Source organism: Mirounga angustirostris, unplaced genomic scaffold (assembly GCF_029215605.1).
Source record: "Mirounga angustirostris isolate CCGP_5_RB_7025 unplaced genomic scaffold, mMirAng1.0.hap1 SCAF_4, whole genome shotgun sequence".
Taxonomy (NCBI): domain Eukaryota; kingdom Metazoa; phylum Chordata; class Mammalia; order Carnivora; family Phocidae; genus Mirounga; species Mirounga angustirostris.
The window spans coordinates 85,770,473-85,878,994 of NW_026991712.1; the positions used below are offsets into that span (position 1 = coordinate 85,770,473).

General features: G+C 44.6%; 13 protein-coding genes, 1 long non-coding RNA gene and 1 pseudogene across 52 annotated transcripts; 7 read left to right on the plus strand and 8 right to left on the minus strand.

Moving 5' to 3' along the window:
- Nucleotides 1–7,406: 7,406 nt before the first annotated feature.
- FCGR1A (Fc gamma receptor Ia) lies at nt 7,407–17,038 on the plus strand. 2 transcript variants are annotated; one of them, XM_045896756.3, is made up of 6 exons: nt 7,421–8,370; nt 8,770–8,790; nt 9,573–9,827; nt 14,415–14,666; nt 15,587–15,871; nt 16,610–17,038. In XM_045896756.3, exons 1-6 carry the CDS (start codon nt 8,340–8,342, stop codon nt 16,816–16,818), a joined length of 1,053 nt encoding a protein of 350 aa, XP_045752712.1. In that variant the 5' UTR covers nt 7,421–8,339; the 3' UTR covers nt 16,819–17,038. The 2 variants fall into 2 exon arrangements, with proteins under 2 accessions (XP_064444494.1, XP_045752712.1); XM_064588424.1 differs by lacking the exons at nt 9,573–9,827; nt 16,610–17,038 and having other exon boundaries at nt 7,407–8,370; nt 15,587–15,932.
- LOC123841128 (histone H2B type 2-F-like) lies at nt 13,681–38,839 on the minus strand. 31 transcript variants are annotated; one of them, XR_010410722.1, is made up of 5 exons: nt 37,561–38,839; nt 20,726–20,759; nt 18,895–19,134; nt 16,855–16,956; nt 16,681–16,713 (listed from the first exon to the last, which is right to left on the minus strand). XR_010410722.1 is itself a non-coding variant. In XM_064588428.1 (4 exons), the coding sequence occupies exons 1-4, from the start codon at nt 37,935–37,937 to the stop codon at nt 13,879–13,881; spliced, it is 621 nt and encodes a 206-aa protein (XP_064444498.1). In that variant the 5' UTR covers nt 37,938–38,839; the 3' UTR covers nt 13,681–13,878. The 31 variants fall into 31 exon arrangements, 25 of the variants coding, with proteins under 25 accessions (XP_064444498.1, XP_064444500.1, XP_064444501.1 ...); XM_064588428.1 differs by lacking the exons at nt 16,681–16,713; nt 18,895–19,134 and adding an exon at nt 13,681–13,986; XM_064588430.1 differs by lacking the exon at nt 18,895–19,134 and having other exon boundaries at nt 13,681–16,713.
- Nucleotides 38,840–38,976: 137 nt separating this feature from the next.
- LOC123859167 (uncharacterized) lies at nt 38,977–59,039 on the minus strand. The gene is made up of 2 exons (XM_064587514.1): nt 58,482–59,039; nt 38,977–39,437 (listed from the first exon to the last, which is right to left on the minus strand). Exons 1-2 carry the CDS (start codon nt 59,022–59,024, stop codon nt 39,021–39,023), a joined length of 960 nt encoding a protein of 319 aa, XP_064443584.1. The 5' UTR covers nt 59,025–59,039; the 3' UTR covers nt 38,977–39,020.
- LOC123860260 (histone H4-like) lies at nt 43,963–44,474 on the plus strand. The gene has a single exon (XM_064588451.1). It carries the CDS (start codon nt 43,978–43,980, stop codon nt 44,434–44,436), a length of 459 nt encoding a protein of 152 aa, XP_064444521.1. The 5' UTR covers nt 43,963–43,977; the 3' UTR covers nt 44,437–44,474.
- Nucleotides 59,040–59,864: 825 nt separating the features above from the next.
- Nucleotides 59,865–60,426, minus strand: LOC123842550 (histone H2A type 2-A). Its single transcript, XM_045871837.3, has one exon. The coding sequence runs from the start codon at nt 60,365–60,367 to the stop codon at nt 59,975–59,977; it is 393 nt and encodes a 130-aa protein (XP_045727793.3). The 5' UTR covers nt 60,368–60,426; the 3' UTR covers nt 59,865–59,974.
- An 11-nt stretch (nt 60,427–60,437) lies between these two features.
- Nucleotides 60,438–61,237, plus strand: LOC123842815 (histone H2B type 2-E). Its single transcript, XM_045872015.3, has one exon. It carries the CDS (start codon nt 60,723–60,725, stop codon nt 61,101–61,103), a length of 381 nt encoding a protein of 126 aa, XP_045727971.2. The 5' UTR covers nt 60,438–60,722; the 3' UTR covers nt 61,104–61,237.
- A 3,688-nt stretch (nt 61,238–64,925) lies between these two features.
- LOC123841419 (cell division control protein 42 homolog) lies at nt 64,926–71,972 on the minus strand (annotated as a pseudogene).
- A 133-nt stretch (nt 71,973–72,105) lies between these two features.
- On the minus strand, nt 72,106–72,807 carry LOC135364121 (histone H2B type 2-E). The gene has a single exon (XM_064588455.1). It carries the CDS (start codon nt 72,644–72,646, stop codon nt 72,266–72,268), a length of 381 nt encoding a protein of 126 aa, XP_064444525.1. The 5' UTR covers nt 72,647–72,807; the 3' UTR covers nt 72,106–72,265.
- Nucleotides 72,808–72,940: 133 nt separating this feature from the next.
- Nucleotides 72,941–73,504, plus strand: LOC135364120 (histone H2A type 2-A). Its single transcript, XM_064588453.1, has one exon. The coding sequence runs from the start codon at nt 73,002–73,004 to the stop codon at nt 73,392–73,394; it is 393 nt and encodes a 130-aa protein (XP_064444523.1). The 5' UTR covers nt 72,941–73,001; the 3' UTR covers nt 73,395–73,504.
- Nucleotides 73,505–74,131: 627 nt separating this feature from the next.
- LOC135364122 (uncharacterized) lies at nt 74,132–94,033 on the plus strand. Of its 8 annotated transcripts, XR_010410732.1 has the most exons (6): nt 75,279–75,981; nt 77,155–77,307; nt 86,234–86,346; nt 90,795–91,236; nt 92,543–92,587; nt 93,905–94,033. It is a non-coding gene; the product is annotated as an uncharacterized LOC135364122 (long non-coding RNA). The 8 variants fall into 8 exon arrangements; XR_010410728.1 differs by having other exon boundaries at nt 90,795–92,587; XR_010410733.1 differs by lacking the exon at nt 93,905–94,033 and adding an exon at nt 77,893–78,053 and having other exon boundaries at nt 90,795–93,657.
- LOC123842549 (histone H3) lies at nt 74,344–74,960 on the plus strand. Its single transcript, XM_045871836.3, has one exon. The coding sequence runs from the start codon at nt 74,359–74,361 to the stop codon at nt 74,905–74,907; it is 549 nt and encodes a 182-aa protein (XP_045727792.2). The 5' UTR covers nt 74,344–74,358; the 3' UTR covers nt 74,908–74,960.
- LOC123858250 (large ribosomal subunit protein uL11m-like) lies at nt 88,107–89,118 on the minus strand. Its single transcript, XM_045895351.3, has one exon. The coding sequence runs from the start codon at nt 88,963–88,965 to the stop codon at nt 88,390–88,392; it is 576 nt and encodes a 191-aa protein (XP_045751307.1). The 5' UTR covers nt 88,966–89,118; the 3' UTR covers nt 88,107–88,389.
- A 1,403-nt stretch (nt 94,034–95,436) lies between the features above and the next one.
- On the minus strand, nt 95,437–97,740 carry LOC123842837 (histone H2B type 2-E). Its single transcript, XM_045872029.2, has one exon. It carries the CDS (start codon nt 97,689–97,691, stop codon nt 97,311–97,313), a length of 381 nt encoding a protein of 126 aa, XP_045727985.2. The 5' UTR covers nt 97,692–97,740; the 3' UTR covers nt 95,437–97,310.
- Nucleotides 97,741–98,017: 277 nt separating this feature from the next.
- On the plus strand, nt 98,018–98,407 carry LOC123842876 (histone H2A type 2-C). Its single transcript, XM_045872054.2, has one exon. It carries the CDS (start codon nt 98,018–98,020, stop codon nt 98,405–98,407), a length of 390 nt encoding a protein of 129 aa, XP_045728010.2.
- Nucleotides 98,408–98,564: 157 nt separating this feature from the next.
- LOC123842878 (histone H2A type 2-B) lies at nt 98,565–98,972 on the minus strand. The gene has a single exon (XM_045872055.2). It carries the CDS (start codon nt 98,955–98,957, stop codon nt 98,565–98,567), a length of 393 nt encoding a protein of 130 aa, XP_045728011.2. The 5' UTR covers nt 98,958–98,972.
- Nucleotides 98,973–108,522: the final 9,550 nt, after the last annotated feature.

A 108,522-nucleotide genomic window follows, 5' to 3' on the forward strand; every position in this document is an offset into this window, starting at 1 on the left:
TTCACCAAGTCAGTTTCTTGACAGCTGGGATAAAGGCCACCAAAAGGCCCCTGTAGGAAGTTCCCTGGAGAAAACATTCTGAAATTTGGTCTTATAGGAATTCTTTGTAGTCAAGCTTCAGAGGTGTCCTAGGAGCACAGAGGTCTCCATACAGCTACAATTTTGGATTCTTCAGCTGAGAATTTGTACCCTTTAGAAGGAGCAGGTCCCACCTGAGGTTCTCTTCCATCCCAGATCAGGCTCCAGAGTGGGTTGCTTAGTGTAGCTGGGATCTGTGCGGTCATTGAGTCCATGTATGGACAGGTAGCTCTGTTCCTGTGAAGCCCAGTAGATGAAGTCTTAGGGCCTGCTGTGGGTTGTGAGAGAAGCAACCTCTTGAAGTATTTGGATATGTTACAAGCTGAAGGACACCTTCACCTAAGAATACTGGTGCTTCAATAGCAAGCATCTCACCTCCCTGACTGTCCCAGGTTTGGTTGCAGGCCCATACATGTAACTGTTTTTCTTCTTTTTTCTCCACCACATTTACTACCTCTTCTTGAGTCTTTATTACAAGGGCAAGTCTGGTCTATGCAAAGATCCAGCAGGCAGGGGCAACACTGCAGTCAGTTGAGGAGAGGGAGAGAAAGAATAAAATGGGCAGTATTTGGAAAAGAAAAATGATTAAAGAGTGTGTCTACACCGTGACTTGCAGCCTTGGGACTGGGACAGGGCTGTGATCATGGAAGGATTAGTGCTTGGAATGAGGTGTACAACTGTTCCTCTGGGGTGCAGACTAAATTCTGATATGTTGCTGGGGACATGTAACATTTGGAACTAATATTCTTGCCACACTCGTGTGCATAACTTCTGATATCATGACATCACCTACTGGCAGATAAGTGTCCTAGAATATGAAGAATAACTTCAGTGTGTGTTTCTCTCTTTGGGAATTATTTTTGGAAAAAGAAGATTTCCCTTCCTTGTCATGTCTATATTCTTCTGATTTTCTGTTGTCATGATACATGTAAATATATCCCTAGAAGGAGATTTGAGGAACATAAAGAATGTCTCATCCTCTCCTTTAGGTGGCAATTCCATTAACTTTTCTTGAAGCTCCTATATATTACATTGGACCAGAAAGTTGAGAAATTTGGCCAATAGAGAAATTTCTCTCTATAGGTCACTGTACAGGTCATTATATCACGGATGGTCAAAATAATACACGATGTTAACTTCAGGAACCTAGTATCTGAGAAGTCCGTTGTTCCTTTTGAATGCTAATTATTTACCTTTTCTATCAGAAAAGGCCTATCAGACAGGTACAGGTACTTTACAAATAGAGGAGCATTCAGACTTTCTGACTTAGGTGGGCATAGGAAATGCAGAATAAAAACTGTTCAGAATGAGAGAGAAACTGAAGTGTGGGAGAAGTGCTAGGAAGTTCTAAAGCCAACAAAAGCCGATCAACTTTAACTGCCGACCACTCAATTAACAGCTGAACTCCCTAACTGATTGACTGATCACATGGCCACTCTTCAAAAATGAGACTACATCAAGTGATAATGTGGATAATGTGATAACTGCCAAAGCAGAAGTGTGTCCACCTTATCTCTACTCTGTCCCAAATGCCAACTCCAGAAGACTGAAAATGCAGGAGAGTATATAACCTCTGCTTCTTTGCTACACACTTAGGAAACACAGTAATTTAGGGGATACCCAAATGAGTAGGACAGAGAAATGGCCATCACCAGTTTTGGTGTTCTGAAGAGACAAAATTAAGGGGGTGAGGGTTGGGGGACAATGTTGGAAGTTCAGTGGGGGTGGTGGAAGACTGTTTGGACGAAGCACTTCCCACTGTTGGCCCTGTGATAAGGAAAGCAGTTGGCATGAGAAGAGCCACATTGATGAGCATTTGATACACTGTGGGAGACAGAGACAAAAATGCAGCAGAAAGCTGGGTAAGGCAGGCAAGGGATTTGGCACCACCGCCTATCCATCCCCATGCCAGGGGCAGAGTCATCCTGGGTTCTCTCTTGCAGTCTCCCTTGACACCAGGCAGTTAATAACCTAGGATTCATCTAGGGAAGAAGTTCTGACTTCAATGCAGGCTGTGGCCAGGGAATCATCCTAAATTATAATATGACAGTAATCACACATAAATTGAAAAATAAGGTATTTTAAGGATTTATTAGTTTATTATAGTTGGAGGGTAAAGAAAAAAATATCAAAGCTCTTTGTCTAACAAAATGGCTCTTGGAGATTAATTTATATATCATTACCCATGATAACCAACTAGCATAAAAGACAATTAAAAATGGAAATTTATATTCCAGTAGAGACATATACTGAAGTCATGCTTTTTGCCTTAAAGTCTATTAATGTAGCTATCTTTTGGTTAATGTTTTCAGTAATGCTCCTTTTCTCTTCTTTTGTTTTCAACCTTTTCTATCACTTTATGGTTTGGTATGTCCCTTGAATACAGCATATAGTTAATTTTAAAATCCAGTCTAGCAATATTTATTTTTTACAGAATAATTAGGTCTACTTAACTTTTTTTTTTTAAAGACTTTATTTATTTATTTGAGAGAGAGAGAGAGACAGCGAGAGAGGGAACACAAGCAGGGGGAGTGGGAGAGGGAGAAGCAGGCTTCCCGCCGAGCAGGAGCCCGATGCGGGGCTCGATCCCAGGACTCTGGGGTCATGACTTGAGCCGAAGGCAGATGCTTAACAACTGAGCCACCCAGGCGCCCCAGGTCTACTTAACTTTAATATAATTGTTGATATAATTAATTTTAAATTTACTATCTGTATTTTTTCTATTTGTCCTCCTTGATCTGTGTTTTTACTTCTTTCTCTTTTCGGATTAGTTATCTTTTAAACTATTATAACTTTTTTTTATTGCTTTATGTACTTTACTTCCATTTTTCCTTCTATGTTTTTCATTGTATTTCACTTTGCTTCTATTCTTTCAGTGATTAATTAAAAATTAGTCTTAATCTTTAATTATTTTTCTTTTTCAGTTAATTTTAACCCTTGATTTATCTAGCATAGTAATACTTATTACATTTACCCTCATCCTGGACACTATAGAGACCTTGGAATACTTGTATTCCATTTTGTGTCATCTACATATATGCAGTTATTATTTGTTATAGTTCTGAGTATTAAGCCCCAGAAGATAATTTATACACTTTTATATGATCAATGTTAGATTTATCCATGTATTTATGGCTACCTTTCTCTTTATATCTTTCCGTGACCGTCTTTCCATATGGAATCATTTTTCTTCTGCCTGAGAAACATCATTTAGAAATTTCTTTTGTGTTAGTCTGCTTGGGAAGAACTGTTTCAGCTTTTTTTCCTCTGAAAGTGCCTTTATTTTACTTTAATTATTGAAGACTTTTTATTAAGTATGTAAGTCTAGGAGGCAGTTACTTTCAGAACATTGAAAATATTTGCATTTGATTTTTGTTTTTCAGAAGTTAGTCAATGGTCTGACTGCTGCTGATTGGAATGTAATCTCTCTTTTTTCTCTGGGTATTTTTTTTTTTTTACAGTTTTTGTCTTTGTTTTTTATTTTCTGCAGTTTTACTGTTTTCTCTACCAATGATGTCCCTTTATTTACCTTGTATGGGATTGGTTGGCTTTCTGGAATCTGTTGATTTGTATCTTTCATATTGCCTGGAAAACTCTCAAATATTACTTCTCCAAATATTGCCTTTGCCTTGTTTTCTCTCTCTCTTCTACTTCCAAGACTCTAACCAAAATATAAGATACACCTTCTGATCCCATTTGCTATTTTTCTGTGTGTTTAGTATTACATTTTTTCTCCTTGTCCTACATTTTGAATTTTTTTCTTCTTCCCCATATTCTGCTTTACTGTTTTCTTTTCAGCTGTGACTTCTCTCCTGTTAAACTCTTTCATTGAGTTCTTAATTTTAGCTATTTTTATTTCATTTCAAAATTTATTTTTTCCCCCACCAAGGGAAGAAAATGTTTCCAGGAAGAGGAAAGGATCAACTGTAAAATGTTGCCAGATTAGACTAAACGAGGGTTAAGAACTGACCACTGGGTTTAGCAAAAAGATTTTGGCAGCCTTGACAAGAGCAGTTTCAGGAGGTTGATGAGAATAAAGGTGTGATTGTAGTGGATTCTAGATGAGGGATTGAATATGCAAATGGAACAATGGCCAGACCATATATAAAAATAGAATTCTGAGCCACAATCTGCAGCAACCAATGCTGGAGACCAATCCATTATTTACACTAACCAGCCCAGATTATAGTTGTAAAAAGAAATGTCTCCTTTTGTCCCTTTCGACTACAAGACGCCTATGCTTACCCTTTGAAAAGTTGGAAAGATTTTGAAAAGATTGTGATCAAGGTGTGAAAAGATTATACATTTACTCCCCCTACCGAACGCTAAGCTGCTAGGAAATGTAAATGCCTTATCTTTAGACTCTCAGCACACTTCTACTGCAAAGAATTAATTTTCCCCAGAGGGCATCTGGCTTTGACTTCCTTTCCACATGATAAAGCTGCTAATTGCCTCAGAAAAGATTTCTGAGTTATAGTACAAAGGTAAGCATACTTGGGGTCAATTAATAATTCTGTTTCGGCTAAATCTTATCATTATTATATCACTGCTACACGAGACTTGGAGCTAGTTTGTGTCTCAGTGCACCATTTATTACCTTTCTGACCATGAGCAAGCTGCTTGACCTCTTTTAGCTTTATTTCTCATGCACAAGATTGAGATAGATAATAGTGAGATATTCTCACCCAAGCTAAATGTTGGAGTGTTCCAGCCTTGTTTAGATGGATGTCTACTTTGTTACCCTGCCTTTCCAGTAAGTTTTGTTTTTACTTTTTGCTGAGAATCAGCCTAGAAGTTATTGGAGGAAGAGAAACTAAATTGTGGTGGCAAAAAACAAGTTAGACTGTGATAAGGGTCAACCTCACCTATATAGGATAAAACCCTAAGAAACAAAGTTATTGTATGGAAATTTTCAAGGATTAAGACCACTGTACGTGCTGCTTCTGATTTCTAAAAGTACAAAATTTTCATTCAAATAACTCTCCTATCGTAAACTCTTACAAGAGTCCATCAATTCACACCTACCCACCCCTAGTAGTTCTGTGAGCTGAGAGCTTTTCAGAGTTCAAAAATACTGGTCTGACTCCCACAGACTTTGATCACAAAGTGAAGTTTACTTATTATCTGGACTCTGCTGGAGGAACTATAGGCAGGAGCATTAGCTGAATCATTAGAGTAGAAGCTTCTAGCTGAAGTAGTATTGCATTATAAAATGCTCTTCAAACTGCCAATTTCACCTGTAGTGAAGTTCCTTACCACTACTCTAGTCTGCCTCCCTCATAGGTTACTACAAAGACAATATCACCATTATTTTCATCAGAATATTGAGGGTCAGAATTGTGTCACCAATAGTAAGGTTCTTAGAAATTCTGGATTATGTTGTCATAAAGGGGGGTCATTTCTTTTGCATGGAATGTTGAAAGGATTGATAGTATGCAGATAGCGTCTTAGATTTGCTGTAAGTTGAAATAGCTTTAAGGAAAAAGTGATAAAATAGAGCTTCTATAGAAAACATTCTATATATTAGAATTCCATGACAATGAGCTTTTGGTAAAGCCACTGATTTGGTCACTGAAAATCTTAGGAAAGAATCTCAAGGGCGCCCAGGAAAATTAGACAAAGGGCTTTATGAATATATTCATAATGACAAAAAAAAAGTGGGTTTAGAGAAAGAGGAAATGGACATGGTCATCCCAGACTAAGACAACCTATAAAAGACAAATTATAATACCAACCAGAAATTAACCATAAAGACTAGATGATATAAAAAGTCATAGATGCAAATTAATTTTTTTTTAAAGATTTTATTTATTTGACAGAGACAGTGAGAGCAGGAACACAAGCAGGGGGAGTGGGAGAGGGAGAAGCAGGCCCCCTGCGGAGCAGGGAGCCCCATGCGGGGCTCCATCCCAGCACCCCGGGATCATGACCCAAGCCGAAGGCAGACGCTTAATGACTGAGCCACCCAGGTGCCCCGAAAATTAATTTTTTAAGTTGATGAAATCACTTTGAGGATACATGAAGCAGAGAAAGATTTGATAGATCAAGTAGTAAGAATAACTAAGAATAAAAAACTCATTGAATTTCTAATGGAAACTTGAAATTTAACCAATGAGGAACTTTTTATAATGAATGGCTGTTGAAGAAAAACATCAGGTAAAGTATCAAATCTCTTGAAAAACACTTTCAGCATTAGCAAATATATAAAGGTAGTATATTACAGCAATTCAAGAGATACACAACAGCATATAAAACGTATTAAGCAAAATTGTGCTGTAGACAAGTATATGCAATTACTTAAAACTTTGTTGATAGGTTTCAATAGTTCCTAAAATATATGGTTGTTAAAGAAGGAATTGAGTAGAGAATAAAGTATTACTGACTGCTTTTTACTTGTAAAGAATGTAAAAATAAAATAAATTTTTGTGGGTGCCTGGGTGGCTCAGTTGGTTAAGCATCTGCCTTTGGCTCAGGTCATGATCCTGGAGTCCCAGGATTGAGTCCTGCATTGGGCTCCCTGCTCAGCAGGGAGTCTGCTTCTCCCTCTGACCCTCCCCCCTCTCATGTGCTCTCTCTCAAATAAATAAATAAAATCTTTAGAAAAAAATAAAATAAATTTTTGGTCAATTCTGTATGAGATTTAAATGATCTTACCTTAAAAAATATATCAAATAATTGTTCACAAATTATTTTCTGTAGTAAAGAAGAGAAAAATTTTAGTTAAAATAGGCAAATAAGACTTTGCGTCTCCCTTTGAGAAAAGCGTATTTGTGATTTTTAAAGTATGAAGCCTATGAATATGATGTTCTTATAAAATATCATCAGTATATGGAAATATAAATGTCATATATAGATGTAAATTCTCCTGTGGTTCTTCTGAGCATCATGATTTTCATTGATCATTAAATACTGGAAATTAGTCTATCTGCCTTAGTTACAGTGTTTGCTCCATTATCCTAGTTGTTTTTACATTTGGAAAGTACAGTTGCTTATTAGAAAAAAAGTATTTCATCCTTCCAGATCATGAATCTCTTTCACTCCTCTTCCACAACAATACTCATTTCCTCACGTTTTCCTGAGCATTCTCTCATTTTTCAAAGAAGCAGCTATTTTACTACAAAGGAATTGTGAAGGATGGGGTGGGTACTGTTATACTCTCTTGGTGAGAATGTGAAGGAAATCAAACTGCCTGTTTTAAATCTGGCTTCTACTTCTTATAACGTTGGGCAAGTTACTAAATTCCTCTTTGTCTAGTTTCCTCATTTACAAAACAGAGACAACAAGAGTGTCTAGTCATAGTTTATTATGAGGGTTAAATGAAAAAAGACATATCAAGCATGTTTGCCTGGCATATAGTAAGCACCCTACAAATATATGTGATGATGATGATGATAACAGACAATCTGACAACATTTATCTAAAGAAAAAAAATGTACATTTCCTTGGACTGAGTGATGTTGGTTCTAGGAATGTATCCTAGGGAGATAGTAAGTTGAGTGCTTAAAGATAGGTACAAGACTATTCATTGCAGTGCTGGTTGTAACAATAAAACATTAGAAGTATCCTGCATGTCCATGAAGAGACATCTCTTCTTAGGGATATTTCCACTCATATATATGTCATTTTTCTTCTCTACAACATTTACATTAAACAGTTAATTTCCTTAGATATAGCCAAGATAAACACTCCACAAATTCTTGATGTCTTTCAGGGAGGTGACTTTAAAAACAAACAAACCAAAATGGGACATTGATCCTGTATGCATTCCCAGAGGAATAGAGACCTCATTGTATGTAGTAGGGGAACTCTTATAAATGAGCTATTCCTCACATGTCATGTAGAGGTTGATATAGAATAATCTGGATTCAAATGATAAAATTTTAGAGGCACTGGCCAAGCTTTGAACCAATTTTAGAAATGAGGATTTGCCATATTTTAGCCCCAAGAAACAGAATTAGTAAAGGGAGAATACAGTTAGAATAGAATATCAATAAAAACTTTAGTCTTTCTCTTGAATTCTGAGAGTTTCATAAGCCCCAAACCCAGAGTTTCAAACTAGGGAAGACATGCTAAGTAGTTTGAGAATGGGGAGAATGCTGCAAAAATTAAGGATGTATTTCTCAAAAAAGGAGAATGATGGTAGTGGTTAGAAGAGGCAATTTCCTTCCTCTTATCTAATTTCGGCTCCAGAGCCTCCAGCAGAAACTCTTCAAAATCTTGCATGTTACAGACTTCACTACCCCCATCGGATTGGAGATAACATGTGGCTCGTGACAGCTCTGCTCCTTTGGGGTAAGTTGGGCTTAGTGGGGATAGCTAGAAGGGTACTGCCTCTGGCTATGGGGACTCAAGACTTTTTGTCTTCCTTTGGTATCCTAGGCTAGAACTCATGAATATGGGGACAACTGTATCTGTGCTTCCGTGGTTTATTCATGCTCATTATATCAAAAGCATAGGAAGAGAGACTTAGTGGTTAATATTTAGCCTGGAAGCATCATATCAAAATAAAGCCTTATCAATAACCATCTACAGGCTGTTCGTACCACTAGTGCCTGATTTGGAAAGGGGGTAGAGAGAGACTCAAGAGACTAAGCTGGCCCCTCAGAGTCTATATTAGTTTTGACTCCTTGATTCCCTTCCTTGTCATCTCCCACTGACCAACTTATGCCTCTATTCTTTGGTCTCTTACAGTTCCAGCTGGTGCGCAAACGGGTGAGTAATCTTTAACTCAGTTTCTCTTTCTCTGCCACATTCCTTCTTCTAATGGGTGAGTTTTGTTATCCTGAAGAAGAGAGTATAGGGAGAGGATAGAAACAAGAAAGATTTACAAATTATGTAAAGTCCCCTATATTCAGAGTATGATTTTGATAAAATCCTGGTTTTTAAGGATTCTCTCTAAGGTTTCCTGAGAAAGCCCTGACCTCAGGACTAAATGCCTACGTGTATATAATAGCAGGAAAAGGCCAGAATTGCAAAACCATAGACGTAGCTCTGCTGGGTTTTCTAACATTTCTTGAAACCGTCCCCTTTAGAAGAAAGCCGAGTACTTTTTTTCTCCTCAGGGAGAACCAAGCAAGAGAACCAAGAAGGTTTCAAAGTGAGGAGTTTGAGTCTTGGTTTCCAATGCAGATGCTAATTAAGGCCTGAGTTTAACCCTCAACGACAGTATTGCACAGGGGGTAAGAGAACCAGCTCCAATCAACTTGCCTTGGTTTAAAACCCTGCTTCTTTGTTTACCAACAGTGAAAACTAAATTAGTCATTTGTTTCTTAGGAACCCCAAAGCTCCAAAATCCAGATGTAGATTTAATAACATGAACAGAGCTCTCTGCATGGGATCTGGATACTCTCAGTAGCTAGTTTTTATAGGTTCCCACTTGCTTATTTTTCAATCTCATTTAATATGTATTTTTACCTTGTGCTATCCACAAAACCTTACCAATTGCTCAGACCTTCCTTTTATTCCACTTTTTTTTTTTTTAATCCCTAAAACAGACCCCACAAAGGCAGTGATCACCTTGCAGCCTCCTTGGGTCAGTGTATTCCAAGAGGAAAATGTAACCTTATGGTGTGAGGGACCCCATTTACCTGGGGACACCTCTACACAGTGGTTTCTCAATGGCACAGCCATTCAGACCTTGACCCCCAGACACAGAATTGCTGCTGCCAGTGTCGGTGACAATGGTGAATACAGATGCCAGACAGGTCTCTCAGTGCCAAGTGACCCAGTACAGCTGGAAGTCCACAGAGGTAAGTATGGCATGGAGCAGGAGAGTTGGAAATCACAAGGTCTTCCTTTGTTTTCTCCTTTCTGCATGCCAGATACGTGTGTTTTCGTTTACTGGAGTATGAGTCTCAGCTCTATGTGCCTACTAGGTGAAATTAAGTCAAGATACTCAGAATATCACATTAGGGTCCTTAAACTGTGCCCCAACAGCACCCCAATTGGGACAGCTGTGAGCAGGGTATCTAGTGTAAAACTCAGACCCTAAGATTTTATTACTTAAAATGATCTAATCTGGGGGCACCTGGATGGCTCAGTTGGTTAAGTGCCTGCCTTTGGCTCAGGTCATGATCTCAGGGTCCTGGAATTGAGCCCCGCATCGGGCTCCCTGCTCAATGGGGAGCCTGCTTCTCCCTCTGCCTCTCACTCTGCGTGCTCATGCTCTCTCTCACTCACCCTCTCTCAAATAAATAAATAAAATCTTTTAAAAAAACAAAAACGACCTAATTTTGTTGAAAAAAGTTATGCCTGCACATAGTAAATAAGAATTCAGAGAAATGTACAATGATGAACAATGAAGTCTCTCTTCCACCCCAAACCCCTAGTCCCATGGTCACCTCTGTAGAAATAAAGCTGTTAATATATATATGAACTTTAAAAAAAAAAGGTGGTTGGTAGAATACTCTATATACTGTTCTACACCTTGCTTTTATCACTGAAAATACCTTGGAGGTCTGTTTAAATCAATAGACATCTACCATGAACTTTCAAATGTCTGCCATATGGCTGTGCTGTAACTGATTTAATCATTCTCCCTATTAGTAAACTTGTAGTGTATTTCCAGTTGTTTTTTTTTTAAAGATTTTTTATTTTTTTATTAGAGAGAGAGAGTACAAGCAAGGGGAGCAGCAGGCAGAGGGAGAAGTAGGCTCCCCGCTGAGCAGGGAGCCCAATACGGGACTCGATCCCAGGACCCCGGGAACATGACCTGAGCTGAAGGCAGCCGCTAAACGGTCTGAGCCACCCAGGCACCCCAGTTTTTTTTTGTTTTTACAAGCAATGCTGCAATAGACATCTCTATATGTATAGCCTGGGGCACATTTCATAATATATCTGTAAGATAATATTCTGGACATGAGATTACTGTGAGACTAAGCATTTTAAACTGATGAATAGAAGGGGGAAAAACCCACTATCCACTTAAATCTGTAAAAGGTTTCTATTTGTCAAGAAATGGAAACTGCAATGCTTTTTAGGGTAAAATGTTTCATTATTCAATACAAATCATTCAAATGTGTTATTTAGTTATTCAAAAGCAGTAAGTTAAAACTTCATTGTAATTGATCATGTAAAAGTTAATCCATGCTGGAGGCAGAATTAGATTTGTATGGACTAGGTTGCTTTTGGAGGAAATGTGTTTTAGCCAAGGCAATATTGAGAAATGCTAGGGAGATGCTAGGCGTTCTTTATTAGTCTCTTAGATTTCTGGGAATCAGATCCTAGGCGACAGATGGGAGGGGAGCTGTCAGAATTGGTTTTTTTGTTTGTTTGTTTTTTTGAGAGGGAGAGAGAGTGCGCAGGCACGAGCACAAGAGGGGAAAGGGGCAGAGGGAGAAAGAGAAGGAGCCTCCCCCCTGAGCAGGGAGCCAGACCCCGGAGCAACCCCAGGACCCCAGGATCCTGACTGACTGAGCCAAAGGCAGAGGCTTAACTGACTGCCCCCCAGACAGAACTGTTTTAACGAGAGACTTTGTGTAGTTCAAGCAGAAGCAGAGTGTTTCATGGTTCAAGTGACAAAAAATGAGGCAGGGCTGGGAAGAGGCCATTTTCTTTGCCTTTGCACAGACTCTAGAAGCCTCAGCATTGATGATGTATTGACAATAATATATTTTACATTTTTAAAAAAGATTTATTTGAGAGAGAATGAGAGGGAGAGGTAGAGAGAGAGGGAGAGAAAATCTCAAACACTCCACGCTGAGTGCGGAGCCTGTTGTGGGGCTCCATCCTCAGGACAGTGAGATCACAACCTGAGCCAAAATCGAGTCAGATGCTTAACCAACTGAGCCACCCAGGGACCCCTCTATTTTGAGCCTCTTATAAATAGTACCGCTGTGAACATTTTTTTAAAAAGATTTTATTTTTTTTAAGTAATCTCTACACCCAACATGGGGCTCAAACTCACACCCCAGAATCAAGAGTCGCACACTATACCGGCTGAGCCAGACAGGTGTCCTCACTGTGAACATTTTTATACATGTTTTTTGGTGCCCATATGTACAGATATGTGTTGGAATATGCCTAGGAGTGGAATTGCTGGGTCACAAATATGCATATATTCGTTCAGCTTTAGTTTTTCAAAGTGGTTATACCACATTACACCCACACCAGTGGAGTGTGAGAGTTCTGGTTCCTTTTCATCCTCATCAATACTCGGTGGTTTCTTCTTTTTTTTAACCATTCGGTTTCTATATTTTTCAGTTTAGCCATTCTGATGCATGTGTAATAGTTATCACATAGCTTTAATTTGCATTTTCCTGAAGATGACATTAAGCATTTTTCACATTTATTGCCTATTTGGATATCCTCTTTTGTAAAGTACCTGTCTAGGTTTTTTGCCAGTTTTTCTTTATTGTTGTCTTTCCTTATCGACTTGTAGGAGCTCTATATTTTGGACATGAGTCCTTTTTCAAGTGTTGCAAATATCTTCCACTCTGTGGCTTGTCTTTTCGTTATCTATGCTGTTTTCTTTTTTCAGTGAAAGAAGTGCTTACATTTACTGTAGTATAATACATCAGTCTCTATGCCCTTATTTAAAAATGTTTTGCCAGAGGGGTGCCTGGGTGACTCAGTTAAGTGTCTGCCTTCAACTCAGGTCATGCTCCCCAGGTCCTGGGATTGAGCCCCAAGTCAGGCTTTCTGCTCCCTGGGGATCCTGTTTCTCCCTCTCCCTGCCATTCCCCCTGCTTGTGCTGGCTCACATGCTGTCAAATAAATAAAATCTTAAAAAAAAGTTTTGCCATTGTTAACCAGCAGTGGAGGATTCAACTGCAGTTACACTAGCTCTCAGTCGCTTCAGTTAAATCTGTGTGTGCTGAGACCACAAAAATACAGCTGGTTTGAGGACCTAAGTCCTAATCATATGGCTTAGAATGAGCGTCCCCATCCTGCTCCAAGGTGATGAAGATGGAGAGAATGGCTTTTGAGTGGGAAATTAGTAATGTTTGCTAAAAGCTGCATCCTACAATTTTTGATATGTGATATTCCCACTATCATTTAAGGCTAAATATTTTTAATTTCATTAGTATGTATGTATCTTTTTTTTCCTCATGAATTATTTAGAAGTGTTTTAGGAAGGTGGCTTTTTGTTACTGATTTCTAATTTTACGGCATTTTGGTCAGAATTTATGTTAAATATGGTATCAGTTCTTTAGTATTTGTTGAAAATTGCTGGTGGCCTAGTATGTACTCGGTATTTGCAACTGCTGCATGTATGTTTGGGAAGATGTGAACTTTCTCTAAGCTAATCCTACACCTACAGCGCTACAAAAGCACTACTGTCCCTTCTCTTTTGTCCTTTAAGAACCTCATCCTCATTTAGCCAAACCCACTGCCCGACGGAAAGAAAAAGGAAGCATTTTTTAGTTATGTGTAGAGGTGTACATCTAAAGGGAGGGCCCCTTGGACTTGGAGCTCATTTTTACCAGCTAGATCACTGATCTGCACATGTGTGTATATCCTATCAATTTAGAAGCACATACCATCTGGAGATGTTTGCTATTCTGTGAGTTTGTCTTAGTATGTGGGATCTCATTAACAACTTAGGAGTTGGAGTGTATTTGTTTTTTATTGCTGTGTAACAATCACCACAAACACAGCAGCTTAAAACAACACACATTTATTATCTTTCCATGGGTCTCAGCACAGCTTAGCTGGGTGCTCCACAGGGGCCGAAATCAGGTATGACTGGGCTGTGTTCCTTCCTTCAGTTCTTCCAAGCTCACGTGGTCATTGGCAGAATTCAGAATTCAATTCCTTATGTTGTAGGCCTGAGGTCCCTGCCTTTTTGCTGGCTGTCAGCTAGAAGCCAGTCTCCGCTCCTGGAGGCAGGCCCCTGCCATACGGCCCTCTCCCAACATAGTGGCTCACTTCTTCAAGGCCAGTGGGAGACTCTCTCAGTCCAGTCAGCTAAGACAGAGTCATATAATGTAACATCATCATGACAGAGACATCCCATAACCTTTGTCATATCCTGTTGATATGTTGCAAGTCTCAGGTTCTACCCACACTCAAGGGGATTACACAGGGTGTGACTCATTGGGGTCATCTTAGAATACTGCCTACCACTAATACGGTAAACTGTTTTTATCACAACCAACTTCTGAATTCTGGAAAGGGAAGATAAGAAGGGGCTGTGTGCATGGCTGCTGGTAAAGACTACTTTTCTTCCCAGCAAAGCTAATTGAGCAACAGGCCTCAAATTCAGCAGAGCTCTGAGGTTAGAATGTTGTAAAGAGAAAAAGATAAGAACACCTCCCCCCACCCCCCAGGGCCCAGTTCCAGCCTCCTCGTACCTCTGCTACTACATATATACATTTTGGATCTATATTTTCCAGATTGGTTACTGCTCCAGGTCTCTAGCAGAGTCATCATGGAAGGGGAACCTCTGACCTTGAGGTGTCATGGATGGAAGAATAAGCTGGTGTACAAGATGCTTTTCTACCAAAATGGCAAGGTTTTTAGGTTTTCTCCTCAGAATTCTGAAGTCACCATTCTGAAGACCAACCTGAGTCACAATGGCATCTATCACTGCTCAGGCGAGGGAAAGCAACGCTTTGAATCAGCAGGAGTATCTATCACTATAAAAGGTATGTATCTGAATAGTCATAGAGCTGTAGTTTTAAGGACCATCACAAATCATCACTTAAGTTTGCAAGTGAAGACTTAAGTTCCGGAGAGGTAGCTGTCTCCCTGAAGGCCATGCAGTGACCAGTGGCTGGGCCTCAGTCTGTTGCTTTTTCCAGTAAACCACAATGCCTCATCAGTAACCCCAGGAGCTAACATGAAGGCCAGGGCATAGTGAGGATCTATTTCATCAATTTTATTTTAGTTGCAAGGAATAGAGATTCACTCAAGGGAGGTAGGAGAGTTATTAGAAAATGACTCAATGGAATCTCATAAAAAGCTCTATAGAAACAGAAGCCATGAAGACATTAGGAGTCAGTTATACTTTCTGTCTATCTCTTGAGGCAATGTGACCTCTCTGGTTGTACTTCTCTTTGAACATCTGCTAACTACAGCAGCTTCCTCTGTTCTAGCTTGCATGTGGGCCTGGACTGTGGTTCTTTCATCTTAGGACTCATAACTACTAGCAACTTTTTTCTATCTGAAAAAGAATTCATTCCTATGGGGAAGAGAGGATTGTCCCAGATTATTTTTTGAGACAGTAAAACAAGTAACGAGTCACTGACCCGGCTAGTGTGTGGGTCAGTATCCATTCCTGGTGGACCATTACCTAAAGGCATGGCCACATAATCAATAACATGGCTATTCAGGGAGGCATGGACTGTGTGGAGGTATTCTCCACAGTAGGAAATGAAGAAGATGGCAATTATAAGAGTATCTGTGAGGAAACCCCAAGATTGCCTCTCTGCTGGAAGTGGGAAAAATTGTCTTACGGATGCATTCTCTAGGAGCAGGTTTCTCAAAGAGGAAAGGGGTATACCTTCTGTAAAAAGAATCTTGACACTGAAGCAGGCAACCCTGTCCCCATCAACTTTTTCTTTAGAGCTATTTCCAGCCCCAGTGCTAAAAGCATCTTTGTCATCACCCATCCTGGAGGGGCATCTGGTCAACCTGAGCTGTGAAACAAAGTTGCTCCTACAGAGACCTGGTTTGCAGCTTTACTTCTCCTTCTACATGGGCAGCAAGACCCTGCTGAGCAGGAACACATCCTCTGAATACCAGATACTAACTGCTAAGAGAGAAGATTCAGGGTTATACTGGTGCGAGGCAACCACAGAAGATGGCAATGTCATCAAGCGCAGCCCTGAGTTGGAGCTTCAGGTGCTTGGTGAGAATGAGGGGAATTGACAGGAGAAGGCACAAGGAGAAGATGCTCCCTTTTCTCCTTTGGGGCTGAGGTTTGTTTACGGGGATTTCATGGCCCAGCCAAGGAAAACCCATGAACAGGCTTTTCACTCCTGATTCGTAACTTCACTATTCTCATGAACTTCATTAAATTTCCTTTCCTTTCTCCCTTTATTTCCTTCCTTTCTTCATTTCCTATTTTCTCTCCTCTTTCTTTTCCCCTTGCTCCTCCTCCTTACCCCCCACATCTAATCAACAATATATTGAGTTCCTCCCATCTATTGTCATGGGTGTGGGGATATGAAGACATTGGGGTGCAGTTCTTACTTCAAGGAGCTCATATGGTAGATTGGTGAGGTTGGGATTTTGTGGATTGCACGTAAATACTTACCCAAGTGTTGATCTGGCTGAGGTACTCCAAAACAAAGACTCTTTGGGAAAAAAGTTTATCTTCAACCCAAATTCATTTCAAGCATTAAATGACATAGAAATAGCCTTTATGCCTGAAACTAGGAAGTCCATCCACTGAGAGGGCCCTTGGCAGTTAAACTCTTACGAGGAGCCTGCCCCTGGTCCGTACACCACATGCCCCCTGAAATTACCAGTGTCTCCACTGGGGACAGGCACACCACATGTCAGCCAGCCTTCCCTCCCAAATATAACTCAGCCAGATCCCTCTGCACTCTAACTAGCATTTCTTCTTGTCATTTTTCTTTTTCAGGCCTCCAGACACAAACTCTTGTTTGGTTTCACGTCCTTTTCTATCTGGCAGTGGGAATGCTATTTTTGGTGGACACCATTTTCTGTACGATTATATATAAGGAACTGCGAAGAAAGAAAAAGTGGAATTTAGAAATCTCTTTGGACTCTGGTCATGAGAAAAGAGTAAACTCCTACCTTCAAAAAGAGAGGTATTTAGAAGAGCCATAATGTCATGAACGAGAGCAGCTGCAAGAAAGGACATACCAGAAGCCACGGAGGGAGGGCTGTGGCAGCCCAGCAGGGGCCCACCACGGATCTAGACAGTCCCTTGCCTTCTTCTCTGTGCAAGCGCTGGGGTGCAAACATCTGAAAGTTTAAACACATTAGAACTGTGAGTCTCATGACAGATATCTGATTAACTCTGAAATAAAGCAAACAAATGAGCTGACTTCAGTGGAGATAAACTTGAAAACTGGGTCATCAGGGACGATCTGAAGTGAGACCTACTCTAAAGAAATCTTTGAAAACTTGTAAGTCCAGTCTAACCTGATTATCCTACTATGTAGTTTGAGCAATAGTATTATTTCTAGGGACAGGGTGAAAAGGTAAGTGTGTGCATATGTATAAGAGATTAAGATAGAAAAGAGACAGAATGAGGGTGAGGAGGAGGCAGAAAAAGAGAGAATGAATATCAGGGATACAAGAGAAAAGCGTGTAGACCCCAAAGCAGGAAAGGTAATTTAGAGATAGATGGAGCCTGCTTAAGATTCTCTCTCTCCCTCTCCTTCTGCCCCTCACCCCCCCCCAAAAAAGATAATGCTACTCTCCCACTTGGGCTCTCATTTGGAAGCAAAATATTTTTCTGCTATCTAGAACACAGCTGAAATAAAACTGAAACATGTGAAAAGACTTTATTAAAGCTTAGAAAAAACCAAAAGGGGTATAAACAAACCTAGTAATGAATTCTAGATTTGGTTTTTTAAAACAGTGGAGCTTATCTGCCAAACAAGGATGCTTCCCAGCCTAACCTCTGTCCTGGTTCCACGTGGCAGGGCTCACCTTTAACATCCACCACCTAATACTCTTAAAGCAACTCAGCACTGTGAGGTAGATGGAAGAGCACCTTAGCCCACTGCTTTCCTAGTCTGTGGACAGTGAGAATGTTCGCTCTTTCAGAATAAAGTACAGCAATTATCATCTCAGTAGTACAACTCCAACATTTAAAAAAAAATTTGAGAGTGTGAGCATGAGTGGGGGGGAGGGGCAGAGGGAGAGAATCAAGCAGACTCCCAGCTAAGCGCAGAGCCCGATGCAGCGTTCTATCTCATGACCCATGAGACCATGACCTGAGCCGAAACCAAGAGTTGAAGGCTTAACCTACTGAGCCACCGAGGCACCCCAGACCCTGAGGCCTTGACCCATCCTGTCCCAAAGATGTCACCAAAGATTAGTCATGAGAAAGAATTCAAGGACAAAGCACAGCAAATGAGCTGAGGGACACTAGCAGGAAAGTTTATTAAAGTGAAAGTACACTCTTGAGATGTGAGTGGGAAAGAGGGAGGTGGGGGACTGTGCCTGGGGATTCAGGTTTCTATTTTTATCAACAGTTGTTAACAAGAGGGTGGAATATTCATTATTTGGGGCAGGATTGGAAGCAGGTTTTCTTGCTTTTTCTTCCTTATTTGGCTAGGGGTTTCCTGTCATGGCACCTGCCATCTTGGGCCTGCCTGGTTCAATCCAGCTTCTTAAGGAGTGCTGGGGGGCCAGGCCTCTGACATTCACAATGACTGGCCATGACTTCCTCTTTGCTGGCCTCCAGGTATCCTGTTAGAACCTAACTGCCTACTCTAACATTTGAACAATTTGCACTTCAGTCTACCCTTATTTCTGGCCTATAGCTGTGACAGGAATAGGTTCTTGGAGTCCCCCAAATTCATGCCAACCTGCTGGTTCCCCAAGCCTTGGTGCTAGGTCTAGTCAAGGCCTGGTACCACCTCACACTTTCTCCAGGTGGGTTGTCCAGCCCTCCAATTTCCCTACAGCGGTTGGGTGCCCTGTCCCTGACACTTGTCCCTACCTATCTAAGGGCTCACTCCTCTTTATTTTTATTCCATCCAGTACTGGAAACACACACAGAAATGACTGGATCCAAGTGGGGAGAGAGGCCCACAGGGAGAGAAGGGAAGGAACTGCAAAACATAGCAGAAGGCAAACTGTCACCTGCTGAGAACCGCCCCCCCCCCCCCGCCCCGCCCCGAGCTCTCCCAAAGTCCTATCCTTCCTGGAGCACCCAGCATGTCTTACCTGAACAGAACAGGACATTTCAGCCCAAAGGAGGACATGCTTGCAAACAGTATCTGCTCCAGAGCTCCTCAGTGGGTTGGTCAAGGCTTTATCAAGTTTTCGTTGCAGTCTGATTTCTTCCACTGCCCAGTCCTACCTCTTCACTCTTCCCTTCACAGGGATTCATCCTTAATAAACATCTTGCACCCCAAACTGTCCAAAATCTGCTCCCAGAATCCAGTCTGAGTGTTTTGTATGCCACTGCAAAATTTATAGTCTTTGGAGTCTTATAAGACCCATCTGTCCCAATAACACTTCTAAAGACATACATATTTTTAATAGAGAACAAAAGAAATTGGTAAGTAAAAAATATGCACACATGGCTCCATTTTGCACAGAATAAGCTTGATATTCCTGTGAATGTCCTTTGTTTAACACCTTATCAAATTGAGCTGGCTTATGATGCAAAATGCTCTCTCTCCCTCTATCTGAAAAGGAGAAGGAATATCTTCATGTATTCTGATTGTACTTTTATGCATAATGAAGCCTTGCATTTTAAGGTCAGGGTTTCAAATTTCACTAGTTAGCATTAGAGGCAAAACACAAGCCTGCTAATTTTACTTGTAGAAATCAAGAAACTGATCAATAGAATTTTATTCAATTATGGTGAAACAAGAAACATACAGGACTTTATGTCTCTAGTTACCACCACCCCCTGTCATATATATGGATTGCTTTACCCATCTGACCTGTATCTTCCTGGAGTGTATGAATCCATAGGAATATATGAAGATGTCTTGCAGGTACATTGGCAATGACCATTTAAGACAATAAGGCTCCCAATCCCCAACTTCCATGCAGTCTCCCACTATATTGTGTGCCTAAGGACATGCCTGCTGTAAATGTTTGAAGCTAGTTCTGCTTTTCTACCTACTCTTTCCCACTCACCCTTCACCCAGTTTGCAAAAGAAAGGTATATCTCTTGCTCATCCCGAATCATGACTTACTGCCCTGAGGATAAAAAAAATCCGTGTAGCAGAGACAAAGGCACTATAGACCAAAGGTAAGTTTTTGTGTCTCTCATATTTATGGGTATTAAGGGCAAAGCTAGGAATGAGAAATAAATATGTTGGCCCATGTGGAGATGTTCTGAATCCTGGTATATTTTGAGAAGTAAAGCAGAATTTATGGCAATTTTCACGTAAAGACCTTGCCTCTTTATTATTATTTAAACAGAACCAACAGCAGCAAAAACACCTTGGCTCTTGAGGAAGAGTCCTGAGAACAAGGCAAAGAGTGTAAGAAATACTGACAAATAACTGCATCTGATCTCCTCTAGGGCAACAAATTTATGGACAGCTCTACACCTGATCTATTCATCTGTGAATCAGGCTGTGTAAGAATAGACTACGGTTTGTTAAGGTAGCAACTCCTAAATCTCAGCACCTTAAACCAACAGAGGTTTGTCATTCATTCACGTTACACCAGAGTCAAATGAGAAGGCTTGTTAGGTGGCACTTTCGGGAACATTGCCGGCAGCCGTGCCAGAGCTGAGAGAGAGCATGGAGTACCCCATACCGGGATTTAAATTCTCCAGCCCAGACGTGACACACAACACTCCCACCTCACTGGTCAGAACTAGTTATCTAGCTCCATTCAACCACAAAGAGGATGTAAAACTCTACAGAAAGCCTAAGGCAAGAAGCCGGAAACATTGTGAAAGCACAAACGCTATCACGGAGTATTTCAGATATATAAAAAGCATGCTGGGAATTATCAAGTGGCTTCCAAGAGCAGTCTCCCTGCATTTTCAGTATTCTAAGTAAAGGGAAGGAAGGAGTTGACAACTCACCCATGATTCAGTGTTTCTCAGTTGCATATTCTGCCTGAATAGAGAGGAAACTTCTTTTACCTCTAACAGATCAACATTACATCTCCAAGTAAAAGGAATGTACAGAAAGGAAGTTGGTGTTACACATTTTCTTGAACAATTTAGAAGAATTTTTCGTTTTTACCAAAAAAAAAAAAAAAAAAGTACTGGATAATACTGTAAATCCCTGTACACATTTTTACTTGGTTGCAGATATGCTCATCAACCATTTCTTTGTTCCTAACTGGCACACGTTAGTAGATTCTACTGTAAATCAGCTCTTAACGGTCACGAACACACTTTTTTAAGGTCTACATTTTTTTTTTACTTTATTATGTTAATCACCATACATTACATCATTAGTTTTTGATGCAGTGTTCCATGATTCATTGTCTGCATATAACACCCAGTGCTCCATGCAGAACGTGCCCTCCTCAATACCCATCACTGGGCTAACCCCTCCCCCCACCCCCTTTTACGTTTAATTAATGACTAGAAGCGGCGCGTTAGTTGTGGCACCGCGCGGAGGCGTTGTGCTCCGAGTGCGTCCCGCAGCGGGCCGCTGGCTCCACCCTGTGGCCACCTGTGCACACTGCCACCTTAGCTCGCCTTCCGCAACCTTCCCCCAAACCTGGTGAGAGATCTTGCTTCCCCAGAGCCGGCAGCGGCAAGAAATGGGCTTTAGGCTGGGTCGGCGGCAGCGGCGGCGGCCGAATCAAGGAGAGCAAGGAGTCGTGCGTGCCCAGTTCGTCCCGCTATCCAGATGAGCACCCAACTCGTGGGCGGCCCCCTAAACCCCGAAGTACTTGTTTGTTCGGGGTTCGCAGGTCTGAGAACCCGGTTCCCACTGGGCCCGGGCACCAACAGCAGGTAGCAAAGCAAAAAGTGCGGATTGGCGGGCGGCTTCCCGGATCTGCGTAGCTGAAAAACCCCACTCGCGGCCGGGGCCGGGGCCGGGGCCGACCCGCCTGCTCGCAGACCCGGCGGTGGCGCCACCCCGCGGCGAGGAGGACTACGACTGGGAGACCGCGGGAAGGGGACGGGCGCTGACCTGCCGGGAGACCCAAGAGAAAGGTGGCTGGAGGAGACAGCAGCGGGGAAGGAGCAGGTGGGGAGTGAATGAAGGCCGTTCAGTCAAGCACAGAGGGACTTTCCTGCCGGTTCCACCATCGTCAGAGCCAGGAAGGGACCCCGGGCCCGCAGAACCGGCTGGGCAGTGGGCAGGGAGCCCGCAGGCTCTTCAAGGGCTGCTCTGAAATGCATTCGGGAATCACGTGGCTTCTCCCAAAGACCTGTCCTATCCTGGATGACAAGAGCTTCCAGGACTGAGAACAAGGCCCCGGGGGGATTGGTGCAGGTGGCAGGGAGGAAGGTGGTGGGTGTTGGGGGCAGGGGTGGAGGAAGGGTGTTCTTTCATCTCTCTGAGATTCAGCAGGTACAATACCCAAAAGCCTGCTGGACCTACCAAGGCTCTCGGACACATTCTGTAAATCCAGAGCTTACAGAACTAAGTACAACACCCCAGAGGAGAAAGTTAAAGAGCAGAACAGGCAATTGGTTGTGAGAAGGGCGGGTCAGTTTTTCATCTTCCAGACTCCATACAGAAAGCCCTAAACTCATTCGAGCTACTACAGGAGTTCAGGCCCATTTCAGAAGAGTGTTCCTATCCTGAGAAGGAAACCCCAGAGCATATCGACTGGTTTGGGGTAAAACTGGAAGAGTTGGGTCCATTCTAGTTCTTTCTTGGCTACCACACAGTTGGGAGAAAACCTAGAGCCTTCTGGACCCACCTCCACCCCAGAAGCCAAAGATAGCCTGACCTGAAAACCAGATGGAATGGAGGCATAGTTGGCAGTTGGCTGGAAGGGGTTCAGCAGTTCTCACTGCCACCATGCCAGTTGGAGACAGACCCCATTGGCAGTAAGGGCTGGACAACAGTGGAAGCATGGAAACCAGTTAGGAATCTGGTGAGAGACAACGGTAGTTTGGACTTACAGGGAGCAGTGGAGGTGTTGAGAAGTGTTGCATTTGGAATATATTTTGTAGAAAGTGCCCAAAAAGCTTGCTGATTGATTAGATGTAGTGAATGTGGGAAAAAGAGGAATCAGAAACAACCTGTAGATTTGGGCCTGAGGAATAAACTGATTCTATTGACCGGGACCAGGAACTGTGAAAGAGCAAGTTGGTGTAACAGGAGAGAGGAGTAGCAAGAAGCAAAAGTTTTGTATTGGACATATTAAGATTCCTATTTGACATTTAAGTGTAACTGTTGACAAAGCCATGGAATATGAGTGGAGCTCAGAGAACAATGTTGGAGTAGAGATAAAAATTTGAGAATCATCATATATATGTGGCATTTAGAGCCATGGGGTTAGAAGAGACAATGTAAGCAGCAAGTACAGATAGAAAACAGAAAAGGGTCTAAGGCTGAACCCTGGGATGTACCAAATCTTTTTTTTTTTAATTCTTATGTTAATCCACATACATTACATCATTAGTTTTAGATGAAGTGTTCCATGATTCATTGTTTGTGCATAACACCCAGTGCTCCATGTAGAACGTGCCCTCCTCAATACCCACCACCAGGCTAACCCATCCTCCCACCCCCCTCCCCTCTAGAACCCTGTTTGTTTTTCAGAGTCCATCGTCTCTCATGGTTCGTCTACCCCTCCGATTTCCCCCGCTTCATTCTTCCCCTCCCGCTACCTTCTTCTTCTTCTTTTTTTTCTTAACATATATTGCATTATTTGTTTCAGAGGTACAGATCTGAGATTCAACAGTCTTGCACAATTCACAGCGCTTACCAGAGCACATACCCTCCCCAATGTCTATCACCCAGTCACCCCATCCCTCCCACCCCACCCCCCACTCCAACAACACTCAGTTTGTTTCCTGTGATTAAGAATTCCTCATATCAGTGAGATCATATGATACATGTCTTTCTCTGTTTGACTTATTTCACTCAACATAATACCCTCCAGTTCCATCCACGTCGTTGCAAATGGCAAGATCTCATTCCTTTTGATGGCTGCATAATATTCCATTGTATATATATACCACATCTTCTTTATCCATTCATCTGTCGATGGACATCTTGGCTCTTTCCACAGTTTGGCTATTGTGGACATTGCTGCTATAAACATCGGGGTGCACGTACCCCTTCGGATCCCTACTTTTGTATCTTTGGGGTAAATACCCAGTAGTGCAATTGCTGGATCATATGGTAGCTCTATTTTCAACTTTTTGAGGAACCTCCATACAGTTTTCCAGAGTGGCTGCACCAGCTTGCATTCCCACCAACAGTGTAGGAGGGTTCCCCTTTCTCCGCATCCCCGCCAACATCTGTCGTTTCCTGACTTGTTAATTTTAGCCATTCTGACTGGTGTGAGGTGGTATCTCATTGAGGTTTTGATTTGGATTTCCCTGATGCTGAGCGATATTGAGCACTTTTTCATGTGTCTGTTGGCCATTTGGATGTCTTCTTTGGAAAAATGTCTGTTCATGTCTTCTGCCCATTTCTTGATTGGATTCTTTGTTCTTTGGGTGTTGAGTTTGATGAGTTCTTTATAGATTTTGGATACTAGCCCTTTATCTGATACGTCATTTGCAAATATCTTCTCCCATTCTGTCGGTTGTCTTTTGGTTTTGTTGACTGTTTCCTTTGCTTTGCAAAAGCTTTTTATCTTGATGAAGTCCCAATAGTTCATTTTTGCCCTTGCTTCCCTTGCCTTTGGCAATGTTTCTAGGAAGAAGTTGCTTAGGCTGAGGTCAAAGAGGTTGCTGCCTGTGTTCTCCTTTAGGATTTTGATGGACTCCTGTCTCACATTGAGGTCTTTCAACCATTTGGAGTCTATTTTTGTGTGTGGTGTAAGGAAATGGTCCAGTTTCATTCTTCTGCATGTGGCTATGGGATGTACCAAATCTTAAAGGTTGTGTAGAAGCGTTGGCAGCAAAAGATGTTGACAAGGCATAGCCAATGAAATAGGAGAAAAACAGAGAAGAAGAAAGGTCTCAAGAAAAAAAGAGTGATAAACTATATCAAATTCTCCTGAGAAGACTATTGGATTTGGAGTGGGATTGCATTAAGTCTGTAGATTTGGGGAGTGAAAATGAAGGAGAGAGACTGACATCATTATAATATTGACTTTTCCAATTCATGAACATGGTATAACTCTCCATTTTTTATATCATTGTTAATATCTCTCAACAATCAAATCAAAAAGGATTTTCTCCCTAGAAGTCTTGTTCATCTTTTTGTTAGATTTATTCCTAGGTTTTTCATTTTTGTAAGTTATTGTAAATGGTATTGTTAAAATCTTAGGAAGTGATTATTACCAATCTCATAGTTATGATAATATAAAAACTGAAAGACCCTAAGAGAACTGTCTATTAAGGTTGGCAATGGAAAGCAAGATGTAAAAAGAAAATTCTAGTAAGTTGAAAATCTGGGCCTCCATAAGGTCTTTTAGGTAAAGACTTCCTTGTTAATGCACACTGGCAGTCAAATGAGAGCCAATAAAATTGTCTGCTGTCCTTATCTTATTCCTCATTTCTTGGTTTGTTTCTAATTGTAGGGTCCAAATCCCTAAAAGGTCATCTTTCTGCCTTCCCCATTTCATCTCCGTATCACACAAAGTACATGTTACTCCTTACCTCCTCCACTGAAGGATAAATTGTGAAGAGGGAGCATGTGTTAAAGGGAAAGTTTCCCAAACATGATAAGTGAGTTAATGGAGATAGAAAATCTCTAAGGAAGACTAGAAATAATCGGTTTACACATTCTGGAGAAATAAATTCCCCAAGTGTGGTTCTCTCTGAGAAGATAATTTTGAGGAAGGCTTGGCATGATCTCCAGTGAATCAGCTCTGGAATCCGGCTGTGACTTTGAAGACCATTTCTTCTGAAAGGGCAGAAAAAGGCCTTAGAGAAGAAATAGGCATTTGCAACAGGTTTGTAAGAACCATATTTATTTTAGAAAATAATCATTTCTTTCTTTTTTTTTTTAAATAATCATTTCTTAACTTGAATTCAATCACATCTTGAAATTTCACAGGCTTTGGGTACAACAAACTAAAATTCAAATCTTAACCCTGCACTTAACAGCTTCTTGAATTGCAGTTTCTTATCCCAATTACCTTTCATTACACTTTGAAATCTGTATTGTGGCCCATGATAGCTAACATCTATGGATTTATTTACCAAAAACTCTTTTATTTGCTTTGCAGGGCTTATTTCACTTAATATATTTTTTTAAGACTTATTTATTTATTTTAGAGAGAGAGGGTAGGAGGGAGGGGCAGAGGGAGAGAGAGTCTTAAGCAGACGCATGCGGAGCATAGAGCCCGATGCGGGGGCTCGATCTCACAACCCTGAGATCATGACTTGAACTGAAATCAAGAGTTGAATGCTTAACCAACCACACCACCCAGGCACTCCTATTTCACTTAAACTTAATAGTATCTGTTGCTGTCTTTGTCTCATAATATTTGCATGTGGCTTTTAATCTTTTTTCCATTATCTTGATCAATTTATATAAATATCGTCTCTTCCCTCAATGTCTGGTGAAACTCTTCGGAGAGTTTCTCTGCTGTTTTTAAGGGTAGGTCTTTGCCTATCTTTTCAGTTTCTCCTATAGCTATTTTTATTCAGTCATTCTACCTTTCTTAGGGCAACTTTGATCACTTGTATTAAAAATTAAATATTTTGTCTACATTTGCAAATATATGTGTCAAAATACACATACCACTTAAAATATCTTCTATATTTAACATTGCTGATATTGTAGTGTACTTTTTCTCTTTCAACATTAAATTACTAAAGGATTAACCCTTTAATTTTCTTTCAAAGAACCAGATTTTGGCTTTATTGATTAATTCTATTTTGGGGGAATGAGGAAGTATGATCTATTCATTTCTGCTTCTATCCTAATTTATTCCTCTACTTCCCTCCTGTTTTGGTGTCCCTTTATTAGCTTTTATGTTAAAAGCTTTACTTCATTATTTTTAATAGTTCTCATTCTCTCATAAATGCATTTTAAAGCTATGACTTTTCCTCTGGCCTCTTAATATAAGTTTTAATATATAGTGCTCTCTTTGTTATTGTAATCATATTGTTATTATTATTGTATTAATATTGTATTATTTGTTATTATTGTATATAATTTTAATTTTTTTTCTCTTTAGTCCATATGCTATTTCCTAACAGTATAGATCAAGGAGAATATTTTTAGTTATGTCCTTGCATTATGATTAGTGAATGGGTATCATATAGTTTCAACTTTTCAACACTTGTTGAGCTTTCATTTGTCATCTTACACGTGGTCAGTTTTTATCAGAATTTACGAATCCAAAATGTACATTTTCTTTTTTTTTTTTTTAAAGATTTTATTTATTTATTTGACAGAGACAGAGACAGCGAGAGCAGGAACACAAGCAGGGGGAGTGGGAGAGGGAGAAGCAGGCTTCCCGCCGAGCAGGGAGCCCGATGTGGGACTCGATCCCGGGACTCCGGGATCATGACCTGAGCCGAAGGCAGTCGCTCAACCATCTGAGCCACCCAGGCACCCCAAAATGTACATTTTCTACTCTGGATACAAGATGGTGTGGGTATAAGTACAATTATGACTAATTTTGTTGACCGCATTCTTCAGATCCTCTATATCCTCAACAAGTTTTAATCAACTTGATCTGCCAATTCCTGAGACTCTGCTTTTCTCCACTATAAATGATTTGCATATACTAATCCAGAAAGATTGATCTATTATGCCCCTTTCCCATCTAAACACATCCCTCAATCATAATACCATGAAATACACCTCCCTTAGACAATGAAAAGGTTTCTTAGGTTTTTTCTCTAGGCCAAGGATTGAAATTCAAGTTTTACCTTGGTTAACTCTCCTGCCAATCCTAAAATTGTGTTCTCTACACACACCTGCTATTTCTGAAAAAAAAAAAAAAAAAAAATTCACTTAAGAATAATTTCTTGGGGGGGGCACCTGGGTGGCTCAGTCGGTTAAGCGACTGCCTTCGGCTCAGGTCGTGATCCTGGAGTCCCGGAATCGAGTCCCACATCGGGCTCCCTGCTTAGCAGGGAGTCTGCTTCTCCCTCTGACCTCTCCCCTCTCATGCTCTCTCTCATTCTCTCTCTCTCAAATAAATAAATAAAATCTTTAAAAAAAAAAAAAAGAATAATTTCTTGGGGGAACCTGGGTGGCTCAGTTGGTTAAGCGTCTGCCTTCAGCTCGGGTCATGATCCCAGGGTCCTGGGATCGGGTCCCACATCGGGCTCCTTGCTCAGCGGGAAGCCTGCTTCTCCCTCTCCTTCTGCCGCTCCCCTTGCTTGTTCTCGCTCTTTCTTTTGCTATCTCTCTCTCGGTGTCAAATAAATAAATAAAATCTTTTTAAAAAAAGAATAATTTCTTAATTATTGATAGTAATGTGAAAAAAACCAACAACTATGAACAATTCAACAATTCAAACACCGGGGGAAAAGTCCCCTACAGAGACACTTCAATAAGCAAAATAATTTTCCTTCATTTTTCATAGTGCAGCAGGCAGAGGAGTGAAGAAGCCTAAGGAAACAAAGGTATATTCACTTGCTGGAAGTAACCCTAATATATATAGGTTAACCAGTATGCCTTTCTCTTGCTCATTATTCTATGTGTTATAGTGTGGGTCTTAAGTCTAGACATACCAAACTAGATGAAACACATCTCCAGAAAGAAATTCAAGTAGTTTAAGGCCCAACCCTAGGATTGGGAATTATATTAAGAACACTGAACAACATTTGCCCAGGGTTATATCTGTGGTGTATCTGAACTGTTTCACACTCCCTCTTGGCCTAAAGAGTTTTCTTTTAATGCATTTGAAATCTTAGAATCCTACCAAGTGGAAACTAAGACTTAGACAAGACTCAAACATCATTGCCTACAAAAACAAAGCTGATGTATTTAGGTATATTCTGTTCTCCTGAATGTTAAAAAGATATGATATCATAAGAGTGGTATGGACTTCCCCCAACCTTCTGGTAATTTATAATCACTGCTCTTGATCATGTGAAGCAACAGAGAAAATTTGCTCCTTACTTCATTTCACTAATCTGTGTTTTCCATTTTTTTGTCACAAGACTCCTTCTTCTGGATGCCTGGTATTATTCAAGTACCAAGATCAATTAAGATCTCAATCTCGGGGGCGCCTGGGTGGCTCAGTTGGTTAAGCGACTGCCTTCGGCTCAGGTCATGATCCTGGAGTCCCGGGATCGAGTCCCGCATCGGGCTCCCTGCTCGGCGGGGAGTCTGCTTCTCCCTCTGACCCTCCCCCCTCTCATGTGCTTGCTCTCTCTCAAATAAATAAATAAAATCTTTAAAAAAAAAAAAAAAAGATCTCAATCTCGCTCTCAAAATAATCAACCAGTCCCAAGCCACTACCTCTTTACTACCTTGAGACAGTAGGCCAGCATCCAAGTTTGGTCCCCAAAGGTCAAATACTGGAGAACTGCTTAAGCTCTATTATTTCCCTCCTTTGGTCTTTCTGGCTTTGGTCATCTAAGCAAAGTTCCTTGGATTGGCTGATAGTGAGACTCTAGATTCTTATGCCTCTTTTTGCTACAACCATCTGAAATATATCACCTATTATATAATGTGTTCTTGGCCAAAGAAAAGAAATCTTGAGGTCTCAGAGCTATCATCTGCCTTGTTTGCTACTCCTTGGACAACTATAGTTTACATAAGAAAGTCTTCCTTATATTCTTGGGAAAACTGTGGTTCCTGAGTAGGTGGCAAAAACAAGAGCTTCATCTTGAAAATACTGAGAGGAAAAATGTGAAATACTTTAAATAACCAGAAATGATTGACCCATAAGTCATCAACCTGGCTCCACCAAGCCCATTTTAAAATTTCTGATTTTAACATTTCCCAAATATTTGCCTATTCTCCTTTTGGTTATAAGGTGTGTCCTTCTCTGTGCTACCTCATAATGTGCCCTAAATCATTTTTATTCACTTGGCTTGCTCCTGGGTTAAGTCCTTAAAATTCAGAGCTTTCAACTCAGAAATTAGAAATAGGAAAGAAGTATTTAATGGAAGTATTTCATTTTTCCTAAAAACATTGATGGAAAGTATTGCAAACATAATATGATTTTTTAAAGGTATTTGCCAGATAATATAGGTCTTTATAGAGCACTGGTAACAGACACTATACATAAGGTCTTGTTTTCTAATTCATTTTTTTTCCTATCAGGACATATAGCAGATATTGAAGGTTCTACAGAATAAAAGTCCCAACAAGTAAATTGTGGAATTGTCTTCTTGGATGATGTTTTAGAAAATGAAGGTCTTATTGCTCTAACATGTAGGGAGGTGACTCTCAAATCACTAGAAATACGCTCTGGAGGTACAGTGTACCTGCAGGAAGTGGCTTTCTAACCATAATCATAATGAAATACTGATCAAATATTTACCATGTTCCAGCTACTCTAAATGCATAAAACATATTAGCTCATTTAATCTTCATAACAAACCTATAAGGTAGGTTCCATTATTTTTTTCATTTACAGAGAAAGAAATTGAGAGTCAGAGGAGTAAAGACACTTTCCCAAGGTCATATAGCTCTTAGGTGGGGAAACTGGGACTCACCGCTAATGCTCATCACCACACTGCCTTTTCAGCCAGTATATATATATATATTTTTTAAGATTTTATTTATTTGACAGAGAGCAGGAGAGCACAAGCAGTGGGAGTGGCAGAGGGAGAGGGAGAAGAAGAACCCCTGCCCAGCAGGGAGCCCGATGTGGGGCTCAATCCCAGGACCCTGGGATCATGACCTGAGCTGAAGGCAGTCGCTTAACCAACTGAGCCACCCAGGCGCCCCCCCCCCCCTTTTTTTGAGTAAGTTCCATGCCCAGCGTGGTTCCCAAAGCAGCAGGGCCTGAACCCATGACCCCAAGATCAAGACCTGAGCTAAGACCAAGAGTTGGGCACTCAACTGACTGAGTCACCCAAGTGCCCCTCAGGCAGTATCTTTTGACTTTATTATAATCAGTTTGCTGGAAGGGGTCCATGGCTAGAGACCAGGGGTGGATGGTAACATAGTAAGAAATAGTATTTGGTCTCTGCCCCTGGTTCCTGATACAAAGCTCCTAAATCTCTTGGAATTTCCTGGGTAATGGGAAGTGTCTTTTGTTCTGAAGAGTTGGCTTTTGGTGGGCTCCTAGGAAGCTTCAGGATGAAGACTGGTCACCAGAAAGGCCAAACTATAATTAGAAGCTTGGAACTTTTAGCCCCCCCCCCCCCCCCTCCCGCCCCATCCTCCAGGGAGGAGAAGGCCTGGAGATTGAGCCAATAATCCATGATGTCTACTTGATAAAGCCTCCATAAAAATCCCTAAACTATGGGGTTCAGAAAGCTTCTGGGTTGGTGCACACATGCACATTTCAGGAGGGTAGACACTGCAACTCCACAGGGACAGAAGCTCCTGCACTCGGGACCCTTCTGGACCTTGCCCTGTGTACATCCTCACCTGGCTGATCATCTGTATCCCTTCCTATATCCTTTATAATAAACTGGTAAACATGTTTCCCAGAGTTCTATGAGCCATTGTGACAAATGATCAAATCTGAGGAGGGGTGAGAACCCCTAATTTGTAGCCAAGACTGACAGAAGTGTGGGTAACCTAGAGACCCACTACTGTGAGTAGTGTCTGAAGTGGGGGGAAGTCTGTGCCAAATCCAGGAAGGTTAATGTTAGAATTGCTTGGTGTGGAGAACCCACACATTTGGTGGCTAGAAGGACTGAGAGTAGTAGAGGAAACAAAAGTTTTCTTTTACCCTCTTACTGCTTCTGAATTAGTGTAGGTTAGTATAAATATCCAACAACTTATACTGTGAAGCTTCTAAACTGATTTGTGGACCAAGGTTGTTGCAACCTCACCTAGACCTTCACTCTATATTGTGCTGTTCCTCATTCAGAGGGCAAAAGATTTCAAATTCAATAATTTTTTTATTAAATCTGTCTTCAAGCTCTGCCATCCCTTTCAACTACTTGTCCCTCATCAATCCATTCATCTCATAAATATTTACTGAGTGCCCACTATGTTCCAGATGCAGTTCTAGATGATGGGGATAGAAAAATAAAAAGTACCTTCTTTTATAGGACTTACTCTGGGAAGGTAAGAAGAGAGTCAGACAATGGGTCAGAATACAGCCTAAATTATTGTAACAAATCTTTAAAAAAACAGTGGCTTAAAGAAGATACAAGTCTGTTTATCTCTCATGTCATAGTCTCAGGGCTAGGAGAGCACTTCAGCCATCCTTATCACAAGATTTCTGTTTCTGGGTCAGAAGTGGTTGCCACGGTTCCTGCCATCATTTCTACAACTGAGCCAGAGGAAAGGGAAAGAAAAAAGGCAAGGGAAGTACATACCTTTTCCTTTTTAGGGCACAAACTTGAAATAATATATATCACTTCCAGTCACATCTCATTGGCCCAGAACTTTGTCTTATGGACAGACCTAGATACAAGAGAAGCTGGTAAATTAGCCTCTAATTGAGAAGGCTTGCACCCAGAAAGCACTGAGTTACAGTAAGCAGGTAAGAATAGTTTTTATTGGTAGGAGGTTCTGATTCAGTAATAAATAAATAAACACATTAGTATCAGATGGTCCATGGAGGAAAATTAAGAAAGGTAGGGGAATAAAAAGTATCATGAAGTTGGGGGAGGTAGAAGTGGGCTTGTTATCTTATATAAGCTGCTCAAGGAAGTCCTCAATGACAAGATGGTAAGGTACCCTTTGAGCAGAAACCTAAAAGACATGAGGAAGCCAGTCACGTCAGTATCTGGGGAAGAGCCTTTCCAGAAGAGGAAATGGCAAGTACAAAGGCCCTGAGATAGCAGGGCCTTGGCGTTTTCTGGAAGAACAGGGAGACAAGTGTGAGGAAGTGGAGCAAACAAAAGGGAGAGTGGGAAGACAGGAGGTGTACGCCCGCCATCATAAGGATGTGGCCTTCACTCTGAAGCCGTCGTTGGTGCAGGTGGTGGTGGTGGGGGGTGTTCCAATGGGGAGAAGAGTGTGGGAGTAACAGGATCTGACTCATGTTTCAAGTTTACTCCAGCTATTTTGTGGAAAGCAGAGTGAGAGGGTAGATGGCAGAAGCAAGGAGACCAGTGCAAAGGCCGTTGCAAATATCCTGAGGATGTGGCGGTGGCTTAGGGCAGGGGGCAGCAGTGGAAGTGTCGAGGTGTGGTTGGAGACTTGACATATTTTGAGTCAACAATATTTTCTGATAAATCATAGGTGACTAAGAAAAGGCTTATTATTCACTCACCCTATCATAGTCACCTCCCCAGAGAAAATTAATCTCACAGGGAACAAGAAAATCAAATTTCTCTCAAGCTAGGACTATGGTGAACAAAGTTTCAGCAGGTTTGAGATGCTGTGAGCCAAGAACAATGTGACTTGAATTGTTGTGTAGGCAGGAGGGGCAGCCAGAGCTTTTCAATGTAATGACGTAAAATCGTCTGTGAGAATAAAATACTTAATGGGATGCCTGGGTGGCTCAGTTGGTTAAGTGTCTGCCTTTGGCTCAGGTCATGATCCCAGGGTCCTGGGATTGAGTCCCGCATCGGGCTCCCTGCTCAACAGGGAGTCTGCTGGTCCCCCTGCTTGTGCTCTCTCTCTGGCAAATAAATAAATAAAAAATCTTAATTAAAAAAGACAATTTTTAAAAGAGATATATTAAAGTCAAAGGAAAATGTTACAACCTGGATGAGGGGTGCAGAATTAATGATCTCTAGTCACAGAATATAGAATGATGGAGAATTTCATCTACCAAAATCAGAAAAATTGAAAGAGGTTACAGAAAATTGGATAAAATGAAAACTTAAAAAAAATTACCAGAGGACATTTGATATATTGGTTACAAACAATATTCCAGAGGGACCTCATGGAGGACACCTATATATCCCCATCACCCATATAGGACTTGGCACATGCAAGTTCTCCTCATGGAATGTTCCTGAACCCTCCAGCCAGATGCAACCTATCATTCTCCTTAACTCATAACATTTCCTTCTTACCCCCTCTTTTGGGAATAACACATTTCGCCTTGAATTGTAATTATTTTTATACTGGTGTAATCCCTTCTATTAGATGTATTTACATCTTTTTATCCATCTCATTGTTTTGCTAATATTATATGTTTGATATATTTATTTGATTACACATGAAAAGAAAACATGCCCTGCTTTTATATTTCAAAAGCTTGTTCATGTTGGCAGTATGGGATCTAGAATTTTTTTTATCAAGTTTTCTATTTTTGCCAAATCATATGATGGCTCAGCTATAGTTACAAAATGTAGGAGAAAATCACTATCTAGTAATTCTCCAAAATAGTCTTTTTCCTGCCTCAAATTGACATCCTTTCATAACTCCTACTTTATGCCCCTCAAAGAGATCATATAACACTTCCCAACTGTTGTTCTGTGCTTGAATTATAGTCATCCGAATTTAAGTGCTTTTTTTTTTTTTTAAGATTTTTATTTATTTATTTGACAGAGAGAGAGACAGTGAGAGAGGAAACACAAGCAGGGGGAGTGGGAGAGGGAGAAGCAGGCTTCCCGCGGCGCAGGGAGCCCGAAGTGGGACTCGATCCCAGGACCCTGGGATCATGACCTGACCCGAAGGCAGACGCTTAACGACTGAGCCACCCAGGCACCCCTGAATTTAAGTGTTTTGACTCTTAGATCACTTCTAGGAAATGCACCCAGTTTTAAAATGAGGCATTTGTCTAAAAATTATGACAAGATTAAACTGTCATGTTTGTAAGTGTATATAGATACCACAATCCATTCCCCAGTCCTTGAAATAATGACTAACCAATCTTAATGACACTTGACCTGACCCAGACCAAGCCCATTTGCAATGCTCACTGGATCTGATATTTAAAGCTCCTTATCTTCATACCACAAACTTTTTTCATCTTCTGGAATGCATCTCCCTCCTCAACCTTGCTTGCAACACTGGAAAAGCAGCATCTAAACTAGGCTGAAAAAGCTCCAGTAGAATCCCATCATTTTGGCCCATGAAGGGAAGCAGTCAAGTGCAGTACTCTATCTGCCCCTCTTAGGAGTTTTTAATCTCCAACAGTTGTTTTAAGTGGGTCAGTAATTATTATAAATGAGTGTTTCAGGTTAAAGGAGCAGGAAAATTTAGGAAAAAGTGGAGGACAAAAAAGCTAATTGGAGTACACGAACTTACCACCTTCAGACCAATTTTCTAGCATTCTCTGGTCTGGGCAATCAGTCAACAAACTTTCACCAAGATGCTATTTTTTTTTTTTTTTTTTTTTTTTAGATTTTATTTGAGAGAGCATGAGAGGGGAGAGGGGCAGAGGAAGAGGGAGGAGAGTGAGAGAATCTCAAGCAGACTCAGCAGCTGAGCACAGAGCCCAACTCAGGGCTTGATCTCACGATCCTGAGATCATGACCTGAGCTGAAGCCAAGAGTCAGTCGCTTAACCAACTGAGCCACCCAGGTGCCCCTGAGATGCTATTTTATAATGGACTCTAGAACAGCCTTTGTGGAAGTTTTTAAGAAGTATTTTTTTTTAAGAAAGTAAACCCTGTCTTCCATTAGAAGACAAACAACATGTAAAAACAATGAAAAAGAAATTAAGGAAAAAGACTAACCAGTTCACAAAGCTACAGTTAATTGCAGATTCATTGTGCAAGGAACAAAGAAAGCCTTACGAGTTAAAAGGAGAAAGACTATTGTGACCTAGAATGGGATGGGAAGGCTTAGAACGGGCAGGTAGACAGGCTTGGAGTAGTTGCAAGAGCAACAGAAAGTACTACGGTTTAGAAGGGCCACCTAACAAAAGCACAAAGGATGAGAAACTTAAGAGGCATTATAAGACAGTGGGTACTGCATTTTGGCTCTGCTAGAGATCTGAGGAAAACAAGCAATTGAAGGGAAGTTTTGGTGAGATGGCAGAAGGCCTTTAGTTTCAGGATAAGGTGTTGGGGCTTAATCCTTCAGTCATGAGTAATTAATGCTAGCTTTCGATTAGGTGAGCCAGTTGACAATGCTTTAACAACCTCCAAAGACCATGAGAAATAAGGGTCACTCACTAGTCCTCAGGCAGAAGAGAGCCTTCAGGATCCTAGGGGAGGAGACCAGATGGTGTCTCTGATGGTCCGATAACTTGACGGAGAAGACAGACACCCTGGCCTTTTCACTTATTAACTTTTCCAACTATAAAATGTGCTGCATAATGATTTCTTTTCTTTCACTGGGAAAATAAAATTCTCAGTGAGTCATTCCTCTCGCCAGGGAAAATGACTCAGAAAATCTTCATTTTCCAGTGAAAAAAATCAGACAGCCCATTTTATGTAACTTTAATTGGATGTAAATTTGAACTCTTACATTATAAATAAAATTCACTTTAAGCACAAACTTGTCAAGCAAATTCCTTAACATTTATCAAGAACGGCTTAATTTCAAAGCTTGATAAGTGAACTGGAAACTATGATTTTTTTTTTCTTTTACCTTAAGGGTACCTTTGGTTTGGTGGAACATTCACCAGCCTCTGTCGGGATTAGTCTTGAGTTATGCAAGTTTGAACTAAGGGGTCTTCAGAAATTCATCCCGTAGGTTAGCTGTGGCCATTTGCACATCATGCGCCCCCAAATTTTTTTAATACACCTGAGAACACTAAAAACCACCTATCAAGAAGCTCCAGAAGCGGCACCTGGGAATGTTTAGCAAGCACCAAGGTGGTATTTCCTGGTTATAACCAGGAAACTGTTAGAGAAGACAAGTTCCTTGCCCTGGAGAAGGTAATTTTCCTTTGGCGCGTAAGTAATCACAGTAAATCTGCATTCTGCTCGGCTTTTCACCAAGAGCAGTAACATTGACTAGGTGGTGGGGTGGAGGGAAGGTTTGGACCCAAATGAGAATTAAATCCAAATCCTCACAGAAGGAAAGTCTGGGCGCTGGGTCTCCCTGCTGCCCGCAAGGACTGAGGTTACAGAGATGAACTTTTGGCCTTGGGGGTTGTCTTATGCATTTTGGTATATTTATCAACATCCGTGGCCCTTATCCACTAAATGCCAGTTAGCATCCCTCTCCAAGAAAAAACTTTGTCTCCAGGTATTACTAAACGTCCCAAGGGGTGGGAGGCAAAAATCTTTACCTGGTTGAAGGATTGGGCTAGGGAGGAAGTTAAGGATAGATCGAGACTTACACGTAGGCCGACAGACTAAACCATATGGCTTTACTGCGCATCGTTCGTGACAGACACCTAGAAACGTTTACAAATAGAACATTAAGGTGGTGGGAGTGGGGAACGGAGGGATTTCCATTTGTACACTAAGGAAAACCTTCCAGCTCGCTTATTTAAGAAAAACCTTGTGTTGACATTTAAGGGTAGAGAAGTATAACAGCAACACCCACCAAAACCGAAACAAACTTTAAAGTATAGCAAACCTGCTTATTCAGTTACCTGTATCTAAGCTTCCATCTCAGACTCCGTAGAACTAGGTAGAAACCATTTTGAGGACTAGTTTTTTGTTACCAAGAATCGTGCCACTAGGTGACATCACCGGTCTGTAGGAGGTTCCAGATTTTAACAGCCAGGGCAATCTTTATCGCGGTCCTAACTTAGCCCCAAACCCAAATGTTTCCGAGAGCACAGGCCCACCCTACCTAACCAAAAGCCCAATCTTCTAGCAAGTGTTTACAGCCGCTTAGTGTGACAAATAAAGTGGCTCTGAAAAGAGCCGTTGGGGTAAAGTAACTGTCCTATTGCGTCCTTTGCGCGCCCTTACTTCGAGCTGGTGTACTTGGTGACCGCCTTGGTGCCCTCGGACACGGCGTGCTTGGCCAGCTCGCCGGGCAGCAGCAGGCGCACGGCCGTCTGGATCTCCCGGGACGTGATGGTCGAGCGCTTGTTGTAATGCGCCAGGCGGGAGGCCTCGCCGGCGATGCGCTCGAAGATGTCGTTGACGAAGGAGTTCATGATGCCCATGGCCTTGGACGAGATGCCGGTGTCCGGATGAACCTGCTTCAACACTTTATACACATAAACAGAGTAGCTCTCCTTGCGGCTGCGCTTGCGCTTCTTACCGTCCTTCTTCTGCACTTTCGTAACAGCCTTCTTGGAGCCCTTCTTGGGAGCAGGAGCCGACTTTGCTGGATCAGGCATTTTTGCAAGAAGAAACGCCACACACCAGAAACGATCCGGACTACTTCCAAAAGGCTTGGTTACCCGCTATTTATAGAGCCGGTATGCAAATGAAGGCTCGCAAGGGACTGCATTTTTATTGGTTAATTTCCAACAATGTCGTCATAAGGGGGTGGAGCCCACATAAATAATAGCTTCGGCTCGCACTTCCTTAGTGGCTAGCAGAGTAAATGTCCTTTTAGCCAATCAAAGTGTTCCATTTCAGGCTAACCAATAAATTCTGTAAAAGTATAGTTTCACCTGTTTGGGGCGTTTGGGGATGGTTTTCATTTTCTCAATTGTAGACTTGTGTACCGAAGAGATCTGAAGGAACAGCTAAAGACAACTTTCTCTTATTTTTGCACCATTTCCCTACGCTTTGTGGAAGTGTTTTGCTTCTGGTTTTAAACCCACATCTCAAAAAAAAAAAAAAAATCAGGTGTTTCCCTCAAATTCCTGTTTGCGCCGCCTATATTATGCAACGAGGAAAGTATTAATTAAGTCATTGCCTATACAACTCCGAAGACACAGTAGCCAGGAAAAGGCTTCAGTATTTAAACAGGGCCTTACATCCGGCTCAGTTCTCTTAACTGTAAAATCTGGTTGATAAACCCAGATTCCCATCCCAGCCGTTATCACAAGCTGACATGACGGCCTTTCCACTTAATTCCTGTATCTGGGTTCGTGCCAACGTTTTGTACTAGCAGCTTGTAACGTTGCAAACAACTGGCAGAGCAGGGTCCTCCCTCTTGCAAAGTTTTTCTCACAGAAGCTAGGTTGACGCTCCAGACTTTTAGTAACTTAGCATGTAAAAAGCGGGTTTGGCAATAAACGACCTATAAACCGTCTCAGCTGTTCCCTCTAGCGCGCCAGCCGACTAAAGGGTAGACGTTGAGCCTATTCGCTCATCACGCAACACGTGCGAGCTCCCCGATCCCTCTTCTCCAGTTCACAGGTGCACGACCGTGGACCCGCGCCCGGCGAGAGACTGTACAGCTGCTCTCCGTGAAAACGTGGATGGCTCTGAAAAGAGCCTTTAGATGGTCTACATAAAAACACTCGGCCTTAAGCCCGCTCCCCGCGGATGCGGCGGGCCAGCTGGATGTCCTTGGGCATGATGGTGACGCGCTTGGCGTGGATGGCGCACAGGTTCGTGTCCTCGAACAGCCCCACCAGGTAGGCCTCGCTCGCCTCCTGCAGCGCCATCACGGCCGAGCTCTGGAAGCGCAGGTCGGTCTTGAAGTCCTGCGCGATCTCGCGCACCAGCCGCTGGAACGGCAGCTTGCGGATCAGCAGCTCGGTGGACTTCTGGTAGCGCCGGATCTCGCGCAGGGCCACGGTGCCCGGCCGGTAGCGGTGCGGCTTCTTCACGCCGCCCGTGGCCGGCGCGCTCTTGCGGGCCGCCTTGGTGGCCAGCTGCTTGCGCGGGGCCTTGCCACCGGTCGACTTGCGGGCGGTCTGCTTCGTGCGAGCCATGATGTCTTACTGGTCAGGCTCGAGGAGTGCTAGGCAGTCTTATTTATAGACATAGCCTCGTCTTGATTGGGCCAGGAGGGGTAGGAACCTCCAGAATGTGATCTCATTGGCTAGAATTCAATCCTATTTACTCGGGTAGATTGTTATGATAATTTCCCCCCCCTTATTCACCTTTCCGTACTTTTCTGTAATCTTACCGATCACGGACGTTTTTCTTTTTAGACCGTCTTTCCTTTAAATTGGTGTCATTTTTGTCAGAGCAATTTTTAAAGTGTTTTCGCAAGCTTGGGATTTATATTTTAACAGGTCCCTTCGAAATAAAAGCATGCCTTCCCATGAACTAGGTTTCAGTTGAGAGTTACTATAACTCCAATCCCATAGCTAACATTTATTTAGCGCCTGACACTGTGCTAACTAAGCGCGTTAGTTGCATTACAGTAGTAGTTGAAGGAACCAAAAATTGAATTTACGTTTATCCAAACCACCAACTTGCAGGGCACAGCTTTCCGCCTTTCCTTAGCTTTTCCACCTTGGCCATCAATGGCCAATTAGGTCCTGTAGAGGAAACGCTTCTAAGTCAAGGAATATAACACCAGAAACGTTAATTTCTCCTTTACAATGGTGAATAGTTTCTAGATAGTGACTTGCTTATCAGTCAGATTAAAAGCTATAATAAAGTTTCAAAGCAAATAAGTTATTCGTTGATTACTGATTGCTAACATATTTTCTTCAATAAAGTAGTTTCATCTAAAAGTTTCATTTTTTCTATTCTCTATAGGGAAATTGAACATCCTCTGCTTTTTAGTTATTTCCTATGCTTTGAAGTATTGCTCAGAAAATTGCATGTCATAAAACAAGTCATGTAAGGTAATAATGCTTAAAAATGTGAATAGTTATAAAACTTTTAATCATATGCTCATTCTATGGAAAAAGCATTGCATCCAAACCTCATAAAAACTCAAACCTGTGAACACAAGCAGGCCCAACAAGCTTAAAACTTACTTTATGGTGTCAATATGAATGATCATCTTCCTGCTGAAGGCAAAATAAAAGTTATTTTGAGGGGATTTCCTGAACACCAAACAACCTAGAAACTTATCTTTATATCTTCAAGAGTCCCCATTGGCAGCACAATCTTCTGCTCTAGGGAGACTTATGATGTCCTGCAAAGATATAACTGATGTGAACACCTGTCACCCCTTCCTGTGGTTGTTTTGTAATACTAACATAGAGAGCCCCAACTCAGTATTTAAAAATTCTACATACACTCTCTCATTTAATCCCAACTCTGTGAAATAGATGTTACTTTCTTCATTTCACAGATAAAGAAACAGAGTCTCAGAGAAATTATGGCTTGTCCCAGACAAGTAACAAGGCCTGCATAATATCCTAAAGCAAAGGAATGAAATTATAATGGATTTCCAGTTTCATCAGGCTTGGGACACATTTTAAGGCACTGAAGAATTTTCTCATCATGCAATCAAATTCCTCAATCTTTCTCAAACTCCTCCACTGAGCTCTTTGCCATCGGAAGAGGAAACTACCATACAGGGGTCTGGATGGCAGCCCAAAGCAGCCCACATGGGCGTCACATTTCTTTGCGGTGTTCTTTTTTAATATATGCATTCTTGGCCATGGCATGCATTTAGGTAAGAAAAAGATCCTCAAGCTGTTGTTGGGGAGGAAAAACTTTGCTCTATCTCTCAAGCTTTTTTTTTTTTTTTTTTTTTTTGGCTGATCTAAGAATTAAATCGACATGAGACCAATTAACAGGAGAAAATCCTATAAGAATATGAGGCCCCCCAGGCAGTCAGGCAATTGAAGTTTATATGCTATCCATAGCTAAGAAAGAGATCAATCGGGACCTGGGACTACAAAGGGAAGGAAGACCATTACAAGAAGATAAAATGAGTAAGCGTTTGGTAAACAAATGTTGGCTGGGCCACTCAGAAACAACGGGGTATAGAAAGGAATTTCAGCAAACAGACTTTGCTGGGTTCCTCCCTGTCTACCACACCTAGGTCATATTGTACGGTAGTTATCTATGGTGATCTTTCCCTTCCTAGAGCAGATCCTCTGTCTGAATTCTCTTAAACTGTTAGGAAGGAGGCAAAAAGAAAAACTTCTTTGAGTCTCCTGTTTCTTAAAAATAATCGGCCTAAAATAATCCACATGCCAAAGTAACACCTTTTGGGGAAGCAAATGTATATTCATATAGAATCCAACAGTCGGGCGCCTGGGTGGCTCAGTTGGTTAAGCGACTGTCTTCAGCTCAGGTCATGATCCTGGAGTCCCGGGATCGAGCCCCGCATCGAGCCCCGCATCGAGCCCCGCATCGAGCCCCGCATCGGGCTCCCTGCTCGGCGGGGAGCCTTCCTCTCCCTCTCCCTCTGCCTGCCTCTCTGCCTAGCTGTTCTATCTCTCTGTCAAATAAATAAATAAAAATATTTAAAAAAAAAAGAAAAAGAAAAACAGCAGGTGCAAGAAGTGTGCTCTGACCTCTGTTTCTTTCCTAAAAACAGGAGACAAAACCCCCATATGGAAGATGTTTTCCTTACACCAGGAGGAAAATAACATTCTTTTCACTGAGGATGGGGAGTTGAAGCCAAGAGAAATCTGCACAAAGAAACCTTTGTTAAATTAACCCTTATCTTCCTAGTTATTTCTCCACCATTAACTGCCCTAGCCAAAGCCCTTCTGTCTTGTGACATTTTCGTGATTTATTACTCTGTCCAATTCAGTCTATAAGCAGTCAACTCTAACTGCTTCTTTGGGTTTTATTTCCTTATGAGGGCTCCAATGTCAAATAAAACTCAGAGTAAATAAACTTCTATGCTTTTCTCCTGTTAATCTGTCTTGTGTTAATTATCAGGCCCAGCCAAAAACTCAAAGTGGGTAGAGGTAAAATTTTGCCTCCTCTACAGCAGATTTCAGTTTGCAGGGGTTCAGAACATACCACCCCCAAAATGCCACTTTGGTATATTATTTTGAGATGACGTTACTTGAGAAACAACAAATATAGGAGGTGCTCTCTGACCTCCCCCTTTCTACCTAAAAGCAGCTCAGAAAATTTTCCATGAGAAAGGTAAATCACTTGGTTTTTGTTGTTCTTGTTGTTGTTTTAAGCTCAGGCCACAGATGTTAGTATGACACTTACTATCTTTTGTTTATGGGGAATTTAGAACAGAATGCTCACAATTCAACTAATATGCAGCCTGTCTGGGAAAAAAAAAAGAAAGGAAAGAAAGAAAAGAAAGAAAGAAAGAGGCTATTTTTTAAAGGTACCTTCTTTCTCAACATTCCTTTCATTTAATTTTTGTAATCAACATCTATTGTGAATCCCAGCATGTTGGTTTAGGCAAGTGATGCATGGTGGCTCCATTCAATGAGCAAAGAACAAGGTTTATGGCTGGGGAAGATGGAAGAGAATGAATTCCTTCAGCCCCCATTAGAGTCACACCTTGGAGCTTTGAAGTTTAAGCATTTTGAGATATTTGAGTCTAAAAAGACTAAAGAACAATCAGGAGTATCTATATGTCTAGAACCTAGAAGTCTGGATAAAGATACGGTATTGGAACTCATTAGCATATAGAAGATAGAGCCAGGAGAGGAAAAAGCCATGTAAGATTTAAGACAGTACACCTCCCTCAGAAAAAGAGATAATTCTTTCTGATGCAGAAACCACATCTTCTGGTAGATTCTCCTTACAGAAGGCCCTGGTAAAGTAACAAACATGCTATCACTAAAGGACCCCAAACAACTTCATAGGGCAGTTTCTGGTAATGATTTTCAAAATGGAGATTTCCCATTGAGAAACCCAATTCAGCAAAGTTTGCTAGCTCCACGTGGGGCGTCCGGGGGGACACACTTTGGTCACTGATTTCTGGCTGAAAGCAGGGGTCGATTTTAGAGGATCTGTAGAAACGGAGATACAGAACATCGTTGTCCTCTTTCTGTATATATCGCTTCTTTCGGCGGAGAGCTTTGGATGACAGTGCGTTGGATTCACTGACCTCCACGAGAAGGCTTGCAAATAGAGAAAACCAATTTTCCTAGGACCCGATTTCTCCTGGGTGAGGTGAAATCCCATGCCCCCTATTAACAGAACAGACTAGACTCAACAATTACGGCGACGTCTCCCTGCCCCGCTCCGCACACACCCCAGGTGCGGCTGCCCTGGACGTGGCCTTCTAGGCCGGCCTAGCCTCGGACGTGCTTTGTTGCAGTTTTCTGTAACCGTGCTTCGGAAGCCCGTGCCCCTCCAGTCGGGATTAGAGCCGGCGCCGTCTTCTCCCCGGCTCTCGACCCCCTTGGCTCTTCCTGTCGTCTTCTCCCACCAGAAAGACCTTGCCCAGCCTACATGCCATGCCCTGGGCGAGCCCACAAACGGAGAGAGACAAAGGCGAAAACGGCTGCGGCCCCCGGAAGCCTGGCCTTGGGATCTGTGCTCTCCCGGGGGCGACGGCCGATCGGTTTTTTTTCAAGAGCCCGTGAGGGGGAGCCGTGGGGAGCGAGGCAGCAGGGCTAGGGACCCGGCACGGAAGAGATGACGCAATGCCGAGCGGGCGGGGACAATTTAGGGCGGGCGTCCCGCCGCGCGCTTTCTGTTCTCAATCTGGTCCGCCACTCTTGTATATTAAGGGGAAAGCCGCCCTGCCCGCTCCAGAGATCGTGTGTCTGGGCTGCAGTCGCTATATCGGGAAGAGGAAAGGGCGGCAAGGGCTTAGGCAAAGGCGGTGCCAAGCGCCACCGCAAGGTCTTGAGGGACAACATCCAAGGCATCACCAAGCCGGCAATCCGGCGCCTCGCCCGGCGTGGAGGAGTCAAGCGCATCTCCGGCCTCATTTACGAGGAGACTCGGGGTGTGCTAAAGGTGTTCCTAGAAAACGTCATTCGGGACGCAGTCACCTACACTGAACACGCCAAGCGCAAGACGGTCACCGCCATGGACGTGGTGTATGCCCTCAAGCGACAGGGACGCACCTTGTATGGCTTCGGAGGCTAAGTTGCCGCTTTAGCTCCACGTAGATCTATGCTAACGGCCCTTTTTAGGGCCAACCATCTAGTCTTAGAAGAGCTGGACACGGGTAGGGCTTGGGGGCCCTTGCTTTTGGGAGTTGGGCTGGAGTCCGGTCAGGTCAGGCTCAGTGGGAGGTAAGGGTCCCTGAAGCGCTAACCCCCCTGAACCCGAGTCGTTCACCAAACTGCCTTTTATTTGTTGGGCTCCGTTTTGGTTTAAGTCTTAAAGGTTCCAGGTCTAAGTATTTACGTGTGCTTCTGGGTACGCTGTCCTTTGTGCCTGCTGGGCTGGGAAAGTAGAGATCCGCGAAGCCGAAGGGCAAGGTCGCGTCTTCATCTCTAGTTCGCTACATTTGCTTGGGCGAAGTGGGAAGGGAGCCCACTGGCCTGCAATCCAGATGCCCGTTAGGCCGTTGGATGGTTTGAAGCCTCAACTCAACTACTGGGTTTCACTTCGTACCTCTACAGCAGGAGGGTGGGGACTAGATGGCGTAAGGGCCCTCCTCATATTGGACGGTGTTTTGTAATCTGTATTCTCACCCAAAAGGTGCGAGAGCACAAGTCCAGTCATCAACCATCCATAAATCAAGAGCAATCTAGGTTACTAGAACAGATGAGCTCATTAGTGCAGTTTTAAAACAAGCTTGGCATATTATCTGGGGAGTACTTTTTTTTAATGCTATATCTAGGGGAGAATTTAGGAGATAACTATTTCAGTGAAACATTGCAAAGATACAGATGCAGCTTCTATAAAAAGCCAAGCAAACTATGTAATTTAACATCATGGAAGCAAGTCTTCCGGAAACAGTTAATTCCGGTATGTGACTTTTTCTGTTAGGGCCTGTTGTAGATACCTGTAGGAATATACCCATCAACACAGAAAGCTAATTTTTGACAAAGCAAATTGTTCTAGATTAGCGTGGTAAAGAACACAGTAAGCCATTCTCTGCACTACCACTTCAAATTATCCTGATTTGGATCAAAATGTGGTAGGTCCACTTTGCTTATCCTTAAACCTAATTATAGTCTTGTAGCTATTGTATTTGCAAGTACAAATTTTTTTCAGCATTCTAGGCTTATAATTTTACAGATAAATTTGGCTGTGAAGAGAAGAAATACTATGTCAGCGCCCCACAGATAAGCTAGCTCTTTATTTATTTTTTTTTTTAAGATTTATTCATTTGAGAGAGCAAGAATGAGAGAGAGTACATGAGAGGGGGGAGGGTCAGAGGGAGAAGCAGGCTCCTCGCTGAGCAGGGAGCCCAATGCGGGACTCGATCCCGGGACTCCAGGATCATGACCTGAGCCAAAGGCAGTCGCTCAACCAACTGAGCCACCCAGGCGCCCGCTAGCTCTTTATTGGTCTCCACACTTGTCTGCTCTCATTAGCGACAAACACTTGAAGGTGAAGCAGGTGTAAAACATTTAGCAATGGAGATGCCAGAATGCCAAAGAATGAGAGATTTGCCCTCTCAGAGCTTATCAGAATGGGGAGGAAAAATACATAAAATACATATTATACTTACATAAATGGCGGAATAGCACACGTCGCTCCGGTTCAGTAGGATGAGAAATTTAGACAGTAATTACCATGGGAGTCCTAACACTACAAGTCATTGGCTGCTGGGAGATGGGAAATCTTGGCTATGGAGGTGGGGCTTGTGGCAAGTATCACCGCGTTTTTGTTAATTTTAAGGGCAATGAGGATTCAATATATCTGATCCTCACTGAGCTACTCTGGAGGAGGAGATAGCAAAAGTTCGAAGAGAACTCAAAGCATAATGGGAAGGGGGTGGGGAACACGTCCTTTGTCTAAACTAGTGGTTCTCAAAGTGTGGTCACTAATCTAGGAACATCAGATCACCTGGGAACTTGTTAGAGACGCAAAATCTTGGATCCTCCCCAGACTTGCTGAATGAGAAATTCTAGGGAGTAAGACCTAGCAATTTGTGTTTTAACAAACCGTCCAGGTGATTATGATACCGAGTTTGAGAACCACTGGTCTATGTAACAGTTTTTCTTTAAATGAAACTAAAGTATTTAAATCTGAATATATATTGCCCTAATTTGTTTGCCCAAATGTTAAATTTTGCTTGCTTTGAACGGAAAAAAACACTAGAGGAATGATCCTAGTAAGTTTTCTGTAGTACAAAATATTACAGAAGGAAAAGGTAAAACAGCTTATTTCCTCAAAGCATTTGGGACAAACATAAAAGATGTATGAATGAAAGTGTAGCCAGCTTGTTTTCCTAAATAATATTGGTTTGTGTTTTAATAGTATTGAATTTTGTAACCAATGGATATGTTTCTTTTTTCTTCTCAAGTTTCTTTAAGCTATGCTCCTTTACCTATTAATTATGCATCTTATTTACAGTGATTTTAATAGTGATCCTTGTTGGGGCGCCTGGGTGGCTCAGATGATTAAGCATCTGCCTTTGACCCAGGTCGTGATCCCAGGGTCCTGGGATGGAGTCCTGCGTTGGGCTCCCTGCTCCAGCTGGGAGTCTGCTTCTCCCTCTGCTCCCCTCTCCCCCAGGCTTGTGCTCGCTCTCAAATAAATAAGACTCTCGCTTTCCCCCTTCCGCCAACACTCTCCTTCTCAAAAAAAAAAAAAAAAATTCAATTCTTCTACCGAAAGTAAGAGAAATAAGAGAGAAGAAACTAATCGTAGATAATAGGTAATAAAATAAAGGATAATAAGCTTCTGAGATATGTTAACAGAAATTACTTAATTTAATTAACTTAATTACATACTTAGAGTATGTGTGGTAAACATAGATCTAGGAAGGGCCAAGAACCATGTTGAATATTCATGAGGTACATGAGGTGCCCAGTATTCAAGTCTTAAATCAGCCATCCATTGGTGAGACCTACGGTGGCCCAATATGTCCTCTGCCTGCCACACAGAGGGAAATCCATAGCTATTCTGCAGGTTACTAGTGATCGAGTGAGCATAAATTAGCTTCAGGCACCTTCCATCTGCTAAGCCTCCTCACTCCTGCTCAGCCGTAATCCTTTTAATTGCAGCACCGGTAGGGAAGACTGGATGCAGCAGATTGAGCCACGACAGACTGTGTAATTCAAGGCTGGACACTGTGTCGTGCTTCCGCCATCCCTGCACCCTCGTCTCAGTGTGTTAACCTCTCCCATCACTTTCCCCTTCCTCCTTGTTGTATGTGTTCAATGGATTCAATTAACTGTGTGATTTGATATATTTGTCTTCATGTGGCCCATGAGCCTTTGTGTTCAGTGACCTCTGGGATTGCTTGTCCGGTGATAGAGTGGGAAGCCATGATTACAGCGAAGTAATTTCTTACCACAGCAACTATATTATAGAAGAGGTCTGGAAACAAGGGGCGGGGCGGGGCGGGGCGGGGCCAGGGGGTGGTGAGACACAACATGGCATTGTGTCCATCCAGATACCCTCCAAGGCATAGGGAGCATATCCAGTTCCTGCAATAAGGCAACCTTTAGAGTGAAACAGCATCCCGACCGAATAATGGCAGCCACTGAGGTCACCTGCCTCCATGCTCCTCCCCAAATTTCTTTCTTTTTTTTTTTTTGAGACAGAGAGAATGAGAGAGAGAGAGCACATGAGAGGGGGGAGGGTCAGAGGGAGAAGCAGGCTCCCTGCCGAGCAGGGAGCCCGATGCGGGACTCGATCCAGGGACTCCAGGATCATGACCCGAGCCGAAAGCAGTCGCTTAACCAACTGAGCCACCCAGGTGCCCCCCTCCCCAACTTTCTGACTGTAGTTAGGCTTCCTGTATAGGTTTGCCTGCAGGAAGCTAATGAGTGAATCAGTGACACTTCTCATTGGAAATTAAGAGCATGATTTCTAGAACCAGACTATTCAGGTTAGGATCTTAACTTCACCATTTACTAATAGTGACACCTTGGAGAACTTCCTTAATCTCTGGACCTCGTTTTCTTTATTAGTAGCATTAGGAGGAAAAGAATACCTTCCGTGTCAGGGTTTTATGTGGATAACATGTATTAATATTTATGAAGCAGTTAGCACTAGGACTGACACTCACTAAATGCTACTACTACCTATTAATGATAACAACATTATTAGGGTTTATGCATTTGTCCCTTCAGAGTCTGGTCAGTGGGATCTAAGTCCTCAGAGCCCACCACCCCCAGCCTACCAACAAAATGAAATTTCTGAGCCTACAGAGCCAAGAACCAGGCTGGAATGTGGTGAGCCAGGGCCCAGGAGGTCATCCTGATGACCCAAGTGGCCACCAACCCTTCATTTCCTTTTCTATGGCTTTGCAATGCAATCAGATGGAGTGTAACAATAACCTCTCAAACATTTAACACAAAAAACAAGTAGCAAAGGAAGAGAGGAAGGGAAAAAGATCAATCAAAGACACAGAAACCCGAAATCAAAACCTGGCTGAGGAAAACTTACTCATAAGCTCAAAGTCTAGTCCTGAGTAGGGGCCCTGATGGGCTGGGGAGGACCATTAAATGAAAAACTGTTGCATCCTTTAATAAGAATGAGGCAGATTGAGACAGAAGAAGAGGGAAGAGAGAAGAATGAGAGAGAGAGATTAACTGGGACAAAGCCCAAATATATATTTCTTATTGTACATCACAATACCACAGCTAGCCCTACCCTAAAGAGCTGAATCTTAGAGAAACTTGAGACCAGGCAGAGGAGATTAGACTCAAGAGAATAAAGCCTAGAGATCTGGGTTGATTCTGGGCAAGTTGAGAGGGACCTTTATGGATGCAAGCTGGATTGAAGGGGGCAGAGAGTGAGAAACTGAAACCAGTTAAGAGGCTGTTACAAGCCATAGAGGGCCCTGGTGGCAACAGGCCTGAAGAAGATACTGGAAAAAAAGATGGTGATGGCAGGAGGCATGGAAACCTCCGGTTTCTCCAAATTTGAGGGGGGGCATTTGGGCAGAATTTTGATACCTCTCTTTAATTGTTAAAAGAATGAATAATAGGGGCGCCTGGGTGGCTCAGTCAGTTGAGCGGCTGCCTTCGGCTCAGGTCATGATCCCAGGGTCCTGGGATCGAGCCCCGCATCGGGCTCCCTGCTCTGCGGGAAGCCTGCTTCTCCCTCTCCCACTCCCCCTGCTTGTATTCCCTCTCTCGCTGTGTCTCTCTCTGTGAAATAAATAAATAAAATCTTTAAAAAAAAAAAAAAAAGAATGAATAATAGTTCCCATCTACTGAATACCTACTATGTGCCATTTCAAATCTTCAGAACAACCCCACAAAGTAAATAATATCCTTATTTTACGAAGCCAGAAACTGATGGTTATGTGGCTTCAATAACTTGGCATTTCTTTCTTTTTTCTCTCTCTTTTATTTTTTTTAAAGATTTTATTTATTTATTTGAGACAGAGAGAATGAGAGAGACAGAGAGCACATGAGAGGGAGGAGGGTCAGAGGGAGAAGCAGACTCCCCGCCGAGCAGGGAGCCCGATGCGGGACTTGATCCCGGGACTCCAGGATCATGACCTGAGCCGAAGGCAGACGCTCAACCGACTGAGCCACCCAGGCGCCCAACTTGGCATTTCTGATACACTATGGTGCTCCTGAATCCTACAATATTTGTCTAAAATTGTCACAGCACAAATATGAGGATCTTAATACATTTGACATATTCATTTAATAAAACCATACAGTATTGATGATGGAAAGGACCCCATCCTGTCCAATTTTCTCATTATATTTTTCCTCTGGCTTCGGGACAAAACTTGATGCTAGTTTCCATTCCCCACCAGATCCCTAAGTGGTGTAGATGTTCCTAAGAGGCCTGTCCTTTGGGCCATCGCTCTCTCTTTTTTTTTAAATTAACATATAATGTATTATGTTTCAGGGGTACAGGTCTGTGATTCATCAGTCTTACACAGTTCACAGTGCTCACCATAGCACATACCCTCCCCAATGCCCGTCACTCAGCCCCCCATCCCTCCCACCCCCCACCACTCCAGCAACCCTCAGTTTGTTTCCTGAGTGGGCCATCTCTTTATAAGCTCTCCTCAGGACCTCCCAAGTGTTTCTCTAGCTCCTAAGGGCAGATGAGAGAATCCAGCTGGGTCTCTAGATCTACATCCAGATCCACATGCCCAGCTGCCTGAAGGACACGGCTACTTGCCCCTGCCTACTACAGCTCCGACCCCATGGGGCTTGACACGCACCCCTCAGCGGCGCCCCCTCCCAGGCTGCCTGTTCCTGTGAAGGTGGCATGATCCTCCTAGTCACGCAGGCAGGAAGGTCTCGAGATACCTTTGATTACTTTTTACCACTACAACCTCCTCTGTCCCTTCCTCCGTCCAGGCTCAGGCAATCTTCTACATGCAAAAATGACAAAACTTTTCCTCCGCTCCATTGCCATGGCTGGTTTCCTAGTTCTCATCCTCAGCACCCCTCATCTGCTATGTTCCATGTGGCCTCTGGTCTCCTACCTTGGGTGCTGCTCACCTTTCACTCCTTTTGTACTTTCACCCCAGACTGACCTTTCTTTACACACAGCTCTGATTCTGTGACCCACCTGCTTAAGGCACTACCCTCTGTCGGCTTCGCTCCCTTTCCTTGTTCTCTTTTATCCTCATTTCCTGAACTTTCCTTCACTCCACATAGAAAACCATTCTACTATGTTTAAAGTATCTTTTTGTTTCTATGCATGATTACAAAATATATTAATGTATTTAAATTTACATAAATAGTATTGTTTTCCATCAAATTCCATTTGTTATCTTATTTCCCTCAGAACTATGTTTTTAAGATATGTCCTTGTTGGGCGCCTGGGTGGCTCAGTCGGTTAAGCGACTGCCTTCGGCTCAGGTCATGATCCTGGAGTCCCAGGATTGAGTCCCGCATCGGGCTCCCTGCTCAGTGGGGGGTCTGCTTCTCCCTCTGACCCTCCTCCCTCTCACGCTCTCTGTCTCTCATTCTCTCTCTCGCAAATAAATAAATAAATCTTAAAAAAAAAAAAGATATGTCCTTGTTATGTGTCCATTTAATCCACTGCCTCTTCCTGCTGCAGAGTCCTCCATGGAGTGAATCCCCCACACTTTCTCCATCTACTCTCCCATGACAAATGCCCACATTGTTTCTAATGTCCCATCATCCTTGTCATGTGCCCGGATAGACCTGTGTGAGAATTTTTGAATAAATATTCAAAAACAGAATTGTTGGTTCCCAGCATGTGTAGCCCTAATTGGCCTAAGAAGCACCAGGCTGCTCTTCAGAATGGCTGCCCTAGTCCACACCCCACCGGTAGGGCACCAACCATCAGAGCCATCCATCCTGGCTAACCCTTGGCATTATTCAGCTTTCCAATATTTCCCAGAGTATCCAGAGTAAAGTGACATCTCCTATTGCTTTAATATGCCTTTCTGTAACATAAATATTTATTTATTTATATATTTTTGAGAGAGAGAGAGCGTGCATGTGCACAAGTTGCGGGGGGGGGGGGGAGCGGGGAAAGCAGAGGGAGGGAGAATCTTAAGCAGGCTCCATGCCCAGTGTGAGCCTGACACAGGGCTCCATCTCATGACCCTGAGGTTATGACCTGAGCCAAAGTCAAGAGTCAGACACTTAACCAACTGAGCCACCCAGGTGCCCCTGATTACTAATATTTCTGAGCATCTCTACACATATATGTTAAATATTTTTCTTCCTCTTCTGTAATCCTTTCCCCTACGCTGTTTACAGAATAAAATTTACCCCTCCCCAGGTCAGCATGCTGACTCCCAAGAAGACCCCAAGAAGTTGGCCTCAAAGTCTCCACCACTGAAAAGTCATTTCCCATTCCTGGCCTTGGCCCACCCTGTGGACCAGCCATCACTCACAGTTCTCCTTGTGTTTTTCTGGTTCCTCTGCCTGGATTAGACTCCCTACCTCAGCCCAAGTTCTCCTACATGAAGAGCTCCGTGATTCCTTCTGTTAGAAGTGACCTTTCCGGGGCGTCTGGGTGGCTCAGTCGTTAAGCGTCTGCCTTCAGCTCAGGTCATGATCCTGGAGTCCCTGGATCGAGTCCCGCATCGGGCTCCCTGCTCGGCGGGAAGCCTGCTTCTCCCTCTCCCACTCCCCCTGCTTGTGTTCCCTCTCTCACTGTGTCTCTGTCAAATAAATAAATAAAATCTTAAAAAAAAAAAAGAAGTGACCTTTCCCTCTGAGCTTCTGGAGAACTCATCTGAACCTTCTCTGCCACCTGCCACAGCATGCCTTCCATAATAGTGCATGGCTCCTCACACAGCCCGAAGAACTGAGTCCCATAAATGCTGCAAACTCATACACGTGTTTCCAGGCACGAGGAGATGCTGGGATTCCTGCTAAACAAAATAATAATTTTTCATTTCAGTGATGATTTTACTTTGTTCTTCGTAATTTTCTCTGTTGCAGTGGTTTTCAGTTCCAGGTTGTAACCCATTAGCAGGTGGTAAAATTGATTTAGAAAACAGGAACCAGAAACGCCTGGGTGGCGCACTCAGTTAAGCGGCTGCCTTCGGCTCAGGTCCTGATCCCAGGGTCCTGGGATTGAGCCCCGCCTTGGGCTCCTTGCTCAGCGGGGAGCCTGCTCCTCCCTCTGCCTGCCGCTCTCCCTGCTTGTGCTCTCTTTCTCTCGGAAGAAAAAAAAAAGCCCTTCCTCCCTCCCAGGGTTATTGTGAAATTGAATGAGAGGTGAGTGAAAGATGAGCAATAAGGCATCGAGGAACCTGGACCTGGATATTATCACTGCCTGAGCCACACAGTCTAGAAGCTGGTCGTGTATTTACAATTATTCATCAATTTTTATGTGTGTCATGATTGTGACTGGATATGATTGTAACTTGGACTTACGTCAATTCATATTAATTGATTACTTTTTGTCACTAATATTTACATTCTCGATGTTAATGATACTATTAATACTGATTTATGACCACATGTAAGGCTCTGTTCCAAGCATTTTGTGTGGACCGTATGGTCTCTTTTCATCCTCACAATATTCCTGCTTTGGGTGCAATTATGATCCTGCTTTACACATGAGGAAATGGAGATCCCAGTCTTTTCTCTTTGGAGCTTTCCCCTGGTTAGGGGTCAGGAGCCCTTGTCCTACCCACAAAGGGCCTCAGGCTTCAACCCCAGTTCAAAGCAGCAAGAACCCTGGACTTCGCTCTTTATCCCCTTTCTCTCCTCTGCCATCCTCCGTCCTCTTCCCAGCTCTCCTTATGTACACTTTACTGTCTGCTCCTGATCCCCCTATCATATCCCCCAAAAATCTGATTAGCAGGGCTAAATCTGAGGTCTTTGGGGATATAAAGAGAGACATTCCTCCCCAGATCATCTGCATTCAGCAACAGATTGGGGGTGCTGGTGGGACTATAGCTCAGGGACCTCTTTTCTCAGTTACTATCACCAGGAACAGGTTTTCCAGATACTCTGCTCCTGGGCAGTTTCTTGCTCCCATGTTTCAAGACACCCCCCAAGGACCCTGAAAGTTCTTTGCAGAGGTCCAGTTCAGACCTGCTCTTGATCTCCAAACGGCAAGGACCCCAAGAGCTGGAGCATCTTGTCCCCAACTTTCTCACGTAAGAGCCAAAGGGCAGGCCTCTCATCAAGCATTTCCTGACCACCTGTGGCGTGCCTGGGTGCTGATGCCTCAGGGCTGAACAAGAGAGAAAACAAGATGATCTTCACCCTGAGCAATGCTGCTGGCCTACTGCTGAGGGTAAAGGAAGGGGTGTAAGTATAGGAAGAGGAAGAGGCAAGGAGGAGGGCCCAAGGAGATGAGGGTGAAGAGGAGAAAGGGAAGGGGGTGCTACATAGGGCTGGGTCTTGAAGAATGAGCAGGGGTTCTTGGGGCTACAAAAAAGGGGAAGACAGACAAAGTTCTAGATAGAAGAAATGGATTGTGTGAAGCCATTGTATACTTGGGGATTGCAGATGTTCTATGGGGCTAGAAATTACTTATTTGGCTGGCAGAGTGTCTGAAAGCTGGGAAGGCTCTGAGAAATGCCAGGAACTAGATGTATGTTAATTCTTATTGGGATCTTTTAAATTTAATAACTGTTAATAGAGTAGCTAAAATTAACTGAATGTTTATTCTGGACCAGACACTGTGCTAGGTTCCTTATAGGAACTGTCACTTTTAATATTTCCAAAACACTATTAGCAGGATGCTATTGTCCCCAGTTTACAAATTGGAAAAGTGAGGCCTATAGAGACTTACCTGCTGAAGTCAAATACCTGTTATTGGGGTAAGGTCATCAAATTTGGGTTCATCTAACTGCAGAGTCCCTACTAGTTATTAACCTCCATTGCTCTGAACTACCATGCAAAAGAAGGTAGACTTTAACCTGAAGGGAATGGGAAGGAGGCGGAAAAAAATTAAAACATGAGAGTGACAGGCTCACAAAAATGCTTTTCAAAAAAGATAGCTCTCACACAGAGTGGAAGCTTAGTGGCAGGGCAGGGTCTAGCCTGAATGCTTAATCCTCCAGATCAGAGTGGGTCGGGGCTCAGTTAACACAGGGACCCTGAATGGATAGAGAAAGGGTGATGGTATTGAAAGTCAGAAAGTAGATTTGATAACATGAAATCTGGACAAAGGGCCAGAGGAAGGAACTTCTGCCCTGAACAGACTGGAGGGTGAAGGTATCTTTCAGCAAGATAGGGAATATGGAAGGCGGAAAATAGCTTTGGGAAGCAAGATGATGCACTTTTAGAAATGAGTGTGGGGGCACCTGGGTGGCTCAGTTGGTTAAGCAACTGCCTTCGGCTCAGGTCATGATCCTGGAGTCCCTGGATCGAGTCCCGCATCGGGCTCCCTGCTTGGCAGGGAGTCTGCTTCTCCCTCTGACCTCCCCCCTCTCATGTGCTCTCTCTCATTCTCAAATAAATAAATAAAATCTTAAAAAAAAAAAAAAAAAGGAAATGAGTGTGAAGCGCTTATTACCTATCCAGAAGGACCTGGCCACCCAGCAGTTAGAAATATTGGTGTACAGCTCAAGACAGGGGGCTCAGCGGAAGATACCAATTTGGGAGCACTTGGGGGAGGAGAGATATGGAAAGCAGGGAATCCATGATCTCCTTTGAGTTTCAGGGAAGAAAAAGCCAAGGTCAGCATGAACGAACCCAGGAATATCTGTGGGCCTGGCAGAGAAAGAGGAGGAGAACATGAGAAGGTTGAGATGGGGATGTGCAGAAGGATAAGAATGACCAAGAGAGGGTGTGAACCCAGAGGCTAAGTCCTCTTCCAAGGAAGCAAAGGTAATGTCAACAGGGCCATACCACAGAGCTTACCTCTATGCATGCACACACACCCACTACCTTAAGGCAGATTTAAATCTGAACAAAAACTTCACTTCTTAAAAATCCCAGGTTGAGGGGCACCTGGGTGGCTCAGTCAGTTAAATGCCTGCCTTTGGCTCAGGCCATGATCCCAGGGTCCTCCATCATGCTTCCCACTAAGCAGGGAGCTGGCTTCTCCCTCTCCCTCTGCCTCTCCCCTTGCTTGTGCTCTGTCAAATAAATGAATAAAATCTTTAAAAAAAACAAAAACAAATAACAACGCAGGTTCAAGGTAGACTTCTCCTACAACCCAGCTGGTCATGTAGAAGCTAATTATTACAGGAAGAGCATTTACTTACCTTGTCCTTAACTATCTTTTAACTCTCACCTAAGAGTAGACAATTAAGGGGCGCCTGGGTTAAGTGTCTGCCTTGGGCTCAGGTCTTGATCCCAGGGTCCTGGGACCCGGCCCCACGTCGAGCTCCCTACTCAGCAGGAAGCCTGCTTCTCCCTCCCCCTTGCCCCCCTCCCCCGCCCCGCCTGTGTTCCTTCTCTGTGTCTCTCCATCAAATAAATAAATAAAATCTTAAAAAAAAAAGCAGACAATTAAGTATAGAAATTATTAAATATGAAAATTTACATTTTAAGCTGTTCTTTTGTATTGATGTGCGCACTTTGTGCTGGTCTCCTAACCAAAGATTTTAAAGATTGCTGGGAGGGGAGGCTTTTATAGTAAAAGAACACAAGGTTTTCTTCTATTCCTGACTATCAACAGTGCCACTAAATTTCCCTTTGAGGTTCAGACAGGGAGACCTCCTGGAGGTTAGAGGTGCTCAGACTGGTAAATTAAGGCAGTGTGATACTGGGGGCAAACACAGAATGTAGAGGACTGACACCTGTAACCAACATCACAGGTTCCAGGGGCTGTTCAGCCGCTCCTGGGCCTGAGATGTTGAACAAGCCACACCCGAGAGCCTCAGACTGAACCTCAGAAAGCCCTGTTATGTCCCTGAAAGGTTTGCATTAGATGGATGAGACGATGGGTGCAAAGGTGGTGCCTCCCACACCTCTAAAAGTTACTTCTTAACTCAGAGAGTACAGACCCAGGACCATGGAACTATCCTGCATTGAGGGCCTAAGCAGGGAATAATGGTCTGACTAGAAACCTGGGGGCATGCTCTGGAGATTGCTGTGACCCTGGAGAGGCCACAGTCCCTACAAAAAATACACTGGTCTCCCGCTGACACATTTCAGGAGAGGCAAGAGGAGCTTTAAAAAACTAAATTTCCTGGGGGTGCCTGGGTGGCTCAGTCGTTAAGCATCTGCCTTTGGCTCAGGTCATGATCCCGGGGTCCTGGGATCGAGCCCCGCATCGGGCTCCATGTTCTGCGGGAAGCCTGCTTCTCCCTCTCCCACTCCCCCTGCTTGTGTTCCCTCTCTCTCTGTCAAATAAATAAAATCTTTAAAACAAAAAACTAGGTTTCCTTCCTTTCCTCTTCTTTACCTTGTGAATTCTTACTGGAATGTTTTTAACCTATCACTGTGCTGCGACAAAACAGAAAACCTAAGTCTTGGCCTATTCCAGGGCAAGTGAGTGACTAAATTTAAAAAGAGGTGTCATATATATAAGACCTGTAGAGCCTCTGCGTCTGAGCTCTGTGGAGGGGACTCTGCAGGACTCCGTCCCATGCCACCAAGAGGGCTTGCACTTCCACTTCCCAAATGGTACAGGAATCATCCCAAAGGCCCACACCCTCATTAATAGTGGGGAACTTCATCTCCCACAGGAAGACCATGTTCTGCGTCTTTATTCTCTCTGCCCAAGAACTTCCCTTCAGAAGCCCCACGTCTGTCCTTTCTTTGGGTAACCTCTCAGACACCCGAAGAGAGTTCCCATGAGTCTGAAAAGAACAGATAATAACAAGTCTGGACAGAGAAGCCAGACACCAGTCGAAGCTTTTAGAGAGACCTTCACAGAACACACGGGAGTCTCACTACTATGGATCTATGCTGAGAACGGCCCAACGAAGGCCCAGTGCCTTCGCCGTTGGTCAGTCACATTCGTGCCTCCCCCGCCATCACAAGTTAGGCTTAGAAGTAGAGCATGGAGAGTTACCCTAAGCCTAAAAATGGGGGAATTAGGTATACGCAAAGCTCGGGAATGCCGAACTTGAGCCGGCAGAGGCCGGGCGATACGAAGGTGGCGGTTTCCCTCCGCAGCCGGAGCGCCGCGCCTCTCGGGGCCACTTCCGGCGGGGGCGTGGAGGCCGCCCGCGCGCGGCGATGGCCGCGCCGCTTCCCGTGGCCTAAACAGGCCGCCCGGGCCTGCCCTGGACGGCGAGTCCCGAGCGTCCCCCAGGGACTCCTCGCCGACTCGGCCCCCTCTCGAGCCCGAAAGCCCCTCCCCTTCTTACAGATTACAACCCCCGGTCGCAGTAGAGCGCGTAAAGACGCCCCCCGCGGCCCCCCCCCCCTCCGAAGGGCCCGAAGAGTAAAGCGAGCGGGCACCGCCGTCTCCCAGGAGCACAACTGGGGGTCCCGGCCGCCCCGGAGTAGGAAGCCAGCGAACAGGGTATCCTCCACCCGGCGCGTGGTCTTTACGCTGCCTGTGGGGGCGCCCGGCTTGACCCCGCCCGAACGTCCCACCCTCCCGCGATAGGGGAGCGTCCGCCGGGAAGGAGCGGACGACTAAGTGGCACAGCTTCTTCCGAGTGCTGTCGTGGGTGGCTCTGAAAAGAGCCTTTGGATGGATAGGATGGAAGCTCGAGCCGGGCGCGCACTTTAAGCCCGCTCCCCGCGGATGCGGCGGGCCAGCTGGATGTCCTTGGGCATGATGGTGACGCGCTTGGCGTGGATGGCGCACAGGTTCGTGTCCTCGAACAGCCCCACCAGGTAGGCCTCGCTCGCCTCCTGCAGCGCCATCACGGCCGAGCTCTGGAAGCGCAGGTCGGTCTTGAAGTCCTGCGCGATCTCGCGCACCAGCCGCTGGAACGGCAGCTTGCGGATCAGCAGCTCGGTGGACTTCTGGTAGCGCCGGATCTCGCGCAGGGCCACGGTGCCCGGCCGGTAGCGGTGCGGCTTCTTCACGCCGCCCGTGGCCGGCGCGCTCTTGCGGGCCGCCTTGGTGGCCAGCTGCTTGCGCGGGGCCTTGCCACCGGTCGACTTGCGGGCGGTCTGCTTCGTGCGAGCCATAGCGAACCAAGACACCAGCTCACCAGCGCAGCGGCAGCGAGAGTAACGCGGCCGCCGCCCGCCGCACCAGTCTTTATAGGCACCGTCTTTTTCCGATTGGGCGGGACAATAATTGAAAGTCCCGCGCTGGCTGTCCATTGGCTATGACGTCACCCGCCCTGCCGCCACCCATTGGCTTGGGCAGAATCCTCCCCACCCCCGCCCACCCGCCTCGCTCAGGCCGCTTTCCAGTTTGCCAACAGTCTTCCCTACCTTGTTTTTCCTTTCTCTTCGGCCGGCGGGGGAGGCCCACTTGCGTTCATAACCGTGTCAGAATGTTGTTCCTCCTCGGCCCTTCGCCCCCGTAGAACACCGCTCCGCGCCCCCTTCCTCCCCCCCCACGCCACGCCGTCTCCCCAGTTCAACCTCAAACTTGCGTTTGCTCCCCGTCCCCCAAAACGCCTTGTGACCTTTGAGGAGCCCCCTCGTTCGTCTGACGGATCTTTTTTCCCGCCTGCCGGTGGTTTTCAGATTGGAAAGTTGTCTCGCCCACCGCCCACCGCCCACCGCCCACCGCCCACCGCCTCTCGAGCGCAAGATCCCGCCTCCAGAAACCTGTACCGCCGCTGCGAGGGCCGTCCCTCACTTTTACTGGACTAAGACCGCCGACTCAGTTAAGCCAAGGACCAGGTCCGCCCCTGCCGACCGGGGGCGCACGTGTGTGCCGGGCAAAGGCCTCGGGAACGCGGCGAGCTGCGCACTCGGCACCGGCACCCACTCCTGAGACAGGAGTCGGGGACCGCCTAACAGGACTCGGGACCCAACCGACCGTGGCTGCACCCAAGGCGGTTCGGCCCCTCTACCAACCGAAATGAAGATGGTCGAGCGCTCAGGGTTCGAGAGGCGAGCAACGCGGGAGGGACAACCCCCTCGCCTCGCCTCCGTGTCTCCGGGGGGCTCAGCCTACTACTTGGCAAAGGCGGAACGCAAAAGACCGGCTACTGTTAACAACTCTTTTATTTGAGAGAGTGGGTGGCTCTTAAAAGAGCCTTTGATTTCACAGTTGCCCCCTTCGAGACCAGGGCTGGCGGGGCTTCCCGACGCCGGCCTCACTTGCCCTTTGCCTTGTGGTGACTCTCCGTCTTCTTGGGGAGCAACACGGCCTGGATGTTGGGCAGAACGCCGCCCTGGGCGATGGTGACTTTGCCCAACAGCTTGTTCAGCTCCTCGTCGTTGCGGATGGCCAGCTGGAGGTGGCGGGGGATGATGCGCGTCTTCTTGTTGTCTCGGGCCGCGTTCCCCGCCAGCTCCAGGATTTCCGCCGTCAGGTACTCCAGCACCGCGGCCATGTACACCGGCGCGCCGGCCCCCACCCGCTCGGCGTAGTTGCCCTTGCGCAGCAGGCGGTGCACTCGGCCCACCGGGAACTGCAGGCCGGCGCGGGACGAGCGCGACTTGGCCTTGGCGCGGGCCTTGCCTCCCTGTTTGCCACGACCAGACATGACAGCGACGCTCGCGGCCAACACCTCCCGCTGGACGACCGAGAAAGTCGCCGCAAAGCGCCCCGCTTCACCCTTTTATAGGCAGAACCCGGATTGTCTACGGAGCACTTCGATTGGCTCAAGCAGATCTTTGTCCTGACGGCCAATAGGGCGGCTCGGCCAGAATCCGCTCATTTACATAATCTCGTCCCCCGCGCAGGAGCGCCGCCGAAAAATCGCGAATCACGACGCGGCGTAACCAGAGCCTTAATTTGCCTACGGCCTCTTTAAGGACCGAGGCGCTTCCGGTAGCCTGGGTCTTACTGTGCTGCGTGCTTTTCTGGTCCGCTTTTGTCTGTCGCTCGCGCTTCCCGCTATGCCCGAGCCGGCAAAATCCGCTCCCGCGCCCAAGAAGGGCTCCAAGAAAGCGGTCACCAAAGCCCAGAAGAAGGACGGCAAGAAGCGCAAGCGCAGCCGCAAGGAGAGCTACTCCATCTACGTGTACAAGGTACTCAAGCAGGTGCACCCCGACACCGGCATCTCGTCCAAGGCCATGGGCATCATGAACTCCTTCGTCAACGACATCTTCGAGCGCATCGCCGGCGAGGCCTCCCGCCTGGCGCATTACAACAAGCGCTCGACCATCACGTCCCGGGAGATCCAGACGGCCGTGCGCCTGCTGCTGCCCGGCGAGCTGGCCAAGCACGCCGTGTCCGAGGGCACCAAGGCGGTCACCAAGTACACCAGCTCCAAGTGAGTCCCTGCCGGGACACGGCGCTCGAGCTCGGGTCGCCGGCCGCTTGACTCCAAAGGCTCTTTTCAGAGCCACCCACCTTCTCGGTGAAAGAAGCTGTTTTCTCTCTATTCAAAATTCCTTTTCTTTTAATACCAGTTAGTTTCACTTTCTTATTCGATGTCAGCATTTTCCTTTGGAGGATAAGAAAGGAACCCAAGATGGGACCTGATTCTTTAGCATAGTGGAGAACTAGGTAGAGTACGTGTATTCATTCTGAAAAGTAACAGCTCTAACAGTGAAACGGCTAATGACGCGTGGCAGTCAACGTAAGTCTCAATCAAGATTGTAGAAATTAGTGTTAAAGAGTGTTTACTGTAAAGCAATTAGATTGGATCTGTACTTTGTAATTGCATTTTTCTTGCTCTGGAAGATTCATGTGTTTGTAAAAATGCAAAGCAATACTTCTGAATCCATGCCCCTCTCCTATTAGAAAACCTTCACCGTGTACCTTGATCTTGATTTTGTCGTTGACGTAATTTCTAGTTTACATACCTCTCCTGTCCCAGTTTGGTATTTTCAGGTACATGGAATCAGTATGTACTTACTAGGCAAATTGAAGACGTTAAATTGTCAGAATAAGATAATAAAAAGGCCACTTATTTACAATAAACCGTTTTTGCTCAGGTGTTGAGCATTTACACAATTCTCCATAGTTGTAGTTTTGCTATTTCACAATCTGGATAAGGAAGGAAGCAGGAAAGAGGGTTTATAGATGCTCAGGGATTTCCAGATCCTGGGCCTGCTAGTCAGAAAATGTCCAGAAACTTACATTGTTAAAACTGTTAAATCTTAAAATGTTGGGGCGCCTGGGTGGCTCAGTTGGTTTAGCAACTGCCTTCGGCTCAGGTCATGATCCTGGAGTCCCGGGATCGAGTCCCGCATCGGGCTCCCTGCTCTGCGGGGAGCCTGCTTCTCCCTCTGACCCTCCCCCCTCTCATGTACTCTCTCTCATTCTCGCTCTCTCAAATAAATAAATAAATCTTTAAAAAAAAAAAAAAAAAAAAAAAAAAAAAAAAAATCTTAAAATGTTTGTCACTTGCTTGGAAGTGACATTCATTCTCTTCCTCTCTGAAAATAGAGGCACTAAATATTAGAGAATAAAAAGGGCTTTCTCCATTTTTAAGACTAGACGTTTAAAAGTAGTCTTCTTGGGGCGCCTGGGTGGCTCAGTCGTTAAGCGGCTGCCTTCGGCTCAGGTCATGATCCCAGGGCCTGGGATCGAGGCCCACATCGGGCTCCCTGCTCGGTGGGAAGCCTGCTTCTCCCTCTCCTGCTCCCTCTGCTTGTGTTCTGTCTCTCGCTCTTGCTCTCTCTTTCAAATAAATAAATAAAATATAAAAGCAGTGCTTCTTAAACAGTCCAAAGGCCATAGGACCCTCAATCAGTCAGTTTATCCCTAAAGCCACACATATTTCCCCCGAACCCAGATCATGGGCACTGGGGGTGAGAGGCCAGGATGAACAACCTCTGGAACACTCCAGGTGATTCACATGTTTGATAACCACTGACATACTGGCTATGTAGTTGCAGTATTACTTGGTAAGAACCTGTTCGCGGTTTTCAGTCACCACCCAGATAGTTCTTCCTTTTTCCTAAATTGTCCTTTCCCAGAATTGTTTTTAATACTACATATAAAATTAGTTTCATTTATTCCTTCATTAATTCAGGGCACCAGATATAGTATAGGACTTTGCCTTTCTACCTTTATTAGTGTTTGAAAACACATTTTAAAGAGGTCAAGAACAGAAGATAAGGTACTAAAATAAAGCTGTAAAACTAAAACTTCCTGGAAAAAAATGTCAAGAACACTACAGGTGTCCTAGCCCATCCCCTTGTGTAAACTCTTTTTCTCATGTACGTGCATAAAATCCCAAATATTATCCTCCGGCATGATTTTTATTACCTCCTGTCTGCCCTGCCCAATTAAAAAACAGTAACTTATTTCCTAGGATTCTACTGAATCCATCCCTTCTTTCCAATGGTTAGACCCCAGGAAACATTTTCCTGCTTTTGCACGTGCCTGTGCTTGATCTACTAAGAGATTAGGCAGAAGGCTGAAGCGTGGAGATGGGGAAGAGAAAAGAAAATAGGGAAGGTTTGAGTTTACAGGGAGGAATATAATGAAAACATTTTAAGAGGCACACAGGATGTTGGGCACATGCCGTAATTACATGTTGGGGAGGTAGTCCCTACCATTTGGTTCTGAGGATTCTCCGAATATGGGTAGGAAAGCCAAAAACAGTTAATTCTTAAAGGTGGAGGTGGCTTAGTGTAACTATATTATCTATCAATCGTTCCCTTTAGCACCAAAATTTACACTTACAAATGTGACATCTGTTCAGGCTCCACTATGAGTATTTGTGCACACTATTTCCTGCAATAAAGGAGAGGGGGGAAAAACATATTTTGTACCCTCAGATAAGTAAAACATACTGGGGATGCAGTAGTAAACAGACAAGAAAAAGAGCCTGTCCACATAAGGCTACATGTTAGTTGGTGGATGCTGAAAACAAGCAAATGAAAGAAATGTATAATAGTATAATATTCAGGGAATGATATGTGCTATGAAGTACAACAGAATATGGAATACAGTGTTGACAACAGGCCTGATCAGTTAATATTTGAGCAGAGGCCTGAATAAAGATAGTGAACCATAGCCTATATTGGAGAAGAGTAGTCTAAGTGCAAACAAGTGCAAAGGCCCTGAGGCAGGCACAAGTTTGGGGAGTTCAAGGAATAAGCAATGCTAGTATGGCTGAAACACAGCCAGCAAAGGAAATATCTGCAGGGACAAGAGATCAGGGAGGTAGTTGAGGATCAGACCATGTAGGCCATAGAGAGGTCTCATAGGCCATTACAAAGATTTTGTCTTTTATTCTAAATGAGTTGGAGTGCCTTTGGAGAGTTTGATCAGGGTAATGACATTATTTGACTTGTTTTTTTTAAAGCTCCCCCAGGATGCTATGTTAAAAAATAGACTAGGAGAGCAAGAGTAGTAGCAGGAGAGAGATAGGTAGTATCAGTGGAGATCTGAGAAATAGTGAAGATATATTTTAATTGAAACTGATGAACTGAATGTAGGTTATGACAGGAGAATAATAAAGGATTAATTGCCGGTGTTTGGACAGAACACTCGGAAAGAGCTGCTATTTACTGACATGAGTGACAAGTAGGTTTGGAGGGAGAAATCCAAGAGTACTGTTTTGGACAAAATTGTGAGACTCCTGGTAGCTATCCGAGCGGAAATATCAAGTAGGAATCAGATAGGAAAGATCAAATTCCCAAATGGGAATATGAAATATGATAATCTGGAGTTTAGGGAAGAGAAAGGGGTTAGGTGTAGAAAGTCTGATTCTTGCTCTTTTGTAGATGATCTACCATCTCTTTCTGAAAGCACTTAGAATCACTATAACATGTCAAGATATGTTCTGTCACTGGAAATAACTTAGCTTCGGTCTCAGTATTTGACTAAACTCCCCTATCCAACTTCAGTTTCAATCTCAGACTTTAGAAGCAGAATAACCAAATGTCTAAGCCAATGTGATTTGAGCATCCTTGGACTAATGCAATCACTTAAGTCACTATTATCTTTAATGAGTAGAGCAAGTATGATGAGCAAGAGATAACATTCAGAGTTCTAGTTAATAGATGGATGATCACTCTCATACATAAGCCCTTTAATGAGGTGAAAAATCTTATATGTTCATGTTGAAATTATATCAGTTAACATAGATTTATTTTATTGCAAAAATAAAATGGATGATAATGTCTATGAAAGCTGTTTCTGTAGTATTTAAAGTCTTTAATCATAATTTTTAAAAAATTTCTCAAGGAGGGGGAGTTCAAACCTACAGAAAAGTTGAAAAAAATAGTAGATCTTCAACCATATCTTCATCTCGAGTCACCAGTTGTTACTATTTACTGCATTTGCTTTATCACTTTTTATGCACACTTACACATTTTCTGAACAATTTGAAAATAAATTGTAAACATCTTGACACTTCTCCCTAAACACTTTAGTGTGTCTCCCTTAAAAATAAAGATATTCTCCTATATAACTACATACCATTATTATACGCAACAAATTTAATACTGACTTAATAATATTAAGTTATATAAAATCCATATTCAAACTTCAATTGTGAAAAAAAAAATCCTATATATAGCTGTTGTATTAGTTTCCATGACCTAACTGGAAATATGCTTTGCAGTTGTAAGAAATTACAGTTGAGGGGCGCCTGGGTGGCTCAGTCAGTAAGCGTTTGCCTTCGGCTCAGGTCATGATCCCGGGGTCATGGGATCGAGCCCCGCATCGGCTCCCTGCTCTGCGGGAAGCCTGCTTCTCCCTCTGCTGCTTCCCCTGCTTGTGTTCCTCTCTTGCTGTGTCTCTCTGTCAAGTAAATAAATAAAATCATTCATTAAAAAAAAAAAATTACAGTCGATCCTTTTTTGTGTGTGTGAAGCGTTTTTTGTTTCTGAAAAGAATGCATATACAAAGAATTGAGACATGAGAAAGCATTGGTTCAACACTAATGAATCTACAAAAATATTTGGGGAAGGTGGAGATTATCTAAACGTTTTCAAAAATTGGAAACTGCAACCAAAATAAGTGGATAAAATCCCTATTAACACTTAATGAAGAGTCTTCATAAGACTCCATGACTTTTTTACTAAACTAGAGAGCCTTAACTAGCTACTCTAGGGTTCCTCATATGCAAAACAGAAATAAGGGGATTCCCCTGACTGGTCCCCATGTTGTTAAATGTTCTCCCCACCCTCACCCCCAGCTTCTTCATGAAGCAGGTCTCCATCTTCCCAACTTGAAAGATGTGCATCATTCCATAGACGTCTGTCTCCTAGCGCCACTCCTCACATTTCCTCCATTTACCAGGTCTTCAGCTGTGTTCTAGGAACACCGTATCATACACTATGCTGAGCATATAGGACAATGACTGATGGGAAAAAAAATGTTTTTTAATTATGTACTCAATCCATTTGGTGTATTTCAAAAGGCGCAATACTTTTCTTCATTTATCAGTGAGTTAGAAATTAACTTCAAAAAAAATCAGCAAATGGCAAACAAATTTCCTTGAAAGTCACAGTCACATATATAGTGCATCCTAGAAAAGAAGAGGGGCAGGCAGGTTCCACCCACTTTCGTAAGTTTCATCAACTACTGGACCTACTCAAGGGTAAAGAGAAAAGGCAACTTTCAAAAAGGAATCTGTTATTATTTACTATACTCCTTCCTAAGAGCACCAGATGGGGAACAAGTTTTCTAAACTAGATCTAGGAAGTGGAATGTGGAATCAATCCATCCTCCTCCCCTTAAGGGCTGTCCAATGGTTAATGAATTTTTAAAAAATGACTAAATAAAAACAAACGCCCACACACACACTTCCCACATCCCACCCCTCCCCACACAAAAAAAAAAAACGGGCAAAAAAAGGAAAATTTAAAAAAAAACAAACCTAAATGTCCCAGATCATTCTCCAGAGTGAATGGAGCCCCGGAGCAGCTTCAACAACCCAAATTAGTCTGTTACGGAGTCATCACAAGCATGCCTTGCTTTTAAACGAAACAAAAATTTTTTTGAAACAAAACAAAAACTAGTATTAATCACTTTTCTGACAATACACAATTACTCAAATTAACTAGTACAGAGAGGGGGAAGGGGACCATACCTACGGGCCTTGTCTCACACGAGTGCACGGAGGTAGGTGCAGGGCATTTATCATTATTGCAAAAGCAAATTTTAATCTTTAATCTTTAGTTTGATTTAACGTTGCTTTTAGTACGATGCTGAGCCAGCTGTGTGGAAAGGGCTCTGGAGAGATGTTCACAGCAGCACACACTGCGGTTCTTCTTCGGTTCGGGAGGCTCCAGGGCAGCCACTATTGCTTGGTCAAATACAGTCTTTCGGCCTCTCTGTGCAAGGGCAGAACACCGCGCATACTTGACTGCCTTCGGCTCAGGGGCCGGCTTTTCAGCAGTCTCTGCAGTGATAGGCTTCTGTTTGTTCTTGGCAAGTTTCTCAGTCGTAGGGGATCATCTCGGAGATCAGTTTGGGTCCCAACAAGCAAGAACGAGTCTTTGGACAATGGTGAGTTATCTCAGGCCCCCACTTTTCCTTCACATTTTCAAATGAGGATGGTGAGACCCCTGAAAAACAGACTGGAAATACATCTGTGGATAACTCCGCGGCGGTAATCTGTCGTAATCCTCTTGCCCTGCGGTATCAGAAAGTCCGAGAGTATATGGCTCTCCACCAATCCTAACTGTGACTGCATAGTTGTCAAAAACAGTCGGTACATACCAGATGGAAATTTGTTTGTCGTGTAGGATATTCAGGAGACATGCTTTACCAAGGGCACCATCGCCCCCAACAACACACTTAATTGTCTGCATTGCTGAAACAGTTTTGTATCCACTCTAAATATTTCAAATTCGATCATGACCTCAGCTTCTCCGCTGGGGCGTTGGCAGCACTGCCTACAGTTGATCCTTGAACAACAACGGGTTTGGGGCACTGACCCCTGAGCAGTTGAAAATCTGCATATGAATTTTGATTCCCCCCAAACTACTATAAGACTGCTGTTGACTGGAAGGAAGGCTTTCTGATAACATCAGTCATTAAACACATAGTTTGCATGCTATATGTATTATAATACTATTTTCTTACAATAAAGTAGGCTAAAGAAAAGAAAATGTTATTAAGAAAATCATACGGAAAATACATTGAGTCCTGTGCTGAATTTATTAAAAAAAAAAAAAAGTGTACAAGTGGGCCCGTGTTCAAATGTGTTGTTCAAAGGTCAACTAACTCTATTACAAACCTTGTGGCTTAAAACACACATGTATTCTCTTATAGTTCTGGAGATCAGAAGTTCAAAATTGGTTTCACCAAGTGGAAACCAAGACTGTGCTCTCTCCAAAGGCTCTAGGGAGAGATTCCATTTCCATGCATCTTCCAGCTTCTGGGCTGGGGCGGGGGGGCTTTCTCTGCTCATGGTCCCTTTCTTTCCTCTTCAAAGCCAACATCATATCATCTTCAAATCTCTCTCTGCTTTCATCACCTTTTTCCTCCCTTGACCTTTCTACTTTACTTTGATAAGGGCCCTGGTGATTACATTTGGGGCTCACCCAAATAATTGAGGATAATCTTCCTATTTCAAAATCATATCAGTAAAGTCCCCTTTGCCATATAAGACAACATTCACAGATTCTAGGGACTTAGATGTGGACATATTTGGGGGCCATGTTCAGCTTACCATAGCTGTTGACTACTGTTATGGGTTGAATTTTGTCCTCTAAAAAGATATGTTGAAATCTAACTCCCGGGTGCCTTAGAATGTGGCCTTATATGGAAGTAGGGTCTTTGCAGAGATGCACAGGCGTACCTCTGACATATTGTGGGTTAGGTTCCAGACCACCACAATAAAGCAAATACTGCAATAAGGCACGTCAAATGAAATTTTTGGTTACTCACTGCATATAAAAGTTATGTTTACACTATATTTTATTAAGTGTGCAATAGCATTATGTCAAAAAACCCCGATATATGTACCTTAATTACAAAATATTTTATTGATAAAAAATGCTAACAATCATCTGAGCTTTCAGCAAGCTGTAATCACTGATCCCAGATCACCATAACAATAGTACTGAAAAGTTTGAAATATTGTGAGAATTACCAAAATGTGACAGAGACACTAAGTGAGCAAATGGTGTTGGAAAAATGGTGCCAATGGACTTGCTCCACATAGGGTTGCTGCAAGCCTTCAATTTGTAAAAAATGCAGTATCCATAAAGCCCAATAAAATGAGATATGCCTGTAATCAATTTAAAATGAGGTCATTAGGGTGGGCCCTAATCCCATGTGACTAGTGTCTTTATGAAAATGTAGAAACACACAGGAAGAAAACTGAGCCAGAAGCCGGAGTTACGCTGTCATGTGCCAAAAAATAGCTGGCGCTACCAGAAGCTGAAAAAGAAGGGAGGATTCTCCTTGAGAGCCTTCGGAGGGACAGGGCCCTGGCAACACCTTGCCTTCGGATTCTTAGCCTCCAGAACTAGGGCAGAATAAATCTCTGTTGTCTTAAGCCACTCAGTTTCTGATCCTTTGTTATGGCAGCCCTGAGACACTTACACAAATACTAAAAATTTTAGTGATAGAATTACATTGTTTACCTTTATAAATAAAATCTCAGATTTCTTTAAATCCCAGACATTCCTTCTTGACGGTAATATTAATCTCTGGCTTTGGTGACGTATTAATTATAGCTCTTGGAGACTCAGTCCAAATGTGCAGTTGGAGCACCTCTATTTTTTTCTTATCTACCCCATTTGGCCTCTTTGAGACCTTTCAGGACAAAAGGTCTATCATCTTTTACGCTGGGAAATTATGTTGTTATTTCTCAAATATTTCAAGATTCAAACTAGTTTAAATAAAAGTATGTCAGATAAACGGGCTTAACTGGACGTCTGACATTACAGCAGAGCTTCGAGGTTGGCTGAATTCCATGAGTGGTTCAGTTCTCTGATTCTCCCCTGAGGACGTACCTTCCTCTAGTGTTGTCTATAATTCTGCTTTACCTTCACACCCACAGAACACTCCATCGTCCTTTGCTCTTCAAAGCAAAGAAATTTCTCTCCCAAAAGATAAAAGCAATCTACATTTCCTTACTCAGTTACTTCAATTTCTGAAATGTTTGTGCTAATCAGATTGGTCTAGATTCCTGAACTAATCAATGCGCAAAGGGGTTTGGGATTACACTTAAACCAATCAGGCCAGCCCTGTAAGATCTATTTTCTGGAAAGCACGTGTGACAGTGGTTCTCAAATTTGCCTGCCCATTAGAGTCACCTGGAGAGCTTTTAAAAAGTACCCAAGTGCAGACTGTTCCCCAAAACACTTAAATCAGAATTTCTGGGGGTGGCATCCAAGCATTAGTATTTTTTAAAGTTCTCCAGCTGATTACAATGGACAGTCAGGTTTGAGCAGCACATAGGGATTAGGTGGATTCCTTAATGAAAATCAGGAAACTATTAGAAAAACAGAAGGAGAAAAGTAAATGCTACATAGTAATATATATTATAGGACTATCAACTTCTAAGTTGTATTTCATGACAAACACAGAAGAAGAAATAAAGTCTTGAATACTTTAAGGAAACATAAGGAGAAATCATCTGGAAGAATTCTTTAAGGCGATAGCCTTCCTCCCCACTGCGCTGTGTTTGTGTTCTTTTCACTGAGCCCTACATGCAGTTCTCAAATTGCCAACTCCATATATCCACTTGAATGTCAAAAAGCTTCTCGAATTTAGGGCGCCTGGGTGGCTCAGTCGGTTAAGCAACTGCCTTTGGCCCAGGTCACGATCCTGGAGTCCCGGGCTCGAGTCCTGCATCGGGCTCCCTGCTCGGCGGGGAGTCTGCTTCTCCCTCTGACCCTCCTCCCTCTCCTGCTCTCTCTCTCATTCTCTCTCTCAAATAAATAAATAAAATCTTTAAAAAAAAAAAGCTTCTCGAATTTAAATCACAACTCTGGATCACTCTTTAATGCCCCAACCCACACCTCCTCCCCATACTCCATCCTAATTAACAGCACCAGACGTTCAGGGGTGTATGGGAGGTTCAGTTGGTTAAGCGTCTTTTCAGTTCAGGTCATGATCTCAGAGTGGGGGGGCGGGGTTCAGTCCTGCCTCAGGCTCCCTGCTCAGCAGGGAGTCTGCTTGAGAATCTCTCCTTCTCCCTCCCTGTCTGCCCCACCCCACAGCACACACTCTCATATAAACAAATCTTTAAAAAAATATACACACAGCACCAGTTGTTCAAACCAAAATCTTAGGGGTTTTGCTCTTACATAATCTTATTCCTCACCAAAACCTAATTTTACCTCCCAAATATAATCCTAATTCCAACATATCTAACCATCACCATTATTACCACTGTATTCCAATCCAAAGTGTCTAGACTTCCTAGTGGTTCTCACACTTTAGCACCCATTGGAACCACCCAAAGGATCTTTTAACAGATTATCGGGGCCTGAAATTCTCACTTTTAATAGATTCTCAGGTAATGCTGACGCTGCTGATCTGGAGACCAGATTTCAGGAATCACTGCTCTAATCCACAACACTACTATAGCCTCTTAATTGGTTTTCTTGCTTCTTCTGTGGACAATCTAGGATCTATGACCCACTAAGCAACCAGAGTAATCTTTTTTAAGGTTAATGAGGTCATATTATGCAGATCCCTGCCTAAAACAATCCAAGAGTTCCTAAAACTGAGAACAAACCGTCAAATCAACTTCCTTTTCATTTTCCCAGCCATATTGGGCTTTCTGTACCTCTAGCATTTCAGACTCTTTTCCTGCTTCAGAAATTACCCATTTTTTGTTCCCCGTGTGTGGAAATAGCCTTTAAATCAGACAAACTATTCTAAGTAACAATTTTGGGGGGGAAATCACTATTACCATTTTAGGCAGGTTTTGTGGGATTTGATTAGGAGTGGAGGAGCAGAGAGGAAGCACCACCATTAAAGGCTAACTCCTTTATCAAAATCAGCTTCAGTTTTCCTAAACGGGGAATTTTCACATAAATGATTTAGGCAGGTACTTGTGAATCAAGGATACGGACTCGAGAAATTTGTTGGAACCAAATATAAAAGCTATCATTTCTTAGCACACATAACTAAGTATTTAAGTACCACCACCGTTTTACCCATTGGGAACACCATAGGTTGCTGGTTTTATCCTTTTTTACCGTGCAAAAATAAGTTTATCAAAAATCAACACAGTTTTTCTAACAGCTTAGTACACATGTTCTGCACGCAGCAAAGCTAAAGCCATTTCAAGAACAGTCCTCTCCGACAAGCAAGCGTACCTGTGCCCCTTTAGTTTTTCACCAACCTACATAAACGTATTCTGCCGCCTAACTGAAAAGACAGACATTTTATTTGGACAGGCATGAATTTAATGTACTAGAAAAGCAGCCCAAAAAACAAACTAGGAGTCATAACACAGCACGTTAACAGCTTCTTTCACCGAGAAGGTGGGTGGCTCTGAAAAGAGCCTTTGGAGTCAAGCGGCCGGCGACTCATGCGAGCGCCGTGTCCCGGCAGGGACTCACTTGGAGCTGGTGTACTTGGTGACCGCCTTGGTGCCCTCGGACACGGCGTGCTTGGCCAGCTCGCCGGGCAGCAGCAGGCGCACGGCCGTCTGGATCTCCCGGGACGTGATGGTCGAGCGCTTGTTGTAATGCGCCAGGCGGGAGGCCTCGCCGGCGATGCGCTCGAAGATGTCGTTGACGAAGGAGTTCATGATGCCCATGGCCTTGGACGAGATGCCGGTGTCGGGGTGCACCTGCTTGAGCACCTTGTACACGTAGATGGAGTAGCTCTCCTTGCGGCTGCGCTTGCGCTTCTTGCCGTCCTTCTTCTGGGCTTTGGTGACCGCTTTCTTGGAGCCCTTCTTGGGCGCGGGAGCGGATTTTGCCGGCTCGGGCATAGCGGGAAGCGCGAGCGACAGACAAAAGCGGACCAGAAAAGCACGCAGCACAGTAAGACCCAGGCTACCGGAAGCGCCTCGGTCCTTAAAGAGGCCGTAGGCAAATTAAGGCTCTGGTTACGCCGCGTCGTGATTCGCGATTTTTCGGCGGCGCTCCTGCGCGGGGGACGAGATTATGTAAATGAGCGGATTCTGGCCGAGCCGCCCTATTGGCCGTCAGGACAAAGATCTGCTTGAGCCAATCGAAGTGCTCCGTAGACAATCCGGGTTCTGCCTATAAAAGGGTGAAGCGGGGCGCTTTGCGGCGACTTTCTCGGTCGTCCAGCGGGAGGTGTTGGCCGCGAGCGTCGCTGTCATGTCTGGTCGTGGCAAACAGGGAGGCAAGGCCCGCGCCAAGGCCAAGTCGCGCTCGTCCCGCGCCGGCCTGCAGTTCCCGGTGGGCCGAGTGCACCGCCTGCTGCGCAAGGGCAACTACGCCGAGCGGGTGGGGGCCGGCGCGCCGGTGTACATGGCCGCGGTGCTGGAGTACCTGACGGCGGAAATCCTGGAGCTGGCGGGGAACGCGGCCCGAGACAACAAGAAGACGCGCATCATCCCCCGCCACCTCCAGCTGGCCATCCGCAACGACGAGGAGCTGAACAAGCTGTTGGGCAAAGTCACCATCGCCCAGGGCGGCGTTCTGCCCAACATCCAGGCCGTGTTGCTCCCCAAGAAGACGGAGAGTCACCACAAGGCAAAGGGCAAGTGAGGCCGGCGTCGGGAAGCCCCGCCAGCCCTGGTCTCGAAGGGGGCAACTGTGAAATCAAAGGCTCTTTTAAGAGCCACCCACTCTCTCAAATAAAAGAGTTGTTAACAGTAGCCGGTCTTTTGCGTTCCGCCTTTGCCAAGTAGTAGGCTGAGCCCCCCGGAGACACGGAGGCGAGGCGAGGGGGTTGTCCCTCCCGCGTTGCTCGCCTCTCGAACCCTGAGCGCTCGACCATCTTCATTTCGGTTGGTAGAGGGGCCGAACCGCCTTGGGTGCAGCCACGGTCGGTTGGGTCCCGAGTCCTGTTAGGCGGTCCCCGACTCCTGTCTCAGGAGTGGGTGCCGGTGCCGAGTGCGCAGCTCGCCGCGTTCCCGAGGCCTTTGCCCGGCACACACGTGCGCCCCCGGTCGGCAGGGGCGGACCTGGTCCTTGGCTTAACTGAGTCGGCGGTCTTAGTCCAGTAAAAGTGAGGGACGGCCCTCGCAGCGGCGGTACAGGTTTCTGGAGGCGGGATCTTGCGCTCGAGAGGCGGTGGGCGGTGGGCGGTGGGCGGTGGGCGGTGGGCGGTGGGCGGTGGGCGAGACAACTTTCCAATCTGAAAACCACCGGCAGGCGGGAAAAAAGATCCGTCAGACGAACGAGGGGGCTCCTCAAAGGTCACAAGGCGTTTTGGGGGACGGGGAGCAAACGCAAGTTTGAGGTTGAACTGGGGAGACGGCGTGGCGTGGGGGGGGAGGAAGGGGGCGCGGAGCGGTGTTCTACGGGGGCGAAGGGCCGAGGAGGAACAACATTCTGACACGGTTATGAACGCAAGTGGGCCTCCCCCGCCGGCCGAAGAGAAAGGAAAAACAAGGTAGGGAAGACTGTTGGCAAACTGGAAAGCGGCCTGAGCGAGGCGGGTGGGCGGGGGTGGGGAGGATTCTGCCCAAGCCAATGGGTGGCGGCAGGGCGGGTGACGTCATAGCCAATGGACAGCCAGCGCGGGACTTTCAATTATTGTCCCGCCCAATCGGAAAAAGACGGTGCCTATAAAGACTGGTGCGGCGGGCGGCGGCCGCGTTACTCTCGCTGCCGCTGCGCTGGTGAGCTGGTGTCTTGGTTCGCTATGGCTCGCACGAAGCAGACCGCCCGCAAGTCGACCGGTGGCAAGGCCCCGCGCAAGCAGCTGGCCACCAAGGCGGCCCGCAAGAGCGCGCCGGCCACGGGCGGCGTGAAGAAGCCGCACCGCTACCGGCCGGGCACCGTGGCCCTGCGCGAGATCCGGCGCTACCAGAAGTCCACCGAGCTGCTGATCCGCAAGCTGCCGTTCCAGCGGCTGGTGCGCGAGATCGCGCAGGACTTCAAGACCGACCTGCGCTTCCAGAGCTCGGCCGTGATGGCGCTGCAGGAGGCGAGCGAGGCCTACCTGGTGGGGCTGTTCGAGGACACGAACCTGTGCGCCATCCACGCCAAGCGCGTCACCATCATGCCCAAGGACATCCAGCTGGCCCGCCGCATCCGCGGGGAGCGGGCTTAAAGTGCGCGCCCGGCTCGAGCTTCCATCCTATCCATCCAAAGGCTCTTTTCAGAGCCACCCACGACAGCACTCGGAAGAAGCTGTGCCACTTAGTCGTCCGCTCCTTCCCGGCGGACGCTCCTCTATCGCGGGAGGGTGGGACGTTCGGGCGGGGTCAAGCCGGGCGCCCCCACAGGCAGCGTAAAGACCACGCGCCGGGTGGAGGATACCCTGTTCGCTGGCTTCCTACTCCGGGGCGGCCGGGACCCCCAGTTGTGCTCCTGGGAGACGGCGGTGCCCGCTCGCTTTACTCTTCGGGCCCTTCGGAGGGGGGGGGGGCCGCGGGGGGCGTCTTTACGCGCTCTACTGCGACCGGGGGTTGTAATCTGTAAGAAGGGGAGGGGCTTTCGGGCTCGAGAGGGGGCCGAGTCGGCGAGGAGTCCCTGGGGGACGCTCGGGACTCGCCGTCCAGGGCAGGCCCGGGCGGCCTGTTTAGGCCACGGGAAGCGGCGCGGCCATCGCCGCGCGCGGGCGGCCTCCACGCCCCCGCCGGAAGTGGCCCCGAGAGGCGCGGCGCTCCGGCTGCGGAGGGAAACCGCCACCTTCGTATCGCCCGGCCTCTGCCGGCTCAAGTTCGGCATTCCCGAGCTTTGCCTGCGGGTTGGGTGTCAGTAATGGCCCGGCTTCTCGGGTCCGCGGGATTTATTTAGCGTGTGCCACTCAACCCCTTACTCCACCCAGTGTGTCAAGAGTCCCTCGTGCGCCTGAGCGACTTTGCCAGAGGTCTTAAGTCCTTGACATTCTCATTGTCCCCAATCTTGCCCCTCCCCCCTTTTCAATGCCAATGAACCTTAAGGCAGGGAGTATGGGCGGCTCCAGGCAGGAATGGACCAGAGGACAAAGAGGGTCGGGCTTCTGTAGCCCGGCCCTCAGTTCTGACAGTCGTGTGGGTTTTGTCAGAGCTGCCGCAGCGGGAAGGTTCAAAGGCCGCTTTAACCGAGGCCACTCCGCGGTACCGTTACCTGCTCAGTCCGCAGCAGGAGACTCCTGTTCGTCCGGGAGGAAAACCCCAGATGGAGAGACCGCTTGGTGCAGGTAATAGAGAAGTTACCCAGCGCAGGGCGCTCGTAGTTCAAGCTCTTGGGCGGCTGGAACCAATGGAAGGCACAGCATGCCCTGCTGTCCTTCCTTGGTTACATTCGTCCGCCCCAGAATCTGTGAGGGCAGAGACTTGACTTTATTTCAGAGGGGCGATTCATACACCAGACGAAAGTGGAAGTCTTAAGGCCTCTTGGTGTCTTAGAAATGAGTCGGTTTAACTAGAAGAGTGGGACAGGACCTTGGAAAGCCGGCCCTGCACAAGACTCACCAGCAAGTGCGTGGGTGACACCTCTTCTTATCTTTGAACACCACTTGTTTGTACCTGGAAGAGGCCAGAGTTTGTGTTTTTGTTCACAGGTGAAACCATTATAGAGGTTGGTGAAAATGCACTGAGGGGAATAGAAACTGAGGCAGAAATACTTTTGAAAACTTTTTGCCCTTTGTAAGGAGTTTTGGGGAGGGGGAAGGGGAGAGAGCAGTGTGGACTGTAGCTGTTCCTGAGGGAGGGGGTCCCCAGTTTTCAACCCCAGACTCAGAGATTTTCAGAGTAGGCCCTTTTATGAACTGTGTCCCCCACCCCCTCCCCCAAATTCCTGTGTTGAAGCTCTAACTCCTAGTACCTCAGAATGTGACTGTATTTAAAGGCCATATAGGGCTTTTAAAGAGGCATTTAAGTTAAAATGTCATTAGGGTGGCACCTGGGTGGCTCAGTCATTAAGCGTCTGCCTTTGGCTCAGGTCATGATCCCAGGGTTCTGGGATCGGGCCCTGCATCGGGCTCCCTGCTGTGCGGGAAGCCTGCTTCTCCCTCTCCCACTCCCCCTGCTTGTGCTCTCTCTCTCTCTCGCTGTGTGTCTCTCTGTCAAATAAAACCTTTAGATAGATAGATAGATAGATAGATAGATAGATAGATAGATAGAGAAAATGTCATTAGGATGTGCCCTAATCCAATATGAGCAGTGTCTTCTTTATAAGAAGAGGAGATCAGAGGGCACCTGGGTGTCTCAGGCGTCAGACTCTTGGCTTTGACTCAGGTCATGATCTCAGGGTTGTGAGGCAGCTCTGCGCTCAGCGGGGAGTGTGCTTGAGTTTCTCTTCCTCTCCCTCTGCCCCTCCCCTGCTCTTGCAAGCACAAGCTCTCTCTAAAATAAATAAATAAATCTTTAAGAAAACAACAAATAAGGGATCAGGATACAGCCAACACAGAGGGACAACCATAAGAGGACACAGTGAAAAGGCAGCCATCTGCAAGCTGAAGAGAGGCCTCAGAAGAAACCAAACCTGATGACAAAGAGATCTTGGACTTCCGGCCACTAGAACTGTGAGTAAATAAGTTTCTGTTGTTTAAGCCACCCAGTCTGTGGTATTTTGTTAAGGCAGACCTAGGAGATCAATACAGGCTCCGAGGTCCCTGCCCAGGGCTTCATTCCCTGCTCAGACCAACAGTACATGGTGGGATCCTCTGTGACTTAGTTAGAAGCTGAAGCAGCAGTGACTTAGAGCTGTGCAGGAATGACACCTTTGCACACAGCATCTCATCCATTGAGATTTGTTTTCAAAGGTGCAGCCTGAGGAAGAGTTACTTCCAGAGTAATTCCTTCTCAGAGGAAGAGTTACTTCCAGAGTGTCCGAGCCATTAGTGGCTGAGCTGATGCCTGAGCGTGCGGATTTCCATGTCGGGGCCCTTCCTTCCCAGGATCATATGCCTTGAACTGATACCAAATCAGATTCAAAAGGAAGATACCAACAACCTAAAATACCAAAGATATCCCAGACCTGCCCATGGCCCTGAGATTGGAGGACAGCCTATGTGTCTGCCATGGCCTAGCTTAGTGGGACTGGCTAGGATCTGCCTTCACCTCTTTCCTCACATTTCTACCCACTTCTCTTCCTCCCACCACAACAGTGGAGTGCTCACTCACCAAACTCAAAGATTGCAGGGTGTGGAAGGAAAACAGTGAATGAAAGCAGAAGAGGAAGAGCACTGGGGAATTGGGGCCTGGTTCCTCACTGGTATTGGACAGTGGAGGCCCTCCCTGGTTGGTCTTAACTGGTTTCCTGTCAAAGGTGAGACACAACTGGCAGGTCTGGGTCTTGACAAAGGAAGGGTTCTCTCCTCAGCCTGACTGAGCCCCCTGCCCTCACAGAGGGCCAGCAAACCATAAGCAGGGCAAACAGATGTATGCAAACTCACTTTCTGAGGAAGTGGGGCCTATTAACTCAATCATTCTCATGCAGCAGAGGGTCAGGTCTTGGCAGGACATTGCTGCCTTACCTTAGCAGCCATCTTGTAGATTTGCCCCACAGGGTTAGGGCAACAAAATCTGATTCTCACTGTCAGCATGTTTGGGGAGGACTACAAGGAATTGTCCGGTGCCTTCAGGGGCTTCCCAAACTACCACAGGCATTTTAGTGACAACTTTGACACCTGTTTAGTAGTAGGACAGAGTTGACATTCCTGCCACTCTTCTGTGAAATCCGAACTTCTTAGGAAACTAAGACAAGTCTTGGTCGGTTTGAGAAACTAGGGTGAGGTAGTACCAAAATTTTTTTATGTCAGTCAGGATCAAAATCTGTTTTAGGTATGTAAGTAATTTCCCGCTTTCAAAGGAGTCATAAAGAAAAGAGAGGCAAAAAGCAATTCATGTTCTCTTCAAAAGTCTCATCGTAAAATTTGAAGGAAAAGAAACAAACAAAAGCCTCATCATGTCCAACCTGGTTCCTGGAAAAGTCTGCCATGGAACTGGTATTGGGTTTGTTTTTGTTTTTAAATTTGATTTATTTATTTTAGAGAGAAAGAGCGAGAGAGCGGGTGTGTGCTCACGTGGGACAGAGAGGCAGAGGGAGAAACTCCCAGACTCCTTGCTGAGCACAGAGCCCAACACAGGGCTCAGTCTCATGACCCTGAGATCATGACCTGAGCCAAAACCAAGAGTCCGATGCTTAACCAACTGCATCACGCAGGTGCCCCAGGCCTGGTATTATTAGTTGGACTTTGGGTCCTTTAATCAGAGCTAGTGGTGGCCTCGGCTATGGCAGTGACTAGGAGAAGACAGAGATGATTTGATGGATTGGAGGGAATTGTAGAAGGATAAATTTGGTAAGATTTGGTGAGGTAGGCATTTGGAGAATGAGAGAGGAAGGAGCTTCTCCTTGACCTGAGGAACTGGGAGATGATGGAAAAATTCACTAAGGTGAAGAATCCAGGGAGGACAAACTGCTTTTGGAACCAAGAAGACATTGATGTTGAGGATCCCATTAACCATCTAGAGGGACACATTCACCGGGACTTAAGAATATTAATCTATTCAGTGAAGGGGCTCAGCTGGAGATACTCTGGGGGAAGCCCTTAGCAGAAGGATAAGGGAATAAGGACTGACAGAAGGCGGGGAATTTGATGAGATCTAGCCGGGGTCCCGGAGAAGAGAAGAGGACTGAGGCAGCCGGAGCAGGGATGGGGCTAGGAGAGGAAGGGAATGCCAAGAGGCAAGGATAGCTGGAGCCCGACGGGACCACCAGGACAGCATTTGCCCAAGGGGGCAAACATGGTAGCAGCAGGGCCATATTATGCATGCCATTCAGAAATGATGACAACCACTTGTGTTCGTCAAGTTCAGTCACTGTCGACTAAGCGTTTTACTTCATCTCTCTTTTAATCACCATGACCACCTTGCAAGGCAGATAGGTGTTTTATCATCATTTTACAGACTAGAAAGCCTAAAGTGTTTTGCCTAAGCTCCCCCAGCTAGTGAGTGCCACAGCCAGGGGTTCCGGCCTAGGTGCTGGGACTCCAAAGTTCACATTCTGAAGTCGAAAACACCAAGTGAAGAGCATATACTGGAAGCTGAGAGGGGAGGCAACAGGAAGTTCATGATGTACAGGATTGAGGGCCTCGCTGCTTCAGCGGACTCATTTCTACCTGCTTACCCACCTGGCTCCACCACTATCAAGAGGGGAAAAATTTCCACCCTGTGCCAGAGTTGAGCTTTACACTCTTTCCATCTCCTCCACCCTATTATCCTCCACATGAAATGCATGCCCGTGTGTCGTGATCAGTACGAAGAAGCAGAGGCTGCATGCAAGGCCACAGACTTGAGTCTGAGTCCTGGCTCTGCCTCTTACTACCTATGACACTTGCAAGATGCGTAATCTCACCAGGCCTCAGTTCCTCGTCTGTAAAATGGGGATACCGGCACCTGCCTGGTGGTGGTATCTGGAGACATTTAAGGAAACAATACCCATAAAGTGACCAGCTCAAGTCTGATCCAAAATAAACAATAGAAAAAAACTTAATACGATTATTAGCTATTCAGAAAAGTCAAAACAAAATTATAAAGGTAAATACCCTTATAGTTCCTAAATTGCAAACCTTCCCTGGCTTTTCATTAGATGTTCATCAGCCATTCCCCTATCTGCGCTGGTTTGTTCTCACCCGACCCAATGTCTACAATTTGCAATTCCTCCCATGACTTGGCATAACCCTTTCTTCTGTCCAGATATGTTCCCCTCCTTTGTGGACCTACTGTTTAGTCTGTACTATTCAGCCCTGTGAAGCTTTCCTCATGTGCCCCCCCGCCCACAACCCCTGCTCCTCCTTCTCAGACCAACTGTACTTTCCCCAGGTCCTAGCAAGCATATACTCTCTTCTGGTTTTAACAGTTCCTCCAGGATTAATTTCTCCTCCCAGTTCCCCCATCAGACTCTGAGTTCTCTCAGGACAGGCGTTTTTGTCCTATTCATCCCTGTAAGTCCGCATCCTGAATGCCTCAATGGTCAGGAAATGCCTGATGAGGGACCTAAAGACCTTAGCCTCTGAATCCTTACTCAAAAGGACGTAGCACTCAGTATCTACGCCCTCCCCCCTACCTCTCAGGGAACTCTCAGGAATTTGCAGGTCAGAAGTAGGTCTAGCCTGCACCCTGGAAGGAACTTCCTGCAGGTTGGTCCCAGAAGAGGGTAGAAGGTAGCTGCCCTGGGCTATAACCCTTGTCCACAAATGGCTAGAGGCCATTAGCCAGGTTCTGGTGACCAATCACCTCAATGGGATCAGGGCTTCAAGGGAGATGCTTTAGGGAAGGGTACACATTTGTGGGTAGACTGAATAGTCTCCCACCAAGATGTCCACATCCTGACCCCTGCAACCTGAGAATCTATGACCTTAACTGGCAAAAGGGACTTCGCAGGTGTGACTAAATTCAGGACCTAGAGGCGGGGAGACTATCCTGGGTTACCTAGGTGGGCCCTAAATATCATCATAACAGACCTTATTAGAAAGAGGCAAGAGGCCTCATGGGGAGAAGACAATGTAATGACAGAAGCAGAGATTGGATGCTGAGGCCAGGAGCCAAGAAATGCCTCTAGAAGCTAGAAGAGACAGGAGCGGATCCTCCCTCTGGAGCCTCCAGAAGGAATCAGTCCTGACACTGAATGTAGCCCCTTAAGATTCATTTTGGGCTCCTGACCTCGAGAACTGTAAGAGAATAAATTTGTGTTTTGTTTTTTTTCTTTTTTTTAATATTTTATTTATTTGTTTGACACAGAGAGACAAAGCGAGAGAGAGAACACAAGCAGGGGGAGTGGGAGAGGGAGAAGCAGGCTTCCCGCTGAGCAAGAAGCCTGATGCGGGGCTCGATCCCAGGACCCTGAGATCACGACCCGAGCCGAAGGCAGACGCTTAACGACTGAGCCACCCAGGTGCCCCTAAATTTGTGTTGTTTTAAGCCTCTAAATTTGGGGTAATTTGTAAAGCAGGATTAGGAAATACACCATCCTTTCATTCATGAGAGACCCCAAGTTCTTCTAATTTGGTGGGGAGGGAGAGGAAAGTGTGATGAGGAGCTGAGTAGGAAGTGTACTTGGAGGAAAGGGGAGTGGAGGGAAGGAAGATGGCCGAGGGGAAAAAGGGATCGGGAATGGGAGAGGTGTTCCACAGTGAGCAGACTGGGTCACCCCATGGGTCTCCCCAGCCTCCTCAGAGCTCCCCAGAGCATCTCCATCTTCACAAGTGGCGCTGAGCACCCCTAGACGGGGGTTGAGCTCCCTCAGCCCTGGACCTCTGTGGGGCTACTTGAGGCCACGGCAGGGCAGGGAGAGCCCCGACCGGCCTCACTGTGGGCTGGCAGCAGCGGCAGACTCTTCCTGCTCTGGGAACAGCTCACACCCAAACTGCTGCTAGGACCCTGTGTTAGTGCCCGAGGGCTGCCATAACAGTTTAGCACAAACTTGGTAGCTGAAAACAACCGAAATTTATTCTCTCACAGTTCTGGAGACTAGTCTGAAATCAAAGTATCAGCAGGGCCATGCTTTCTCCAAAGCTTCTCGGGGAGAATACTTCCTTGCCTTTTTCAGCTTCTAGTGGCTCCTGGCTTTCCTTGGCTTCCAGCAGCAAAACTCCAATCTCTGCCTGTGTGTTCACATGGCCTTCTTCCCCATGTCTCTGTGTCCAACTTTCCCGCTCCTTTCTCTTGTCCCACCCTAAATCCAGCAGGATTTCATCTGAAGATCCTTAATTACATCTGCAAAGACCCTATTTCTAAATAAGGTCATATTCTGAGCTTCCAGGTAGACATGACTTTTGCAGATGCTGAGCTTGGAGCCTCTTAGGAGGCCCTTCTGGAAGCAGGCCCAGACTTCCCATGATTTTCCGTCTCCAGGTACCCCTGCACTCTCCATCTCCAAAAGGCCCTTCTGTCCATCAGTTATACCTGAGTATAAACCAAGAGGAACAGATTGCATTTTTACTACTTGTGTCCGAACAGTGTGGGGGTCAGAAGGGACTCTGTGTCTCCACTTAGGGAACTCCAGGCTTCAGAGCAGTACACAGACAGTCCTGTGGCCCTTGGCTAGATACCTGCTGTAACCAGGAGAAGGCCTGAACTGTCTGGGCAACGAGGCAACTATTCCCCAGATTCACTTGTCTGGGAAAAACTGGAAGAGAAAAAGACATGGAGCTAGAATAAGGGCTCAGTGTTGCAGTTTGAATATCTGTAAAATACTGACAGCAAATGTATATGCCTCATAGGATTACCATAGGGATAAAATGAGATAAATACAGTCCATGCAAAGTACTTAGGGCAGAATCTCAACATGGCAATACATTAATAATTATTAGTCATTTCGTTATGATAAACACAAATGATACAAGTCCTAGATCTTTACCTTGGGAAACTCACAATCATGATGTAGAAAGACTAACACACAGGAAACAATTAGTACATTATATAATCTCTAGATGAGTAGCAGTTAGAGATTCTTCTATATTGTGACCCAGAAAATAAGTATATTTGGGTTCCTGGGTGTTTCATGAATTACAAAAGCCTTTCCCTTATGTCCTCTCATTTGATTCCACAAGAACCCTGGGAAGGAAGTAGGGCTTTTCACTCCTGTTTTACACATAGGGGAAATTTCTGGTGAAGATGAGACCCCTGGGGATATGGATCATCCAGCTAAAAAGTGACCAGGATGGAATTTGAGCCTAGGTTTTATGTTTTACTTTTCTTTTGTATTAGGTTCACGATTTCAGGGGAAAGTGATACACACATAGATACAAATAATATCAATATTTGTACTGTAGGGGAGAGAAAATAATTTTCCCTCTACCCTTCTGCATTCTTAGCTGAGACTCCCATAATAAAAGACAGATTAACAAGAGAAAATCAAACAGAAGTTTATTAACATGCATACCTCATGGATACATGGGAGATGCCCAGGAAAAAAATAAGTAATTCCCCAAGGTGGCTTGGAATTCAGACTTAAATACCATCTTAATAGTGAAAGGGGAGGGGGCCTGGAGGCCTCTTAGTGGAGAGTAAATGCCTTTTAGGAAAGATGAACAGGCCCTTAGAAGAATACATGGGAGGTATGATAGTTTCTGACAAAGTCTGTCTGGCTGTGGGGTCCACTTCTCCTGTGGTAAGGGGCAATCTTCCCTGCTTGATGAAATTCCCAGGGAAGAGATTTATGACAACTGAGTTCTTTTTGGAGGGTCTGCCTTTAGGCAAGTGGGGGGTGGGGGGTGGTCAGAGAAAGTCTGTTCTTTCTGTTTTTCAAGTGCCTACAGCTCAAAATAGTCAATATGCCAAAGTAGCATATATTGGGGGAATATGTTCTGTGACCCTTCAGTACAGTAGAACAAACCTCTCTTGACCTCAACCCACAGTAAGAAATACATTTTCCATTGCCTTCTAGTCACATTCACATAAGAATATAAATTGCAACTAGTTTCACAAAATGATACTATTTGTGATATACTCCATTTTATGCTTCTTAAAAAAGGGAAAAGTAAAAAGGCGATCTCTATCAAGTAAATCGACTTCATAACCCACTAAAGGGTTACAACTTATAGTTAGGAAAACACTGGTTAGAGGAAACTACAAAGAATAAAGTAAAAATCATCTTACTTACTTTTAAAGTCTTAATATTTCTCCGAACATGCCCCCTGAATCTCTCTGTGCTTGCACATAACCTATGCCTGTCTTTGTAGGAAGGTGATACCCACCTCAGTAGCTAGGGTGGAAGGCCTACTATGGTAGAAGACAAAGGGAAAGGTAGGTTGAGCTCTGTGGGAGTTGAGAGGGAAAGGGTCATTCCAGCTGAGCAAATAAGGGTGGTGATAGTTTGAGCTGGGTTCTAAAGAATATTTAGGATTTGAAACATGTTTAGATTGGGGGCGAGGGGAAGGCGGTGTAATCCAGGCAGAAGAGACAGTCAAAAAAAGATGGAAGAGCTATTGTGGGGGCCACGTGTAGCTTGGGCAAAGGGCAGTGATGAGAAGGGAGCTGTCAGGGGCACCTGGCTGGCTCAGTCAGTGGAGCATGCGACAAGATCTTTATTTTTTAAGATTTAGTTATTTATTAGAGAGAGAGAGACAGAGAGAGAAAGCAGGGGGAGGAACAGAGGGAGAGACGGAATCCTGAAGCCGACTCCGCTCTGAGCGCAGAGCCCCACACGGGGCTCCATCCCAGAACCCTGAGATCATGACCTGAGCCGAAATCAAGATGGCTGCCTAACTGACTGAACCACCCAGGCACCCCTGAGCATGTGACTCTTGATTTCAGGGTTGTGAGTTTGAGCCCCATGTTGGATGTAGAAATTAATTTAAAAAAAAAAATCTTGGAAAAAGAAAAGGTGAGCTTTTGGTACCAAGGACTCAATGCCAAAATAGGAAGGGGCTAGGTTTTATTCTATGAACGATGTTGGAACAAAGGATATGAATAGGCAATATACAGGGGAACAAACACAAAAGCTATCAAACTCATGTAAAGACGCTTGAACTCATTAACAATCAAAGAAACAAAAATGAAAACAATGAGATATCACTTAACACCAGAGAGAGTGGAAAACCTCAGAAAGTTGGATGACCCAAGAGTTGGCCTGGAAGTGGGCTCAGAGGAGTGCTGATGCAACGGTGTTGGAAGTCTGGAACAACTATTATGGAGGGCAGCCTGGTACTCTTCAATTAAGAATAAACAGATCCGGAGCGCCCGGGTGGCTCAGTCAGTTAGGTGTCCGACTCTTGATTTGGGGTCAGGTCATGATCTCAAGGTGGTGAGACTGAGCCTGCAATGGGCTCCGTGCTCAGTGGGGAGTCTGCTTGGGATTCTCTCCCTCTCCCTCTGTCCTTCCCCCTCTCACTCGCTCACCTTCTCTCTCTAAAATAAATAAAGTCTTAAAAAAAAAAGAAAAGAATAAACAGATCCTAATAACCAGAGTTGTGTTCCTGGATTTTTTTCCAAAAGATATATAGGTCCATAAGAGAAATGTACAGCGATGCTCCTTGCAGCATTTTTTGTGATGGGGAAATGGAGCAAACCTGGGTGTTTGTTACTGAGAGTGAGGAGATAAAGTGTGATGTTGGCTCTTTGTGAAGTTTAAATGCAGCAGTTCAGTCAACACATTGAATGTTCACATCACAACACCGATGGCAGAACGCGGGTTGAGCTTTGTGGGAGTTGAGCAGGAAAGGCCAATTTTTAAAATAAGGTTCGAGAAGGGGGAAGTAAACAAAGAATATGATATAAAACAGGATCCCACTTATGTACATTCTCAGAAAGTAGAAATTAACTAGAACCGAGAAAATAAAAACATGTTCGGGAATTCGTCAGGCTGGGAGAACAGAGATAGAGCTAGCCAAAGAGTTAGCAGAAAACATCTCTCCCAGCACATGCTGCAGCTATGGAGTCACGAACCCTTCTTTGAGTGACCACTGCTTCTCTTATTCACTGAGAAACCTATTCTAAAAATCACAGACAACCAGAACCTTCGCTGTTTGAAAGCACATCAGCAAGAATGAAATATCCCCCTCCTGCCAAGAGGACCCAATCACTTTGACACTGAGAATCAGCCTTGATCTTCAACCCAGGTACAAAACTACAATAAGAGGTTTCTAAACACAACATTCCACCTTTATCTTAACTTTGTGGTTTCCAAGGAAACAGAATCCTAGACGCACTTCAAAGCCTAATTCTGATGTCCATCCTTTCACACAGCCCTGCTTTGCTTTAAGCCCAACAAAACTCTACACTCCAGGCTTCCCCACAACCTACATTAACTCTATTTTTTCCTTTGTTTGGTAAGACACATCACAGTTTCTTTGGTATGCATTCTCCCTCTTTCAAAACTAGTTTTCAATTTCAAAATAAACCTGGTTTGTTAGACTAAGTGGTGGTTGTGGCTTGATTAAGAGAGGATTTTTTTTTCTTAGAGTTGCTATACTTTATTTCAGCATTCCTACATTTTTGGTTATTTCTAATATTGTTAGAAACATTAGTGCTATAAGTGCTGCATCAATATCTTGCTTCTTTGACATTAGTAGTACAGATAATGTCTGAAAGGAGAGTCTGGCTTTTAATCCTGGCTTAGCCACTTCCCAACCATATGACTGAACCATGTTACTTAACCTCTCTGTGATTCCATCTCCACATCTGTACAATGGAAATAATGATGTTTAGGAGGATAAACTGAGTTAATCCATGTAAAGTGTTTAAAACATCGTCTGGCACCAAGGAAGAATACATAAGCAATCGAAAAATATATATGCATTCTAGTTTACCTTGGCATCTATTTTTTTTTAAAGATTTTATTTATTTGACAGAGAGAGACACAGCAAGAGAGGGAACACAAGTAGGGGGAGTGGGAGAGGGAGAAGCAGGCTTCCCGCCGAGCAGGGAGCCCGATGCGGGGCTCGATCCCAGACCCTGGGATCATGACCTGAGCCGAAGGCAGACGCTTAACGACTGAGCCACCCAGGCGCCCCAAACCTTGGCATCTATTTAGTTAGTAGTAAAGCATGTTCTGCAGCTTTTTAGTTTTTGTTTTGAAATAATGATAATAGAATAATAGAATAGATATAGAATAATATATCTATAGGATAATAATAGAATAAGGAAGTTGCCAAAATAGTACAAAGAGTACTCTTCACTCAGCTTCTCCCAATGGTGACAAGTTATATATCTGTAATACAATATCAAAACCAGGAAATTGACATTGGTACATTATTAACTAATATACAGGCCTTAATTACTGCTCCCAAGTTTTTAAACCTGCATTCATGTGCGTGTGTGCATGTAATTCTATGCAACTTTAGTCCATGTATAAACTTGCGTAACCACCACCACAGTCGAGATGCAGATCTGTTCAGTCATCTCAAAAGAACTTCCCAGTGTCTTCCCAACCCCCTCCCATCTTGCCATATAAATGAAATATATAGTGTGCAAGGATAATTATTTTTTAATACCTAGAAAGCAATACACTTTTTGCAAGAACACAGAGAAGGAAAATTAGAATGACTGTCTGCAAGGGAGTAAAGAATGAACATACAAAGGAATAATAAATAAATGGGGGCAATGGTTCTACTAAATGTATACAGCAAATATAGTAATAGATCCTCAGATTATGTGTGATTTGTAAATTTTAGAAAAATATGAGTAAAATTTAGGAGCATCAATTTATCCTGCATGTCTTAGTCAGAATAAAGATAAGAAGGTCAGAATCACCTTCCCCAAATATTGCTCTTGACTTGCCCAGTAACCCACCAACTGTCCAGGACCAGCTCTTCATACTCTCTTCTAATTTCACACCCGTCCGTGACTGAGTCCTCCTTGAAGAGCCTGACTGGCTCTCCTGGTCTGACTGAGGACCAAATCTCTCACCGACACCTCATCAGTGAGGTTGACTAGTCAGGAAAATCACTTCAGAGCATAACTCTTTTTTGTGGGGGGGAGTGTGACAAAAGGTTGTTTATTTAAGCTTGATCTCTTGAGACTGTCATACATGTAAAAATATATAATTTAAAGTCAGGGAAATAATAATCAGCTTGGTGTTGCCTCCCTTCTGCCCCTTTGGTACAGCTTTTCCAACTGGCCTCCATTCCAGATTCAAAATCCTGGAGTGTGGGGGACAGGGGTCACTTCTTGGCAGCTTCTGCCTGCACTACCAAATCTGCCTCTTTCTGGGCAGCCAGGAATGCGGCTCGCTCCTTCTGGAAAGCTGCCAGCTCTTCTGAACTGAGGTCCTTCACCACACGAATGTCCAGGGAACAGGCAGAGCCAATGACGGAGCGAACCACAAAGGACAGGGGCGCATCCTGCAGGGCGAAGGCCTCATCCTGGGCTTTAACTCGGGCGATCTCATACACATGCTTCAAGGTCACCAGGCCTGCCACTTCCTTCCCTGTCTGCCGGGCCCCCTTCTCAATCCCAGCAGCTGCTTTCAGGAAGTAGGAAACAGTGGGTTGTCCAATTTTGATTTCAAATGTCCTGTCAGGCTTCACAGAAATCTTGGTGGGCAAAGGAATGCCTTCTTTGATGTCCTTTGTCTTCTCGTTGAACTCCCTGCAGAACTGGTTGATGGAAACACCTCTCTGACCCAGGATGGGACTAGTGGGGGCCTGGATGGCCTGGCCTGCCCACATGATGGTCCGGATTATGCCGCCAGCCTCAGGCTTCCTGAGGGCCCAAGTGGCCCGATTCAGCTTCGACATGACGCAGGGTTCCTGGCCTTAGTTCACCTCAAGGCGACAGACAGCAAGAGCGACCCAGAGCATAACTCTTTTAAAGTTGATGTTCACAATTTTTTTAAAGACATATTGCTTTCTTTTTTTTTAAGATTTTATTTATTTATTCGACAGAGAGAGCACGTATGCATAAGCAGGGGGATGGGCAGAAGGAGAGAGAGAAGCAGACTCCCCGCTGAGCAGGGAGCCCGATGTGGGGCTCAACCCCAGGACTCCAGGATCATGACCTGAGCCAAAGGCAGACGCTTAACCAACTGAGCCACCCAGGCACCCCACTGTTCACCATTTTTTAAATGATTGTATTTTTCATAAGATTGGGACTGCGGAGTCCCATTCCCTGCACCAGAGGTCCACACATAAACCCCAGGGGTGTCTGGGGTCCGTTGCTGCTGTCTAGATTGAGTTCTGGTTATCTTGTTGAAGATTTTTTAAACTGTTTTTCAGAATTAACTAAAATGAACTGAGGGTCTTCTAGGTGCCAAGCAGTAGGATAGGTATTTGAGGGACGCCTGGGTGGCTCAGTCAGTTAAGCGTCTGTCTTCGACTCAGGTCATGATCCCAGAGTCCTGGGACCGAGTCCCACATCGAATCCCACATCGGGCTCCTTGCTCAGCGGGGAGTCTGCTTCTCCCTCTGCCTGCCCCTCCCCCTGCTTATGCTCTCTCACACACAAATAAACAAATAAATAAAATCTTTTTTTAAAAAAAGGATAGGTATTTGAAACATATTATTTTCACCAAAAATATTCTCACAGCACTGGGGCTCTTTTTTTTTCTTTAAGGCCAATAACTCCACTGCCCAAATAACCTCTGCTAACAATGATTGCAAGCATACATTGATCAAAAATTCAAATGATATTGAAAGACATAAAGAAAAAGTAAGGGGGCACCTGGGTGGCTCAGTTGGTTAAGCGACTGCCTTCAGCTCAGGTCATGATCCTGGAGTCCCTGGATCGAGTCCCGCATCGAGTCCCGCATGGGGCTCCCTGCTCAGCGGGGAGTCTGCTTCTCCCTCTGACCCTCCCCCCTCTCATGCTCTCTCTCTCTCAAATAAATAAATAAAATCTTAAAAAAAAAAAAAAAAGTAAAAGTAAAAGCCTCCTTCTGGCCTAACCAAACTCTTCTCCTTATCGGTAGCCACTCTTATTAGTTTTATTATGTGAAATTCCAGAAAATGTTTCCTTCACGTACGCATGCATACACACCAATACACATGCACCCTTTTTATTTACATCAAAAAGGGACCCTCCCGGGCACCTGGGTGGCTCAGATGGTTAAGCGTCTGCCTTCGGCTCAGGTCATGATCCCAGGGTCCTGGGATCGAGTCCCACATCGGGCTCCCGGCTCAGCGGGGAGCCTGCTTCTCCCTCTGACCCTCTCCCCTCTCATGCTGTTTCTCTCTCGCTCACTCTCTAAAAAATAAATAAAATCTTTAAAAAAAAAAAAAGGGACCCTCCCTATCACTTTCTTCTCACCTGCTAAGATATTTAAGTAGTTTCTAAGTGTTTAATATTAAAAATAATACTGCTTTCTCTTTATTGAATCATTCTAGCTAATAAATTAAAGAGTGTTAGAATATCATTTTGCAGCTCCTAATGAATTACAGGATCTAAGCATTAAGCATCAACAGATGTTATCACAGAAAGGGAAGCAGTCAGACACTGTGTCTCCTGATAGAAAGAAAAAATAAATAAATAAATAAATAGCACCACTTATGTAGCAGTCTTGCCAGGGAGTGAAAAAGTGAACCTAAATCTAATCAAGCTTCTGTTCCCTTTACTCCATCTATTTCTACAGGAAATGTAGAGGGACAGGCAATCGTGATAAACTACACCACAGGGAAGCCGTCAGCAAAATCCCAATTGGAAAACTCCACAGGAAAAACAACCCAGTCTCTTCAACAAAGAAGCTACAAGAAAAAAAGAGATGAATGGCAAACATATTAGAGTTGAAAGACATGTCAACCAACCATTATGTATAGAACTTATTTGGATTCAGATTAGAACAAAGCATTTTTTAAACCTGTGACATGTAGGTTAATTTTAACACCAACTAGATATTTGATGAATTAAGGAAATATTGTTAATTATTTTCGATGTGACTTGCTATTGTGGTCCTTATCTTTTAGAGATACATAAAGCAATATTTGTGGATGAAATACTATGGTATCTGGGATCTGCTTCAAAATGATACAGGATGGACAGTCTTAAGTTTGATAACTGATGAAGTTGGATAACAGGTACCTTGCCTCTGTGTATATGTTTTCTCAATTATCAAGAATTAAAAATACAGGCATGCCTGGGTGGCTCAGTCTGTTGAGCATCTCAGTGTATAAGACTACCCCATTTCCCTAGCCCTAACCAGCACTGGGCATTAGCAAACCTTTACATTTGACCAATTATGAATCTCACAGTCCCCTCGGAATCTCATGGTCCCCACGGAGCACCGTGGTGGCTGGTTATCAACCTGGAAGGCCTGATGCAGCCATTTCAATGTTCAGGGAAGCCCTGTTGCAGTGATCGGATGCTCATTTGAGGATCAAGGTGCCATCAGCCCCAAAAGGTGCTTGAATGGACCTAGACCCTGTGGCCTCTGAGACTGACTTTTCTGTTTTCAATGATGCCATTCGGCTCCTTTCTGTCTCCATAGTCACATTAGCCTAGGAGCTGATAGGGTTCTCTAAAGTCTGTTTCCATTGGTCTGGTCTAATCTGGCAAGGTCTGGCTCTGCCTGCCAGTGTCACCTCATGTTACTGCACTTTCCTCCTTGCCCTCTAAACACCACCCAGACTAGACTTCTTGCAGGTCCTTCTACCTCTCTGGGCCTGCTGTCTTTTGCTTTCCTCCAGGCCTTTGCCTGTTCCACCCCCTGCCTGGACCACTCTCCCTTCCCATCCACCTCAGGTCTCATCCTAACGTCCCTTCCTCCCAGAGGCCTTCCTCACCCACACCAATGTCAAGTTAGGCCTCCCTCCATTGCACTCTCTGTGTCGGCACTTAGCCCATCTTAACACTTGTCACACTTTATTATGGTCACTGCTTTAGTATCTGACTTCCCTCCTAGCTACTAAAAGTCCAGGAAGTCAGAAGCCACTCTGTTCTGTTGAACCTTGTATCTTCACTGCCCAGCAGATTGCCTGATATCTAACAGATACTCAAATTATTGAATGAAAAAATGAAGTAATGGTATCTTAGGGGTCAGAGAAGAGGAATGGTCCTAGAGAGCCTTTCTTATAGAACTTAATAATATCAAATAGATACTTAAAACATTTATAAAAGTAGTAGATACAGATTTTCCATCACCCATGTGAATGATTAAACCTAGTCTCCCCAGGCTCAGGGATAGTCTCCCAGTTAAGGATCACTTAACTGAGACCTAAACAGAACTGGCCCTCACGCTTACTCTCTGTGCCAGAATTTCTGATTAGCCATATTGTGAGCTATGTTAGCAGGGCTCCCCCAGACCACACTGTGGAGCCAAATATGGTATGAATATTGCTGATTAAGTTTTACATTTTTTGTATTATTTTTTTTTTTCTTTTGAAGGCCAAACTGAGGCAGTGAGGCAGACCCCTGGAGGTTTATGAGCAGGTGGGTGATGAGGTCAGATCTGTGCTTGGAAGGTCACCCTAGCAGAAGAACATGGAAGGGATTCGAGAGGTGTGAGCCTAGGAGAGGGGAGGTGTAACCCTAACACTTTCTCCCACTTGAATAGAATAGGTATCTGTGTATAGGTCTCATGTCCCATCTGAGTTCCTTCCCACCTGAGGGCAAAAAGTTTATCATGTTCATCTGTGGAACTATCACGACACAAAATCAGAAATTAATTAAATTAAATTAAATTAATTAAATTAAAAAGTGGAAGGACTGGAAACAACTATCCATCAACAAGTGAATGGGGGGCACCAGGGTGGCTCAGTCAGTTAAGCGGCTGCCTTCAGCTCAGGTCCTGACACCAGGGTCCTGGGATCGAGTCCCGCATCGGGCTCCCTGCTCAGCGGAGAGCCTGCTTCTCCCTCTGCCCCTTTCCCTGCTCATGCTCTCCCTCTGTGTCTCTGAAATAAATAAATACTCTTTTTTAAAAAAAAGGGATTTGAGTGAAAGAAGCCAAACACAAACAATACACTGTACGACTTCATTTACATAAAACTTTAGAAAATGCAAACTATCTCTAATGTCATAAAGCAAACCAGCAGTTGCCTGAGGGCAGGGATGGGGGCAAAGGAGGACATTGGTGAAGGGGGCAGAAAGAAGAATTATGAAGTGGCACTAGGAAACTCTGGGGTAGGTTGATGGATATGTTCATTATTTTGAGTATAGTGATGTTTTCATTGATATATATGTATGTCAAAACTTAGCAAATTATACTTTAAACGTGCAGTTTATTGTATGCCAGTTATAACACAATAAAGCTGTTTTTAAAAAAAGTACGGGTGGATATGGTAGAGAAATGAAGGCAGAAGTGTCATTTGAGCTATAAGATATGGCTTTGGCTTGAAAGAAACTGGGTGGCTCAGTTGGTTAAGCGACTGCCTTCAGCTCAGATCATGATCCTGGAGCCCCGTATCGAGCTCCGCATCGGGCTCCCTGCTCGGCAGGGAGTCTGCTTCTCCCTCTGACCCTCCCCCCCCCATGCTCTCTCTCTCTCAAATAAATAAATAATCTTAAAAAAAAAAGAAAGAAAGAAAGAAAGAAAGCTCTGGCCAAGCCAGAAGGAAGTGGCAGTCCCAGTCCAGACCCGAGCAGATGGGCTTAGTGGGAGGTGAGCAGACCCTTTTGCGTAGAGCAGAAAACCCACCTAACCCTATAACCCCATAAGGGAGCAGTAGGAAATAGACCTATAGAAGGAGGGAGAGGCAGATGTTGGAGAGCTTTGAATATCAAGCTTGTTTTTGTTGTTTTTTTTAGGGGCCGGTGGAGAGGGGCAGAGGGAAAGGGAGACAGACAGAGAATCTTAAGCAGGCTCTGCGCTGGGCGACCTGGGCTCGATCTCACAAACCCTGACATCATGACCTGAGCAGAAATCAAGAGTCAGACGCTTAACCGATGGAGCCACCCAGGTGCCCCTGAATATCAAGCTTTTTAAAAGTGTACATTGGATTGCAGTTCCATCACTTACTTCCTCAATGATCCTGGACAAGTTAACTTCTCTAAGACTGTTTCCTCCATCTATAAAATAAGGATCATAGTATCGGAACCTACTTCCACGGGGGCTGTGAAGAAGAGATGAGGCAATGCAGGTAAAACACTCAGCAGAGGGCCCTGTAAACAGTTAAGTGCTCACTAAGTAGAAGCAATTATTATTATAACAATTACTGTTATTAACCCCAACATAAGCAAATGTATACAGACGTTTGAGCAGGAGGAAGTGATCAAAGAAGTTCTTTAGGAGGATTAAATTCACCATCACTAATTAGCTCCCCTCCAGAGTTAAAATTCCAAATTCATCTTTTCCCCCTTCCCCACTCTATAACTTCCTTCCTAGTAAACACCGTGCCCAGACAGAGCCTGAAACCAGTAACCAAGACTCTCTCATATTAGTGAAGGGATTCCCAACTGGTAAGCAAGTTGAGGTATGGCCTCTGGGTTGGAGAACCAGAACCCCCCCAATCCCATCCCCAAGGATTTCAGCCACCACCATCGTCACCACCACAGATTTATATACAGGATTCACCCTAAAGAGAATAAAGCAGGTGATATTCCTTTTAATTTTAATTTTAAAGCCTAGACAGTTTCCCCCCAAACTCCAAGGAGGGGTCCAGATTTTCAGAGATTGACCCTGATCTAAGAGTTTATTCTCTGGAGTCTCTGAGAAGAAGCCTCTCTGTGCCTCAGTTTCCTCATCTATAAAATGGGAGATAATAATGGTGACTATTTCATGAGGTTCTTGTGAGGATTAAATGAGTCAATATGTGTAAAGGGCCTAGACCATTGTCTGGTCCATACTAAGTCTATAGGTGTTAAACTTTTTTAAGGACTTCATTTCTTCTATCTTGTTGATAATGCTTCTTATTTATGGTCATGTCTTTTTAAGTGACTAGGCATTAACAGTGTCCCCATAACAAGCTACCTCAGCCCCAGTGCACCTCTTGGGTAGAAGTAAGTTTGGCCAATGGCTTATAAATATTCATTCTCCAAATCAGAGGCAACCAGCTTTTCCACAGACCCAGCAGTGGTTTTATCTAACTTCATTTTTTTTTTAAGATTTTATTTATTTATTTGAGAGAGAGAGAATGAGAGACAGAGAGCATGAGAGGGAGGAGGGTCAGCGGGAGAAGCAAACTCCCTGCCGAGCAGGGAGCCCGATGCGGGACTCGATTCCGGGACTCCAGGATCATGACCTGAGCCGAAGGCAGTCGCTTAACCAACTGAGCCACCAGGGGCCCTCTAACTTCATTTAATGAGAAAATATATGGCAGATAAAAAGAATCCAGCCAAGCTTTTAAATTAACAGGTAATTTTATTAATAACAATAGCATCTACACACATTTGAAAACACACATGTAGGAAACATAAGATTAATTCAGTTTATAATAATGTCTGGAGTCCATTTGGATTCATGAAACCCTTAGGATCAACTCCAGGACCCCTTAGCCAAAAGCAGAATTGAACAACTGATCAAACCCATCAGTGTCTTCATCAGCAAAATCAAGGCTTAGACAGAAAGAGTGAACATTTTGTAATTACATAAAATAAAACTAAAATGCAATTGTCTGCGCATTTGAGGATACAAAGGTGGACAATGTTAGCTGCATGACCAGTGAACCAATCCCTTTGCTTTTCTCAACCTCTGGGTTGTAAAGGGGATTATTTAACCTTGCCTGTCTTACAGGGTCTATCTTTTCAAGGCCTCCTGATAAGCAAGAAGGTGAGTGTAAATTAAAAGCTCATCTCCATGGGGAACAGAGGATCAGGATGGAGATGGTGGGTGTCAGAAAAGGAGATGGGAAGAGGATCTTTCCAGTGACCAATGCTCTGAATTTAAAGAAAATCCAAAAGAGGTTACACTACAAGAAGCATAAAGGGAAAACCAACCACCACCACCACCTCCTTTTTGGTGCACAAAAAGAATCTTAACCCGGGCCTCCTCAGAGCTATTGCCCTGAAGTGACCCCAGACTGACTTGGCCAAAGAGCTCCAAAAACATTTCCGTTTTCATGTCTTCACGTGTATCTAATGGAAATGAACGGCACGCATCCATCCAGGAAGCGATTAAGAAAGGGATAGCGTGGGAAAATTACTTCGACCAATTTTAATTCAGTTAAGTATTGAAGTGTCCACTATGTGCCAGGCAGACTGGCGCTGACTATATTTAGCAGAAAATCAGACCAGCAAAGTCTGTTAAGGGCTTGAGGAGACAGACCATAAATACGAAAATAAACGAACCAACTTCTGACAGCTGCTGGGAGGAAGAGAAAACAATGAGACCAGGTGATAGGCAGGAACGAGAGACGCAAATTCCTGAGTGGGACTTGGGAAGGTCTCGGAGAGGTGACTTTTGAGCCCAGCCCTAAATGACCAGCGCCTTGCAGTGACCCAAGGCCGGGGCGTTCCAAGAAGAGAGAATTAAATGCAAAAACGATCCACAAACCGAGAAATAATAGGGATTTGAAAGCCCCAAAGGGAGCGGCGGAAACCAGAACCTACGAATTCCGGAGCGGGCGCGTGATTTTGAATATTCATGTCGTCCAATCAGGGAAAGGCTAGGACCCGGCAGCGCAGGCCCCGCCCTCAGTGCCCAGACCGCTGGTATCCACAGGAGGCCACACCGCAGGGCAGAAGTGGTGACTGGGCACCCCGGCAGCTGCCAAACGCTCGCCAAACGCTCGGGAGAATTCTTCAGGGCTCTGACGCAATGTTCCCGGGACCCGGGTTTAGTTGTCCTGGGGTCCTTTCTTAAGTGAGGATGACCGAAATCACTCATTTCGTTTTAGAACACCGATGAAACATACACCCAACAACGTCACCAGGACACAATAGTCTGGGGACGGAAGGGGAGAAGCGGATTTTCAATAACCTAATTCGGAAAGGTCTTGTAGGAAAACTAAGCAGCACAGTTAAGGAGTCAAGACGCGCCCTAGATTAAAAAGCAGAGCCAGTCACGCGCCAGAAATCTCAAGTACGAAAGGCTTAAAAAGCTACGTGTGCCATCTTCCATGATCTTTCACAAGTAGAGTAACTTACTTTGTGAGATCAAGTGAGGGGGAAATAAGTGAACAAAGCTCTTTTCTGGTGACTAGGTGGGTGGCTCTGAAAAGAGCCTTTGGAGTCAAGCGGCCGGCGACTCATGCGAGCGCCGTGTCCCGGCAGGGACTCACTTGGAGCTGGTGTACTTGGTGACCGCCTTGGTGCCCTCGGACACGGCGTGCTTGGCCAGCTCGCCGGGCAGCAGCAGGCGCACGGCCGTCTGGATCTCCCGGGACGTGATGGTCGAGCGCTTGTTGTAATGCGCCAGGCGGGAGGCCTCGCCGGCGATGCGCTCGAAGATGTCGTTGACGAAGGAGTTCATGATGCCCATGGCCTTGGACGAGATGCCGGTGTCGGGGTGCACCTGCTTGAGCACCTTGTACACGTAGATGGAGTAGCTCTCCTTGCGGCTGCGCTTGCGCTTCTTGCCGTCCTTCTTCTGGGCTTTGGTGACAGCCTTTTTCGAGCCCTTCTTGGGCGCGGGAGCTGACTTTGCCGGTTCAGGCATTGTAGAACACCTCACTCGTTAGCAAAGAAAAGAAGTGCGAGAATGGGCGGGCCTGATCCTTTTATAACCACCGTATGCAAATTAGGGCTCCAAAAGCCCTTCGTTCCCATTGGGCCTTGTAGGGACCTTGCGTTATCAGTAATCACTACGTAACAACACCTACTCTTGGCCTCATTGGCCAGTTCTGGAGCCAATTCAGGACCAATGAAAAACTCGTTCCTGACCCCACCCCTAGCAAAGCTTATAAAAGCTTTTCAATCGCTGGTCTTTCAATCCTGTTTTGTTGTGAGGTTTTGAGCTTAGGTGTTTTAGCCTCACCTTCAATTATGTCTGGTCGCGGGAAGCAGGGAGGCAAGGCCCGCGCCAAGGCCAAGTCGCGCTCGTCCCGCGCCGGCCTGCAGTTCCCGGTGGGCCGAGTGCACCGCCTGCTGCGCAAGGGCAACTACGCCGAGCGGGTGGGGGCCGGCGCGCCGGTGTACATGGCCGCGGTGCTGGAGTACCTGACGGCGGAAATCCTGGAGCTGGCGGGGAACGCGGCCCGAGACAACAAGAAGACGCGCATCATCCCCCGCCACCTCCAGCTGGCCATCCGCAACGACGAGGAGCTGAACAAGCTGTTGGGCAAAGTCACCATCGCCCAGGGCGGCGTTCTGCCCAACATCCAGGCCGTTCTCTTACCAAAGAAAACTGAAAGCCACAAAGCCAAAAGTAAATAAAACACTGATAAGCCAAAGACCAAAGGCTCTTTTTAGAGCCACCCAAGTTTTCAAAAAAAGAGCTAATGCGCTATTTCGTTATCAGCCCCTCTATTGACATTTTGGTGGCTCTTAAAAGAGCCTTTGGGGTTAGTGGGGATGGTCTCGACCTTCCTAATTACTTGTTTTTGCCAGGCTTGTGACTCTCCGTTTTCTTGGGCAACAAGACCGCCTGGATATTGGGCAAAACACCGCCCTGGGCAATGGTGACCCCCCCAAGTAACTTGTTGAGCTCTTCGTCGTTTCTCACGGCTAGCTGCAAATGGCGGGGGATGATGCGCGTCTTCTTGTTGTCTCGGGCCGCGTTCCCCGCCAGCTCCAGGATTTCCGCCGTCAGGTACTCCAGCACCGCGGCCATGTACACCGGCGCGCCGGCCCCCACCCGCTCGGCGTAGTTGCCCTTGCGCAGCAGGCGGTGCACTCGGCCCACCGGGAACTGCAGGCCGGCGCGGGACGAGCGCGACTTGGCCTTGGCGCGGGCCTTGCCTCCCTGCTTCCCGCGTCCTGACATTACGGCCAAAAACGCAGTTACAGCTTCTTATTCAAGGAGAAGGAAGTGGGAAGGAGAACCTATTTGGTGTAATTTATAAGAGCTACCGGGAGGGGTGAAGGGAAGTAGCCCAACCAGACAGCCAATAGGAAAGCAGAAAGCAGCTTCTTCGTTTGCATCCTGCACTACGAGGAAATGACGGATTTCTAAGTACCTACCAATCGCTGGGAGCCACACTAAAGCCCCTTATTTGCATGCCAGGATTTTTAAAGAAAGAAGGCTTTCGGACCAAACGCTGTTTTGTTTCGCCTTTTACTGAATGGCATATTTTGTTTCCAGCTTAGAGAAGGGCGGGGGGGGGGGGGGTCTTTTTTTTTCCAGTTCAGAGCTAGAAGGGAAATCCTAAGAAGGACCCAAAAGGCCTGCAGAGGGCCTCCAGCAGAAGCAGAGTTGCTCCCGCTCAAGGGTACGGATTCTGAAGCCGATTATCCCCTTGAGCCTTAAGTTACCCTCCAAGTCCCGCCTTTTCGGTCTCTTCACAGCCAGACTTCCAAAAGAATGTTACTAAGGCCGCCCTCTTTCTCTGCAATTTAGTCGTGGCCTTCGGTGTGGCTTCGCCCCACCCCCAGCCGCCTACGCTCTTCGGAATCCACTGTAACCGAGGACCGGTTTAGATTTGTCTTCCTTCTCTCGACCTCCAGGAGGCATCCGATACCGCCTTGAAACTTGCTCCCTTGGCTTTCAAAATGTCCTCCGACTTTCCTCCTCCCGCTCCTTTTCCTCTACTCGTCCCTGCGTTCCCGTGTCTGTCTGGTCTCTGCCTCCTACCCAACACCCCCCTCCAACCTTCACTCTTCCCGAGGAGTCTTCCCACTTCCATGCTTTGAATTATAGACATCCAGATTTGCTCCGGAAGCTCAGACCCTGACACCAAACTGTTTACTGGGTACTTCAACCCATTTATCCCAACAATTCGACCTATCCAAACGCGAACTTACCTAAAAGACCTCCAGTCGCCTCTGTTTGCTCTCTTTCCCTCAATTACAACCTAAGCCGGAATCTACACTTAACCTGCATCTCAACAGCATATCCGGTCACTTCCCTAACGTCTCTTCAGCCTTTTCTCCGTGCTCCTGTCTGCCTCCTCATCGCTCTCTTAGACTTCAGCAACAGCCCTGCAGACTTGTTTTCCTTCATCCTCCAATTGCCTTCTGGAGAAATCTTTCCTGAAAATTTTGTTCCTTTCTCCTCAGCTTCCCAACCTGGAGTGTTCTACACCCCTCACACCATTTGCACCCTCTCCTGAGTATCCCATAAGGACAGGAAGTAGAATACTATAGAGAAAAGAGTAGACTTAAATCCTATTCCTTGAGCCCATTTCTGATCTCTCTTTCATCCTCACCTTTATTGAACTGACCTTTATCAAGTACCTGCTACCTACCAGGCAAAGGGGATATAGGTTGCTGAAACTAGAAAATAGAGGAAATCTAAACTCTGGAAGTTAAAATCAGCTATCTGTAGACATTATCCCTGGTAAGCATGCTGGTATAGATTTGTGAAACACCCAAGTTCAATCAAAGGCTATGGGAGTGTTTTTTCAATAGCAGAATGTACCTGAAGGTGATTCTAATCCTATCAGCTATATCACTGCAGAAGATGCCTGTGTTAATAGAAAGATGTGGTCCACATCGACCCTAAACAGGGCAATTACAGTTGGAATGTGTTGTTTCTCCAGCACTAAGAATGTATATTATATGTCTGCTAGACACAAAGGTTTGGGCTATTATAGAAGGGTCCTTGGTTGTGAAAACATCAGCCTTTTCTCACAATCTGGGTGAAACAGTTCTGAAGACTGTCTAACTCTCTTAGCTCAGATTCTGGGCTCAACCTCTTTCCAATTATTCTACTTCAAGATCAAAATATGAGACTGAGAAGGGATGAGCCAGTTATGAGAAGATATATCGCTAGAGGGTAATGAACTTGCATTCTAGACTATTCATAAGTTTCTTGTGTGTTTTGTTAGTGTGAGTCTCTCCCCAGTAAGCCAGTATACTCTGGAAGTTCTGATAGCGTCAACTTTTCAGACCTACAGGGTCTGAACCCAGACACTGGGGACCCCACCACAACTCTGGCACCTTGAGAGTTCCTGCTTGAGGGGGCAGCTGACCTCCCCCTCTCTTTGATCTCTGATCTCTTTTTTACTTCTATCACAGTGACCCTGTGCTATTAGGAAAGGTGAAGGGCAAAGAGATTATATGATGTAGATGTGATTGTTTGTATCACAGATAAGGAAAGTGAGGCTCAGAGAAGCTAAAGCACTTGCCGAAGGTCACACAGCTATTTACTAAGACATGATTAGAACTCAGGTCTGCCTGACTCAAAAATTGTGCTCTTCATCACTGCATTCACCCTGCTTCACTCACTAGATGTTGAATGAAAAAAAATCCCAGTTGCCTTTTTGTTAAAGGAAGTAAGACCCAGCCTGTTTGTGATGGTGTACTACTTTTACGGATGGCCTGCTCTATTTCATATTTTTATTAACTTACACAGCCTCCCTTTCTTCCTCTATTAAAGAGAGGAAGAGAATGAGAGAAAATTAGATTTAGTGTTTTAGATTCCATCCAGTTGTAAAAGCTTATTAGATAAGTCTAGAATAGGCCAATATCCTACAAATTATACCAGGCTCAATTACTATCTATTGCTCCCTGGAGCTCTTTTCCCAGTGTTCTTACTAGAGCTATTAAAATATGAAATAGAGCAGGCCATCCGTAAAAGTAGTACACCATCACAAACAGGCTGGGTCTTACTTCCTTTAACAAAAGGCAACTGGGATTTTTAATTTTTTTTAACATTTTCTTTTTTTTTTTAAGATTTTATTTATTTATTTGAGAGATAGAGAGAGCACAAACAGGAGAGGGAGAAGCAGGTTCCCTGCGAGCTGGGAGCCCAACATGGGGCTTGATCCCAGGACCCTGAGATCATGACCTGAGCTGAAGGCACCCAGGCACCCCGCAACTGGGATTTTTAAACCAAGGCAACTGAGTCCCTTCCCAGGCAATCTAGTTAACCAAACATTTATTTTGCCTTCTCGCCACATTCCACCATTCTAACCATAGTCCTCTCTCTTCCCCCCCCACCTCTCTCTTCCCCCCCCACCTCTCTCTTCCCCCCCCACCCCCCACCCCTTGCTGCATACCATTCAAGCAAGGCCTTTCCACAGTTACCTGCCATTGCACATACAGTGGCCTTTGGCTAGAATGCTTCATCCTCCTCTTGACCTGGCAGAAACCTCCTCATCCTTCCAGTTTCAGCCCAGATATCACCAGCTCCTTCATGAGGTCTTCCCTTCTCACACACACACAGCCTCAGTGTACCCACTTCTCTGTTCAGATCCTGCTGGTAGCACTTACTCTGTACTGCGCTTTCACTTGGCTCTCACTTCCTTTCTGTGACCACCTCAAGGGAGAGACCGTGTCTTTTTTAATCTGAGTCCTTAATTCCTTCTACCTGGCTCTTAATAGGGTAATTAAATGTTTTTGACTTGAATAAATGGCATTACACTCTTAGGGAATTAGTGTCTTCTTTTCAATAATCTTTCTCTTTACTCAACAACCACTCTCCAAATGCCGACTACAAACAGTAGACGGCGACAGCCAGAGTGATAGAAGATATACTAAAAGCTCGTCAATTAAACAAAAATAATATAGCCAACCGTAATAGAGTTGTTAGAATAAATGAGAATAAACGTAAAGAACCTAGCATGGAGCCCGGAACCTGAGAGGGCCCAAAGCTGTATTAGGAGGCTGAAATGCTTAATGGTTAAGAGCCCAAATTCCACAGCCTGACTCTGCATTGTTTACCAGATCTGTGACCATGGGCAAATTACCTAACCTCTAAGGGTCTCTGCTTCCTCACTAGTAAAGCAAAAGTTATTAACAGTGGCTACTTCATGGGGTTGTTGTAAAAATTTAAAACAGTTCATAAATGTAAAACATTTAGAATAGTACCTAGCACCAACATAATAGGGGCATTCCAAAACTCTTTGAACCAATTTGTCATTTCAAAAATAAACATTAGGTTTATCAGATGACCTAGCAATTCCACTCCTGGATATACAGCAAACAGAAGTGAATGTCTGCATGCAATAAAAAGCATGTACCAGAATGTGGTATATTCATATCCTGCCATACCACACAATGAAATGAGCAAATTGCTGCCACGCACATGGATGAATCTCACAGACAATGTTGAGTGAAAGAATGCAAACACAAATGAATTCATGCTACGTGATTCTTTTTATATGAAGTTTAAAAATGGGCAAAACTAATCTATGGTGATAGAAGTTAGAATAATGGTTACCTGGGGCAGGGTGGTGTTGACCTCCCTGGAGCCTTCAAGGTGCTGGAAATTTTCTGTATCTTGATGTGGATGTATTCATATGTAGAATTAAACTGTACACTTAAGATTTTTAAATTCCTTATGTGTAAATTATACATCAATAAGCACAAATTAAGTTTTCCAGGAACAAATATTCAAGTAGTCATCATGTAGGGAAAATGAGTATTTTGTTGGACATTCCAATCCTCATGTCACAGATTAGTGTTTGTTTTTTGTTTTATTTTAATTACACATGAGGTGGCCACCATAATCTCTTGGTGTTTAAAGCCTCTAAAAGCCTCAATCTGGCCATGACAAACCTTCACTACATAGTAGGTATCTTTATGACTATGTTTATATTAGAAACAAAGACATTAAGCTTGCCTTATGGAGTTTGCAATTTACAAATATTTTGTTCGTTTTTGCAACAGAAATAATAATGTCATCAGCCCTCTCTTCATACATTAGTTCACATATCTATCCAATACATTTAATTGAACATCCAGGTATGTCAACACTGACCTTGACATAACACATTTAGAACATCATGAATATAGGGGCGGAGGTGGCTCAGTCGGTTAAGCGTCTGACTCTTGATTTCTGCTCAGGTCATAATCTCAGGGTTCTGAGATCGAGCCCCAAGTCAGGCTCGTGCTAGGTGTGGAGCCTGCTTAAGATTCTCTCCTTGTGCCCCTCCGCCCCACTTTCATGCTCTAAGAAAAAAAAAATAATAAAATATTTTTTAAAAAGAACATAATGAATACATTCCCTCTGCCCAGATCTCTCCACATGGTTAGTTCTCCCTAGTCATTCAAATCTCTGTTTAAACCACCTCCCTAGCAAGGCCTTCTTCAACCACAGCCTCCCATCATTCCCCATCAGTCACTGGATTAGCAAGCTGCAAAGCCCTGACCAAAAACAAGTCCTATAGATTCTATCTCTTTAGCAGCATTCTGATCAATTGACTGCTCTCTAGCCCATCTCCTGCCTTCACTCAGATTATCTTTCACCAGATTACTGCCAACGGCTTTTCTACTCTTCCTGTTCCTCTAATACATTCTTCTACATTCTTCTGGAAAATTGGATTCTTTCTCATCATACACCCTCTCCCGATGTGATTCCACTACCCTTACCCACTTTCCCACCCACCTATCCAAGATAATCTCATTCCATCTTCAATAACCCCTGCTTCGAATACACTTCTCAGATGCTAAAATTAGTAGACAAAAACTTAATGAGAAACAGGATAATACATAGATTCAAAGTATCACCCACAATTACAAATGGAAAAAGAATAATTTTACAATGGTGAAACCTGAAAGATAGCACTTTACTAAATGATCAGAATTATCACCAGCAATGAGACATATCAAGTTATATGCCCACTAGTATGGTTCGCTGAAAAGGACTCAATATCACTTCTGCAGTATTCCTGCCAAAAATGCATATCCTAAGTCTGAATCATAGAGAAACACTAGAAAAACCCAAATTGAGGGACATCACAAAATAAATGGTCTGTACTCTCCAATAATGTCAGAGTCATAAGAGACAAAGACTAAGGAACTATTTCTGATTAACAGAGACCAAAGAAGGCACCTGGGTGGCTCCGTTGTTAAGCACCTGCCTTTGGCTCAGGTCATGATCTCAGGATCCTGGGATCGAGTCCCACATTGGGCTCACTGCTCAGCGGGGAGTCTGCTTCTCCTTCTATCGCTCCCCCCTCCCATTCTCTTTCATTCTCTCTTTCTCTCTCTCAGATAAATAACTAAAATCTTAAAAAAAAGAAAAAGAGACCAAAGAGACATAACAACTGAATACCACATGTGATCCTGGATTGGATCCTGAACCAGAACATTTTTTTTTCATTTTATACAAAAGAGATGCTAGTGGGGAAATTAACGAATTTTGAGTAAGAACTGTACATTAGATAATAGTACTGTATCAGTGTCAATTTCCAGAGTTTGACAATTGTGGTTATGTGAGAAATGTCTTTTTTTTTTTTTTTTGAAACTAAATACACATTAATAAATATAAGAGTTCTTCAGAGAGGGTCGGTTGCCTGGGTGGCTCAATTGGTTAAGTGTCTGACTCTTGATTTCAGCTCAGGTCATGATCTCAGGGTTGTGAGATTGAGCCCCTCAACAGGCTCTGCACTGGGCATGGAGCCTGCTTAAGATTCTCTCTCCCTCTCTCCCCGACTTAAAAAAAAAGGAGTTCTCCAGAGAAAGACCCATAGGATATATATGGAGAGAGAGAGAACGATCTATTATAAGGAATTGGCTCACATGATTGTCGAGGCTGACAAGTCCCAAGATCTGCCAGGTGAGTCAGCAAGCTGGAAACCGGGGAAAGCTGATGAAGACCTGCAAACAAAGAGAACCAATGCTACCATTCCAGTCTGAGGTCCAGCGGGTGGGGACCCAGGAAGAGTCGGTGTTTCAGTTTGAGTCCAAAGGCAGGAAAAAGGCCAATGTCCCAGGTCAAAGGCACCCAGGCAGGAAAGAACTCTCTTTTTCAAGGAGGACCAGCCTTTTTGTTCTATTCAGGCCTTTGACTGACTGATGAGGCCCACCCACATCAAGAAGGGCAATCTACTTTGCCGATTTAAATGTTAATCTCATCCCAAAACACTCTTACCAAAAAAACCCAGAATAATGTTTGACCAAATATCTGGGCACCCAATAGCCCAATCAAATTAACCACTGCAGCTGCTTAGAGGTAAATGGGGCTTTATCTCTGAAACTTATTCTCAGAGGGTCAGAAAAAAATTATGTGTAAATACATAGAAATAAAGCAAACATGATGAAATGTTAACATTTGGATAATCTGCGTATCAGGATGAGGGCTTACGTATTGGAAAAACTCAATTTTTCACCTGTGTCGGGGAATACCTCAGTTCAGTCTGTCTCCTGTGGGTTTCGTCCCTGTGAGTCTCCTTTACTAGTCACATAAAACACTTCACTTCCAAATGTGTGGTTTTCCCCACACCAAACAATTTTCTGCAACACCAGCTGGGTGGCCTACAATTTAATTCAGTTCTGACACCATCTACCCAGAGATAGCATCACATCCCACAGGTCATAGGGCTCAGTCCCACAACACTGCCTCCCCCGGCCCCCCCCCCCATATACTTCAGACACCAGCTGTGAGCCCAGGTTGTCTGTCACCAGTGCTCCTGACCAACTGACTATAAATTAGGGTTCCAATGACCCCCTCCTTTGGGTTCTATTAATTTGCTAGAGCAGCTCACAGACCTCAAGGAAACATTTTACTTAAACGTTTACCGGTTTATTGTAAAAGGATATGACAAAGGATACAGATGAACACCCAGATGGAAGAGCAAGGGCGAGGTATGTGGGAGGGGGCTCTCCAGCACGCCACTCTCCCAGTACCTCCACATGCTTGCCAACCCAGAAGCTCCCCAAACTCCATACTTGGGATCTTACGGAAACTTCATCACATAGGCATGATGGATCATTAACTTCATTTTCAGCCCCTCACCCTTCTCAAGAGAATGGGGGCAGGACTGGAAATTCCAAGCTTCTAATCATGGCTTGGTCTTTCTGGTGACCAGCCCTCATGCAGGAGCCCCCCCTAGACTTGCCTTATTAGAACAAAAGACACTCCTATCACCCATGAAATTGCAAGGGTTGCAGGAGCACTGTGTCAGCAACTGGGGTCAAAGACCAATATTAGAACAAGAGATGCTTCCAGTGTTCTTATAACTTAGATCTTACAAGGTTTTTAGGAGTTCTATGCCAGGAACCTGGGCCAGAGACCAATATATATTTCTATTATCTTACAGGGACATATAGGAATTCTTTGTACCATTTTTAGGATTTCTATAACTCTGAAAGTATTTCAGAAGAAAAAGTTAGTAATAAAATACACACGCACATAGAACCATATATCCAGCTCGATATCTCTTCTAAGATACCGTAAAGACACTTCAGACTCAAGGCCCAAACTGAATTGGGCACCTAATCTTCCCCTTCACCACCCTTCAAACTGGGTCTTCTTCCAGTATGCCATATCTTACAGAACAAATGCCATCCATCCAGATGTACAAACCTGATAAGTCATCCTTGACACTTCCCCACCCATAACTAACCTATCACCACATCCTGTGGATTTTACCCTCCTAATACGTATCTTGTAGCCACCATTTCTCTCCACCTTCACCTCCACTGCCACCACCTGGGTCCAAGTCATCATCATTTCTCACGGAGCCTGGTACAAGTAACCTCCCATCTGGCCTCCCTGCTTTCACTCATACCTCTCCGACAATTCACACTGCAGCCAGCCATCTTTGCAAAATACAAATTTAAAGACAGCTTAATGCAATGCATGGTCCTTGACTGGCTTTCCAAAAATAAAAAGCTATAAAGGACACTAATGAGACAACTGGGGAAATTTGAATATCAACTGTATATGAGATAATAATATTATATGAATGTTTAATGTCTTGGGTGTGGTAATGGTATTGTGGTTATGTAAGAAAATGTCCTTGTTTTCAGAAGATATATGTTGAAGTCAATAGTGGTACAATGTAAAGATTTTTGCAACTAACTCCCAAATGACTCAGCAAAAATAACAATTATTTTATTATTGTTATTATATACATAAAATGTCAAAGAGAGACAAAGCCAGTCTGGTAAAATGTTGTCAGTGAATCTAGATGAAGGGCAAATAGGGTGCTCAGTTTACTAATCTTGCAACTTTTCTGAAAGTTTAAAAAAATTTTTTTTAAGTGTTTTCTTTTTTTTTTTTTTTTTTTAAGATTTTATTTATTTATTCGTAAGAGACAGAGAGAAAGAGGCAGAGGGAGAGGCAGGCTCCCGGCTGAGCAAGGAGCCCAATGCGGAACTCGATCCCAGGACTCTGGGATCATGACCTGAGCCGAAGGCAGATGCTTAACCATCTGAACCACCCAGGCACCCAATTTTAAAAATTTTTTAAAGGCTAGGGAAAAATATGTCATTATGTTCAATTTCCTGAGTGAGATAAGGATACTGTGGTTATATAGGAGAATATCCTTGCTCTTAGGAGATACATGTTGGAGTACTTGATGGTGGAATGTCTCTGCCATCTGCAACTTATTTTCAAATGCTTTGACCAAAAAAAAGTATATAAGTATATTTTTAAAGTATATGGGTATATACAAAGTACTTGAATATATATGTATAAGTATGTAATATACATAAATGTA

What these genes read in the sequence shown, in the direction of transcription:
- LOC123842878 (XM_045872055.2), bottom strand. Translation starts at nt 98,957, where the DNA reads ATGTCAGGACGCGGGAAGCAGGGAGGCAAGGCCCGCGCCAAGGCCAAG.
- LOC123842837 (XM_045872029.2), bottom strand. Translation starts at nt 97,691, where the DNA reads ATGCCTGAACCGGCAAAGTCAGCTCCCGCGCCCAAGAAGGGCTCGAAA.
- LOC123842549 (XM_045871836.3), top strand. Translation starts at nt 74,359, where the DNA reads ATGGACAGCCAGCGCGGGACTTTCAATTATTGTCCCGCCCAATCGGAA.
- LOC123842815 (XM_045872015.3), top strand. Translation starts at nt 60,723, where the DNA reads ATGCCCGAGCCGGCAAAATCCGCTCCCGCGCCCAAGAAGGGCTCCAAG.
- LOC123860260 (XM_064588451.1), top strand. Translation starts at nt 43,978, where the DNA reads ATGACGCAATGCCGAGCGGGCGGGGACAATTTAGGGCGGGCGTCCCGC.
- LOC135364120 (XM_064588453.1), top strand. Translation starts at nt 73,002, where the DNA reads ATGTCTGGTCGTGGCAAACAGGGAGGCAAGGCCCGCGCCAAGGCCAAG.
- LOC123841128 (XM_064588426.1), bottom strand. Translation starts at nt 37,937, where the DNA reads ATGCCTGATCCAGCAAAGTCGGCTCCTGCTCCCAAGAAGGGCTCCAAG. An exon ending in ACCAAGTACACCAGCTCGAA is followed by an intron (nt 25,644 to 37,560) that starts GTAAGGGCGCGC and finishes CTGCCCTTTCAG; the next exon opens with AAGAAATGGTCTTCAAAGTC.
- LOC123859167 (XM_064587514.1), bottom strand. Translation starts at nt 59,024, where the DNA reads ATGGACAGCCAGCGCGGGACTTTCAATTATTGTCCCGCCCAATCGGAA. An exon ending in GCCGCATCCGCGGGGAGCGG is followed by an intron (nt 39,438 to 58,481) that starts GCTTAAAGTGCG and finishes CCTGACCAGTAA; the next exon opens with GACATCATGGCTCGCACGAA.
- LOC123842876 (XM_045872054.2), top strand. Translation starts at nt 98,018, where the DNA reads ATGTCTGGTCGCGGGAAGCAGGGAGGCAAGGCCCGCGCCAAGGCCAAG.
- LOC135364121 (XM_064588455.1), bottom strand. Translation starts at nt 72,646, where the DNA reads ATGCCCGAGCCGGCAAAATCCGCTCCCGCGCCCAAGAAGGGCTCCAAG.
- LOC123858250 (XM_045895351.3), bottom strand. Translation starts at nt 88,965, where the DNA reads ATGTCGAAGCTGAATCGGGCCACTTGGGCCCTCAGGAAGCCTGAGGCT.
- FCGR1A (XM_045896756.3), top strand. Translation starts at nt 8,340, where the DNA reads ATGTGGCTCGTGACAGCTCTGCTCCTTTGGG. An exon ending in TCCAGCTGGTGCGCAAACGG is followed by an intron (nt 8,791 to 9,572) that starts GTGAGTAATCTT and finishes TCCCTAAAACAG; the next exon opens with ACCCCACAAAGGCAGTGATC. An exon ending in ACAGCTGGAAGTCCACAGAG is followed by an intron (nt 9,828 to 14,414) that starts GTAAGTATGGCA and finishes TATATTTTCCAG; the next exon opens with ATTGGTTACTGCTCCAGGTC.
- LOC123842550 (XM_045871837.3), bottom strand. Translation starts at nt 60,367, where the DNA reads ATGTCTGGTCGTGGCAAACAGGGAGGCAAGGCCCGCGCCAAGGCCAAG.